At 52.0% G+C, this 126,706-nt stretch overlaps 6 protein-coding genes, 2 long non-coding RNA genes and 6 other non-coding genes across 15 annotated transcripts in view; 6 read left to right on the top strand and 8 right to left on the bottom strand.

The window, feature by feature from the left end:
• The first annotated feature begins 5,522 nt into the window (after positions 1-5,522).
• On the top strand, positions 5,523-26,007 carry MLLT6 (MLLT6, PHD finger containing). Its single transcript, XM_059489441.1, has 20 exons — positions 5,523-5,645; positions 8,124-8,203; positions 9,108-9,162; positions 9,750-9,859; positions 10,547-10,650; positions 11,045-11,138; positions 11,701-11,808; positions 11,987-12,085; positions 13,461-13,635; positions 14,095-14,685; positions 14,990-15,168; positions 15,756-15,873; positions 18,425-18,491; positions 18,823-18,965; positions 19,224-19,412; positions 19,571-19,659; positions 19,984-20,321; positions 20,752-20,860; positions 22,172-22,489; positions 22,778-26,007. Exons 1-20 carry the CDS (start codon positions 5,537-5,539, stop codon positions 22,820-22,822), a joined length of 3,120 nt encoding a protein of 1,039 aa, XP_059345424.1. The 5' UTR covers positions 5,523-5,536; the 3' UTR covers positions 22,823-26,007.
• A 1,113-nt stretch (positions 26,008-27,120) lies between these two features.
• On the top strand, positions 27,121-28,187 carry CISD3 (CDGSH iron sulfur domain 3). Its single transcript, XM_059489461.1, has 2 exons — positions 27,121-27,393; positions 27,817-28,187. The coding sequence occupies exons 1-2, from the start codon at positions 27,181-27,183 to the stop codon at positions 27,994-27,996; spliced, it is 393 nt and encodes a 130-aa protein (XP_059345444.1). The 5' UTR covers positions 27,121-27,180; the 3' UTR covers positions 27,997-28,187.
• An 824-nt stretch (positions 28,188-29,011) lies between these two features.
• PCGF2 (polycomb group ring finger 2) lies at positions 29,012-37,168 on the bottom strand. Its single transcript, XM_059489459.1, has 10 exons — positions 37,072-37,168; positions 34,417-34,603; positions 34,126-34,222; positions 33,215-33,270; positions 32,729-32,779; positions 32,436-32,544; positions 32,216-32,264; positions 31,550-31,666; positions 30,897-30,977; positions 29,012-30,529 (listed from the first exon to the last, which is right to left on the bottom strand). The coding sequence occupies exons 2-10, from the start codon at positions 34,526-34,528 to the stop codon at positions 30,203-30,205; spliced, it is 999 nt and encodes a 332-aa protein (XP_059345442.1). The 5' UTR covers positions 34,529-34,603; positions 37,072-37,168; the 3' UTR covers positions 29,012-30,202.
• A 1,914-nt stretch (positions 37,169-39,082) lies between these two features.
• TRNAN-GUU (transfer RNA asparagine (anticodon GUU)) lies at positions 39,083-39,156 on the top strand. Its single transcript has one exon. It is a non-coding gene; the product is annotated as a tRNA-Asn (tRNA).
• Positions 39,157-40,416: 1,260 nt separating this feature from the next.
• PSMB3 (proteasome 20S subunit beta 3) lies at positions 40,417-43,515 on the top strand. The gene is made up of 6 exons (XM_059489467.1): positions 40,417-40,546; positions 40,933-41,117; positions 41,639-41,746; positions 42,317-42,494; positions 42,792-42,886; positions 43,410-43,515. The coding sequence occupies exons 1-6, from the start codon at positions 40,544-40,546 to the stop codon at positions 43,456-43,458; spliced, it is 618 nt and encodes a 205-aa protein (XP_059345450.1). The 5' UTR covers positions 40,417-40,543; the 3' UTR covers positions 43,459-43,515.
• Positions 43,516-43,945: 430 nt separating this feature from the next.
• Positions 43,946-65,267, bottom strand: PIP4K2B (phosphatidylinositol-5-phosphate 4-kinase type 2 beta). The gene is made up of 10 exons (XM_059489466.1): positions 65,071-65,267; positions 57,449-57,546; positions 56,174-56,270; positions 53,613-53,765; positions 52,660-52,806; positions 52,234-52,272; positions 50,976-51,089; positions 49,953-50,211; positions 49,397-49,500; positions 43,946-48,600 (listed from the first exon to the last, which is right to left on the bottom strand). Exons 1-10 carry the CDS (start codon positions 65,248-65,250, stop codon positions 48,520-48,522), a joined length of 1,272 nt encoding a protein of 423 aa, XP_059345449.1. The 5' UTR covers positions 65,251-65,267; the 3' UTR covers positions 43,946-48,519.
• Positions 65,268-66,016: 749 nt separating this feature from the next.
• On the bottom strand, positions 66,017-73,274 carry CWC25 (CWC25 spliceosome associated protein homolog). Of its 2 annotated transcripts, none has more exons than XM_059489338.1 (10): positions 73,206-73,274; positions 72,389-72,561; positions 71,390-71,620; positions 70,592-70,661; positions 69,947-70,074; positions 69,668-69,737; positions 69,111-69,238; positions 68,291-68,377; positions 67,085-67,246; positions 66,017-66,718 (listed from the first exon to the last, which is right to left on the bottom strand). In XM_059489338.1, the coding sequence occupies exons 1-10, from the start codon at positions 73,221-73,223 to the stop codon at positions 66,604-66,606; spliced, it is 1,182 nt and encodes a 393-aa protein (XP_059345321.1). In that variant the 5' UTR covers positions 73,224-73,274; the 3' UTR covers positions 66,017-66,603. The 2 variants fall into 2 exon arrangements, with proteins under 2 accessions (XP_059345321.1, XP_059345322.1); XM_059489339.1 differs by lacking the exon at positions 73,206-73,274 and adding an exon at positions 73,121-73,191.
• A 1,260-nt stretch (positions 73,275-74,534) lies between these two features.
• TRNAC-ACA (transfer RNA cysteine (anticodon ACA)) lies at positions 74,535-74,606 on the bottom strand. Its single transcript has one exon. It is a non-coding gene; the product is annotated as a tRNA-Cys (tRNA).
• A 401-nt stretch (positions 74,607-75,007) lies between these two features.
• TRNAC-GCA (transfer RNA cysteine (anticodon GCA)) lies at positions 75,008-75,079 on the bottom strand. Its single transcript has one exon. It is a non-coding gene; the product is annotated as a tRNA-Cys (tRNA).
• A 440-nt stretch (positions 75,080-75,519) lies between these two features.
• TRNAC-GCA (transfer RNA cysteine (anticodon GCA)) lies at positions 75,520-75,591 on the bottom strand. Its single transcript has one exon. It is a non-coding gene; the product is annotated as a tRNA-Cys (tRNA).
• An 886-nt stretch (positions 75,592-76,477) lies between these two features.
• Positions 76,478-76,549, bottom strand: TRNAC-ACA (transfer RNA cysteine (anticodon ACA)). The gene has a single exon. It is a non-coding gene; the product is annotated as a tRNA-Cys (tRNA).
• Positions 76,550-76,949: 400 nt separating this feature from the next.
• TRNAC-GCA (transfer RNA cysteine (anticodon GCA)) lies at positions 76,950-77,021 on the bottom strand. The gene has a single exon. It is a non-coding gene; the product is annotated as a tRNA-Cys (tRNA).
• A 30,706-nt stretch (positions 77,022-107,727) lies between these two features.
• Positions 107,728-111,314, top strand: LOC132084390 (uncharacterized). Its single transcript, XR_009420061.1, has 5 exons — positions 107,728-107,940; positions 108,565-108,628; positions 109,326-109,401; positions 109,519-110,286; positions 110,881-111,314. It is a non-coding gene; the product is annotated as an uncharacterized LOC132084390 (long non-coding RNA).
• Positions 111,315-124,955: 13,641 nt separating this feature from the next.
• LOC132084300 (uncharacterized) overlaps positions 124,956-126,706 on the top strand; it is a 2,606-nt gene continuing 855 nt past the window's right edge. Inside the window, exons 1-2 of the long non-coding RNA XR_009420044.1 lie at positions 124,956-126,109; positions 126,258-126,706. The exon at positions 126,258-126,706 is cut by the window's right edge and continues 855 nt beyond it. This is a non-coding gene — a long non-coding RNA (uncharacterized LOC132084300). The remainder of the gene's footprint in view (positions 126,110-126,257) is intronic.

Here is a 126,706-nt window from a genome sequence, read left to right as displayed (position 1 = left end):
GGGAAAAATAATGGAAAACCCCAACTTTTCTCCTCTGGAGTGGACATTCCCATTTCTTTGGGGTAAAAAATTCTCATTCCTTTGGAATAAAAATTCCCATTTCTTTGAGTTTAAAATTCCCATGTTTGAATTAAAAATTCCCATTGCTCTGGGTTAAAAATTCTTCTTTTTTTTTTTTTTTAAATTAAAAATTTCCCTTTTTTTGAGGGAATTCCCAGCTCCAATCTGGGATGCAGGGAGGGATCGGGATGAGCTGGAGAATGATGATGGCAAAGGCAAGAGCTGCAGAATCCCATTGGGATGAGCTCCAGGCTGGGAATCCCAACGGGATGTGGTGAGGAGTGGGAATCCTGGATGAGCTGCGGGAATGATGATCCCAGAAGGATGAGGTGCAGGAATGATGATCCTCATGGGATGAGCTGCAGGATCCCACTGAGGTAAGCTCCAGGATGGGAATCCCATTGGGATGCAGTGGGGAATGGGAATCTGGGATGAGCTGTGGAATGATGATCCCAAAGGGATGAGCTGCAGGATGCCAGTGGGATCAGCTCTAGGATTGGGATCCCACTGGGATGAGCTCTAGGATGGGGATCCCAGTGGGATGAGCTCTAGGATGGGGATCCCAGTGGCATGAGCTCTAGGATGGGGATCCCACTGGGATCAGCTCTAGGATTGGGATCCCAGTGGGATGAGCTCTAGGATGGGGATCCCACTGGATGAGCTCTAGGATGGGGATCCCACTGGGATGAGCTGTTGGAAAAGCTCAGTCTCCTGGGGTTATTCCCAGTTCCGGGAGGTTCCTCCCTTGCCCTGCAGACCCCAGGGACCGGAGGACACCGAGGGACACCGTCCCAGTGCCCCGGGGGGCTGTGGGGACACCCGAGCTGCTGGCGCCCTCCGCAGGGCTCCCTCCCACCGCCTGCCCGGCCGCGATTTTGGGGAAAAAAAGGGCATTTTTAAGCTTCTCCCAGCAGAGGTCCCTGGCTGCCTGCCCAGAGGCGCTCCCCGGGTCTCGGGGGAATCCTCCGGCCCGAGGGGCTGGAATGGAATTCCCGGGGAATTTCTAATTCCCGATAAATTAGAATTTATCCTCAAAATTTATTCCCAAGAGAAAGAGGAATGTGGCCAGGAAACTGCTCCTGGGTTTTCTTCTGGGTCCAAGGCAAGGGGAGTTTCCTGGGATATCCCAAAGGTGTCAGGACACAGATTTTGGGATCTGCAGGTCCAATCTCAAACAAAATTTTTCCCAATATTTCAGGATTATTCCACTTCACTCATTCCCTGAAAGTGTAATCCCATAAATAAATATTCAAAATATTTCAGGATAATTTCTCTCTACTCCTTTCCTGCAGGTGCAGCCCCATAAATAAACATTCCCTGTCCCAGGATTCAGGGATTTGCCACTTCACATCCTTTATTTGGGAAGGAAATGAAAGAAATAAATTTATTTGTTTTAAAATTTGGCGAAGACACTGAGGTTACTGAAGTGACAGAACCCTCGCGGGGGAGAATGCCCCCACCCCAACACCATAAGCCAGCAGCAGAAAAGGAGAAAATGCCCCCAAAACCCCCAAATCCATCCTGGCAGAGCGGACCCTTCACAGATCCCTCTAAGCCGAGCTTTGGTGCTGCTAATCTCAGTTTCAGTTTCAGGTCCCGTCGCTATTTTGGTGTTGCCGCTGTCACCAAGGCAGGGCGGAGCGGAGGAAGGGGAGAGCAGGGGTTTGTCTAAATTAGGAAATCACCCCAAAAATCTGCAGAACAGGGCCACAGCTGCTCCACACCCTGCTCGGGACTGATGGTTTCAATTTATCCACTAATGAAATTAATGTGAAGCTTAATTAGAGCTGGTTTTAGCACCCGTGGGAAATCCTCAAACCCATCCCAAACCCCTTCACATCCATTTTGGGTAGTTTCATCAAAACTTCCCATTCCTGGGACATGCAAAGCCCCAAAATATATTTCAGCCTCGGGATAGATGTGAGTCAGGGCTGAACTGATTGGTGTCACTCATTAATTACTCGTTAATGACTCATTAGTTTGTTCTGATCCATGCTGGAGCAGTGCCAGTGACTTCTTCCACATATTTTTGGGGGGAAACCTCGAAGATGCCAGAATTTGGCTGCTTTTTGTCTGCCAAAGGCCTAGTCATGATTAATTAATTAATTAATCAGCTAATCACTCAGCAATTACTAATTTCCGGGTCACAGCCCCAGAATTCCTAATGAACAACTGAGGGGAGTGGAAAATTCCAACTCATCCAAAATCTGTCCCACCTTGTCCCCACCCTGTCCCCTCCTGCTGGGGCTTTGGGGGGGCTCCGAGTTAGGAATTTTCTGGATCTGAGGAACTGAAGGATCCTGGACGGTTTGGATAGGACAGGACCTGAAATTCCCTCCAGTGCCATCCCCGCCATGGCAGGGCCACCTCCCCATGTCCCAGGATGGCCTAAACCCTGTCACACCTGGCCTGGGACACTTCCAGGGATGGAGCAGCCACAGCTGCTTTTGAAATTCCCAGCCAGGAATTCCTGCCCAAAATTCCATCCACCCCTGCCCTGCGGGAGTGGAAGCCATTCCCTGTGTCCTGTCCCTCCATCCCTGTGTCCTGTCCCCTCTCCAGCTCTCCTGGAGCTCCTTGAGGCCCTGGAAAGGCTCCGGGGTGTCCTTGGAGCTTCTACTTGCCAGACTGGAGAATCCCAAATCTCCAACTTGTCCTGAGAGAGGAGGGATGGGATCCATGGATGGATGGATGGATGGATGGATGGATGGATGATGGAGGGATGGATGGAGGGATGGATGGATGGATGGATGGATGGATGGATGGATGGATGGATGATGGAGGGATGGATGGCTGAGGATCCAGATGTGCCTCTTGGAGGTTCCCCTGTGTCCCTCCACTGCTCGGGGCTGCTCCTCTCTCCACCCTCCTCCCTGCTCCACTCCCCCCTCTCCCCGTTCCCCTCCCCGTTTCCTGCGCCCCCGCAGCCCCGGGCCGGATGCGGCTCCGAGCCCGAGGGGCTGCGGGCGCTTCCTGCCCGCCCCCGCCCCGGGCCCGCCCCGTGCACAGCGGGCACCGGGGACCGGGCAACGGGCACAGGACACCGGGCACAGGACACCAGAGACCTGGCAACGGGCACAGGGCACCGGGCACAGGGCACAGGGCACTGGGCACAGGACACCAGAGACCTGGCAACGGGCACAGGGCACCGGGCACAGGGCACAGGACACCAGAGACCTGGCAATGGGCACAGGGCACCGGGCACAGGGCACAGGGCACCGGGCACAGGACACCAGAGACCTGGCAATGGGCACAGGGCACCGGGCACAGGACACCAGAGACCTGGCAATGGGCACAGAGCACCGGGCACAGGACACCAGAGACCTGGCAACGGGCACAGGGCTCCGGGCACCGGGCACAGGACACCGGGCACAGGGCACAGGACACCAGAGACCTGGCAACGGGCACAGGCACCGGGCACAGGACACAGGACACCAGAGACCTGGCAACGGGCACAGGGCACCAGGCACCGGGCACAGGGCACCAGAGACCTGGCAACGGGCACAGGGCAATGGGCACAGGACACAGGACACCAGAGACCTGGCAACGGGCACAGGGCACCGGGCACAGGACACCAGAGACCTGGCAATGGGCACAGGGCACAGGGCAGTGGGCAGTGGACACTGGGGACTGGACACCAGGCAGGAGGTGTTGGGCACCAGGTACTGGGTACTGGCCACAGCAAAGTGGTCACTGGGCACTGGGCACTGGGCAAGAGGCAGCAGACATTGGACACTGGAATTTAAATGGAATTTAAATAGAATTTATTGGAATTTAATTTCCATTAAATGGGAATTTAATCCTTTCAAAGTTCAAGTCCAAGGATCTCCACGGACAAGGGAAGGAAGGAAATCCCGAATCTGATACCGGGACAATCCCAAATCTTCAGGATACAAAGGCCAGAATTTCTTAAACACAAAAGATAAAAGGAAAAAGGGGGGAAATCCTTGGAAAAAAGGGAGTTCAGGCTGAGTGAATTCCTGCCCCTGCATGGATTTTCAGGGATTGGGATAAAGGGAAAATCGTGGGTGGAATGCTTGAGGGGTGCTCAAAAAATCAGAATTTTTGGGCTTGGGTTGAAAGAAATCGCAGGATGGGCCAGGCTGAGATTCCAGAGTTTTTTGGGATGAGGAAAAGGAGGCTCAGGATTATGTTGGAAATGTTAAAATTATAGAATATTCAGAGCAGGAAGGATGAATGGTGGGAAAACCCTATAACTCCTCAGGAATTGTGGCTGATTTGGGATTGGAGTGTTTGGGGGAGAATGTTGTGCCAGGAAATCCATCCCAAAACTCTCCAGGAGTATAAGGGGTGGGGGGATAAAAGAGCCCAGAAAAGAAATATTCCAAATATTTAGGATCTTTTCACTCATTTCCAGCATGTGTAATTCCCTAAATAAATATTCCCAATATTTCAGGATAATTTCTCTCTACTCCTTTCATACAGGTGCTATCCCCTAAATGAATATTCCGAATATTTCAAAATCCTTTCTCTTCACTCATTCCCTGCTCACACAATCCCATAAATAAATATTCCCGATATTCCAGGATAATTTCCATGCTTTCCCTCTGATTCCCACCGCCCCTCCTGCCTCTCACAAACCCCCAAGGGGGGAAGGAACATTTTTCTTGTTCCCAAGGTGCCAAGGGGTTAAATCCCTTTTCTAGAGGAGTCTCGGGCCAGGACAGCCGGTGGCGCTGGCGGAGCCGGGATCCGGGAATTTCGGGATAATGGGATTTACGGAGCGCTGCCGGCTCACCCCGGCGGAGCGCTCCATCGGGAACGCATCCTCAGCGTGATGCCAGCCGGGCACAGGAGGCTGGAGGGGGGAAAAACCCCTAAATCCTCATCCCAAAGCGCTGGGGAACGGTTCAAAAAAATCCCCAAAAAATCCAAAATATCACCCGCGCGCAAACCCGCCCGCCCGGCCGCGCCGAGATTCGTGAACCGCAAATTTTACCGGAGCGTGCGGGCGGCGCCGCCATGATTGTACCGGGGAGGGGGGGGGACGGGGACACGGGGACAAACTGGGGGGGACTGGGACAAACTGGGGGCGATGGGGACGAACCGGGGGGAACGGGGACAAGAGGGGGGACCGGGATAAACGGGAGAGACGGGAATAAACGGGGGGGACGGGAATAAACGGGAGGGGAACGAGCAGAAAGAGGGGGACAGGCAGAAAGGGAGGTGGGGACCTGCGTGGTGCGGGGCCAGATCCGCCACCCCCCGCTGTCCCCGCGCTGTCCCCCGGTCCCTTCATCAGCCCCTCGCCCCGCCCGCCCTTGCGGCTTCTCGCTGTCCCCGCTGTCCCCCCCGGCGGTCCCCCCGGGAGAGGCGGGGAGGGGGCAGCACGGAGGAGGAGGAGGAGGAGGAGGAGGAGGAGGAGGAGGAGGAGGAGGAGGAGGAGGAGGAGGAGGAGGAGGAGGAGGAGGAGCGCGCAGAGGGAGGCGGGGGGGCAGGAAACCCTCCTGGAAGTATGAAGGAGATGGTGGGAGGCTGCTGTGTGTGTTCCGACGAGCGCGGCTGGGCGGAGAACCCGCTCGTCTACTGCGACGGCCACGGCTGCAATGTGGCCGTGCACCAAGGTGAGCCCGGCACGGGCCCCCCGAGCCCCTCCCCGAGCCCCCCGAAACCCCCCGGGGACGGGGCGGGGTGAGGATGGGGGCGGCGGCGGCGGGGGGGGGCGCGCTTTGTTTTAGCGCTATTGTTCCAAATAACGGTGTCGCCGCCGAGGTGGCGCGGCCGCGGAGGGGGGACACGGCGGGGACACGGCCGGGGAGGAGTTGGGGCAGCAGCGGAGCCCCCCCCGGGGGTGGCGAGCGGGGGGATTTCTCCGCTGCCCCCCCGGTTTAGCGGGGAGGGGAAGGGGGGGAAGAGGCGCTGCCGCCCCCAGCCCGGCCCGGGCGTGCTGGGGGGGCGCGGGGAAAAACCGGAGGGGGCGGCGGGGCCCGGAGCTGCCTCCTGCGAGGGTAGGGAGGGAGGAAGGCAGCCTCCCTCCTCCTCCTCCTCCGCCTCCTCCGCCCGCTGCTCCCGGCGACACGGGCGATTTGCATTTTAAATGACTCCGAGCCCGCCCCCAGCGCTCGGTAGCGGGCCCGGAAAGTTTGTCCTCGGCTCGGTGAACAAAACAAATCCGGATTAAAATCGGTATTCGAGGCAGCGGAGGAGTGGCGATCCCTGCTCGGTTTGTTTGGAATGCGCCCAGGGTTCCGGGCTGCTCGGGCCGCGCTGTTTTCCCGGCTGATGTTATCCCGTTCTTGTCCCGGTTGTTGTTTTAGCCTGTCAATTTCCCAGTTGTCATTTTATCCCATCAATTTCCCAGTTGTTGTTTTTTTCCCATCAATATCCCGGTTGTTGTTTGCCCATCCCTGTCCCGGTTGTTGTTTTTAACCCATTCCCGTCCCGGTGCATCTCCAGCTCCTCCTGCTCGCTCTCGTCCATTCCCTGTGCTCGCTTCTGCTTCTGGGTGTCCGTGGGTCCGGCTCCGTCCGTGGGTCCAGCCCTGTCTGTGATCCTGTGTCCAGAACAGCTTCAGAGGGTCAGGAACAGTTTGAGAGAGGCAAGAGCTGTTCCAGAGTCTTAGGAAGAGTTTTGGATTTTCCGAACCAGATCCAGAGGGGCAGGAACAGGTTCAGATTTTCAAGAACAGTTCCGTAGCATCAGGAACAGTTTTGGATTCTCAAGAAGAGTTTTAGAAGCACAGGAGAAGTTCCAGAGGGTCAGGAACAGTTTTTAAGGATCAGGAGCAGTTTCAAATTTTCAAGAACTGTTCTAGAGCATTAGGAAGAGTTTGGGATTTTCAAAACTAGATCCAGAGGGTCAGGAAGAGTTCTGGATTTTCAAGAAGAGTTTCAGAAGTGCAGGAGCAGCTCCAGAGGGTCAGGAACAGTTTCAGATTTTCAAGAACAGCGCCAGAGCATCAGGAAGAGTTTCAGATTTTCAAGAAGAGTTCCAGAAGCACAGGAGGAATTTCAGGGGGTCAGGAACAGTTTTTAGGGGTCAGGAGCAGTTCCAGAGTGTTGGGTTGAGTTCCAAATATTCAATAACAGCTTTTAAGGGTCAGGAACAGTATCAGATTTTCAAAAACAGTTTCAGACCATCAAGAAGAGTTTCAGATTTTCAAGAGGAGTTTCAGAAGTGCAGGACCAGCTCCAGAGGGTCAGGAAAAGTCTCTGAGCCTGGTTTGAGTCTCAGTCTGTGCCTGTGGGAAGTTCAAGGAGTTTATTTGGGGTTTTTGGGGGCCCTGCAGGATGTGGTGATTCCCCTTTTGGAGCCCAGCCCAGCCCCTGTGGCTTTGGGGAAGTTTTTATTCCCCAAATAACTCAAACCCCAAAAAGGAACCCTGGGGACTCAGAGAAAAACAGGGAAGAAAACAGGAAATAAACAGCAAGAAAAAAGAGGAAAAAACAGGGATAAATGGTAAAAAACAGGGAAAGAGCAGGGGAAAATGGGGAAATCAGGGGAAAATGGGGTAAAACTGGGAAGAAAAGTGGGAAGTAAACAGGGAGAGTGAAATTCCCGGGAAGCCCCGGGTCCATCTTTAGCCCAGGCTGAGAGCCAAGAACGAGCTCAGCTGGAGCCAGTAGGGGCTGCCAGGGGAAAACAGGGAAAAACAAGGGGAAAATGCAGAATATGAGCTGAAAATAAAAATCATTAATGGCCTTAACTCCTTTGTAGAGCTCTTGTTTTCCATCAGATAGTTCTGTGAATATCCTGAATTTTTAATGAAAAGTTGTGTTCCAAAGAGGAGAAAATCCCCAAAACAAGGGGCAAAAAAGGGTCAAAAATGAGCAAAAAATACAATTTATAAATGCTCTTAATCCTTTTTAGGGGCCTACATTTACCACTCATGGTTTCCTCAATATTTTACATTTTTATTTTATTTTATTTTGTTTATTTTGTTTTTTTTTTCTCTCAAGATTTCCTTCTGCTGAGCTTGTTTTTCTCCCTGATTTTCCTCCTGTTTATTTCCAGCCTGCTCCAAACATTTTTAAACCCCCAAGAAATCAAAAATGAATGGATTTTAAATTGTTTAATTTGGGTTTTTTTGCCTTTTCCCCCAGCTTGTTATGGAATTGTCCAGGTTCCCACCGGCCCCTGGTTCTGCCGGAAATGCGAATCCCAGGAAAGAGCCGCCCGAGTGGTGAGTAGGGAAAAATAATGGATGGAGTTCTCCAAGATTTTTGGGTGTGGGGCCTTTTTAAAAATTCAAAAACCCCCAAAAAGAAATCACAGGAGAGATTTTCCTACACCAGATTTTGGGGCACCCCAAAAAACAACCCCACACCCTCTCAGCCTGGATTTGGGGTGACACCAAACTCAACTACGACCATACAACCAAAACTTCTCCTGAAAACTGGAGGGAAAAAACCTCATGAGAGGCGGAAGGAAGGAGCAGAGAGAGATAAAAACTCAATTTCTTTTTTACTCCGAGTTGCCGCTTTCGGTTTTACTCCTCAACCACAGCCCCTAAAACTGGCCCTAAAAAAGCCCCAAAAGCAAAACTTTGCCCTGGGCATTTAAGTCAAATTTTTAGGGCTTTTTTTGAGATGTTTGTTCCCCATGACCTCCTCAGTCCTCATTCCCACAGCCCTGTTCTGGCAGCAGCTCCTTTTTGGGGCAAAAATAGGGATTTTCTGGTCCTAAACTTGGAATTAAATGGATGAAATTTGAATTTTATTGATTAATTTTTATTCAATTTGAATTTTATAGATTTAATTTGAATTTTATAGATCAAATTTTATTTAATTTGAATTTTATTGATGAAATTTGCATTTTTGGGATTAAATTTCAGTTTTATTGATTAAATTTGGATTGAAATTCAAGTTTTATTGATGAAATTTCAATTTTATCCATGAAATTTGAATTTTATTGATGAAATTTCAATGTCATCAATTAAACCTAATTAAACCTGACGGAATCTGAATTTTATAGCTGAAATCTGACAAATTTTATTTATTAAATTTAAATTTTATCAATTACAGCTGATGAAATTTGAATTTTATCAATGAAATCGGGCGAATTTTGGTGGTTTTTCTCCCTTCCAGAGGTGCGAGCTGTGTCCCCACAAGGATGGAGCCCTGAAGCGCACAGACAATGGGGGTGAGCCATGGAATTCCCACCTGGAAAATCCCAAAATCCACCCTCCCCCTTTTGCCCACTAAATTCCCTTTTTGGAGCCTCCACCAAAGGAGGTGTTTTTTTTCCTGCCTGAGCTTGGATTGGAATAAAAATGAGCCCAAAACTGTGGGATTTTGGGGTTGATCCCACAGGAATTTCCCAATCTGTGGGATCACGGTGGGATCCAGGCCCCATCCCAGAGGATTTTCCATGCGGGATTTTCCTGCAGGTTTTTGGGGATGGAATTTTTTGAGATGGAGGTTTTTATGGAGACAGAGGTTTTTTGGGACGGGGATTTTGGGATGGAGGTTTTTTTGGCACAGAAGCTTTTAAGGATTGAGATTTTTTGGGGGGGGGGGGGGGAAGAATTTTTGGGTTCCATGCCAAAATAGAGGCTATTTTGGCATGGAACTTTTTTTAGGATGGAGGATATTTTTTGCAACAGAGATGTTTTTGACGTGTAGTTTTTTTGGCATGGGGTTTTTGGGGACAGAAGATTTTTCTGGCATGGAATTTTTTTTTTGGGGGTGGTTCCTGGACTGAATTCCCATTTTCCCATCCTTTTCCAGGCTGGGCCCACGTGGTGTGTGCCCTGTACATCCCCGAGGTGCAGTTTGCCAACGTGCTCACCATGGAGCCCATCGTGCTCCAGTACGTCCCCCACGACCGCTTCAACAAGGTAAAATCTGGGATTTCGGGATTTTGGGATCATCCCGTCTCCCCATGGCTCCTTCCCGGATTATCCTGACCCCACAGCTGCTCAGATTCCATTAAAAATCAAGGAAATCCCTGGATTTGCTAAGAAATTTTTGGTCTTCCCCATCTATCTTCCCCAAATTGATGGAATTTGAGGAATTTCTTTGTGGAACGATGGGAACCAGTTGGATCCATAGAATTCGCTGTTGGATCCTCCGTATTTTTGGGAAGAAAATGGGAATTTCAGGAATTTCTTGGTGGGACGACTTGAGCCAGCTGAATCTATGGAATTCTGTGTTGGATCCTCCATATTTGGATGGGTTTTGGGGGAGAAAATGGGAATTTGAGGAACTTCATGGTGGAACAAATGGAACCAAAGGAATCCATGGAATTCCGTGTTGATTCCAATGGGATGGTTGGGATTTTGGGGAAAAAGGAGAAGTTTTGTGTATACCACCTGGGAGTATCTTGGAATTTTCATAGAAATCCCTCAAAATTTCCTCGATGCCCCAGAAATTCCTTGACAGGAGTGGAAGGTAGGAAAGGCTGGAACTCACCAAGCTTCAAAACCCCTCCTGACCCAACACATTCCATGAGATTTGGGAATCCTTGGAGGCTTTTCCTCTTGGAAAATGTGGTTTTTTTTCCCGTTTTTTTCCCCCCTTCCCAGACCTGCTACATCTGCGAGGAACAAGGGCGGGAGAGCAAGGCGGCCTCGGGGGCCTGCATGGCCTGCAACCGGCACGGCTGCCGCCAGGCCTTCCACGTCACCTGGTGAGATCCCCGGGAGCTCCCTCTGGAATGTGCCCCCAGCTGCTCCTTCCCTGCCCTGGCTCGGGGGGCTCGTTCCCTCAGGGTCGTGGGGTTTGGGGTTGATCCCCCCCCATGGGGTTATTTAGGACTGGAATTGCCCCTTCTTCCTCCTCACCCAGGAGACTTTTCCAGGTTTTTCCAGGAAGTTCCCAAAGTTCAGGAAATTCCATTGGAACCTGTGGAATCTGATGGATTTTCCTTTTTTTTTTTTTTTTCCCCTGCTGATTTTTCTTTTTTTTTTCCTCCATTTTCCTGCTGATTTTCTCGAGTTTCCCCTGTTTTCCTACCAATTTTCCCATTTTTCCCTGTTTTCCCTGTGATTTTCCTGGACTTTCCCTGTTTTTCCTGGGATCAGTGCACAGATGGCCGGGCTCCTGTGCGAGGAGGAGGTGCTGGAGGTCGACAATGTCAAATACTGCGGCTACTGCAAATACCACTTCAACAAAATGGTGAGATCCAGGAATTCCAGGGATTCTGGGACTTCCCAATTATTTAGAGAACTTTTATTTATTCAGGGAATTTCATTTGTTTGGGGAATTTCATTTCTTGAGGACATTTTTTATTTATTTTGGAAATTTTCATGTATTTCAGGAATTTTTATTTTATTTGGTGGGTTTGATTTATTTAGGGAATTTTATTTATTTAGGGAACTTTCATTTATTTTAAAAAAATTAATTTATTTTTCTTGCCCTTTTCTCTCTTCTCCTTTTCAATCTTTTTTCATCCTTTTTCATCTTCTTCCCCCTCTTCCTTCTTTTTTTCCCCTTTCCCTCTTTTCTTTCCCCTTTCCCCCTCTTTTTTCCCTTTTTTCTCTTTTTTCCCATTTTCCATCTTTCCTTTCCCCTTTTCCCTCTTTCTTCCCCTTCCCCCTTTTTTTCCCTTTTTCCTCATTTTCCCCCTTTTCCCTCTATTTTTTCCCCTTTCCCCTATTTCCTTTCCTCCTTTCCCTCTGTTTTTTTTTTTTTCCTGTTTTCCCCCCCTTTTCCCCATTTTCCTCCTGTTTTCCCCCAGAAGACCTCGCGCCATTCCGGGAGCAGCTCCTTCCTCCCGGGCAGGAGGAGCCGCTCAGCATCCCCAGCCCAGGAAAAGCACCTGTCCCACCACGAGCGGCCAAAAAAGGTGAGAAAATCCCCAAAACTCTCAAAATCCCCCAAATTCACAGGATTTGTTTATGGGATCAGGTGCTGGAAAACTGCTGGAATGGGGATTTATTAAAATTTCTTTATGGGATCTGGCACTGCCCTTCCCCGTGTTGGGAATTCTGGCATTCCAGAGGTTCCTGGTTTTTTTTTTCCAGAGCCGCAAGGACAAGGAGAGGCCGAAGCAGAAGCACAAAAAGCGGCCGGAGTCCCCCAGTAGCCTTCCCCCAGCACCTGTGGCCGTGGCTGCTGAGAAGGTACTGGGGAAAATCCCCCAGGAAACTGGGAAAAGGGGCAGGAAAATACACCCAGAAAATCCAGCCAAAAAAAACGGGGAAAGGAGCAGGAAAATCCACCCAGAAAATAGGGAAGGCCAGGAAAATGCACCCAAAAACCCAGGGAAAGGGGACAGGAAAGTCCACCCAGAAAACTGGGAAAAGGGCAGGAAAATCCACCCAAAAAAAACGGGAAAAGGGGCAGGAAAATCCACCCCGAAAACTGGGAAAAGGGCATTCTCACCAGGCCATTCCCACCCCCAGGCCCCTCTCCCCTTCCCTTCCTGAGGAAAAATCAGGACGATTTCTCCTGCTGAGCCCATAAATCCAGGAGGGTTTAATTCCCGCATCTGGGGCTGGCAGGAGAAAATCCCAATTCTCTCTCCCCAGAATTCCCCCATTCTCATCCCCTCAAATTCCGGGCACATCTGGCGCCTGCAGCTGTCGAGGGATTAAATCCAGGGATGGACTTGGATCCCAGGATTCATCCCAAAGAGGGCTCAGTCAGGGTCAGGGATGTCAGGAAGGTCCCACATTTTGGGCTATCCCATAATTACAGGAATATTTTTAATTTTGGTTGTAATGTTACCTAAAATGGGTGACTTTGGAGCCCTTGGGTCTGGATTTGAAGGGAATTGGGATTTGAGGGATCTGGGTTTGGGTTCATCCCTCTTTCCCCCCGGCTGAATTCCCATAATTCTCCCTCTCATCCCAAAATTCTGGATTTCCTGGCATCTGCCCAGGTTCTTCACCCTCCTGTCTCCCCTGGCTCCTGCAGCTCAGCTGGAATTTGGGAACATCTGGTGTTGCTCCAACCCCCGGGAATATTCCCAGCCAGAGCTTTGGGATGGCTGCAGGGATCCCAGGGAATCTCCTGTCCCATGCCAAGGATGAGGAAATTCCCCCAGGGAATCTCTGATCCCACCCCATTCCCAAGGAGATCCCCCAGGTGGGATGGGAGTGGTGGGAGCAGCACACCTGAGGCAGGAATCTGAAATCCCCAATGGAACTGGGAGGTTTCCAAAATCCAGAGGTTTTTGGAGCTGGAGACTCCGCTCCCTTCCCCCTTTAATCCCCTGCGGTTTCCTGGGATGAGCCCAATCCCTGGGATGGAATTCTCGGCGCCACTGAGCAGCAGGAGATGTCCCAAAGTCCCTTTTGTGCCTGGAGCGACCCGAGCTGAGTAGCCCTGGGTGGGCAGAGGGGCAATTCCCACTTCAGAGGGGGGAAATTGTGGAAATTGGAAAATTTGGGAAAAATGGGAAAATCAGGAAAATGGGGAAAAAAGGAGCCCCGGCTCCTTCCCCTGCAGCCAGCTCTGGTCCCTGGGGTCACCCCAGTGTCTGTCCCCTCCCAGGGCTCCAGCAGCCACCACGAGGCCACCAAGGAGAGCTCAGAGGTGGCCAGGGCAGAGGCCAAGGGCAGGAAATCCTCGAGCCACGGCAGCAGCCACAAGGGCAAGAAGACGGGAAGCGGGAAAAGCTCCGCAGGCTTTGGATCTGCCCCAGCTGGGGGAACCTTCCAGACGGCCGGTGAGGGGCAGGAGGAGGAGGAGGGAGAGGGAGAGGGAGGAAGGAGGAAGGAGGGGGATGGAGGAGGAGGAAGAGGAGAAGGAAGAGGGAGAGGAAGGAGAAGAAAGGAGAGAGGGGAGGGAGGAAGAGGGGAGGGATGAAGGACAAAGGGAGAAGGATGGAGGAGGAAAAGGAGAGGCATGAAGGAGGAAGAGGAGTGATGGAGAAGAGGGGAAGGATGAATATGGAGGAAAAGGAGAAGAAGGAGGGAGAGGGAAAGGTGGGAGAGGAGAGATGGGAGAGGAGAGGAAGGAAGAGGGGAGGGATGGAGAAAAGGAGAGGGATGGAGGAGGAAGAGAGTGATGAAGTACAGGAGGCAAGGGATGAAGGAGAAAAGCAGAGGAATGAGGGAGAAGGAGGAGAGCAATAAAGCACCAGGACCCCTCCCCAGCCCCTCGGGCTGACCCCACGTGTCCCCAGGCTCCTCCTGCGGCCCGCCCGGCTCCCAGGACTTCGCGCCCTTCCCCAAGCTGGAGCAGGAAGACGAGAAGTTCCGCAAGGCCACCAGCTCCAGCTCCTCCTCGCACTGCTCGCCGCTCTCTGAGGGCCCCAAGGCTGATATCTTCGAGCAGAAGGTCATCTTCTCCGGCTTCGGCTCCATCATGCGCTTCTCCACCTCGGCCGTGGGCCAGCCGCGAGCCCGCGACGCCTCGCCCGTGGACTACAAAGCCTCCAGCACACTTGGTGGCCCCGCGAGTGGCACGGGTGGCACGGCTGGCGCCACCGGGAGCGGCCACAAGCGGATGCCGTCGCTGGGTGCCGAGGAGGGAGAGGTGCTCAAGGAGAAGAAGCACAAGGGCAGCAAGAAGAACAAGCACGGCCCCGGCAGGCCCAAGGCGGGCAAAGGCAAAGAGGTTTTGGGGGCCCAGCTGGCTGGGTCCACCTCCACCTCCTCTTCTCCCTTCTCCGGGGGATCCCTCATCAGCTCCAGTGTCGGGAATTCTTCCCGGAGCTTCAGCCACCCCGGGAGTCTGCCCAGCCTCAGCATGGAGTCGCCACTGCTGGGCTCAGGTGGGTCCCCCCTTGAGGGATTCAGGTGTGCTCAGATCCCTTTTCCCGCCTTTTCCAGAATTTTCCAGTGTGTTTAGCCATGTCCAGACCTGCCTGCACAGGGTTCTGTCTCCTGAATCCATAAAAATCCACATCCTCTTCCTTCACCCTGGAATCTCCCTTGGATCAGCTTCCCAAAAGTTGAGGAATCTCCTCTCCCTTGGGAGAGGCTGTATCAAAAGGAATCTCTCCCTGGGAGGAGGCAGGATCAGAAGGGATCTCTCCCTGGGCATTAGCGGGATAAATTGGAATCTGTGTCCCGCAGGGATCTACACGAGCAACAAGGACCCGATCCCGCTGGGCGCGGCGCTGCGGGCAGTGTGCAGCACGCCGCTGCCCTCAGGGCTGCTCCCGCACCAGGGTGGCGCCGCCCTGCCCCAGCTCAGCCGCTCGCCCTTCGCCAGCTCCATCCCCGCCTCCTCCTCCGCCGGATCCACCACGCAGGTGAGGCCCGGGACGGGACGGGGCTCGAGACTGGGGGCGCGCAGGAATGGTGACAGTCAGGACTGGGAATAGTCGGGATTGGGGACAATTGGGACGGGGAATAGTCAGGATTGGGAACAGTCGGGATTGGGGACAGTCGGGATTGGGGACAGTCGGGATTGGGGACAGTCGGGATTGGGAACAGTCAGGATTGGGGACAGTTGGGATTGGGGACAGTTGGGAATGGGAACACTCAGGATTGGTAAATTTGGGATTGGGAATAGTCAGGATTGGGGAGAGTCTGGACAGGGAATAATCGGGAATGGGGACAGTCAGGATTGGGGACAGTCAGGATTGGGGACAGTTGGGAATGGGAATACTCAGGACAGGGAACACTTGGGAATGGGAACAATTGGGACAGGGAACACTCAGGATTTGGAACACTTCCACTGGGAAGAGCAATTGGATCCACACCACTCCCAGGGCTCCTGGCTCCCAGCCAGCTCTGGGAATGTGCCAAGCTGCTCACCAGACTTCCAGGAGATATTTTTAACACGGGAGCTGGGAAGAGCTGCAATAACCAGGATATTTTCCTGCTTCCCGTGCAGGTGTTTTCCCTGGCGGGTTCCACCTTCAGCCTCCCTTCCTCGCACATTTTCGGGAGCCCGCTGACATCCGGGCTGTCCCTGAACCCCCTCCTCAGCCAGCCGGAGAGCAGCCGGGCAGGTATGTGAACTCCCAGATATGTCCGGGTTGGCATTCCCGAGGGCTCTCCCACCAGGACAGGACAGGACAGGACAGGAGGCCGCCGCTGCATTTCCAGCTTTTCCAGCTGCTGTCCGTCGGGGTGACAGCCAGGGCTGCCATGGGGGGACAGGGATGGTGTCTTTGCCAACTGCACCTCGGGAGTGTCCCTGGAGAATGGGTGTCCCTGGATCATGGGTGCCCCCTGGAAAATGGGTGTCCCTGGAGAATGAATGTCCATGGATAACAGGTGTCCCTGGATCATGGGTGTCCCTGGATGATAATGGCTGTCCCAGGATAATTGGATGTCCCTGGATAATGAGTGGCCCTGGATGATCATGGGTGACCCTGGAGAATGGATATCCCTGGAGAATGAATATCTCTGGAAAATGGATGTCTCAGGAGAATGAATGTCCATGGACAATAGGTGGCCCTGGAGAATTGGGTGGCCCTGGATAATGAGTGTCCCTAGATAATGATGCATGTCCCAGGATAACTGGGTGGCCCAGGAGAATGGATATCCCTGGATAACTGGGTGTTCCAGGAGAATGAATATCCATGGATAACGAGTAACTCTGGAAAATGAATGTCCCTGGAGAATTGGGTATTCCTGGGGAATGCGTGCCCGTGGTTTGGGTTGGGTTAAAGATGGGCAGGGACACCTCCCATTACCCCAGGGTGCTCCAAGCTGGCCTGGGACACTCTCAGGGATGGATCAGCCACAGTTTCTCTGGGAATTCCATCCCAGCCCCTCCCCACCCTTCCCGGGAGGAATTCCTTCCTAAAACCCCATCTATCCCTGCCCTATTCCAGTATAAACCCATTCCCTATGTCCTATCCATCCCTCCCTTGTCCCAAACCCCTCTCCAGCTCTCCTGGAACCAATTCCAGCACTGGAAGCTACTCCAGGATCTTGCACTGGGAGATTCTGGCCACATCCAGGAATTATGGATATAATATGGATTATTCCTGCCTGGAAGAGTGTCTCAGTAGGACATTCCCAAAGAGCCAGGATCCCCTAGCCCTGTCTGGAGGAACTGCCCAGCCCCAGCTGGGTTTGCTCATTCCCAGCAGCAGCAGGAAATCCCTGCTCTGGGTATCCTGTTAGGAATCCCGGCATTCCCTGCAGGAGATTTCCCGGATTCCTGCACGTGGGAGTGTGTGGGAAAGGAGAGGAGGGGCAGGGAGGCAGCTGAGGCTGGAGCCACCACATCTGACAGGGCTCACGGAAAAGGGGAGTGAGCGTTCCAGGGATGGGAAGATAAATAAGGATTTATCCTGGATTACCCTTGGAATGGCAGATATCCTGCACATGTGCACAGCAGCCCCATCCCAGATTTCCTGGGGCACAGGGATGGCTCTGGAGGAAGGTTCTGGATGCCAAAGCTGAGCTGGGCACTGCTGAGGGCACAGCTCAGATCCTGGGGGCAGTTTTGTGATCCTCCCAAAAAGGGCATGGAGGGATTGGAGCGTGGCCAGGGAAGGGTTTGAAGTGCCAGGAGTGGCTGAGGGAGCTGGGAATGTTTATCCTGGAGAAAAGGAGGGTCAGGAGAGACCTTCTGGATCACCACAAGTCCCTGACAGGAGGAGACAGCCATGGAGGCTGGGGTCTGCTCCCAGGGAATGGGGACAGAAGGAGAGGGAATGGCCTCAGGCCGGGCCAGGGGAGGTTTAGGTTGGATATTGGGGAAATTTCCTCATGGGAAGGGTGGTCAGGCATTGGAACAAGTCCCTGTCCCTGGAAGTGTTCCAAACCGCGTGGATGTGGCACTTGGGAACAGGCTGAGTGGGAGTAGGGCTGGGCTGGGTTAATGATTGCCCTCCTGACCTTGGAGGGCTTTTCCAACCCGAACCATTCCATGATTCCCTTGGAGCTCCTTAGGGAGCACTTGGAAACCTCCAGGAACCCGGGCCGGCTCTGGGGGAAGGATCCTCAATCCCGGCTGACATTAAAGCTCTGCTCCAACCTGATTCTGTCACTCCCTGGAGACTGACAGCCGATCCCCTGGGATTACCGCATCCAGCCGGGGCCGGGGGCAGGGCCTGCCACGGGATTTGTCCCTCCTTCCCTCCCTGCGGCCCCGTCCCCCGGCGGCTCCGGCAAAACCGGCTCCAGGCTTTGCAGAGCTCCGCCTGGCCGGGCGCAGAGCGGCGCCGGGGCGACCTTGCCGGGGTGACCGCCCCGACCGTGCCGAGGTGCCAGGCGGTGCCAGTGGCTCCTCCCCGGGGGAGGTGCCGGCGGGGCCGCCCTGCGCAGCGCGGGGCCGGCGCTGCTCGGTGCGGTGCTGCCCGCGGCTGCTCGGTGAGGCTTGGTACCCTCGGTGCTGCTCGGTGCTGCTCGGTGCTGCGCGGTGCGGTTCGCTGCGGTTCGGTGCAGTTCGGTACTTCCCGGGACTGCTGGGTTCTGGTGCCGCTCGGCACCACCCGGTGCTCCCCAGCGGGCACTCACCGGGCACACACCGGGCACACACCGAGGACTCACCGGGCACCAGGCGCCGCTGACCCCGGGCCCTCTGTCCCTGTCCCCGCGCAGAGCCCGACCTGGAGGATTGCGGCTTCGGCTGCCGAGGGACGTCCCCGCAGGAGAGCCTGTCCTCCATGTGAGTGTACCTGGGGACAGCAGGGACACCATGGGGACAGCGGGGACAGGGCACAGCCTGGGGGGTCTGAAACAGGTCCTGCCCCGCTCCTTGGGGTGTGGGATGGGATGGGATGGGATGGGATGGGATGGGATGGGATGGGATGGGATGGGACGAGACGGGACGGGATGGGATGGGATGGATGGGATGGGAGGACCCGGAGGGCTGCGGCCACTCGGCGCCAGGCAGAGGAGCCATGGGAGCAGGGAATGGAACAGGAATGGAGAGGGAATTCACTAGGAATGGAGCCGGGAGTGGAGCAGGGTCCCCCTGACGCCCCCGGCCCCCCCAGGTCCCCCATCAGCAGCCTGCCGACCCTCTTCGACCAGACCGTGTCGTGCAGCAGCAGCGGGCAGCTGGACAATGTCCCGCAGGCCACCCCCAACATCGAGCAGCTCCTGGAGAAGCAAGGCAACGGCGAGGCCGGGGTGAACAGTGAGTGTGGCCGGGGGGCGGCGGGGCAGCTCGCGGAGCTCTCGGGGTGGGAGCCGCTGGGATTTTGGGGTTGTGCCCGCGGGCAGCGGAGCCGGGCGTCGACAAAGCCCCAGTGTGTGCCAGGGGGAAGAGGGGGTGCAGCGCTGTGGGGCCGGTCCCTCCCGCTCTGGGGTTTGATTGGGAATCCTGTGATCCCCTTTCCTCTTTCCTCCCTTCCCTCTCCTCCATTTGTTCCTGCCCTCCCTCCATCCCCCGCAGTTGTGGAGATGCTGAAGGCACTGCACTCGCTGCAGAAGGAGAACCAGCGGCTGCAGGAGCAGATCATGACGCTGACGGCCAAGAAGGAGCGGCTGCAGCTGCTCAATGTCCAGCTGTCCGTCCCCTTCCCCGTAGTCACCAGCAGCAATGGCCCGGGCAGCCAGTCCCAGTACATCCTGCCTACCAATGGTGAGGGCACCAGGGCTGAGGGCACGGGAGCTGAGGGCACCCAGGGACGTGTCCCTGTGCCCCGGGGCTGGCCGAAGGGTCACAGGGGGCAGGATCTGTCCCACGGCCACCTCAGGGTCCAGCCCTGACTCTGCTGCCTCGCCCCTCTCCCCTCCCAGTCTGTGGCGGTGACTCCCTGAGCATCAGCAAGAGCCCCCCGTGCAAGAATAGCTTCGGCATCGAGAACTCGCTCTCCACGTCCTCCGAGGTACAGCGGCCCCTGCGGGCACCGGCGGCCGGGCAGGGCCTCGGGCAGGGGCAGCGCAGCAGCCCCAGGGCTCGGTAGCCAGCTGGTAAATCCTGCTAGCCCAGGCTCAGAGATCAGGTTCTCCATGCAGCGGATAGAGTAGCTGAGAGCTGGAGCGCCAGGTGAGAGCGCTTCCAGGTGATCCTGGACATCCAGCAGGGCTCTGGGACCCCTCTGAGTTCTGGGACCCCTCGTACTCGAGCCACCCGAGCTCCCCCCTTCCCACCCCGAGCTGCCCCGGGGCAGCTGCCCCAGCCCGATGCTCTGTGTCCGTTTCTCCCCCAGGACCCTCACTCGGGCTGTCCCAGCAGGAGCAGCTCCTCCCTGTCCTTCCACAGCACCCCCCCGCCCCTGCCCATGCTGCAGCCCAGCCCCGCCTCGCTGCCCCTGCCCGGGGCGCAGCAGGTGAACGGCCTGGCCAGGGCGGCGGGCGGGGGGCTGGCTGGAGTCTCGGGGGGCAGCCACGGCCTCTCGGCGGTGCCCATGGTGGACGGCCTGCTGGGCAGCCTGGCCGGAGCCCAGCAGATGCCGCTCAACGGGATCCTGGGGAGCCTGAACGGAGCGCAGCCCGCCCCGCCTCCGAGCGCGGCCCCGGCCCTGCAGCTCTCCACCAGCCTGAGCAGGTGAGGACGGGTGGCGCTGCCCTCTGCAGCCCAGCTCAGCTCCGGGGAGGGAGGGAGGGAGGGAGGGAGGGAGCGGTTCTGGCCGCGCTGGCCGCTCTGGAGAGCTGTCCCCAAGCCTGGCTTGGGGAGCCTGGCTTAATGCCCAGTGTTCACCAGCCATTGTGTCCATAGGGAGAGGACCAGCAGGAATTTTAGCAGCCACTAAATTGGACCCCTGGTCCTTCACAAGCTGCAGAATTATCCATATATCCCTGGTGAATTTACCTGCACGTGTTCCAGCAGAGAGCTGGAGAGCTCAGCCAAGGCGTTTCCCAGCTCTTGCCAAATGTTGCTTCCCACAAATACGATCCTCCCTCACTACTGCACCTGGGATGCTACTGGGCATGGAAGGAAATCTTTTCAGCTGCTGCGTCTCTCTGTGTTCCTGCAGCGTGACCAGCCTGAGCCCCCTGACGGAGCAGCAGCGGCACGTCCTGCAGCAGCATGAGCAGCAGCTGCAGCAGCTGCAGCAGCTCCTGACTTCCCAGCCACTTAACCCGGTAAGGGACAGAGGGGAGGGGAGGCTGGTGGTGCTGGGAAAAAACTCAGAACAGAGAGGAAAATCTGAAATTAAAACTGGAGGTTCTCTCCTGTCCTTGAATCCTCTGAGCCTTTTGAGTCTGAACCCACTATGGGCTGGGTGAGGGAATTCAGAGCTGGTTTGGGAATTTAGGATGAGGAAGCATCCCAAATCCTGAGGATCAAAGCTCCGGGCTGGGGGTGTGGCAGCTCCCAGGGAGGGGAGGTGGGATTTGGGCTCTTTTTATACCAAAGGACAGAAGTTTAATCTGAGTTTGCCACATCCTGAGGGGGTGAGAAGGTGGGAGCTCCGGGAAATCGAGAAGGGGAAACCGGGAGAGCCGTTTTCCCCTGGAGATGCATCCCAGGATGCAAATCCTGCTGGATCCCAGGCTGGCCCCGGGCTCCCAGGTGTCCTGGGCCAACAGGAGAGGCAGAACATGCCAAGGACCCTGCTGGGGGTTAGAGAGAGATAAAACCTGAATTGTTTCAATCCCAGGCAGCTCAGCCGTGTGTGAACACATCCACACAGAGAGCTGGAGGTGCCCAGGGGGCTCCACAGCTGGCTCAGGGTTTTGGGGTTACTGAAAGGCCCCCAAAAGGTGGCTGCTCTGGGGTTCTTGGCTCCCTGCCTGCACCCCCTGTCCCGGGAATGGAGATGGAGAGGTGGCAACAGGTCCCTGAGGTGGCAAACCCCAGCCCCTGGCCTTGCAGAGACCTTGGCGCTGTCCCCACCCTGCCTGGGGTGACACGGGAGTGCCACCAGTGCTATCACCGGGGCTGGGCTGTGCCTGTTCCACCCAGGAGCCCAGCCCACTGCTCTGGATGCATTTCTGGGTCAGGCTATTTTTATATCCCAGGAGAAGCCAATTTCCGAGGGCAGCTGATGTCACCGTGTCACCCACGGGGACAGGACAATGGCAGCTCCAGCTGCCACGAGGGTCGATCGTTGCCATAGTGATTCCTGTGGTTTTCCCGGATTTCAGGGAGGTTTTCTTGGATTTCAGGGCATCCCTTGGGATGCAAGTGAGCTCTGAGCCTGCTTCCCCTGGGTCCCGCTCACTTGGAATTCAGGAAGGAATTCAGAGCCAGTTTGGGATTTCGGGACGGTGAATTCCACAGATTTGAAATTGCTGCATTGATGGGTTGGAATTGTAGAGGATTTGTGTCAGAGCACTCTGTCTCCACTGTGTCCTCTCTGTCCCTGCTGTGTCCCCGCTCTGTCCCCACTCTGTCCCCGTGCTATCCCCACTCTATCCCTGCTCTGAGCCGTGTCCCGGCTGTTCCCGCAGGAGCAGCAGGCGCTGGTGTTCCAGATGATGCAGCAGATCCAGCAGAAGCGGGAGCTGCAGCGGCTGCAGATGTCGGGCTCGTCCCAGCTGTCCCTGCTGGCCGCCACCTCGGCCCCGCTGCACCCCAGCCCCAGCGCACTGCTGACCTCGGCCGCGCCCAGCGGGAGCTCCCTGCTGGCCTCGCTGTCCCCGCAGCAGCTGAACCCCGGTGGGGCCCTGCTGGCCCCCCAGGCCACCCCCCCGCTGGGCTCGGGGCCAGCCATGGCCCCCAACCCTTTCCTGAGCCTGCAGCCCGACGGCAGCGCCCCGAAAGGAACGGTGGGTAGGGGGCTGGCACGGGCTGGGGCTGGGGACAGGCTGGGAGAGGGTGGGGACAGTGTGGGGATAGTCTGGGGACAGCCCTGGGGACAGCATGGGAACAGCTGGGGAAGGATACAGTTCCTTCTTCCTCCAGTCCCTGACCCTCAACCCCTGTCCCTCAGTCCCTGTCCCCCAATCCCTGTCCCCTTGCCCTGATTCCTGTCCCTGCAATTCCTTCCTCCCCCAGTCCCCGTCCCGCCAGTCCCTGTCCCCTCTGATCCAGCCGTGTCCCCGTTTGTCCCACAGCCCCTGGGTGACAAGGGCGCTCCCCTGGCGCAGGACAAGGGCTAGGACCCCCCCGGCCCCGAGCCCGCAGCCAATCCTCTCCCGGGGACCGCGGCTTCCCCGCGGCACCAGCAGAGCCCGGAGCTCCAGGAATGGCCCAGGAGGAGCCTCGGGAGCCACAGTGGCTGTCACTGCCCCAGTGCCACCAGGAGTGAAGGTGGGGTCACCTGTCCCCTACTCCATGTGCTGGAGGGGACTCCAGTGGATCCTGCCAGGAGCGTGGGGAGCGCCCACGGTACCAGAGACCCCCCAGAGCCTTGGGGAAGGACGTGGTGGCACCTGGAGGTGCCCAAGAATGGGACTCTCAATGTGGCCCTGCCAGGGAAGGATGTGGTGACACCTGGAGGTGTCCAAGGATGTGCACTGCTGGAGAAGGGACATGGTGGCACCCGGCAATGTCCCAAGAGCCAACACTGGATGTTGCATTGCTGGGCAAGGATGTGATGTCACCTGGTGGTGTCCAAGGTTGTGGCCCTGGATGTGGCACTGCCAAGGGAGGACGTGGTGGCCATGCCCAGGTGGGGACATCCAGATGAATTGCCAATCTGAGGTTTCCCTGCTTTTCCCACTGGGCTTTGCTCCAGCTGGAAGACAATCCAGCCTGGAAGGACAGATGGATGAGGATGGACAGAGGTGGGAAGGAGGTGGCACCACCTGGGAGGATGTTGTCACCTGTGCCAGCTGCTGGAGGGGCGGGGCTGTCCTTCCCTCCTGGAATTCCCGAAGGCCAACATCTCAGCTGGGGCCACAGCTGGAATTGTCCGAGGTCAGGAGCTCCTGGACCTGGGAGAGGATTTCTGGACCAGAGTTTGGAGATGAAAATCTTTGTGGGGAGGAGAATCCCAAATGCGGTCCCTGCGTTTTCCAACCCACCACAAATCATTCCCACAAAACCACGTTCTTCCACTGGTCCTGGGAAGAGGGATCTCCAAGGAATGGGACAGTGACCACAGTCCTGAGCCTGGGATGGCAGAAGTTCCATTGTTCTCCACCTTTTGACCTTGATTCCATCTCCAGTCTGGAATATCCACCGGGGATCAGCTTCCTCTGAGCTGGGAGGGATGGATGGATGGATGGATGGATGGATGGATGGATGGATGGATGGATGGATGGATGGGTGGAAGGAAGGAAGGAAGGAAGGAAGGAAGGAAGGAAGGAAGGAAGGAAGGAAGGAAGGAAGGAAGGAAGGAAGGAAGGAAGGAAGGAAGGAAGGAAGGAAGGAAGGAAGGACAGTCAGAGCAGCTCTGGGAAGGGGAACACCAACACCAAATGCACCAATGCCCAATGCCCCTCCTTCCCTCATCCCTAGTAAATCCAGGGCTCCTAGGAATGCTCCAGCTGATGGAAACTCCTTTGGGAGAACCCCAAATCCCAAATTTTTGGACCTTCATGCATGTTTAGCACATCCCCACTGCCCTTCCTGCTTTGCACTATTCCTGTTATCAGCAGTGGGGCTGCACTGATGGTGCTGGCAAAGCTCGCCCCAGGAGAAATCCTCCACTGAATTTCCTTTTTTAAAGTTTATTTTATTTGTTTTTTTTTTTTCTCTAAGATTCACACCACAAGGGTTGTCTTAAAAAAGAAAAAAAAGAAAAAAAGAAAAAAAAAAAAAAAAAAAAAAAAAAACAGAGAAAAAAATAATACCAAACCCTTTCTGCTCCCAGCTTGGAGCTCTGAACAGGACAGAGCTGCTGGCTGCTCAGAAATAGAAATATATATTAAATATATAATGGGATTTATCTATCCAGAGGTTATAACAAGCTTTAGAAGCTGTTGGGGAGCCCCATCCTTTGGGATCCCCGTCCCCAAACCTGCTCCGGCACAATTCCCTTCTTGCACTTTGAAATTCCTTTGGATTTTTCTCTTTTTCCCCCCACCCTGAGCTGGGTCATTCCCCTTTCCTTGGCACCCCTGGAGGTGCCACCCAAAATCCTCCTGGCATGGGGACACCCCTGGCACAGGGACACCCCTGGCACGGGGACCCCAGGTCTCCTCCACCTCCCTCCTGAGGAGCCTCGGGCTTGGCAGTGATGGTGAAAGCAAATTTAGTCAAAAACTGGGCTAAAACGTGGAATTTTGGGGCTGTCCCCCAGCCTGTTTTGGTGTGGGGTAGCTGTGCCTGCCATTCAGCAGATCCTCGGGATTTGGGGACAGCCAAATACCAGCTTTGGGCCAGCAGGAGGATGGGCAGGGGGCTCTGCCAGCTGGGTGTAGCCAGGAGTTGGGGTTTATTTTATTTTATTTTTTGCTTTTTATCACAAATCCCAAATCCCCGCATTGCTCTGGGATCCCAAATCCCTGGAGTGCTGCCCGCAGCCTCCAGCCCCATCTGCAGCCCCAGAAACCCCAAAGTTGTGCCCATATGTCCCAGTTCTTGCAAAATCCACCCTCGGGAGATTAGAGATCCCTGTGAGGAGCAGGGAAGGAGGGCTGGGAAGGGAATTGTTCCCCCAGGACACCCAAAATCCGAGTTGGGATCACCCCCGATTTTGGGTCGGTGCCCAAATCCGTGGACAAGCCCAAGGCACCAAAGGGGTCAGTGAGAGGCACTTAGGGCACGTTTCCACAGAGGCTGGAAATGCTGGAATTGGCTCCTGCGGGAATGCTGGGGAGCCCAGGCTTTGGAAGAGGAAGGAAAGCTGGGAATTTGGGGTTTTTTAGGCAGGATCACAACCAGGGGAGCTGGATCCCTCTGGCTCCCCAGGAATTCTGGGATTCGGGGATCAGAGACAGAAAGCACTTACACCTCTCCCTGTGCCCAACCTTCCAAAGGCTCCCAAACCCCGGGAATTGTCACCTCCAGCCACCCCAAATGTCCCTTGGGCAGAGTGAGAAGGGGGAGCTGGGAAATTCCAGGTGAATCCCTGTGGAAAAAAAAAAAAAAAAACAAAAAAAAACGGGATAACAGGGGGAAGGGAAAGGAAAAAAGGAAAAGCTAAAGATGATCTGTGTTTCAGTTGCACTGGGGTACGTTTCTTTACCCGTTTTGATGCTCTCATTTAGGATTGTTGCATGTGTCCTTTTGTGTTTTTTCTTTATTTTATTCATTTTTAGGTTGTTTGGTGGTTTTTTAATATTAAATGAAAGAGAAAAATGTGTATATTTTTGTGAATTTAAGGTAATGTAGCTAAGATATATTTTTTTCACTCTGCTTGACTGGTCTTTATTATAATAAATAATATTAATATTAATTGCGAGTTGGTTTTTAATAAGGATAAAGGGGGCAAATTTAAATGGGAATGGGATTTCCCTGCCTGGTGCTGGGAATGTGTGAAGGAATCCCAAGCCAGGGATGGCACCCAGGTAGAAATGAGTGCAAAAAGGAGGAGTTTTCCCAAAGAAACCCCAATGATTGCCCCCATTAAATCCCAAATCCTCCTGCTGTGCTGGTGAGCAGCTCCTGAATCCTCCTCTTTTCCAAGGATTTATTCCTTGGAAGCCCCAAATCCACAGGCTTGTCCAGCCCCTGCTTTGGCCTCTTTCTTGCCCAAAATCGGGTCTGGAGCCATGGGATAAGCCACTCCCATGTCAGGATTCCGGGAATTCCCACTGGAAAAGCCACTCTCAGACCCAAAATCGGGTCTGGAGCCATGGGATAAGCCACTCCCATGTCAGGATTCCGGGAATTCCCACTGGAAAAGCCACTCTCAGACAGAATTCTGGGAATTCCCATTAAAAAAAGCCCTCCCAGCCAGGATTCCGGGAATTCCCACTGGAAAAGCCACTCTCAGACAGAATTCTGGGAATTCCCAGGGCCGAGGCTGAAGGCCCGAGGGGCTCCAGGGAGGAAACTGAGGCACAGAGAGGGAGGGATGTGCTCCTGAGCCAGGTGTTCTGCCTGGGAAAGGGAGCCGCACCGGGATCAGGACAGATTGGGATATGGGGCAGTGGGAGTGGGCACCGGGAATGGGAACTGGGACCCTGCACTGGGATTGAGATCTGGACGGGGACTGGGGCCCTGGGAGTGGGTAACAGGATTGGGCACGGGGGGACCGGGCACCGGGACCGTGCAGAGGGATCAGGAATCGGGATCAGCACTTGGATGGAGCAGCGGGACCGGAACCGGTGGTGGGAACGGGCACCGTGACTGAGAGCGGGAACCGGGACCGGCACTGGGCCCGGGCACTGAGATGGAGCAGCGGGACCGGGACCGGCACCGGCGGCGGGTGACGGGGGGAGCGGCAGTACCGAGCCCCGGGACCACTCGCCCGCAGAGGCAGCGGTACCAAGCCTGGCTCGGAACGGCCCCGCACGGGGCAGCCGCGCTCCCGCCGAGCCCGCTCGGCTCTTCCGGTGGCGCCGGGAGGAGGAGGAGCCGCACGGGGAAGGTCGCCGGGAGCGACACCGGGACCGGCGCCGGGACCATGCTGCGGCCCAGAGCGGCCGCGCTCCTTTCGCTGATGAGGGCGGCAGGGAGCGGCCGCCGGTACCGGGACCCCTCGGGGGGGGCGCGGGTCCCGTCGCTCTGCTCCGCGCCCCCCCCGCAGCCGGTGATCGCCGCCAAGGAGCCGTTCCCGGTGGAGCTGCAGGCGGGGAAAACCTACGGTTGGTGCGCCTGCGGGCACAGCAAGCGCCAGGTCGGGCGGGGAGACTCGGGAGAACCGGGGGGGCCGGGAGAACCGCGGGGGGGGAGGGGGGTGGAAGAACTGGGGAGGTCCAGGAGAACCGGGGGGTCTAGGAGAACCGGGGTGGGGGGGACAGGAGAACTGGGATTCCGGGAGGTTCCAGGGCGTTCCCGGGTCGGGGACTTCGCGGTGGCTCCCGGGGGGCTCCGGGGGATCTGGGATTGTGAACCCCCGGGGGGCTCTGGCGGGTCCAGGGATGAGATGGGATGGGATGGGATGGGATGGGATGGGATGGGATGGGATGGGATGGGATGGGATGGGATGGGATGGGATGGGATGGGATGGGATGGATGGGATGGGATGGTCACAGTGGCCCCGCGGGAGCATCCGCCCACCCCCAAACCCCTCCTTGACGCCGTTCCCGTTTGTCCGCAGCCCTTCTGTGACGGTTCCCACAAGAAGGAGGCCCCGGGGCTGTCCTCGCTGCGCTTCACCCCCACCCAAACCGGCCCCGCGCTGCTCTGCGGCTGCAAACGCACCCGGAGCCCCCCGTACTGCGACGGCTCCCACCGGGAGGACGCGGTGCAGGCGGCGCCGCTGCCCCCCCGCTCCTGAGCGGGGCTCGGCAGCACCGGCAGCACCGGGATCCCCATCCCGACCTCGTCATGGCCGCACGGGGGGGAGGAGAGGCTCCAAACCCCAATGAAATCCTGATTCTGGAACGCCGGGAGCCGCCCCGGACCCCAAATCAGCCCCTGGACAGTGGGATTGGAGGGAGGGGCCTAGAGCTGTGAGAGCCCTGGGGTGGGGCACCTGTGGGGTTTGGAATGGGGGAACCTGTGGGGTTTGGGATGCAGAGGCCAATGGGATTTGGGCACGAGGAGCCTGTGGGGTTTGAGATGAAGGGACCTGCAGGACGCAGGGTTTGGCAGGAGGCTCTGTGGGATTTGGGCTCTGTGGGATCTGTGGGATTTGGAATGGAGACACCAATGGGATTTGGCAGGAAGCTCTGTGGGATCTTTCAGGAGGCTCTGGGCAGCTGCCCCTGTGGTGTTTGTTCATTTCCAAAGCCGGTTTGCAAAGGTTGAACTGAAGAGAAGCCCTGGAGAACGGGATTATTCCCAGGAATTGGGATCGTTTCCAGAGATTGGGATCATCAACAGGACAATAAACGTGACCCGAACACACCGAGCAGTCTGGGGTGTACTGAGAGGGAAACCGGACACCAAAACGCCCCCTAACCCAAACCCAAATCATGGCCCTGCCCAGCCCGGGCAGTGTCCCCGGGCCGGGCAGTGGAATGGCTGAATTCCACACGGGAATTGTTTAATTTCACAGAGGAACTGATGAATTCCATGGAAGAATTGTTGAATTCCACAGAGGAATTGTTGGATTCCCTGCAGGAATTGTTGAACTAGACACAGGAATTGTTGAATTTCGCAGAGAAATTGATTAATTCCATGCAGGAATTGCTTCATTCCCTGCAGGAATTTCCTCCCTTCCCATGCTCGTCCCTCTCTGGAGCCTCCTGGCCAAAAGCGCTGAAACCTGATTTTTATTTTTCTTTTCTTTTATTACAAACGCACCGTGAGGGCAGGAGGAGAGGCTGAGAAGGGCGATACACAAAAAAAAAAAAAAAACCAAAAAACCAAAAACAAACAAAAAACTCAACAAAACAAAACAAAATAAAAAAAAAAAAGAAAATTGATATCATGGGAAACAGGGAGCAGCTCCATCCCAACCTTTGGGTGCCCCCAAATTTTCCTGGAGCCATCAGGACTTTGGGAAGAGAAAATAATCCAGGGGATTTGTGCTGCCACCACCAAGCTGGAGGAAAATATCCCCAAAACCCCCGAATTTACTGTGCAGAAGGGCAGAGCCCACAGGGAAAGCAAAGAAATCCCCCCAAAAATACCCAGGATGAGATCTGGGAACAGCTGGAGCTGCTGGAGCTGAGTGCTCCAAGGTGGGGTGTGAAAGCCCATGAAAAAAACAAAAAAACCCCAAAAGTGGGAAATAAAACCCTGCAGCAGAGTCCAGAGAGGCTGGGGGGTGGTTGGGGTTTTTGGGGTTTTGGGTTTTTGGGCCTTTTGGGGTTTTGGGTTCTGTGCTTGGCCCTCACCTGTGCAGCCATGGCACTGGTGGAGAGGGAGGAGGAGGAGAGGGAAAAACCTCTGGGAAAAGTGGGAATGTGGGAATGGAGGAACATGGGAATGTGGGAATTTAGGAATTTGGAAATGTGGGAATTTGGGAGTGTGGCAGCTCCCAGCTCCTGGGGTGGGATGAGGGAGGGGCCTGCAGCTTCCCCAAGTCAAAGCCAAACCTAAAAGCCCCACAAAAAAACCCACAAAACCAAACAAAAAAACCAAACAAAACCAAGCCAAAGCACATTTAAAAATATCTGCCGCCATTTCTGCATCTTCTCTACGTTTTTAAATTAGAAAATAATTCTGTAGAACTCTGCTGTGTCCCTATGTACACACCCACATTTATAGAGGTCTGCAGAGGGTTTCAGGAATCCCTGGAGGGGTTTTAGGAATCCCAGGAGGATTTTTAGGAATCCCTGGGGGTTCTTAGCAGTCCCGGGAGGGTCTGCAGGAGTTCCAGGAAGATTTTTAGTAGTTCCAGGAGGATTTTTAGCGGCCCCTGCAGGGTTTTTCAGAGTACCTGGAGGGGTTGTGGGAGTCCCTGGAGGATTTTCCAGAGTCCAGGAGGGTTTTCAGAGTCTCAGGAAGATTTTCCAGAGTCCCAGGAGGATTTTCAGAATCCCAGGATGATTTTCCAGAGTTCCAGGAGGGTTTCCAGCAGTGCCTGGAGGTTTTTAGCTCAGGGCCGAGCCCGCGCTGCCGTTCAGGGCGGTTTTGCGGCCGCGGGCGGGTGGCACCGGGTGGCAGCTGGGTGGCAGCTGGTGACAGTTCGAGGCGGAGCCGTTCAGGGCAGGCCCAGGGGGGCCGTGCCCGGGGCTGGGCAGGGCAGGGGGCGATGCCAGCCCGGGGGGCGACACCAGCCCCGGGCTCTGCGCTTTGTCACTGCCCGACTCGCACTCGGAGGCGCCGCTAGTGTTGGTGCCCTCGGATGGCAGCGCCGGGCACAGCTTGAGCCGCTTGCAGGAGGGCTGGACGCGGTACTTGAGTGCCAGGGGACCACTCTGGGGACACGGGGTACAACTGGCAGTGCGCGGGGACACCGTGGAGACACTGGCACTGCCACCCCCCATTCCCTGGGGACACCGTGGGGACACCAGCACTGCCACCGCCGATGCCCTGGGAACGCTTGCATTGCCACCATTTCCCCCCCCCCCCTCTGGGATTTGTTATGGGAAAAGCTCCCCCGGGACCAATTTTCCCACTTTTCCTCTAGGACAGATTTTTCCAGGACAGGTTCCCTGTTTTATCCCCCCAAATCAGATTTTCCCAGTTTTCCCAGTCTAGATATTCCCAGTTTCCCCAGTACAGGTTTTCCCAGTATTCCCAGTACAGCTTTTCCTGGTTTTTCCAGTTTCCCCGTTTACTCACCCTCCTCCAGGGGTAGATGTAGGCAATGTCCATCAGGGTGTAATATTCCTTCAGGGGCTCATCCTCATACAGCACCTCCACCTGGAGAGAGGAAAGGATGGATCCAAACCCCAGGAAAAACTCCAAGAAAGGATGAATCCAGACCCTGGGAAAGGAGGGATCCAAACCCCCAGAAATTAGGGATCCAAACCCAGGGAAAGGAAAGACCCAGACTCAGGGAAAGGATGGATCTGGCCATGGGAAAAAGAAGGCTCCAGCCCCAGGGAAGGGACAGCCCAGCAGGAATATTTGGGACAAGCAGGAATCAGCAGTGGAGGCAACGCTGAGGAGACAAAACGGCCCCTCTGAGCTGAGCCAAGCATGGCAGAATCCACGCAATACCCCCCGAGCATTCCCAAGCACTCCAAAGCATTCCCAAGCACTCCAAAGCATTCCCAAGCATTCCTGAGCATTCCCGACCATTCCCAAACATTCAGAAGCACTCTCAAACATTCCTGATCATTTCTGAACGTTCCTGACCATTCCCGACCATTCTGGAACATTCCGGAACGTTCCTGACCATTTGCGACCATTCCCAAACACACATTCCAGAACGTTCCTGAGTGTTCCTGAACATTCCTGACTGTTCCGGAAGGTTCCGGAGTGCTGCTCACCCGGTACTTGCTGGGCACGTCCATCTTGTTGCGCAGGAACTTGGCCAGGTGCAGCACGGTCATGGCCGCGGGGCAGCGCAGGAACCGCAGCCCAGGGCTGGGCGGGCACGGCGGTGCCTGGGGAGGGACGGCTCTGGGGGACCGGGTCTGGGGGACCCGGCCTAGGGGGACCCGGGTTTGGGGTGTCCTGGGTTTGGGGGGATCCGGGTTCGGCGTGTCCCAGGGCTCAGTGAGCATGGCGGGGCCTGAGGAGCACCGGGTTTAGGGTGTCCCAGGTTTCGGATGACCCAGGTTTGGAGAGTCCAGGATTTGGGGAGTTCTGGGTTTGGGGTGTTCTGGGTTTGGGGTGACCCGGGTTGGGGATGTCCCAGGTTTGGGGAGTCCTGGGGATTGGGGGGTCCAAGGTTTGGGGTGTCCACAATTCGGGGAATGCTGGGTTTGGGGTGACCCAGGTTTGGGAAGTCCCAGTTTGGAGTGTCTAGAGTTTGTGGTGTCCCAGGTTTGGAAAGTCCTGGGGCTTGGGGAGACCTGGGTTTGGAGTATGTGGGGTTTGGGGTGTCCTGGGTTTGGGCTGTCACCCTGTGCCCCGCAGGACCCCTCCTAGGCAGCTGGGCACAAATGGCTCTGTGCCACCACAGTGCCACCGAGGTGCCACCTCTTGCTCACCTTGTCCTTGTCCAGGTCCCCGTTCTCCACGGCGCCTTTCTGCTCCTCCCTGGAGCGGGACACAGGACAGGGATTGGGGAAAGGGGGATCAGGGATGGCACTGCTGTGATCTGGATCACACTGGGATCAGGGATGGCACTGCTGGGGACAGGGAGCCGTAGGCGGTTCCAGGGCTCCAGGCAGCACCCAGAGCCCCGGGTGGTACCGGAGCTGGCCATACCTGCAGTCCCGGTGGAACTCAATGGACAGACTGACGATCTCATCCTCGGGCCCCACGCCCTGGTCCCGCTCAGCCACCTCGCCATGCTCCTCCTGTGAGCCCAGGGGAACTGCGGGACAGGGACACAGGCTGGGACATGGGGACATGGACACTGACACCTACAGTGTGACACTGACACTGACAGTGTGACATTGACACAGATACTGTGACACTGACACTGTGAGATTGACACTCACACTTGACATTGTGACCCTGTGACATGTGACACTGACACTGAGACATGTGACACTCACCCTCGGCCACCGGGTACGCAGCGTAGAAATCACGCCTCCTCTTCATCTCATCTGTGGTGACAGGGACAGGGACAGGGATGGGGACAGGAACAGGAACAGGGATGGGGACAGGGACATGAGTGGGGACAGCTGTCCCTGGGGAGGGTGACAGCAAGGGGGCACAGGGGACACCCCAGAATGGCTAGGAAATTCCTGTGGGAGCTCCAGCAGGAGCCATCCCATAAACCCTGGAGTGGCACCCAATCCTGAGGGGTTTTGGGTCCCCACACCCCAAATCCTGAATTTTTTCCCATTCCTAAGGCACTCGGAGCAGATCCAGAGCTCCTGCTCCCAGACTGTCCCAAAGTTTGGGATGGGTGCCATGTCCATGTGTCCTGCTGTCCCTGTGGGAATGGGAAATCCCTGGGAAGATCCCGGGAATTCAGGGGAATGGGAGTGAGTTACAAAGACCCCAAATTCCAAAATTCTCCCCATCCTTGGCTGTACCTTTGAAAAGCCCCGGGACAAGCTTGTACACGATGTCCTGGAGGGTTTTGTCCGACCTGGACAGGGGGAAGCAGGAAAAGTGGAAGAAATCAGTGGGATTCAGGAGCAGTTTTTGCACCTCTGGGCACAAACTCCCCCCAGCTCCCCTCTGGGTTTCCCATCCCAAACCCTAAATCCTCAATTCCCCATTCAAAATCCCCCAAACCCCAAATCCCCACTTTCTCACCCCAAAGCCTCAAATCTCCAAGTTTTCCCCACTTTTTCCCATTTTTCCCACATTTTTCCCCACGTTGGGACCATGTGGAGGTGCCACCACATCCCAGGACTCGGGGACAGTGGTGGCTCCGTCCCCGCAGGAGGAGATAGAGACTCTAGAGGAGCCATGGGAGTGTAAATATTATAGCAAGCCAGAGAAAATGGGGGAAAAAGGGAAAAAAGGATGGATGGATGCATGGATGCATGGATGGATGGATGGATGGATGGATGGATGGATGGATGGATGGATGGATGGACGGATGGACCAGTGGGGTCCAGGATCTCAGGAATGGACACAGGGCACCCATCCCACCATCTTTCTGCTGCCACACAGATGTCCCCAAGTGCTGCTCTCTCTGTGGTGGCGTCTCTCCCTGTCTCTACTCCCCTCCCACCTGGGACACAAATGGGACTGGGATGGAGGTGTCACAGGGATGGGGACACCAGTGGGACCAGGATGGAACTGCTCCTGGGCTGGCAGCAGAGCCCCAGGGTCCCCCTGCTCCAAGTGCTTGGGGCTGTCCTCTGGAACAGGAACAAGGAGTGAGTGGCCCTGTGAGCCCTCTGAGTCCCCCGAGCCCCCCGAGCCTCCTGAGCCCCCCAAGGCCCCCCAAAGGAGCCCCCCGAGCTCCCCCAGAGGAGCCCTTCGGGCTCACCGGATGCTGAGCAGGGGCCGGGTTTTGTGCACCTGCACGTCGCACATGGGGCAGTACTTGTTGGTCTCCAGGTAACGAACGATGCAGGTTTTACAGACTGTGGGGACAGAGGGAGCCTCTGTGAGTGGGGGGACAAGGGGACAGAGCCCCTGGGACCCCCACACCAGCGTGGGGACAAGATCCCTGCCCAGTGCAGCCCCCTGCAGCTCCACAGGGCCTGGCACAGGGTGGGCACTGTGAGAGGGGCTTTGGGACGCCCAGAGGGTCCTTGGGGACACGCGGGACACTCACAGGAGTGCAGGCACTCCACGATGGTGGTGGCGTCGATGAAGTAGCCGCCGCAGAGGGCGCACATCAGGTGCGGGTTCAGCTCCGTGATCTTTATCCGGGTGGTCCTGTGCATCTTGGAGCAGCCTCAGGGCGGATCCTCCCTGCGGGAAACCCCCGCGGTCCCCTCGGGTGGGACCTGCAGGGACCGCTGGAGGGGACGCGGTGGGGACTGTCACTTGTCACTCCCAGTCCTGCAGCCAGGCTCCAGGAGCCGCCCAGCCCCCTCTGCCTCACCCCTGGGTGCCCCCAAGTAGGTCCCCAACACGCTGGGACATCTCCGAGCAGCGACAAATCCTCCCTGTTAGCAAATCCCCACCTGTGGCTGTGCACACACACACCCAAAAAAGTGCATTTTGGGTTGTTTCCATGGAAAAGGCATTTCCAGCCAAAATTCCATGGGTTTTCCTACAGAAAATCCCCAAGCCCCGTGTCTGGCACCTCCCCCGGGCAGGGACGCCCAGCGGGGCCCGGTGGGCACGGCGGACGCGGGTGACACCGGGAGCCGCCGGCGCTTTGCCGGTTCCAGCGGGAGCCGCCGGAGCGCGGGATAGCCGTAGTTTCGTTGTTTCCATGGTAACCCCGACACTTGGAGAGCAGTCGGGATATTGTCACTGCCGCCCGAGGCCAGGCGACAGGCGGCGAGGAGCCCCGGGGTCGTGGAGATGAGCGGGACACGGCGGCGGCAGGGCCGTAGCACCGGCGGTGGCACCGCACGGCTGCGGGGACACGCGTGTGACACACGGAGACACAGAGAGGGACACACAGTGACACACATGTGACACACAGGGACACGCATGTGACACACTGGGATACACAGTGACACACGTGTGAACCCAGGGACATGTGTGTGACACACAGGGACACACGTGTGACACACAGGGACACGTATGGGCTACAGTACACATGCATAAGGACACCAGCACCAGGGATGGAGACACTGCTGGGATGTTTCAGGAGCAGGATGTCACTGGGACTGGGATTGGGGTGCCACAGGGACAGGGACACCATTGGCACTGGGATGGAGGTGTTGCAGGAGTGGGCACATCACAGGGACACCTTTGGCACTGGGATGGAGGTGCCACGGGGATGGGGACACCACTGAGACCGGGATGGGGACATCACCGTGCTGGAGGGACAGCAGCCAAGGGGGGCCCAGGAGCCCCGGAGGCGTTGGGGAGCCCCAGAACCCCCTCCCAGCCCAGCCCCCCTCCTCCGGGTGCTGCTCCCAGCCCCAGGGGATGGAGGGGGGCGCTGCCAGCCCCTCCCCGTGTCGGGGGTCCCGCGGTGCCCTGTCTCAGTACCCCCCGCACGGGACCGAGCAGCCTCGCCAGGCAGCGGGAAGCCACGGCTGTATTTTGGGGGGATTTCGCCGCTTTCGGCGCTCGCAGCCGCCAATGGCGGACCCGGGGCTCGGCGGGAGGGGGGAGCCCGAGCCTCCGGCGCGAACCGGTTCTAATAACCCGGACGATAACGGCCGCGCTTTCCCATGCCAGGGAGAGGGGGAACAAAGCCCCAGAGCCCCCGGAACCCCGGCCCCGCCGCAGCGCCCAGGGCCGTCGCGTTCCGCCGGTGGCTCCCGCATCCCCGGCCGCGACTTTCGGGCTCTTTTGTCTCCGTGGGCGGTGGCCCGGCGCGGTGTCCCCCCCTCCTCGAAGCCCCCGGGCCGGGCACGGGCGAGGAAGGGCGTTTCAAAGTCACCGCCAACTCGGGCCCCCACCCGCGGGACCCCCGAGGGCGGCGAGCGCGGGGCTGAAGAAATGCCTTGGGACGGCTCCCCCGGCACGGCCCAGGCCTCGCACGGCGCCCACGGGACCCGGAGCGCCGGGAAGGCGAGGGGACAGCCCCGGGAACACGAGGGGACAGCCCCGGAGGGCGGCCCTGCCACCCCCGGCAGCACCCGCCGGGACCCCCCTCCAGTCCCGGCGTGCGGGACGCGGCACCGGAGCTGCGGGGATGGGGAGGGAGCCCCGCTGGACACGAGTGACCACAGAACATGTGGGGACAAGGACACGCTACACGGCACCGGGAGCGGCGGCGGGACGGGACCGCGGGGCGTGACACCCGGAGGACACGGACACGGGGGGGACACGGACACCGAGGGGGACAGGAACACCGGGGGGGGGACACGAACACCCGGAAGACACGGACACCAGGGATGGCACTGACACACGGGGGACACGAACACGGGGTGGCCTCGGCCACGCGTGCCCCGCGCTGTGCCCGGGGCATGCCCGGCCGCGCCCCCGGCAGCTCCCGCCGCCTCCGGGGCCGCACGGCCGTGGTGGGGCCGGGGGTGGGGCGGCCCCGGTAGCCCCGGGGCGTCCCCTTTGTACTCGGGGCCGGCTGTCAGCGCGGCCCGGCCCCTCCGCCCTCCCCGGAGGGGTCCCGCCGCGCCCCCCCGGCCCCGCAGCGGCCTCGGCGCGCCGGGCGCGGTGCGGAGGCGGCGCGGGCCCCCCTCGGGGCTCTCGGGGCTCCTCAGCCGCCGCCGGTGCGGCCGGGGGGGTCCCGGGGCACAAAGCGGGAGCGGCGGCGGCCATCGCCATCTTTGGGGCTGGCGGGGCGGGGGGGCCGCGGAGGGGCCCGGGCCGGGCGGGGGGCACTGGGGCCGGTCCCTACCTGGTGGCGGCGGCAGCGGCGGCCCCGCGGCCGCCCCTCCGCTCCCGCGGCTCGGCTCGGCAAGGCTCGGGCGGCGCTGCGGCCGCGGCCCTTTTTTATTTTTTCCCCTCCACTCTCCCTCTCCTTTTTTTTTTTTTTTTTTTTTTTTTCCTTCTTTTTATCCCCCCCCCTCCTTCCTCCTCCTTTTTTTTTTTTTTTTTTAAATTTTTTCCTCTTTTTTTAAATTTTTTTTTTTATTTTTTCCCACCTCCAGCCGCCTCCAGGCCCCGCCCGCCTCACGTGACCTCATTCCTTTGGGGGACTGCGGAGGAGGGAGCGAGGGGCCGAGACTGGGGAGACCCCCCAGGAACCCCCCAGCCCCAGTCATCGCAGAGACCCCCGGGGGGGAAAAGAGCAAGCCCCAGAAACCTCTGGAACGGCCCCAAAATGCGGTCTCCGGTGGAAGCTCCGGGCGCGGTGTCCCCCTCACCGGGAACGCCGTTTTGGCCCCAAATTGTGACCCGGGACGAGCGGGATCCTCTGCGGGACCCTCGGGGGAAGGAAAGGGAAGAGGAGTAAAAAGAAAGAAAGAAAAAAAAAATAAAAGGAATTTCAAGAGGGAAAATGGAAAACTGGAGGAAGGGGACAGAAAAGAAGGGGGGAAAAAGGGAAAAAATAGGGGGGAAATGAAAGAAAGAAAAGGAAAAGGGAAATTGAGAGGGGGGAAAGGGAGGAAATAAAAGAAAGGGAAGAAAAATAGAGGGAAATTAGAGAAAGGGAAAAAGTGGAAAAGAAGGAGGGGAAAAGAAGAAAAACAGGGAAATTAGAAAAAAGGGAGAAGTGGACAAGAAGGGGGGAAAGGAAGATGAAAAAACCAAGGAAAATAAAAAATAGGGAAGAAAGGGAAAACGGGAAAATCGGGGGAAAAGGAATGGAAAAAAAGTAAGGTAAGAAAAAAATTGAGGGAAATTAGAGAAACATGGAAAACGATAAGGAGAAGGAAGGGAAGAAAACTGGGAAAATGAGAGGAAAAAAAAGGAAAAGGAAGAAAAAAGAACAAGACAAAAGGAAAGGAAAAAGGAAGAACAGGAAGGAGGGAGAGAAAAAAAAGCAGGAAAAGAGAAGAGAAAAAAAAAAAAAATTGAAAAGCCGGGAAGGAAATAAAGGAGGGGAAAGGGGCAGGAGGAGGAACGGGAGGCGCTGAGCGAGCGCGGCTCTCACATGCCCGGGATCACCGGCGGCTCCCGCACACCCGGGATTACCGGCAGCTCCCCTCCCCGCCCGCTGCCGGCGCTCGCAGCCCGGCCCCGTCCTGGTGGCCCCGTGCCCGGGTGTTCCCGGTGAGCCGCTCTCCGTGCCGCTGTCTCGGTCCCGGGATCGCGGGGTCGGTGCCTGCTGGAGCTGTTACCGGTGCCGGTCTCAGTGCTCGGTTGCCCCGGTCCCGGTGTCCCAGTGCCGGTGTCGAGTGTCCCTGTGCTTGGGGCCGGTGTCTGGTGTCCTGTTCCCGCTGTCCGTTGCCGGTGCCTGTTCCCCATTCCCGTTCTTCCTTTCCCTGTATCCTGTCCCCTTATCCCGTTCTCGGTGTCCCGATTCCATTATCGGTGTCCCGTTTCCATTCCCAGTGTCCCATTCCCAATGTTCCGTTCCCTTTCCCGGTATTCCCGGTGTCCCGTTCCCGGTATTCCCGGTATTTCGTTCCCGTTCCCGGTGTCCCGTTCCTTGTGTCCCGATATTCTCGCTGTTCAATTCCCGTCACTGGTATCCCGTTTCCATTCTCGGTGTCCCGTTCCTGGTGTCCCGTTCCCGGTGTCCCGTTCCTTTCCCGCTGTCGCGGTCTCGTTCCCGGTGTCCCGTTCCCATTCCCAGTGTCCGGGTCCCGGTATTCCGGGTATCCCGTCCCCGTTCCCGGTATCCCGTTTCCATTCCCGGTGTCCCGTTCCCGGTATTCCGTTCCCGGTATTTCGTTTCCGTTCCCGATGTTTTGTTCCAGTTCCTACAGTGACAGCAGTGCGCGCAAGGGCTCTCCAGCGCCGTCTCTGTGGCGCAATCGGTTAGCGCGTTCGGCTGTTAACCGAAAGGTTGGTGGTTCGAGCCCACCCAGGGACGCAGTTGCGTGTTTTTGCCCCCGCCGCTCCTTTTCCCGGGAGGAGCGGAACCGGACACGGAGAACGTTCTCTTGCCAGGGATCCGCTCCCGGTGCTCCCTCCGATCTGCAGAAGCAGCTCCCGGTGTCCCCAGACCATCCCCGCTGTGCTTCCACGAGGACGTTTTGGGACATTAAGATCGCACCTGGTTTTCTGTTTCCATCCAAATCCCGTATTTTGCCTCAAAATTAAACTGAAGGGGGTCCCAAGGGTGCCAGATCGAGCTTCCTCTCTCTGAAAACTCCAGTAAGTTCCATTTCTCTGCCCTGAGACGATGGAATTCCCGAACTGCCGGAATTCCTGTTAAACCCCTGGCACGAGGCCATGCTGGGATCGATCCCGAGGATTCTCCCCTGGCTCTGCCCGGGGCTGCTCCCTCCGGGCGGAGCGCGGGCTCCGGCTCCCGCCAGGTACTTTTTGTGACGGAAAACCCCTCAAAAATGAACTTTAAAACTAGGATTTAAAAATGAGATTTAAAACTGCAGCGGGCACGGGCCGGGCTCCGCCTGCACATCGAGGCCGGGATGTGCCGTGACCCCAGAGTGACCCCAACCCCCCCTCCCCGTGCCGGCGCTTCCCGAGGAGATTTTTTGGGAGAATCCCCTTTGGATCGGCGAGCTCGGGGCTGTGTCCCCACCCTTGGAGATACGGCTATGGCCCGCATCCAGCTGTGCCCCGATTGATCCAGCTGTTCCCCAATCCAGCTGTGCATCCATTGATCCATTTGCTCCCCATTGCTCCAGCTGTTCCCTCACTGATCCAGATGTGCCCTCATTTATTCAGTCCTGCCCCGATCCAGCTGTTTCCCCATTTTTCCGGCTGTTCCCATTTACCAGCTGTTTCCCCATTTTCCAGCCGTTCCCGTTTATCCAGACATTCCCATTTTTTTCCAGTTTTCCCCATTTTTCCAGCTGTTTCCCCATTTTCCAGCTGTTTCCCCCTTTTTCCAGATGTTACCCCTCCCGCACTCCCGTCATGCCTCGCGCGCTCACTGTGACTCGTCACTTTCCCGCCCCTCCCACCCCCCCTGCCTCAGCCAATCACCTGAGCGCCCCAGCCTCTCCCGCCAATCCCCAGCAGCCTCCGGCTCCAGGCGGCGGCGGCGGCCAATGGCGAGCGTGGAAGGCGAAATCGCTGGGGGCGGCCACCAATGGAAAGCGTTGGGGTGAGAGCGGCAGTGGTAGTGACCAATGGGAAGCGGGGAGGGCGGGAGCGGCGGCGGCGCGGCGCGGCCGGAGCGGGGCCTGGGCAGAGACCGGGCCGGGAGCGGAGCGGGGGCGGTGCGGGGACACGGCGGTGACACAGCAGTGACAGAGCGGTAACAGAACGGTGACCGAACAGCCGCCGCCATGGTGAGACTCGGGACGGCAGCTCCGGGGCCCAGCACAGCGCGGGACGAGGCCGCTCCGTGAGGGGAGGCCCGTGGGCAGCGGGGCAGGGAGCGGCTGGGGCTGAACCTCAGCTCGGGGTGGCGGTACCGGAGGTGCCCCGAGGGCCGCTCAGTGAGGGGAGGACCGTGGGGAGCGGGGGAGGGAGCGGTCGGGGCTGAACCCCAGCCCCGGCGGGCGGTACCGGAGGTACCCCGGGGGTCCGTCCAGTGTTCCTGAGCCGTCGCTCCGTGAGGGGAGGCCCGTGGGGAGCCGGACAGGGAGCGGCGGGGGCTGAACCCCAGCTCGGGGTGGCGATACCGGGACACCCCGGAGGCCGCTCCGGTGCCTTGAGCCGCCGCTCTGTGCAGTCGATTATGTCGTACAACGGCGGGGCCGTGATGGCCATGCGGGGCCGGGGCTGCGTGGCCATCGCCGCGGACCGGCGCTTCGGCGTGCAGGCGCAGACCGTAACCACCGACTTCCAGAAGATTTTCCCCATGGGCCAGAGACTCTACATCGGCCTGGCCGGGCTGGCCACGGACGTGCAGACCGTGTAAGTGAGGGCCCGGCAGGGCTGGGGATTTGGGTTAATGGGAAATAATGGGAATTAACGGTGCCGGTGCTGCTGTGCCTGGTTCTGCTGCTGGGAGAGGTTTGAAAATAAAGCAGCGTGATTGGGATCACGTCGCTGCTGGAGTTGGGATTTCACTGCTAGACTTGGGATTTTGCGGCTGGAGTTGGGATTTCACTGCAAAAATTCAACTTGCACCGCAGAAACGAAACTTTTACTGCTAAAACAGAACTTTCACTACTAAAATTCAACTTTAACTGCTAAAATTCACCTTTCACTGCTGAAATTCAATTTTAACTCCTAAAGTTGAACTCTCACTGCTAAAATTCCACTTTCACCCCTGAAATTCAGCTTTTCCTCTCACAGTTCCAGCTCAGCTCCAGCAGCAGCTGTGTGTGCAGCCTTTGGTGCTGGTGTCTGTTAGCAGCAGAAGCAGCCAGGCCTGGCTGAGGGGAAGCAGCAGGACCCTGCTTTGCTTTAAGCCCAGCTCTGATCTCTTGCAGGGCCCAGAGGCTGAAGTTTAGGCTGAACCTCTACGAGCTGAAGGAGGGGAGGCAGATCAAGCCCCAGACCTTCATGAGCATGGTGTCCAACCTGCTCTACGAGAGGAGGTAAAACTGCAAAGCTGCAATATCTGTGTGGTGCCAAGGAGGGCTGAGGGTGCTGGGGTGGCCAGAGGAGCCTGGATCATTTCCTGCTGTCACCACCCCCTCCCTGAGCAGGTTTTTGTTCTCTTGGGGTGACATTTCCTCCCCAAATTCAAACAGAATCAGTTGTCAAAGCAGAATGAACTCCTGCTGCTTCAGGGTGGTCTGCTGTGCCAAAACCATTGCAGGCCTCTCCCTGAAAGGAGCTGTGGGATGGTTTCTGTGCCAGGAAAACATTTCTGAGGACGTGGGACTGCACCAGGGCTTGGACTGGGGACAGCTCTGGGGACTGGAGGGAATGTCTGGGTTGGAAATTCAGGGAAGAGAGGGTGAGCTCTGGGAATGGTGATCCCAAAGCTCCAGAGTCAGAGCTCCAGGAGTGTTTGGACACTGCTGCTGGGCACAGGCTGGGATTTTGGGGATTGTCCTGTGCTGGGATGATCCCTGTGGTCCCAGAAGAGCAGGGTGATCCTTGTGGTTCCTCCTGGGCTGTCCCTGTCCCCAGGGCTGTCCTGAGCCCAGCTGTGTCCCCAGGTTTGGTCCCTACTACACGGAGCCGGTGATCGCGGGGCTGGACCCGCTCAGCCACGAGCCCTTCATCTGCTCCCTGGACCTCATCGGCTGCCCCATGGTCACTGATGACTTCGTGGTCAGTGGCACCTGCTCCGAGCAGATGTATGGGATGTGCGAGTCCCTGTGGGAACCCGACATGGTCAGTGGGGTTGGGGTTACCTGGGATAGCCTGGGGTCAGCTGGGATAGCCTGCGGTCACCTAGGGTCCCCTACCTGGCATCTCCTGGGATCACCTGGGATAGCTTGCAGTCACCTGGGGTCTCCTGGGGTCTGTGGATTCAGGAGTTCTCCCTCCTGTGCTCACTGGAGACGCTTCATTCCAGCTGTGCCTTGTGCAGCCTGAGAGAGGAAGCTTGCAGGGTTTTGGGGGGCTTGGGTGAAATTTCTGGGGGGATGTGCAGCCCAGGTGAAGCCCTGTACTCCCTGTGTGCCCCAGGAGCCCGAGCACCTCTTCGAGACCATCTCGCAGGCCATGCTCAACGCCGTGGACAGAGACGCCATCTCTGGGATGGGCGTGGTGGTGCACGTCATGTGAGTGCTGGGGCTCCTGGGGGCTGGGCACTGCCTTCCCTTCCTTCCCTCAGGGATCCCCAAATCCAGGGCCTGGGCACTGTCATTCCTTCCCTCAGGGATCCCCAAACCCTTCCGTTCCCTCAGGGATCCCCCAAATCCTGCCCCTCCTCAGCTAGGCTCTGTTCCTTCCTAGGGTTTGATTTTGCTGGAGCAGTTCCTTGCTGGAGCCAAGAAATTACTCCTGGAGTTTGAGTCCCTCTGCTCAGTTCCCTGGCTGCATTCCCATGGGATTGAGGAACTCTGCCCCTCATGAATACAGCATTAACTCTCACCTCTGTCACCAGCTGCCTTTGGAAAATCCCATTTTGCCCCTGCAGCAACCCAACCCTGGAAGCTCCCCACAATGAAGGGTTTATTTATTGTTGTCACAATCACCTGAGCTCCTGCCTGTGAACGTGGGACTTCTCAAGGCAGGACAAGCTCTAGGAAGGGTTTAAACCTGAGTTTAGCAGTAAATAATCTCATCTTTTTCTCTTTCCAGAGAGAAAGACAAGATCACCACCAGGACCCTGAAAGCTCGCATGGATTAGCCCAGCCCAGCTGCTCTGTGCCACTTGGGACTTTTTAAAATAAAACTCTGCCCTCAACTTCCCTTTTGGTTCCTTTGAGCAGGGTCAGGCTATCACCCTGGCTGCCAGGATACAGAGGTGGCTCCAGGAGTGTCACCCTTCATCCAGTCCATCCCTTCAGCACCTCCCAAATTGGGATGGAAATACAAATTATCCCAAGCAAGCAGAGGGAAAACCTAACCCTGTCCAGTGACAGGGACACCTTGACAGTCCCAGGGTGCTCCAGCCTGGCCTGGGATACTTCCAGGGATGGATCAGCCACAGCTGCTCTGGGAATTCCATCCCAGCCCCTCCCAGGGGGGGAATTCCTTCCCAAAATCCCATTCAAACCCTGCCCCTCTCCCAGTTTTCCCCCATCCTGCCTCCCCCCAGGCCTCCCCATGCTGGAGGAGCAGCTGAGGGTGACCCCTCAAAGAGCACAGCAGGGAGGACCCAGATGTACACAAAGTTTTAATTTCTTTTTTTTTTCTCTGGTTGGAGACTCATCTTGTAACATGCATGCATTTCAAAACAGTAACAGTGTCTCAAACTGCTCCTAGCAAACAGACAAGCACAGAGGACTTCAAATTCCTATTTAAAAAACAGCAGTGAAAAAACCTAAAATGTTCTTTTTTTTTTTTTTTACTTTTAAATTTTTTTTTTTTAGTTTTTTTAGGTTTTTATTTTGTTTAGTTTTTAGATTAAACTTAATTTATTCACATTTTTTTCCTTTCAATTCAGTTTCACTGATTAGCCCTGCCCACCCTCGTGACCTGTGTGTGGAATCTGCTCTCTCCACTCCCATTCAGCTGCTTAGGCAGCCCCAGAGCAGCAGAAATTTTGAGTGGTTTCCACTAAAAATGATGTGTCCAGAGCTCTGCCATCCCAGTTATCCATGGGATCCATACCACAGAGCCAGGACCAAGGGGCGGGGGCTGAGGGGGACACTGGGAGTGGCTCTGCAGGAAGGGGACATTTGGGAATTTGCAGGAAGGGGACATTTGGGAATTTGGGGCTGTGGCCATGCTGGGGACACTCCCCTGGTTTTGGGGGAAAATTCTTCAGCTGGGGGTGAAATTCCAGGTGCAGCTGGAAGGGAGGCCTGGGAAAGGACTGCATAGTAGTCATGGATTGGGAATATCCACCACCACAACCTCCTCACCTCCCTGAGCCTGCCCTGGCTGGGAAAGAAGGGATTTCCTCCCAAAATACCAGTAACAAAACCAAATAAACAAAAAACCATCCAAACAAACAAAAAACTCAAAAAAACCCAAAAAAAAAACCAACAAAAGGAAATAAGACTCAGAGTGGTTCCGATTTCCTTGCTGATTGTGCTGATCCAGATTCCAAGCTGGGACTGTGGGAGTATGGCCTCCTCCTGCTGCCCCATGGGCTGAACTCTGTCCCCAGTGGGGTGAATTCCATGCCTGTGGGATAAATTCCATCCCAGCAGGATGAATTCCACCTCCATAGGATGAATTCTGTCCCCACAGGATCAATTCCATCCCCACAGAAGGAATTCCATCCCTACATGGTGAATTCCATCCCCACATGGTGAATTTGGTCCCCATGGGATGATTTCTGTCGCCAGTGGGGTAAATTTTATCCCCACAGGATGAACTCCATCCCCATGGGGTAAATTCCCAATTAATTCCATGATTGTGGCTCAGGATGGAGCCTGGGCCAGGCAGGGATGAGGAGGGACCAAGGGAAGGCTCCCACAGCTCCTGGGGCTGTTCCCCAAATCCCAGCCCTGGGGAGCCCCTGGAACCCCCAGTTCCCAGTCCAGTTCCCAGCCCAGCAGCTCTGCAGTGCATTTATTGCACTCCTGAAGCACAGCTGGCTCTGCCTCCCCTCTCCCACTCTGATTTCAGGGCTGTCCCAGCAGGGAAGATGGGAATTCCCAACTCAAAGCATATTTCGGGGGTTTTAAATCCCTTAGGAATGTGGATCCTGCAGCTCCTCCTGCCTCAGGCACTGCAGAGGGGGAGATGCTGCTCACTGATTATTTGGAGTTCCACTCGACCAAATTTTGCTTTATTTTGTCCAAAAAAACCCTGAATTCTGCTGCAAATCCTGTCAGTTAAATGTGTTCTGCAGGGTTCATGCTAAGGACAGGGACATCTACATTCAGCAAAAACTAGAATTAAATCCACACCAAAAACAGACAACAAACTAGCACAAGCAGTTGTAAAACCAGAACTGAAAGTGCTGGATTTTCCTTTTTTTTTTTGTTTTTTAAATACTTGAGTTAAAAAAGTGACCTAAAAAGATTTAAAAGAAAAAGAAAAACCCAACAAAACAAAACAAAGCAAAGCAAAGCAAAAAAAACCCCGAAACAAACAGAAAGAAAAAGTCCCTTTTAAAAACAAATCAAAATATTTGCAGCTTCACTTCTTGTTCTGGTAGTAAAAAATACTGTCTAGAAACAAAATTTAGCATTTTTAAGGTAATGCTACTTCTGCACATGTAAACAATATACAAAAATGCTTCTGTTAAATGAAGTTACATACCTGGGTAATACATCATTAGGTGAGAAAATTGCATTTAATCACTTTAATACACAATATGGCAACTGGACAGAAGGGGCAGAATCTTTGTGGGACACCCCCAGATTCACCTGGAACAGCCAAATTTAATCCCAGCAGGAGTTTGAAGTAAGAAATTATTTCCCGCTCTCAATTTTTCTCAGAACTCTGTAAGAATTTCTGCAGGAATTCCCTGGTTTTTGACTGGATTCCTTATTCATTATTCTGGAATTCACTAAAGGAGATTTTTTTGCCATCTTCACTCCCCTTTCTCTGGGTTTGCTCTGTTGTGGTGTTCACCCACCTCCTGCTCTCTTCCTCTCCCCTTTTTCTCCTCTTTATTTATTTACGTTTGGTTTTTTTTTTTTTTTAATAGATGATTTCAAGATAAAACAACTTCCAAGCTACTCTCCCCAAAAGGAGAAGGGCAAACTTACCAGGTCAAAGTTGCAGATTCAATGCAGTTTTTTTTTTTTTTTTAACTGTCAGGAATAAAAAGTGATTGGTGTTTAATTCCTAATTAGCAGTAAACTTAAGTGCTTATTAAGAGAGAAGCAACCAACATAATGCCCACAAAATGAAGCTGATGATGCCCTCCAAGTCCTCCCTTTTTTTTTTTTTCTTTTAAAGTATTTTTTAGCTGCATTTGGGTCGTGGCTTTTCCAGCTCCACAGCTTAAAACCCCTCCAGCCTCCCACACCAAAGGGGCAGCAGAAATTTGTGCCACGCCAAAGGGAAGGACCAAAAATCCTCAAATCCCATCAGGACTCCTAATTTTTCATTTCTCCAAAATTCTATTTACAGTGCACCCTCAGGGGCTTCAATTTCAGCCCCTCCCAAGGTGAGACCTGTGGGGGGATTCACATCAGGGGGGGAAATGGGGAGGGGGTGATGAGGAAATAGAAACCAAAAAATTCCCCCAAACCCCACATTCAGAATCCAGCCAGAGGCAGGGTTAATTTAGGGGAATTACCAGGGTGTGATGAGCACCAGTTATGTCTCAAAAAGGACCAAAATTCCACACAGCAAGAACTGTTACAGCACAGGACAGACACTCCCAACAGCTTATTCCCCAAACAAAGGCGTGTGTGAAAAACAGTTCCAAGGCAGATTAAGCAACATGTTTCAACTGCAAAGAGGTTTGTTCAAGACTCTAAATCCTGCTTAAAAAGAGAAAGAAAATTAAAATTAAAAATCCAAACAACAAATCCCAAAACAAAGAACCAAAAGTTTTGTTGTGCAGCAGAGCTAACGAAACCCACAGCGAGGCTGCCGAGCTTGGCTGTGAAAAGGTTAAAGGAGACAAAACAGGACGATTTCAGTCACTCCAATCAGTCCCAAAATCCTTCAGGGGGGGGCTGGAAAAGAAATCTGGTGTGAGAGTTCAACCATTTCCACTCCTGGAGGGTCACTCAGGGGGTTGGGAGCAGGATGAGCCCAGCCTCCAGCACTCCCCCCTGGCAGCCAGGCCAATTCCTTCTGTGCAAGTCACATTTTTTAAAAATAAAACACAAAAAAACCAACCCAGCAACCTCTGTCAGGACACAGATTCAAGTACCTGTTGCAGGTGAGGTGGGGAAGGAAGACTGAATAATTAGTTAGCTAATTAACACTGGCAGGATTGTGATGGTGACCTCAGAGCCATTCCTGGCTGAGGAAGTGGCCCAAAATCTTAGCCTGGATCTACAGGTACAAAAATGCCTTTTTTAAAATTTTTTTTTTTCCTCTTCTTTTAAGAAAATCTTCAGAGCTGGCCAATTAAAATCACCCCAGGTCCGAGCACATAATGAGCTGAGGTTGGTCAATGCCTCTCTCAGTTCTCTGCTTGTTTTTGAGTTATACCTTTTTTTTTTCAGACATCATCTTTGGTAGATGTTCATTTCCCTCACCTTTCTTGTAAATCAAGTGCAGTTACAAAAAAGTGGTTTGTTTTTTTTTTTTCCTTTTCTTTTTCGTTACTTAAATTAACCAAAAAAATAGAAAGTGTCCCAGTCTGAATTTACCTAAAGTTCAGCGACTCCTCCTTTTTATCAGTTATATTTTCCATCCTTGAAATGGTGAGCTATTTTCCTTCCAATTCCTACCGAGAGGGAAATAAAGGTTTTTTTTTTTTTTCTTTTTCTGGCCAAGCCAGTCCAATAAAACAACAACAACAACAACACAAAAAACAAGGAGTGGTTTGTGAGTTAGGCACTGCTGAATGTGACCCCTTGGGGACAGTGCCACACGTGTCCCAGCCCCTCAGCAGAGAGGAAAAAACGTCACTGGGCAGAAAGAGCAGTGCTGGAACAATGCACTTGGCTTGTTTGGAAAAGCCCTCAAATCTGAGATCTGGGCACTTCTGGAACGCCAAACCCAGAGGTGCAGCGGGCGCAGCGAGGATGAGGATGGGTTTTGTCACACGGTGCCACACGTGCCCCACAGGTGTGCCCCGGTGCTGCTGCAGTGTCTGTGCTGTCTCAGGCTGCAGGAGCAGCCCCCAGGCCTGCCTGCAGCCCTGCAGCAGGATGTGCCCCTATGTCAGGATGCTGGAGATGAACTCGTTGAAGCGCTTTGAGTACTGCTCCGGATTCACCGTGGAGATCTCTGCCCCGGCCTGCAGAGAGACAGCGGGTCAGAGGGTAGCGGGGGGTCAAGGAGGGGTCAAGAAAGGGTCAGAGGGGCAGGGAGGGGGCAGCCGCACAGCCCCTCTGTTGGGGAGGACCCACGGCTAAGGGAAAACCTAAGGTCTGGAGAGATCTCCAAGGAAAATTACTTCGGCTCCAGCTGCATGTCCAGTCAGGGCACTGTGAACCTTCATGGCTCACAGGTTTAGGAGCATGAGAGCTCCCAGAGTTGAGTCAGGGAGGGTGAGGAAAGATTTCAGGAAAAAGGTTTTTCAGACAGAGGGGGTCTGAGCACTGGAACAGCTCCCCAGGGAATGGTCTGGCCTCAGGGCTGCCAGGGTGGGATTTGGAGTCTGTGATGGGTCCCCTCCATGCCAGCACATTCCAGCATTCCACACAAACTCCCCAGGGTGCTGGCTGGGCTGGACTCCTTCTTAAAGATAATTCCAACCTCAGCAACGCCCTGATTCCATGTCCTGCTAGGCTGGGCTTTCCCAAGCCCTGCTGGGAGCCCAGGGGGACTGCCAGGACACAGAGGTGACCCAGGGGTGTCACCCTTCATGCAGTCCATCCCTCCAGCACCTCTCAAATTGGGATGAAAATACAAATTACCCCAATCAAGCAGAGGGAAAACCTAACCCTGAGGTGATATGGAGGGAAGTGTTAACCCCGGGGCTGGAGAATTCCCACCCTGGCAGGAAGATCAGTGCTGGGGACACCTTCCACCCCAGGAGATGCTACAGAGCAGAAGCCCCAGATCCAAGAGCCCCCCTGGGTCAGGCTCACCCCATGTTTCACTGTCTTGGCAGCGTGTGCAGCTTTCTTCTTGGTGTCGTAGGGTGTGAGGATGTCGATGATGGCCATGAAATAAACCTCCTTCCTGGGGGCACCTGGGGGCACGGCAGGGGCTCAGTCCCCTGGGAACAGCCAACTGCACCCCCCCCCCTCCAAAAAAAACCCCTGGGCACACCCAGCTTCATCCCCCTCCTCCAAAAACACCCCCTTCCAGCCAACACAAGGGACTGTCCAGCAAAGCAGGGACAGTCCTCCTGTCTCCTGGACTCCACCTCAAAGGTCTTTTCCAACCTCAGCAATGAGCTGATTCCTTGTCCTGCTAGGCTGGGCTTTTCCCAAGGCCAGCTGGAAAGCTCAGCGTGGCTGCCAGGACACAGGAATGGCCTCAGGGGTGTCACCCTGGCTGCCAGTACTGAACCACCTCACTTAGCCTGGGACACCTCCCCTTTCCCTGCCCTCCATCCTTCCTCCACAGTTCACTCACATCCCCTCTACCCTCCACAGCTCCATCACATCTTCCTTGCCCTCCCCAGCTCCCCACACTCACTGTCGTGGCTCTTCATGGCATACACATCCACGGAGGGGTCGAACTCCCCGGGCCCGAAGAACCGGGGGTAGTTGAGGAGGTTGCCGGGGCTGTCGGGGGGGGTCCCATAGGAGGAGATGGGGTTCCCCCCCAGCCCATCATTCTCACACTCCTCATCCTCTGCCCGCTCCTCCACCTCCATCTCCTCCTGTTCGGCCCGGTCCACATCGTGGATGCCCACCAGCAGGCTGTAATCCATGATCTTCAGCTGGGCTAAAAACTGGGAGAGAGGCAGCAGTGAGAGCTGGCACCCACACGGGGTGGGGGAGGCTCAGCCCTACCCTGCAGTGCCTCCCTAGGGCTGGCATTGAGAGCTAAACTCTCCTGAGACACCAGAGGAGTCTGCACAGGCCCCCTGCCCTCAGCAGGACAAGGCTGGTGCAGGAGGAGTGACTCTGCAGCCCTGAACCAGCAGTGAGGATACACGTGGCAGCAGCTCTCTGGCCACAGGGAGCAGCAGACAACTTTCCCAGGCCTTTCTGGGGAAAGGCTGTGAGAAGATTAGAGAAAAGAATGGTAAATAATTCTTATCTTCACTTGTTCCACTTGTTGTTGTGTACTGTTGGCTGGGGGTCTGTACAAATCACAAATGGGGTGGAACATCTCTCAAGCTGTTGTATTTTCCAGCATCAGTCTCATTACATGGTTATGACAATGGGAAGATGCCAGCAGCTCACATTTTTGGTAGTAGATGAAGAACTCAATGTAACAACTTACTTTAAAAGTTTTTTGACCAATCACACAAAGCAAAAGCACATTGACAGTAGTTCTATCCAACCACTATAAGCACACATACCTTTGGTTAAATAATGCCTGCTTATTTTGAATACAATACCTGCTTGTAAGCCTTCAAACACAATGCACAGAGCTCCATTATTAAACTTAGAATTTCCTAACATCTTGCTAGATAGACTTTTCTGTAGCTCAGGGAGTGAGGGGATGCAGTGAGGGGAGACAGAGCAGAGCTGTCCCCCAGGAAATTACCTCCACATCCCGCTTCAGCTTCTCAAGGAAGTTCTTTTTACTGTCTTCTCCAACATGCAGCTTCTGACCCTCATTCAAGAAGTCGTTGTCCTTGAAGGTCGGGAGGTCCTTGGCCTGCAACAAAAAGCCTGAGGTGAAATTCCCCAGCCCGCTGCCAGGGGAGGGCTGGCACATAGGTGTGGCTGCAAAAGCCCTTGCTCAGTCTGGGCTTTTAGGGTGCCCCAAGTCCACTGAGGATGGAAAGGGCATCAGGCAGAGCACAGGAAGTGTCAGGGAATCTGTGGGCTCAGCTGGTCCTACAGGGAAGCTCAAGGGAGACGTGGAGCAAATCAGCTTCAAAAACTGCATAGCTGGGCCAGGGATGCTCCAAGCAGCTCCCAGAATTGAAATGAAATTCATGAAATAAATTCATTTTCTTGGTTTCTGACTGCAGGGGGAAAGGGGTGAAGGCTTGGGGGAAAAAAAAAACCAAACAAATCTTCTCTTCCTAAAGATCTGAGGAAAGCATTCAAGCCATGGTTTTTTGAAGGATCTGCCTGCAGCAGGCCCTGAGGATTCTGGGCATGTGGGAGAACTTAGAGCCCCTTAGTGCCTCAGGGTTTCAATTCTTTAGTGACACAGGAGGGTAGCGCGGCTCTGTGAGCTCACATGAACCACCCAACTGCATGGGCCAAGGAGTTATCAGGGGATTTAGGGCAAATGGGAGTTCCTTGGCTGCTGGCTGGCATCTTTTAGGGCAGGCTGGAGCAGACTCCAACCCTGAAAATCCTACGTGCAGAACATGGACCAGCACGGGGCACTGCTGGGATTTCCACAGGGATTACAAGGCAGCAGCATAGAAGTCCTGCAGGGGAAGGAAGCTTAGCCCTAAATTCCCCCACTCAAGCCAGTTTTAGGAATGTGCCAAGGATCTAATTTATAAATCTTCTGGTGGAAGATCTACCCCTGACCTGCCTGGGGTTGGTAGCTAGGGTGCTGTGAGGAAACCCTTCCTCAGGGACAGCACTGCCCTCAGGTGGGGTTTGGTTCTGCTGGGACTGTCCCCCAGCCCTGGTAGTGCCACCAGAACACAGTAGGGCAGGCAGAGCCAGCTCCCTCCCAGCCTGAAAGGGGGGACAGAGACAGGGGGAACTCAGGGCCTGAGGAACCTCCCGTGCTCAATACCCCAGGAAAAGGAAATGGAAAAAGGAACTCAGTTGGATCTGTCTGCTTCCAAGCACCAGGAGAAAGGAAAGGCTGGCCAGGGATGCCTCCATACCTTCTCTTTATCACTTGCTTCCCTGGATACTGTTGAGCCCTAATAAAGAAAAAAAAAAAAAAAAAAAAAAAAAAAAAAAGAAAATATCATTACTGCACTCTGGGTCACACTCCCAATGGACCAACATTGAACCACCATGCACAGCCCCCTTAGACCTGATCCCCTGAGCAGTCCCCAAAGCCCAGAACCCTGACAAGGGGGTTCCAAGTCCAGCCCCCAGAGTTCTGATACCTCAGGTTTCAGTTTTTATATTTTTCAGATTTTGTTATGCTTTAGTGTGTGGGTCTGTGCTCCATATTATGGGATGGTAAGCTCTCTTCACAGAGCAGGGAGACAAAAGAATTTCTTCTCCATTCTGTAACTCTGCCTGGCCTCTGCTGTAGGTCAGGCTGGATAAGGCCTCACCCCAGCCCCCCAGGGCCTCACCTTCAGGTCGTACTTCCTGTGCACAGTCAGCCTGTGGCTGAAGACGTTTCTGGTGACCACCATGTAGGTCTCCACGCCGTCCACGGTGAGCCGGTACATGCCCAGGAACTGGGGCAGCAGTGTGTTCCCATGGCACTCCACAATGAACTGGGGGACAGCAGGGAAGGACAGAGCTCTGTCACACAAAGCCCAGCTCTGACAGGACACAAACTCGCTGAGGTGCTGCAGCCAAGGCACCCACAGGAAAGGAAAGGAGGATTGGAACAGCTCCTGGGGTCTCCAGGAAAGGAGTGAGGATGTGAGAATCCCATTCCCTGAGCAAGCTGGTCCAGGGAGTGCCAGCCTGCCCATGGCAGGGAGCTGGGACATCTCTAAGGCATTTCTCAATCCTGGGATTCTGTAACTCTGTGTATGGAGCTGGGAGATCTCCAAGGCTCCTTCCAGTCCTGGGATCCTGTGACCCTGTGTGTGTCCAGCCTGCTGTGACAGGCAGGTGTGCACTGGCACTGCCCAGCTTCACTTCTCGTGGTTACCTCGCTGTGCCTGGAACTCCGGGCCTGTTAAACACCCCCTGCTCGGAACCCCTGCAGAGCAGATAGGCTGGAAACCAGCACCTGGACCAGGACATTTCCAGCTGTCCCACTGTGACCCCACTTCCCTCCAGCCCCTCTGGAAGGTCTGCGGCAACAAATGAGGAGCCTGTTTGCAGCTCTGATCTACCAGGGATCCATAATTTATTGACACAAGGGCCAGGATGAGCTGGGAAGGGGCTCAGCACCACAAACAGCTGCTGGGTTGTCCCTCAGACATTCGTCCCTCAGATTTTTGTCCCTCAGACCCTAAAGACCATTTTTCCCACAAAACCTGCGTTCAAGCTCTGCCAGCTGTGAATCCAAGCTTAGGACCCCCAGCAGATCCCCAGGTGCGCACGGGGGTCTCCAGACTCACCGTACCTGGTGGTACTTCTTGAGGATGTTGTGCATCTCTGCCACGTCCTCGCTGGACACGGCCTTGATGACGAACCTCCTGTCGTAGGTGGTGAGGAAGCGCGCGCCACAGCGGCCCTGGCTGTCGCTGTTCACTGGAGCGCTGCGTGTCACCGAGTTCTGGGGGACAGACATGGTGTGGGGATGGTGCCAGGAGCTGTCACCTCCCTCAGCAGCAGGGTCAGCCCCACAGGAACCCCTGAGCAGCTCTGGGAAGCAGGGCCAGCCCCACAGGACCAGCTCAACCACCCACTCTGGCTGTGAACTCCAGATTTGGTGCTGCTGAGGGTAAAATCCAATTGTTTAAAAGTCTGGACGTATTTTTAGGGCTTCCAGATGGCCCTCTGATTTGCTGGCAGGTTTTACTCCAACACCTGGGGTGTGTTTTTGGAAGGTGTTTTTTACAGAAGGTTTTTTACAGGTGTAGGATACATAGGCCAAAAGCTCTCAGCATTTCCTCTCAGGGATTTAAGAACAGTCAGGATATTCCTAAGGCTTAAGGAAAACCAGACCAAAACAAACTGAAATTTCCCTCAAAAAGCAGCTTAGTCTGGCCAAAACCTCAGTGTCTGGGGATTCTTCACAGGTCATCCTGCACCAAAAGCCACCCTCAGGCTCTGCTATTCTTACTCCTGGACCTACAAGATGAGTATAAATAGCTTGGTTGTTCTTCTGACAACCAGCAGCATCTGCCTTTAGATCCCTGTCTCCACCCATAGCAACCAGACAGTGCAGCAGGGCTGGAAAATCCCAGGAAAACAGCAGAGCAGGGATCAATTCCCTGAGCCACAACACCAGCTCTTTGTTCTAATGCCTCTCCCCAGGTAGCAGGGCCTGCTGTGAGCTTCTCCCTCAGCCCCAGTCACTGCTGCTCACACCTCAAGCTGTCACCTGTCCCCTGTCTGTCCTCTCCACCTGCCCACAAGTCATTTTATCAACCAGCAACCTCTCACCAGCATTTCCTGTTGGGGAGGGCTATGAAACACAGCAGCACCAACACTGGTCCTTAAGTTTTCCAGCATTTCTGCCCTGGACATTGTGTTTCAGGCTGGATTATTTAGTTTTTTTAGGTGGCAGTGGCACTGCTGGGTCCCCCTCGCTCAGCTCTGGCAGCAGAGGGAGCCTGCAGCAGAGCCTGCTCTGAGAGAGAGACTTACCATGCCATGCTGCAAGTGAGCCTAGAGGTTTCCTTTCAGAATGAAGCATTTAAAGCTTGTAAAACTTTAATGAAGCAGGGGAAAAACTCTGCTGCTGCCAACAGCTTTAGAGAGCATCAGGAAAATAAAGGCAAACAGAAAAATCCCCTTTGCTGCTTGCTGACATTTGCAAAGGGGTCTGTGCCAGGCAGTTTAATCAGCCCTCACGTCAAAACCACAGAGGTTTTCTTCTGGAGCTGGGAAGCAGAAATCGTGACCACACAGAGCATTACCAAACTCACAGCCCTCAGCTCCCTTCCTGTCACTCCCACTTTTCCCACGGTTGGGGTGTTAAGTTCAGCCTCCTGGCTCTGTTCCCACTCAAGCCATCACACTTTACCCACCTGAATTTAGCTCAATTAACATTTTCTGTTCCAGCTGAACAGAAAACACTTTTAAAAAAGCCAAAGCAGCCCAGAGATGGGGGAAGCAATTCCTCAGAACAAGAGGGGGAGTGTAAATGATGAACTACAGAGAGTGTGGGTCACACCTGGGGAGGGTGTCATCACAAAGGGCTGTGACACGGGCACAGGGGGAGGCAGTGTGGGACCAGCCCCGCTCCAGCTGCTCTCTCCACCAGGCAGGGAGCATGTGGAGGGAACAGGGAGGCTGCAGCACTCCCCCACGTGCCTCTGCAGTCAGAGTGTTCCAGGGGATGCCCCTGGCACTGTTCCCGCTCTGTCACCACTTGCTGGGGACACTCCAGCTCCCTGACACCCAGCCTGCTCAGGGCTACGTGGCCACCACTGCCCCCCTGGCCCTGCTCTGGGTGATCTCCCAGCCCTGAGCTGCCTCTGCTCAGCTCCTTGTGCTCAGGGCTCAGAGCTGGCTGAGGAAGGGTGGCCCTGCTGCAGCAAGCCAGAGTTGTGACATCCCCAGAGTCCTCAGAGCTGAGCCCAGCAGTGTTAACAGCAGACTCCTCCCCAAGAAAATCAGCCCCTCTAGCATTAGGGGATGGATCCCAAAGCACGAGCCACCTTGATACACCCAATTCAACAACACACACTTGATTGAGAGCAGCAGATTCATCTGAATCTGTACAAACACTACAGACTCATTTTCCTTGCAGATATTCCAGGCTGGATCATTGTTATTCTCCACCTCCTGCCGGTCCACAGCCACCTGTGCCCCCATTTCATGCCTTGGGAGCAGGGATCACCATCTCCTCCTACTGCCCTGTGCTTGGCACAGCAAGATGCACTGCACTGCTGTGGTTCTGGTGGAACCACTCAAACACCAATTATAAACCCAGAAAAGCTGCTGGCAGCAACATATGCAGCATGGTTTCTCTGCCAGGATGGCTGCTCTGTCCTAGAAGAGAAGATAGGGTACCTGGTAGTCCTGGTCATCGATCCCAAATCTCTCCCGGAGGTTCCGGAACACCAGGGGACAATACTCCTTGAATTTGAAGCGGCTGGGCAGGTTCTCCCTAGGGCAGGGCAGAGATGTCAGCAGTGCCACCCAATGCCATGCTGGCTCCCCCTCCCTGCCAGCCCCCCAGGACACCCCAGCCTTGCCCTCGGCAGGGCAGCTCCTTGCTTTGGATGTCCACAAAACCCATCTCTCACAGGGAACTCTGCAAGATCCTGGCTAACAGGGAGCGTGGAGCTCGTGTGGCTGCCAGGGCAACCCTGCCACAGGCAACTCTGAGGGAGCCATCCTGCTTGTGCCCTCCTCGGTGGCTTTGGCACACTGGCACACAGCTGTCCCTGTACATGCTGTCACCACTGTCACAGAGCTGTCCCCGCACACACTGTCCCGGCACACTAGGCAGAGCTGCAGGAGCAGAGGGGCTGGGCTCTGGCTTCAGCTCCCACCACAGCACCAGAAGGGTCAAGGCCCCAGAGAGCAGCTCAGCCGCAGCACCCAGGAGAGGGGGGATCAGCTCCAGCCTGGCTCTGCTGCCCCCAGGCACAGGACAGGGGACAATGACAGCATTCCCTGTCACTGAGGGAGCTGCATCTGCTCCTCCCACAGCCCTGAACCTGCACAGGGAGAGAAGCAGAGTTTGGTCCTGCTTGGACACAGTGGGAGAATTTGGCAGCTCCTTCTCAATGAGAAACCCAGGCAGTGACAGGTGGGGAGCTCAGATCTTCTCTGGAGGAGAAGGGAGACAGCAGATCCTGCATGTTGGACGTGCCAGGAGAGACAAACTTCCCAATCACCTCCCACTCTGCAAAGCTGATCCCTGTGAAGCTTGGGGAAAACGAAGGATTAATCAGGGAACACTGCAGCCCTGCAGAGCAGGGATGGAGAGAGAACACAGCTCTGAGCACCAGCCACAACCACGACTTCAAAAAAGCTTCCAAAAATGGATTTTTTGGGAAAAGGCGACAGGGGCAACTCCAGAGAGACTCCATGAGCACAGCACATCTACAGAGCTGCCTCCTGTGAACAGTTTAATCCCTCAAAGGATGCAAACCAACCACCACAGAGTATCTCAGTGACAGACTGACCACACCATGGCCTGTCCAGGGTCTGGGCAGGGTACAGGGCATGGATCCTCCTGGCCGTAGAGCTGGGAACAACCCAGAAGGCCTCCCCGAGGCCAGTTTGCCTCACAGCACAGAGCTCTGACCACAGAGAGGCTGGGAAGCTCCTACTTACTTGTTGAATAGATGATTGTCCACCTTAATCTTACTGTAGGCTTTAAAGTCATCGGGCATTAGCATGACGGGGACGGGAACATTGCTGAGCTCATTGATCTGCAAGAGAGAGGAAAGGGAGACTCAAACCCAGGTCCCACTGCCCTGGGGACCTGCAGGGATGTCCAACACCTCAGGGGATGAGTTTGGGGCACCGTGACCCATCAGACAGAAAGAGCTGGGGAACACTGTGGTGACAGGCCACAGCAGCACCTTGTTCCACAACATGGTCAATCCTCCTGAGACAACCTTTCCCCCTCCACTGACCATCCAAGACACAGCTGAGAACCCAGACAAACCCATAGGCTAAGAACCAGCATATTTCATGTTTTAACCACCTCACTGAGAAAATGTTCCAATTTTAATTATTCCTGCTACAAACCAGGATGACCAAAGCCTTTGCTGCAGCCCAGCACAGCTCCCCGTGGATGCTGTTTCCATGCTGGCTGTCTCCTGTTGCTCCCATGCCACCTTCTCTGGAGGGATGAGTCACTCACTAGATTGTTTTTGCTCCTTAGTCATGTGGGGCAGCCACAGGAACACGGGGTAGCAGAAGAATGAATGCTCAGCTACTATTGTACAGGCGGGCTCATACTGCAGCACCCAGTAGTGCCAGCATTAATAATAATAATAATAATAACAACATAATAATAATAAAGATCCACCTCTGGACTGTGTCTGGCTGCCCTGCTCCAGTCACTGAGAAGACTATGCCAGAATCCAGAAGTTTCTGAGCTGCCTTTTCTGAAGATGGCCTAGTGCCACCTCCCCCAGGGACTCCCCACAGCCCCATCTCATTGAACTCCTGTTAACAGCCTGGATTCAGGAAACAATTCCATTCCAGCTCTGTTCCCACGACTGCTGTGCCAAGCAGGTAGTGCAGGAGAGGGAGGCGGACAACGCTGGTACCAGCGGGGGTTGGCTCCAAGTCAGCTCTGGGGGCTGTTCCCAGCACCAAAACCTCCAGCAGGTCAAGTGACTCCCAGCACACTGGGAAAGCTGCTGGAAAACTTCCCTGCTGGCTGGGAGCAGGGGCCAGGCTCAGGAAAAGGATCCAGCTCTGGGATTCCCTGCGTGCAGCAGGACACACAACACTGCCCAAAGTGCTGCCACATCCCTGCTGGGCTCCGCAGGGTTCAGCCCTGGGGACGTGCCATGAGCCAATTCCATGCAGCCCATATTTATCCCACCCTTTCTCCATCGTTACCACGAAAATCCAGACCAGATTTAACACACGTCAGACTGGGAAGAAAGACACATCCCAGTGACAGGAGGGAAGGTGGCTATTTTCAGAGCCAGCCATCCCACGCAACAGACAGAAGCGGGAAGCGAAGCGGTCGCGGCTCCTGGAGGGAGCGGAGCTGCAGCTCTGCAGAGCCCTGCTCTGCAAAGCCCTGCTCTGTAGCACACAGCTGATGCCTTAAGGTTTAGCTTTTATATTTTTCAGATCCTGTGCTAGATTGGGGTATGATTCTGAACTCCATACAGAGTGTAAGTTCTCATCACAGTTTGAGCAGATAAAACAATCCTTCCAGGCCTGAGAACCAAAGCCACCATCACAGCCTCAGGCCTGAAAAGTATGAACAGGAATTAATGGGAGAGGGGGAGAGCAAACTGGGGGACTGTGACTTCATTACCTGAAGCTGTAATTGGACAATTAACCCCTGATATCCCGAAAAACTCCTGACTGTCATCCATCTCAGGTGTAGCCTCTGCACTGCCCAAGGTGTATCTGTAAAAGCCTTTAATAAATACCTACTTTATTCTCCAACTCTGTCTAGCCTCTGTTCTAGGTATCCAGCCCAAGGCATCACAGCGCTGCCACAAACCCTGTGGGATGCATGGAAAAGGCTGCACAGACGAACGAATGAATAAATAACGGCAATATCCCCCACCGGCAGCATCCCCGAGCAGGGAGAGCCCGACGCCTCCCCGGGTTTGGCTCAATCCTGCACGGAGCCAACCCCTGAGCCAGAGGGGAGGGAAAAGGGAACAGACTCCAGGTGAGGAAGGGATCTCCCAGCTCGCAGCCACTGCAGGGAGCTGCATCAGAGTCCCACGCAGAGATTTCCCCTCGGGGAGAGGAGAAAACAGCTCATTCTGCACTGAGACAGAGGCGCTGCCTCCAGCCACTAATTATTGCTGTCTGCCAGGAGGGGAAGCCTGACAGCTCCTGCCACACGCCTGCTCCCATCCCAGCCTGCTCCCAGCCCTCTTCCCGCCGTGGGGAAGGCACAAACAAGCCATTATCAGCTCCTTGCCGAGCGGAGGAAGGATGCTGACGGCTGAGAGGGAACAGCGATTCGGAGGCTGCCTCCTCGCTGGCAGCAATTCCGACACAAATGTCCTGAGGCCTCGCTGGGTGCCCTCGTTTCTGCAACGGCACAAACCTCAAAGCGAGTGTGGGACCTGTTGCGAGGCTCCTGAGTGGCAGAAATGGTGCACCAGGATAGCTCTGAACCGTTTCAGAAGCGCTATCACTCCTCACAAGATAAAAGAGCCCAAAAAATCCTTCCTGTGGAAGTCTTTCCCCCTTTCCAGCAGAGCTGGCTGGATGCTTTGGGATCCGGCTTTGGAGGAGACAGGGAAAAGGAAGGGGGGTGTGCTGGGCACCAAGATGTGGATGAAGGGCTGGACTGCTCATTTTTAGACCCAGCACTCCCCACCTACCCTCCCCCATGTTAGCTCTGGGCCAGTGGTCACTGGGCCTCTGCTCCTGGCACCAGTCTGGAAGAAAACACAGATTTATTCAGTTTAGTTTTGTTGCTCCATCAGCTTTTTTAAATTTCAATTTTTTGTCGTTTCAGCACTGTGTGCTCCCACAGCAACACCCATGCCTGACACTTTCCCAAGAGAGAGGAACAAAAAGCCCCCACACACCTCGGGAAAGGGATATCCCAACCCCTCCCTTCTCACAGCACAAGCCTCAGCATCCAGCCCCCTTCCCAAGGATTATCCAGCCAAATCCTGAAACACCAGGGGCCCTTCCCAAAGGAAAGCCTGGCCAGCAGCACCTATCACCTCTCCAGAGGGATCCTCTCCTCAGGCTCATCCTGGGGGAATCTGAGCAGCCTCCTGGAGGGAGCAACGTGACAAACACCAGGCACATGTTTGCTCTCTCACCTTCTCCCTGGAGAGAGGCGTGGAGCAGCAAATTATATATAGCAGAGTGTGTGTGAGTGTGTGTCCCGGGGTATTTATGCTCCAGGAGGCAAGGTCACAGCAAGGTGCATGGCAGGGAGGTGCTCAGCTCCTGGGGAGCACATTCCCAGGGATCTGTGCCCAAAAAGAGGAGGAACTCTGCCTGGAGCAGGATCTCTGGGGCTGTGGGTACCAGGGAGATGCTGGGTGTGGTTCTGGAGGAGACAGGGACAGAGGGCAGAGATGCAGCAGCACCACAAACATATATGGACCCTGACAGGCTGTATTGGGCATCACAGACACTGCAAGGCGCAGGAGCAGCAGGCTGTGCCACACCTCTACCACATCACAGGTCCCCAAAGTGTGGACAGAATCTGATCTGTGGTCCTGATCTGCTCTTAAACCCACTTCACTTTGTGGCCCAGCAGCACCACTCAGGATTCTAGGCTGAAGATTTCTCTTCACCACCAAAGCCTATTCCTTTCCCAATAAAAGCCACATCAATATTCTGTGTCATTCAGGGACAGCTGTTGGGAGGAATGGGCCAGGAATAATTTTGTTTCAAAACCTGACTGTAGCCTCAAAGTGGCAATTAGCATTAGTAAATTGATGGGAAAATGCGATTTGTTTACTAACAAGATGCAGCTGATGGAGTGTGTGAGCCCACTCTCAGGGATTCTCAGCAACAGGAATTTGCTCAGGAAAATAAAGATACTTTGTTCCCCTCAAAGCTTTCCTATTAGGCATCTCGGTAAGTATTAGTTAAACTTTATTATGCACTGTGGAAGGAGGTGAAAGACACATGGGAAAATCACTTTAGCATGGAGACAAACCCACAGCTGTGGCAAAACTTCACTGCTGCTTAGCACAGAGCAAAAAAAACCTGTTTTCCATGAATTAGAGCATGATTAATCAGTATCCATGCTAACAACCCCCTGTGCAAAGTGAGGGAAGAGTGAATCTTGCAGTCAATAATTCCTCTGGGGACACCAGGATGCTTTAAGATGGAAAAAAAAAAGCATCCCCTGGTGAGAGCAAACCCATGTATTCCTGAAAAAAAAGTACTCGGAAAGCTGCTGGAAAGGATTCCTGGCTGCATAACAGGGACCAGGCAGTGCCACTCTCCTGTCCCCAGTCCTGTCAGCCTCAGGGTCACTGTTCTCCCTGTTGTGGGAGCATGTTATCCATGCTCCCAGTTCTCTCACAGGTGAGCAGAGCTGATGCATCCCTCGGTCCAAAAAAGCTGAGAAATGGGAAAATTCAACAACCAACCCATGGTCATGGCAGTCAGCAGAAATGAGCCCTGTTCTCCTCACTGAACAACCCAGGAAAATCCTCCTTTGTCCCCCAAAAAGGAAAAGGGCTCCTGCAATGGGGATTTGAACAGGAAAGGGCTCCTGAATGAGCAGTTGGCAGCCAGGCCCTCGGTCATTCCAGGGGCTGGCACAGCCCTGGCCATATGCTGCTCTTTCCAGAGGTCAATTAGAGCTAGGCTGGGAAGGGAGAGATCCAGGCTGTTCCCACCATGCCAGGAGCAATTTCTGGGATCTTAGTGTTTGATATGTGGCAGATGCTGCTCTGGCAGCACGGAAGGCAAGGCTGCAAAGCAGGGAGCGCCATGCTCCACTCCCAGCACTGCTGTTTCCCTGGAATACTAACGAGCTCTGCTCCTGCTGGCAGTGCTCCTGAGGGCTTGGGAGATGGCTGCTGCTCCAGCCAGGAACTAGAACCTCTGGAGCTGCCTCGAGCAAGATCCATGCAGCCAACAGATCTCCCCATTCCCACAAGAACGGGACGTTTGTGCCTTTCCCCTGCCAGAGCCACTGGAATCTTTTCCAGGTTAGGAACTGGCAGCCCTACAGACACAGATCCCAAATACCTCTTTGGGATCCCAGAGCCTTCCATCCCTACAGACACAGATCCTCAATCTCCTCCCTGGGATCCCAGAGCCTTTCATCAGCAGCACCTTACAACTGTTTCCATGGTTCCCAGAGCATCACACAACACTCTGTTCATCTCTCTGGCTGGGAGGTGGCTGCTGCCTTCCAGAACCGTCCCAACTTTCCCATCCTGTGCACATGGATCCATCCAGGGCATGGAAAACACACCTGGAGCACCACACACAGACCCTACCCCCAGGAGCTGCAGCTCCTCTCCCAGTGCCGTGACAACAGCAGGAGAAGCTTCCCCAGGAACCATCCCCACATCTGCTGGATTAAGGGTCTAACAGAAAACTCAGAAATCGAGGCTGAGCCATGGTGGCTCCACTTTTACACAAGTTCTGCCCTCCCCTCCGTGGTTTTCTGGTCCAAAATTCAAATTGTTTGCATCATACTACCCCTGTCTGGCCCTGCTCACAGCAGCCCCACCCCAATCCAAATCCCACCCCTGGCTGGGACCACCAGGACCCAGTTACTGAAACGCTCCAAAGTGGTATTCCAGAAGGCAGCTCCTGCTCTCGGGGTACTCCTGGATCCTCTCCAGAGCCAGCCCTGCCTGTGCTCAGCAGCCTCTTTAAGGCTGTTCCAGACTGGGAGAAGGGCCCATGGGGATTTCTGCAGCACATTGCACAAAACGGTTGTTTGTTTGATTTCTCCATGAAAAAGTTCACCCCATATCCAAACAATTCTGACAGGATCCTCCTGGCACAGCCCCGGGCTTGTGCTGAGAACTGTTTTCCCCTCCTCCCACTGCAAGGATCCCAGGGCAGAACTCCACGGACACAGCCTACAGTCTCCTCACTCACCCACCCCTCCTTGTCCAAAGCAGCCAAATATTAAACAAATTCAAGGATTTCCAACAAAGCTTAAAGGTATTCCAAACCCCTTAGGTGGAGGCACCTAATTCCAATTCCCACCTAAGCAAGGCACTGGAATCATCTCCCATCCACAGCTGCCACCAAACTCTCACCCCAATGTGGCAGAGAGGTGGAGGGATTTACTGGGAAATCTTAAACGCCTTCCCAAAAGTCAGGAGGTCACAGCCGAACTTTTCTCACCCCCCTTCCCAGCCCCTCAGCTCCTTCCTGGCAGCAATTTCTTCCTAATACACATCCGATATAATCTCATTACCAGCTTAGTGTCAGCTTGCCTTCCTCCCTTTGCCCAAATATCTCACAGCCAAATGCTCCCAAAGTTACTCAGTCCTTATCCGGGGCCTCAAATTCCTGCCAGGCTCCTACTGCCCAGACAGCTACAACAAAGAAAAACACACCCCCAGCCCCCCCCAAAAGGCCAATTACCAGCAAGTAAACCGTCACAATGAGGCCACAAATTAAACTCGGAAAAATCCCACAATTTCCATTTCTTCGGGGCTGCTAATGGCACCACTGATCAAAGGCCGATTAAAGTCATTATCCTGCTTCCTGGGCAAGGCTGGGAGCACTCGGAACATCCTTTGCCTCAAAGCCAGCACGGTGCTGAACCACATTTGCAAGCTTTCACTCCAGCCAGGCAGGCCAGGAGGATTTTTTTTTTTTTTTAAATTCTTGATGTGTTATTTGTTTTGGGGAAAAAAAATGAGCCTGAATCCTTTCACTCTCTAGGAAACATTCACTAATCCACTGGAGAAATAGGTGTGTCTGAGCCCTAAAAGTGGATTAATTGAGGAAGGGATGAGGCTTCTGGCTTCTTTGGCCAAGAACGGCACCCAGCAGCCACATCCGAAGATCAATCCTCGTGCCTGCCATCATAAATCCGGGAGAAGTTTCCAGAGAAAAGACAGGGATGGTCTTAGGAATTCCCAAAGGAGGTGGATCAGAACTGAGCCATCACAGACATTCCCAAGGGATCCTCTCACAACTCGGTCCCAGAGGAACTGAGGCCAAGAGGACACGCATGGCCCGAGTCCTGCAATCAAAGGGGACAAACCCGGGCCAAACCCCTCATTTTGGGGGATGGAGATGGGAGACACATTGTCCAATGTCCTCTGGGCTGTGACACAGGGGAATCCCTCACTGGGACAGCCATAGGGACAGTCCTGGTGGACACCCGGGGGTTGGAGCAGGGGGACAGGGCTGTGGGTGCCAAATTCGCGTCCACCCCAGTGCCAGAGGGGAGACTGTGCCACAGCAATATCACACAAAAAGGTATCAGTCCCCCTGCCCAGTCCGGGAAAATGGGTGTGGAAAAGGTGTCGGGGTGGGGACACAGGGACGTGCCTGGCAGGGACACCCCGACCTGGGGATCCCCAAACCGCCTGGAGACACAGAACCAGCAAAAAGGGACCACAGAGCCCAAGGAGGGCTGGATCAGGGCTGGGATGCAAAGGGAAGGCAGCGGGGTTGAGAGGGAAAAGGCCCAGAACCGAGGGGGAGCGGGGAAGGGTCGGATCTGAGGGAGTCGAGCATTGCTAAGGGGGATGAGGGGGCGAGGCCCCGCTCCCGGGGTGCTCTGAGGGGCGGGGGTTTGGGGTGGGCTGGGGGGCCGCGCCGCCCGCTCTCACCGTGTGGTTCGCCCCCCACATAAGGACGCTGAGCAGCGGCTCCGAGGCCCGGAACAGCTTCACCTTCTGGCACACGAAGTGTTTCTTCTTGGTCTTAGTCTTGCTGGCGCTCAGGGCCGAGCCCACGGCGGCGACGGCTCCCGCCGCCGTCCCCGCGGCCCCCGCGCAGTTCGCGGCCATGGCGGACCCGACCGACCCCCTCCCCGCGCCCCCCTACCAGCGCCTCCACATGGTTCCGCCCGGCCCGGCTCGCCCCCCCCCCCCCCGCAGTGGTACCGCCCGGCCCCTTAAGCTTTCCCCTCGCCGGCTCTGCCCCAGCCCCCCCCCCCCGCTGCCACGGTGGTTTGGTCCTTGCCCCCCCCCCCCCCCCCCCCGGTGGTTCGCTCCGGCCTCGCGCCGAGGAGGCGCCAAGATGGCGGCGGCTGAGGGGGTGGGGAGCGGGAGGTGCCATGTCCCGCCCGAGCCGGGGGAACGGCGGGCGCTGGCGGCGGGAGAGCCTCGGCTTGGGCTGCGGCAGGAGCGGGGAGAGACGCGGCACGCACTGGGCTATGAGAGGGAACAACGGAGAGGGATAGCGGACGGAGGAGACAAAGGGGAAAAAGCCCTATTTCCTCCTCCTGCTCCCGGAGATGGTCTCGCCCAGTCGGCGTGACGCGCCGGCCAACGCCACGCCCCTCCGGGAACGGACCACTCAGCAGCGAGGCGGCTGGAATTATGAATGGGCAGTTACAACGTCATGCGCCGCCGTTTAAAGGGCCCGCAGCCGCTTGGGGTCCCCGCCGGGACCCTCGGGGGACAACGGGGACACCCCCGGCCCCGGGGCGCGGCCTGCGGGCTGGACATACCCGGGAAGGGGCTGCTGCGGCCTCCCGAACCCTCACCGACCCTTCCCTCCCACAGCCAATCCACCCCTGCCCCTCCCATCTCCCCCAGACCACAAAGGACATTTAACAAATGACAGTGAAGTTTCTTAATCAAAAAGGTAAAATAAATCTACACTGCTGTACATATTACTTACATTACAAAATCCCAGAGAAATGTTTGCTGTGTCAGCTACGCTCTGCTCATTCCCTTTTTCCCCCTCAGAAACTGCTTCCTTTGGGTCAGAGATCAATGAAATAAATCTGTGAGCCACCAAATGCCAGCCACAGACACCCCACTGTGAAGTGTGGGTGCAAAGGGTGAGAGTGTGGAACAGGGTTGGTGTAGTTCTGTCAAATTCCATGGGATTACCTCACGTGTGCATCGGTTCTGCTCTGGATTTTAAGGATTAGCAAAAGTAGATCTTCAGCTCTGGCACAGGAGGAAGCAGAGCTTGGTAATGATGTACAAAAGTGACATCAGTCGGGATGGGGAGAGGAGGAGAAGCTCTGGCAATAGGTTAGAAATGGAACACAAAGGCCCCAAATGCAGAGGGCTCCAAGGGCTCAGCTCCGGGATCCTCTGAGGGAGCTGGAATTGTTCCTGGAGAGCTCTCACCTCTGGGAACAAACATCCACTGAGCTCCTGCCCAGGGTAGGACCAGGACAGGCTTCACCTCTGCATAAAGTTCTTTTCCAGGGCAGCAGGAGTCCTCTGCAGGGAGTGGATGTTGCGCTTGACCCGATCCTCCAGGCTGGAGGTGGAGGCACTCTCCAGCTTCAAACGGCTGCAGGGAACAGGAGCAGAGACAGAAATCACAACCCTGACTGAAGGAGAGCAGACAATTTCTACATTATTCTTAATAATTTATAAATATAATAATAAATATATTTAAATAAATATAATATATCATTTTATATTATTTCTGAATTATTATCTGCATATAAAACACTCCCAGAGTGGCAGAACATCAGCAATGCCCAGCTTGGGTCTGACTCCCAATCAGCAAGAGCCATTTTTTGGGCAGAGGGGAAAATTCGGGAACAGCAGCTCTGTCAGCCACAGGGGAGATATGCAATCCCATGATCTGAACACTGAGGCCATCCCTCAGAAGCTGAATTCCCCTTGGATGAGGAGGGGGTAAAAGACTCACTGGAAGAATTTCCCATCCCTGGAGTCGAGTTTCTCCAGCTCCTTCTCCAGCTCCTCCTCCTTGCGGTGCTTCCTGAGGTTGTTGGCTCTCTCCTCTTCCCTCCACTTGGCATTTTCCATCATTTCCTGACGTTTTCGCTCCAGCTCCTCAGGAGAGATCTTTCTGTTTGGAGAGAGAGACACACTTCATAAAACCATTTTCACAACGACCAGAGTTTGGCAGAGACAAAATTCTGCCAAGCTATAAATTGAAGTAAGGCACCTGCAGGAGTAAGATTAATTAAAAAAGGAAAATCAGCGATTGTTTAGTTAGATTCTGAGAGGGAACAGAACCATCACATAGAGAATTTCCACCACCCTTTAATATCCTAATGAGAACGGGATTTATTTTGATGCAAATATCAAAATAAAAGAGTAATTGACAGTAGCCACAAGAGAGGTCAAAGGTTATAGGACATAATCTATACAGGAAAACATTTCTGGAGATATTTTTCTGTGAAGCAGCAGCACCCCAGGCACCTCATCTTCCTCACTTTGGGATGGTGGAATTGTTCATGTTGGAAAAGGCTCAGATCAACCAAAGCTGGTTCACATTCCCCAGATGAGGGGGATTTAACACAGGTTTGCCTTTGGCAGCCGAGCTTGTGAGGACATTTTAAAAATTTCCCTCTTTTTTAAAATATTCCACCTCCCCACATCCCAGCAGGAGGCTCTTTTCTCTCTCTTGGATTTAATTTTAATCCCTCTTTGATTTAATTGATCTCCTAATTGGTTTTAATTCCAAGATGATGCTGTCAGGATCCTTTTTTCGCCTGACGGAACAGAACCTCCTAATTAGAGAATTCACAGAAACACTGGGTTGGAAGAGACCTTCAAGATCATTGAGTGCAACCCAGCCCCAACACCTCAATAAACCCTGGCATCCAGTGCCACATCCAGGCTTTGTTAAATACTCCCAGGGATGGTGACTCCACCAATTAACCAATTCCCATTCCCGCCCTGCAGGAGAAGCAGCACCACGAGCACTGCTGTGGGAAGGTGCCACCCACCAGCCAGCAGTACCAGGTGAGCCATGAGGCCCCTGTGTGTGATTTTCTGGGCATTTCACCTGTCCCCTCCAACCACCAGAGGAAATCTGGTGCCCAGGTGCCTCCCAGGGGTCTGTCCTCCAGCACAGCGACAGGGGACAGGACAGGGTGCCACTGACCTGGTGTAGCCCGGGGGGTGCTGGCGTCGGAAGCTCTTTTTGGGGGAAGGGCTCCTGGCTCTGCCCTTCTCCTCACGGCTGCTGTGCCTGCAACCCCAGAATTACCCTCATTAACACCAAAATCCACATTTGACTAGATCGTGATCACATTTATAAACATTCCTGGGGGTTTTAACACATCCTGAGGCTGAGGTGGCTCCCACAGCTGCAGGGCTGTTACCTGGCCACTCTAGGAACAATCCTAAATTGACAGACTCTGACTCCCAAGAGAGCACTGCATTTGACCTGAGGCTGTGAAGGCTTCCAAAACTGATAGATAGCCCTGGGATTATGGGTGTGGAGTTGGTTAGAAGTGTGTAACATCACAGGGTGAAAAATTAGAGTTTGGGGTTTTAGAATATAGTAATCAGTATGAAGCAAGATGGTTGTTTTAGGGCAGAAGCAAGCTGTTCTTCACCTTTTTCTTTCTTCGTGGGTTTGGGTGGTATTTTGTAATTGGACAGAAACGTCCACACTGCGGGCTTCGAGCAACCAGTTATTGGGTTAGGAGTGAAAATAATCTAGGCGTAATTTCTTAATTGGATAGTTTAGCCTTAAAAGACCTTGTAACAAGAGATAGTTGGCCATTTTGTGCCTAGTTAATGAGAGACTGCAGAGCTCCCTGCTGTGAGACTGTAACATTGATAATAAACAATAAACCCCTGAGTCTGAACGTGAACCATTGTCTCAAGTGCCTTCAATCCCGACCCCGACAGAGTCAGAAAAGGGAAGCAGAGACCCCACAGGATTGCAGGGAACTCCCGTGCTTTCACCCACTCACTGTTTGCTGTGCCCGGAGGGGGATGCTGAGCTCCTCTGGGGGTTCCTCCTGCTGGAATGGCTCTGGGGAGAGCGGGATGGGCTCCGGGAGCGCTCCCGGGGGCGCGGCCCCGCCTCGGGGTCCCTCACCTGGAATCCAGAGGGAACACAGGGGTGGAAGCAGCCCCCACACAGGGCACAGGGGGTGAAGTTTGTGGCTGGCACAGCTGAGGGAGGGAATTCCTCCCTGGGGTGGCAGTCTCAGACGAGCTGTGGCTGCTCCTGGATGCCTGGAAGTGGCCCAGGACAGGCTGGAGCAGCCTGAGACAGTGGGAGCCCATGGGACAGGATGGGTTTTGATGTCCCTTCCCACCCATTCCATGGATAATGAGGAGCATCTGAACAACCTCATCCTGAATTCCTTATCCCAAATTCCAAGCAAAAGTCTGGCTGAGCTTGGAATAATTTGAATTTCAAGGCTCAGATGGCCTCAAATTGAATTTAAAATTTATTCATTCCTGTTCCAGCTGCTGCAGCTATTCCCAAAACCCCTGGTTCTCCCCCCTCCCCAGGGTGTACCTGTAAGCCATAACCCGGGATTTTGGAAGGAGCAGCCTTCCAGGAGGAACTATCCATCCTCTTCTGAGATCTAGAAAGAAAATAAAGCCCTTTTGAAGCAAGCAAATGGAAAGAATAAATCCATTTTTACCACTCATTAATGATGCAAAACAAATGAAGCAACAATTTAATGAAATACTTAATTAAAAGCATTAATTAGATAGAAAAATCTGAGAGCAGGTGAAAAACCAGCAGGAATGGGGGCAGTCTTAGGAAAAAAAAAAAAAAAGTAAAACTCACTTATTTCTGGGCCTCTCCTTCTCAGAGCTGGAGCTGGACACGCTGGAGCTGTGCCGCCGGTGCTTCTTGTGCTTCTTCTTCTTCTCCTTCTTCTTCTTCCTCTCCTTTTTATCCAAACTGTTCTGCAGCTGCAAAGCCAAAAACTCCCTCAGGACCACGCAGAAAACACCACAATTCCACATTTTCCACACATTTCCAATGTGTGGAAAAGCACAAAACCTGAAGCCAAACAAATCTCTAAAAATTATTTTTTCATATTTAAAAGTGCAAAAATGTTTTTGCAGTATTTACAAGAGAAATATCTTTATAGAAATGTAAAGATGCTTATAAAAACTTACAGCCATTTATAGATTTCAAGCCAGAAAATCTCATTTAATGAGATTTATAAATTTACAGCAATTTATAAATGGGAATTTTTGATTATAAGAAAAGGGGAAACCCATCTTTATAGCCATTTATAAATTGCAATCTACAGATACATAAATTTAAATGTATGGATATATAAATTTAAATTAATAGGCATATAAATCTCGTTTAATGAGATTTTCTCTCAGAATTGAGGAGTGTAAGGAGCAAACAGAGCTTGGCTCCTTGTCCTGGACAATAAAAATTCTGATTTTTGCTCCTCCCCTGCCTCACACCTACCAAGGCTTTGATTTTCTTCATTTTCACCGGGTTGTTTAAAACTTCTCTTTTCTTTTCCTCCTCCCTCTTCCTAAAGCAGGAAAAAGAAAATCAGTTTTTTTAATCACATTTCCACAAAGAGGATCCAGCAAGTGCAAGCTCTAAGAACAGAGAAAGCAGGAACAAAGAGAAATGTTGTGTATTTAGCAAAACTGAAGAGGAGTTGCCCCTTTTCTTATAATCAATTGAACTGCTTTTGATATAGGAACATTTCTAATCAATTCAACTGCTACTGATATAGGAAAATATGTATATTTATAGGGTATATAAGATATATATATATATTGGGATATTTATAGGATATATATAAAATCGGATATATATTTATAGGATAATATAATATTTATAATAAATTGGATTGCTTTTGATATAGGATAATATATGTATTTATAGGATACATATATTAGGATATTTATAGATTATAGGATATATATGTATAGGACAGTATAATATTTATAATCAATTGTTTTTCATATAGGATAATATATATATTTATAGGATACATAGGAGACATTTTAGAACATTTATAAGATAGATATATATATTAAAAGATATATATATATATACAGGATATGATATTTCTAATCAATTCAACTGGTTTTGATACAGGACAGTATATATATTAACAGGACATATATATTAAAGGAGATATATATATATATATATATATATAAAAGGATAATATAATACATAATATCAATTTAAGTGCTTTTGAGACAGGCTAATTTGTAGTTTTTGAGTGCCCTTGTCTCTGCACACCTGATCATGAAGAGGGGGTCCTCACGGATCTTGGTGGCCATGTCCAGCACGGAGCTGGCCCCTGCCCTGGCGAAGATGGAGCCGGGCAGCAGCCCCGTGTCCCCAGTGCTGTCCTTGTCCCCAACCTTGTCCAGGATGAACTTGTCCACAGGGCGACCCAGCAGGTACTCGTCCCTGTTCACCATCCCCCCGGGGCCCTGGTACATCCACTCCAGCTTCTCCTCACGCTTCCTGTGCCAAAAAGAAAGTTTCATTCCTCCTCCGGCTGCCTCCAGGGCTTGGCTCGAAGGTGAGCAGGGACAGTTTGGGGTTGGACTGTGGGACATGGCCCCAAGGATGGGATTGTTCAGCCTGGGAAAGTTTTGGGGTTGTTCAGTGCCTGACTGGGGCTCCAGGAGAACTGGAGAAGGATTTGGGACCAGGGGAATGGATTTGAATTGACAGAGGGCAGGGTGGGATAACGTTTTAGGAAGGAATTCCTCCCTGGCAAGGAGGGGAGGGGATGGAACAGAAACCCCAGAGCAGCTGTGGCTGCCCCTGGATTCCTAGCAGTGCCCAAGGCCAGGTTGGACACTGGGGCTTGAAGCACTGGGACACTGGGAGATGTCCCTGCCATGGCAGGGGAGGCACTGGAGGGGCTTTGTTATCCCTTCCACCCCAACCTTTGTGCTGTCCTCATGCTCTCCCCACGCTGTCCCTGTACTGTCCCCATGCAGTCCCTATGCTGTCCCCTGGCTCACAGCACGGTGCCTGTGTCCCTGTGCTGTTACACACAGTGCCCACGTCCCCATGCCAATGTCCCCGTGTCCCTGCTCACTGCACGGTGGCCGTGTCCCCGTGCCCTCACCACATGGTGCCCATGTCCCTGTGCCTGTGTCCCCATGCTCTCACCACATGGTGCCTCTGTACTCGTGCCCTCACCGCACGGTGCCCCTGTCCCTGAGCCCATATCCCTGCACCCTCACCACACGGTCGGTGCCCCTGTCCCTGTGCCCTCACCGCACGGTGCCCATGTCCTCAGCATAGCGCTGCATCTCCTCCCGTGCCCGCTCCTCCTGCAGCTCCCGCTGCAGCTCCTCGATCTTCCTCCTCTCAGCCTCATGCTTCTGCTCTGCCTTCCACACCTTCTCCACATTGCGCAGTGTCTGTGGGTGCCAGCTCTTTTTCAGGTTCTGTGGAAAGAGGGGATTGGCACAGGGGATTGGTACCAGGACCGGCACCGAGGGGCCAGGGCAGCCCAGCGATGCCGGCAGCTGGGCCCAGAGAACGGACCCGCGGCTCCCACTGGCCCCGCGAGTGGCCTCAGTCCCGGGGCAGCGGCACATCCTGGCCCTGCAGCCCCTCCTTAGCCCCCCGGGACGCCTCCAAACGCCCCCCCCCTCTGACCCCTGCTACAGCCCCGGCCCCTTCAGCACCCACTGACCCCTCTCAGTCTCCCCCCCCAGAAGCCCCACGCCCTCCTCCCGACCCCTCTCCCCTCCCCAGCTCCTCTCAGCCCTTCCAGGCCCTCTCCCTCCCCGTCACCGGCCCAACCCCCTTCAGGCTCGCCCGCCCGCTCTCACCCGCCCCACCCTAGTTCCCCTCAGGCCACCCGAACCCTGTAAGCCCCCCCGGACCCCTGAGACTCCTCAGTGCCCTCTCAGCCCCCGCCTTCTGTCAAGCCCCTCGACCCCCTTCACGCTCCCCCGGCCACTGTGAACCCCCCCCGGTTCCCTCATTCCCCCTCATTACCCCGGCCCCTCTCAGCTCCCTCGTCTCCCATCATTTTTCCCTCTGCCTCCCCAGGTTCCGTCCGATTCTCCCCGGTTCCCCTCACCAGGTCTCCCCCCCCCATCGCGGCCGGCGGGCGAGCGCGTCCCCCGCCGCTACCGGGACAGGAAATACGTCACCGACACGCGCCGCCGCTCGGGTTTCTGCGCCGCTTCCTCCTCAGTGCGTCACGGGTGGAGGGGGAGGAAGAGAAAGAAGCGGCGGAGATGCCCCTCGGTGCCGAGCCTGAGAGGTGTTTTCATTCCGTGTATGGAATCCAGAATGGTTTGGGTGGGAAGGGACCCCAAAGCTCTCCAGTTCCATCCCTGCCATAGTTAGGGACGGGACACCTTCCACTTTCCCAGGTTGCCCCATCTACCTGGCCTTGGACGCTGCCAGGGAATTCAGACAAGATCTGAGCCTGTTTCAAATGGGGCTGGTTACAGCAATACCAAAGAAACGCCTGGTAATGATGAAGAGAGTAATTACAAAAGCACTTAAAGCCACGGGACGAGTCTGTCCGGCTGTGCCCGTCACGGCGACGCGCGGAGCGGGGGGGCAGCGCCTTTGGGTCGGATCTTGAGGGTCGAAGCGTTCCGGCCCCGAGTCCAGTTACGCACAACTTGGCCCGGGGCAGAGCCCGGCCGGTGCCGTCAACTGCGGTGGTGCCCGGCTGGGTCAGAATCTGGCACCTCCCAGTCCGTCGTCGGGCGCAAGGAAGGATTTCCTGTGCCGGGGCGGGTCAGAGCTGGCGATTTCGCGGGACAGAGCTGGCGAACCTCTCTAGATAGAGCCAGTGATCCCCCAGCATACCGGCAGTATTCTCTCGGGATAACAGCTGTGATCTCCCGCGACAGAATTGCCATTTACCCTTTTGGAGCCAGGCGGGGCTCGAACCTGGAACTCTGAGGTTCCCGGCCCAGAGCGCTGTCCCTGCGCCGTCCTCCCGGCGCGCCCCCCGCCACGCCCCCATCTCCGCGGCCGGGGCGTGGCTCAGGGGCAGCGCCGCCGTCTGCGGGGCTGCGGGTTAGAGGTTCGAGCCCCGGGGCTGCCTAGATGGCGAGCTGTGGCATCGTAGCCACCCAACCGGCCTGGAGTTCAGAGCCTGGAGGAAACAGCTCAGCGCGGCTGTGACTGCTAGGAACGCGTTATGCACATCATTCACTGTGTAAATTAAGGGCAATTACTCGTACAGGAAAAACTCGAGCTGCAGCTGTTGGGTTTGTGTGTTTCCTGCACAACTCAGGCAAACAGAATGGAAAAATGGGAGTTCAGGTTTGGCAAAACATCACCAATGATTTCCAACACTTCAGAGGGGTGGGGTAAGAAAAGCTCTCTGTGCTTTCTGAATGAGAAAATTGTGGAAGAAAAAAGGGTGAAAAGGCAGCAAAAGATAAGGGGGTACCTGGAGTTGAACCAGGGACCTCTTGATCTGTAGTCAAATGCTCTACTACTGAGCTATACCCCCCAGTGCAGCAGTTCTACCTGGGAGATTAGAAAATGTTTCTTGGGAAAGAAAAATCTTTTGCTGTCCACAAATTGGATTTCTTTCCTTCACACTCCCCTGTGCAGCTCAGGGAGTGCCTCGTAAAGCTACAGGGAGTTAAATGTGCTAAATGGTGGTAAAAATGAGAAATTCTGGTAGATCCGATGCCTGCAGTGAATTTCAAACACAGAAAAGCTCAAACAGGCAGGGAGTCGTTCTCACACATGGCACAACCCCTGCATTTCCCCAACACTCAGGGATTGCATTCAGAAGCTCAGAACCAATTCCGAGTGCACAGAGCCAGCTTACGGCTCCTACTAGAGCTCTCCACGTGTTTTCTGGGAAAGATTTGGGCAAAAGGCAGGTGGAAAGAGGAAAAGAAGAGGGGGCACCTGGAGTTGAACCAGGGACCTCTTGATCTGCAGTCAAATGCTCTACCGCTGAGGTATACCCCCTGACCCAGCTGTTGCACCTGGGAGACTTGAAAACATTTCTTGGGAAGGAAAAATCTTTTTTTGTCCATGAATTGGATTTCTTTCCTTGACAGCTCCAGGGAGCGCCTGATAAAGCTACACGGAGTTAAATGTGATAAATGATGGTAAAAATGAAATTTTACTTACAATTTAATAAATAAAATAAATGATTAAGAAATAAAATCAAATAATAAATAAGATAAAAAAAGCAGTTCTGTTGGTGATTACAGAGACTTAAGGTCAGAGAAGAGCACACACAGTGAGTGGTTAGAGCAGAATCCCAAAACTTTTCCAGCTGAACTTCTGTTCCTTGGATGCTGGAGCTCAGAACCAGCTCCCCACAAGTTCAGAGCTCTCCATCGATTTTTTCACGTGGCAAATTTTTGGCAAAAGGCAGGTGGAAAGAAGGAAAAAAAGAAAAGAGGGGGCACCTGGAGTTGAACCAGGGACCTCTTGATCTGCAGTCAAATGCTCTACCACTGAGCTATACCCCCTCCTATTTTCTCAGCACAATAAAACACTTTAAGGATGTTTTTCCCCAAATCCCTGAGTTCTCTGTGCCTGAGGATTTGGTTTGCGCTGCAGAACCTGTGGGGCAGCAGCAGCCACAGAGTCATTGCACTCCAGCATGGGTCCTTGGCCCAGTTCCTTCCTAGCTCCTTCCCTTCCTCGGAAAAAACATAAGAAACAATGAAAAATAAGGGCAAAAAATATAAGTAGTAGAAAAAAAGTGGAAAAATTATAAGAAAAAGGCCTCATAAAATCAGGTCTGCTCTGTTATGTTGTAATTTCTTCTGAAGAAAGCCTACGCCGTGCAGGTTCCCATGTCAAAGCAATCCTCTGTGAGCAGTTGGTTACCATAACAACCTATTCCTGGGTGAAAAAACAACCTACACCTGAATAAACTGTTTTTACACTGTTAGAAAAATGAAAATTATGTCTCACAAACAACTTTTCCTGCATGTACCCACTGGGGGTTTAAGTTACCAATCAATACAGAATAACAACTTGATACTAACCAATAATTGGCAAAAGAGCTGCTGACCAGTTAGTCACACATGAGGTCTGTAAAACTGTATAAAAACTGTATTAAATATATAAAATAGTATAAAAATGTATAAAATTTATAAAAACATAACTTTATTAGTTACGTGACTGAAGAATGGGCATTTTCCATCACGAAGAAAATGGAGTCCTGAGTGGTTTATTCCAATACCGTCCCAGTCTGTCACCTGAGTGCTCTGAACCTTGGAGTCCCTGACATTTTCCCCAGATTTCATCTCAGTCTGCAACAGGGAAAAGAATGAGCAGGAGAAGACGCTGAGCTGCCATTCCAGCGACCACACCCCCAAAATCCCCAGGGAAAAGCAGCCAAAAAGGAGGGGGCACCTGGAGTTGAACCAGGGACCTCTTGATCTGTAGTCAAATGCTCTACCACTGAGCTATACCCCCAATACAGCAGGTCCCCTGGGAGATAGGAAAATGTTTCTTATGAAAGAAAAATCTTCTGTTGCCTACAAACTGGATTTTTTTCCTTGACACCCCCCTGTGCACCTTAATGTACCTACCAAAAGCTGTACATGGAGTTAAATGTGCTAAATGGTGGTAAAAATGAGAAATTCTGGTAGATCTGGTGTCTGTAGAGAATTAAAGACCAGCAAAGCTCACACAGACAGCGAGTGGTCACTCAGACATAGAACAACCCCTGCACTCACCCAACACTCCAGCCCTCCTTCCTTACATGCTGGAGCTCAGAACCAACTCAGAGTGCACAGCACAAGTTCAGAGCTCTCCATCGATTTTTCCCGAGGCAAATTTTTGGCAAAAGGCAGGTGGAAAGAAGGAAAAAAAGAGGGGGCACCTGGAGTTGAACCAGGGACCCCTTGATCTGCAGTCAAATGCTGTACCACTGAGCTATACCCCCTGTTGTGGGGGAGAAAGGTGGGGGGCTCACTAGAAAAACTAAAAAGCATTTCCTGGAAAAGAGAGAAACTCTTTCCTTATGTAGGTTGGATCCCCGTCCTTGACAGCTCCTGTGCAGCCCAATGTCCCTGGTGAAGGTACAGGGAGTTAAATGGGATAAAAGATGGCAAGTGTGTTTGCTTTCATTCCATTTCCCATTCCTGATCCAGTCCAGGATTTCCCCCATTCCATCTCCTGCCTGGATCCAGCTCAGGTTTCCTCCCATTCTGTATAGTGGCTATTATCCCATCCGGGTTTTCCTCCCGACCATATCCCACCCTGATCTAATCCAGGTTTTCACCCATTCCATCTATCGGCTGCAATTCAGTCCAGGTTTTCACCAAAAAATCCATATTCCAGGCATGATCCAGTGCAGGTTTTCCAGGTCTCCGCCCCAATCCAGTCTGGGTTTTCTTCCATTCCTATCACATCCAAATCCTGTCCAGGCGTTCCTCTCTTCCATTTCCTGACTCCGATCCAGTCTGGGTTTTGGGATCCTGCCTCTAATCCTGTCCCAAAACTTCCCAATTCTGCATTCCAGCCCAGATACAGTAGAGTATTTTTAGGGTCTTATCAGGGCACTTTGAGGATTTTTAGGGTAATTTCAGAGGCCCTTTAAGACTACTCAGGGTATTTTTAGGAACTTTTTTAAAAGGTTTGATGTCTTACCAGTTTCCTGTTCTTCTGCTCTAAGTAGTCAATGTAAAAAGAAAGCACTGCTATTTTTCTGAAGAGCTTCCTTCTATAACAAGCCCTTTACGCCCCTTGAATTCAAGTCAGAGAGGCCAAACAGCTGCAGCTGCTCTGAGGGCTTTTATACCCGGTGGGATTTGCCCCCTCCCTTTTCCTGGGTGCCATGGGAACGAGAGGCGGGCACAATCAGGGGTATATTAACCCCAGCCGTGGCTGAGGGGCTTCATTCCCTCTCTGGGATGTGCTGGGGTAAGAGCTCTCCTCTCATTTCAGTGAAGAGGCTCTTTCAGCTTGTTTTCAGCAGGGGTTTCTGGGCATCTAAAGCAACAGAGGCTTGGAAGATTCTGTGAAGAGAATACCATGGAATACAGGGAGTATTTAGGTTCATAACTTTGGGGTTTGTGTTTAGGGTTGATAAAGCACATTTGTCTTTTTGGGTTCGTTCTTATTTTGTTTTGTCTTTTTTTTTTTTTTTTTTTAGGAGGAGCACAGCTTCCAGAGACTTCAGGTTGTGTTAAGAATAACACTTTTTTCAGCAGATTCATCGTGTCACAAGAGGGATCTGCCCAGTGTCAAAGATATTTGAGATTGTGGCTTCAGGTGAGTTGAGGGTTGTGATTAAGAGAGGGAGGGTGACCAGGTATCCAGTTAGGAGTTAATTGTGGGCAGGGGGAGGGAGGTTTGAAGGCAGCAGGTTGGGAAAGGGTGTTTATTTAAGGACACTTCCCCCCCCCCCCCCAAGGCTTCTCAGAAGTCTAGCAGAGGCATTCCCATGTCTTACAGCACACAAGGTCATCCACTGCACTCACAGGAATGCCATTTAACTTTGCCTTTCTCTAACTCAGGTGCCACTCTTAATGAAGGCCACAGCCTTGGAATCAGGATGAAGCTGGAGCCTGAAGGAGCCAGGCACACTCAGGAGAGGGCAAGTAGCTGACTTGCTAGGATTTGGCCCACATAAGTCTGAACTCATACTTTGGTTTTGGTTTTTTTATTTGTAGCTGACCAAGAGGCTAACAGGCCATCACAGGGCCCTCTGAGGCAGACTCATTTTAGGTGCAACATCACTGATCATTCAAAAGATAAGTTGGGGGCCACGACCTGGAGATGGGATGATGGGAGAGTAGCAGATTGGGAGTTCTTGAGATAGATTTAAAAATCAGCAGAGGGAAAAGCAATCTTCTCCAAGGGCCTCTTAGGACAGCTAAAGGGAGAGCTCTACTTTTGATGGCAGCTTTGAGGCAGGCAGTGCAGAACAGTTCTGGTCTGTGTCGTGTTGTCCGGTGTGCCGTGTTACCTAGTGTGTCTTTGGGGTCCCTTTTGCCTTCTCCCCTCGAGGCCCTCACCACAAGCATGATGTGTCGTGTTTCATGTCCCCCCGTTTGTCACGTTCTGTGTCACGGGTGCGTGCAGACATTTGTGCCGGAGGTGTTCTGCCCTGCCGCATAGCCTGCTGCAATAGGACAAGTCCCAGAGACTTGATGCTTATGGGGTATTGCCAGACTCTAGATGATACTCCTAGATAGACACAAGATGTTTGGAGCTGTGAAGTTATCCTGCAGCCCTTTGACTTTTGTCCTCACTTTCAGATGCAGAGGATAAAATCCAGTGCAAAATCCATCCCCCCATCCTGGGGGAGGAGGTTCCCCCGAGCAGGTCAGTCGCTGTTTGTCTCTGCAGGGGGAGTGTAAAGTGTGACTCTGTTACAGCACTGTTCTTTTTCTTTTTAGGAAGGTAAGCTGGATATCAGCAGTCAAGGTTAGATGGGCAAGGCTAGCATTGAGTAGCTTACAGAAGCAGTTGTTATTGCTCAAGTCTGACTTTCTGGTGCAACTCTAAGCATCTATTCCTGTTTCTGCACTTTAGGCAATCCACTCAGAGCATGCCAAGCCCCAGTTACCCACCGGCCGATGTGCTGGCTTTGCCGCTCTCCTGAGCCCTGCAGAAGTATCACAGCACTGTGATGAAGCCTCTGCCTTTTCTATTTAAAGGTGTCACCAGGGTGGCCTTCAGCAATGGCGGAGGAGTTGCGGTGAGTCAGGGAAGTAGGGAGGAGGAGCAAGGGTCCACTCAGGTTTCAGCAATGCCACATAACCTCCTCTCCTCTTATCCCAGGCCTACCCTGCGATAACGGTGTCAGCCTCTGAGCGAGGCCGAAGCATACGGCCCCAGGAGCTGGGCATTCTTAGGAGAATGGTGAGTAGCAGAATTGTTGGGTTTTGGCCAGTGTACCGTTGAGATCGTGCATTGATATTTGGTTTTCTTTAATGTAGCTGGCTAAGAAACAACAGGAGGTTGTTGAACAACAGTGCCAGCAGGAACTTCCCAGATGTAGAGGCCGCCATCTTTTATACATGACATGGACCTGCATCCCCAGATATCTGAGAGATAAGTAGAGGGCTAAGACCCACAGAGGGGATGAAAGCAGGGTGCTGGTTTGGGAATTACTGGGAGGGGTTTCTGAGTCTGCTTTGGAGGTGGGGGGTGTTCATGAAGTGGCCCCTTAGCCCCCATAAAAGCAAAGTCTCACTTTTGATCACGGTGCTGAGGTGTGCAGGGCAGAGCAGTCCTGGTGTGTCTCGTGTCACTTGTCTATTGTGCATTGTGTGTTGTTTGGGTATCTTATGTCTTTTACCTTAGGCCTTTGATGGGCCTGTCAGAAGCCCTGGCATCATTCTTAGCATCTGTGATCTCTGCCTTCCTTGGCCTGGCACCCAGGCCATAGAACTTTTGACTTGGGTTATCAGACAGGCATCAGACTCTCTTTTCTCTTTAGAAGCATCCAGTCAGATGTCTTTTCAGGTCTTGTTCTCAGCTGTATGGACAGCTATGGCCCGCCAGGATCCTTTATGGTGGATTAGGGCTTGTAGTAATATGAGGTTAGGTAGAGGATTCTGACCATAGGATTCCTAGGCATCCATCTTTGCTGTTCTTGGAATAAATCATTCAGTTTAGCATCTTCTACCTCCAGGGTTCTCTGAGCCTCATCAGCTCACCATCAGTCTCACCTCGGTCATCTTGTTTTGCATTCTCTGTGTTTGCAGCCATTTTCCTTGCTAAGAGATTTCTGTGTCTTGTGTTCTTTGTTTGTCACGTCCTGTCCTGTGTCACGGGTGTCAGCACACATTTCTGCCGGAGCTGCTCTGCCCTGCTGCATAGCCTGGTGCAATAGGAGAGGGCCCAGGGACTTGGAATTTGTAATGTGTGGTGTCGTTGGACTCTAGATGGGATTTGTAGATGGACACAGGGTATCTGGAGCTCTTCAGTTATCATGCAACAGTGTGACTCTTGTCCTAACTTGTTTTTCAGATTCAGATGTATTAAATCTGTGCCCGAGGGCCCCATCCCGGGTGAGGGGATTCCCCGAGCAGGGGAGGCATCATTTGTCTCTGCAGCAGAAGTGTGTATGGTGACTGTGTTACAGGTCTGTTCTTTGTCTTTCTTTTTAGGAAGTCAATCTGGATACCAGCAGCTAAGGTGAGCAGCGGAGAGAAGTAGTTGTTATTGCTCAGCTCTTAGGCATAACGATTTTTCAGCAGATTCATCATGTCACAAGAGGGATCTGCCCAGTGTCAAGGATGATGTTTGAGATTGAGGCTTCAGGTGAGTTGAGGATTGTGACTGGGAGAGGGAGAGAGAGCAGGTATCCAGTTTAGGAGTTCTTGGGAGGGGGTTTGCAGGCAGCAGGGTGAGAAAGGGTGTTTGAGGGCCCCCCCACACAAGGCTTCTCAGAAGCCTAACAGAGGCGTTCCCATGTCTTACAGCATACAAGGTCCTCCACTGCACTCACAGGAATGCTGTTTAACTTTGCCTTTCTCTAAGCCAGGTGCCACCACTAATGAAAGCCACCGCCTGGGAATCGGGATGAAGCTGGAGCCTGAAGGAGCCAGTCACACTCAGGAGAGGGCAAGTAGCTGCCTTGCAGGTATCTGGCCCACATAATTCTTGGCCCATGCGGTGCGAAGATCAGGCACTGATGTTTGGTTCTCTTTATTATAGCTGTCTGAGAGACACCAGCGCGGTGCCAGCAGGACCTTCCCCGCTGATGAGGTGGCCTTTCTTTGCACCTGACAGGGACCAGCATCCCCTGATGTCTGAGAGATAAGTAGAGGGCTGCGACCTGGGGAGGGGATGACAGTGGGGTGCTGGTTTGGGAATTACCGGGAGGGGTTTTTGAGTCCAGTTTGGAGGTGTGGGGCGTTCATTAAACGGCTTCTTTGGCCCCATGAAAGCCAAGTCTCACATTTGGTCACAGTGCTGAAGTGCGCAGGGCAGAGCAGTCTCGGTGTGTCTCGGGTCACTTGTCTGTTGTGCATTATGTGTTGTTTTTGTATGCCATGTCTTTTACTTTAGGCAGGCCTTTTGGAAACCTTGGCATCATTGGTAGCATCTGTGATCTGTGCATTCCTTGGGCTGGCACGCCGGCCATAGAACTTCTGACTCGGGAGCTCAGACAGGCATCAGACTCTCTTCTCTGTTTGGAAGCATTCCATGTGGTCTCTTTTTAGGTCTTGTTCTGAGCTGTATGGACAGCTATGCCCCACCTGGATCCATTGTGGTGGATTAGGACTTGTAATAATATGAGGTTAGGTAGAGGATTCTGACCATAAGATTTCTAGGCATCCCTCTTTGCTGTTCTTGCAATAAATCATTGAGTTAGCTGCTTCTTCCTCCAGGGCTCTCTGAGTCTCAGCAGCTGACCTTCAGTTTCAAGTCAGTCATCTCCTTTTGCATTTTCTCAGTCCTTGCAGCCATTTTCCTTGCCAAGAGATTTTTGTCTGTGGGTTGTACCCTTTGTTTGTCACGTCCTGTCTGTGCCGTGTCACGGGTGTCAGCACACATTTGGGCCGGAGCTGCTCTGCCCTGTTGCATAGCCTGGTGCGATAGGACAAGTCCTGAGGGCTTGGGATGTGTAATGTGGGGTGTAGTTTGATCCTAGATGGGATTTGTAGATGGACACAGGATGTCTGGAGCTCATCAGTTATCCTGCAGCAGTTTGACTCTTGTCCTAACTTTTTTCAGATTCAGATGGATTAAATCAGTGCCTGAGGGCCCCATCCAGGGTGAGGGGATTCCCACAAGCAGGTGAGGCATCATTTGTCTCTGCAGCGGAAGTGTTCCGATGACTCTGTTACAGCTCTGTTCTTTGTTTTTCTTTTTAGGAAGTCAATCTGGATACCAGCAGTCAAGGTGAGCAGTAGAGAGTAGTAGTTGCTATTGTTCAACTCTCAATTGTTGATGCAGTTCAAAGTTTCCATTCTCATTGGTGTGCTTTAGACAATCTACTTGGAGCATGCCAAGCCCCTGTCGCCACCCGGCCGATGCACTGGGTTTCCTGCAGATGCGAGTCCTGCGGATGTATTACAGGACCCGGTGATGAAGCCCTGAACTTCTCTAATGGCGCTATCTGCGTGGCCTTTGGCAACTGCCAAGATGTTTTGGTGAGTGGTGGAAGTAGGGAGGAGGAGCGAGGGTTCGCTCAGGTTTCAGCTGTGCCAAATCACGTTATTCTCTCTTAATCCAGGTGTCCCCTGTGACTACGGCCTCGGTCTCTGAGCGTGCGCGAAGTGTGCAGCCTGAGCCGCCGGGCATTCCTAGGGGCACGGTGAGTAGCAGACTGGTGGGGTTTTGGGCAATGGGGTGCCATGGTCAGGCACTCATGTTTTGTTTTCTTTAATACACGTGTCTGAGAGACACCAGCCCAGTGCCAGCAGGACCTTCCCAGCCAACGAGGTGGCTTTTTTTGCACCTGACAGGGACCAGCATCCCCCGATGTCTCAGATAAGTAGAGGGATGTGACCCGCAGAGGGGATGAAAGCGGGGTGCCGGTTTGGGAATTACCGGGAGGGGTTTCTGAGTCTGCTTTGTAGGTGGCGGGTGTTCAGGAAGTGGCCCCTTAGGCCCCATAAAAGCCAACTCACTTTTGATCACGGTGCTGAGGTGTGCACGGCAGAGCAGTCCCGGTGTGTCTTGTGTCACTTGTCTGTTGTGCATTATGTGTTGTTTATCTCATGTCTTGTACCTTAGCCCTTTGAGGGGCCTGTCAGAAACCCTGGCATCGTTCTTCGCATCTGTGATCTCTGCATTCCCTGGTCTGGCACTGAGGCCATAGAACTTCTGACCTGGGAGCTCAGACAGGCATCAGACTCTCTTCCCTCTTTGGAAGCATCCCATCTGATGTCTTTTTAGGTCTTGTTCTGAGCTGTATGGACAGCTATGTCCCCACCTGGATTCATTGTGGTGGATTAGGACTTGTGATTATATGATGTTAGGTAGAGGATTCTGACCGTAGGATTCCTAGGCATCCATCTGTGCTGTTCTTGGAATAAGTCATTCAGTTTGCATCTTCTTCTTCCAGGGCTCTCTGAGCCTCATCAGCTCACCATTGCTGTCAGCTCGGTCATCTCCTTTTGCATTCTCTCCGTCCTTGCAGCCATTTTCCTTGCCAAGAGATTTCTGTCTGTGTGTTGTGCCCATTGTTTGTCCTGTCCTGTCTGTCCTGTGTCACGGGTGTCTGCACACATTTGTACCGGAGCTGCTCTGCCCTGTTGCCTAGCCTGGTGTAATAGGACCAATCCTGGGGACTTGGAATTTGTAATGTTGGGTGTACTTGGACTCTAGATGATATTCCTAGGTTGATAGAAGGTTTTTGCAGCTTTTGCGTTATCCTGCGTGTGTTTGACCTATGTTCTTACTTTCTTGCAGGTGCATCGCATCCATGGCTGTGCACCCCATCCTGGGTGAGAGGGTTCCCGAAATCAGGTCAGTCACCATTTGTCTGTGCAGGGTGTGTGGCAAGCGTGACCCTGTTACAGGTCTGTTCTTTGTCTTTATTTTTAGGAAGCATAGCTGGATCTCAGCAGTCAAGGTCAAGAAGGCAAGGTTTGCAGTGACCAGTAGCCTTCATTGTTGCAGAGGTCTCAATTCCTGGGGCAAGTCTAAGTCTCCATTCTTGTTTGTGTGCCTTAGTCAAGCCACTCTGAGCATGTCAAGCCGCCATCCCCCACCAGGTGATGGACCGGGTTCGCTGCCCTTATCAGCCCTGTCTTCCGGGTAGCTGTTGGGAACCGCTGAGGAATTGCGGTAAGTCGGGCAAGTAGGGATGAGGAGTGAGGGTCCACTCAGTTTTCAGCAATCCCACGTCATCTCCTGTCCTGTTCATGCAGGTGTACTCTGTGATGCTGGCATCGGTGTCTGAGAATAGCTGACGTGTGTGACTCCAGGAGATCGGCCATTGTTAGGAGAACGGTGAGTAGCAGACTTCTGGCTTTTGGCCGATGCGGTGGCAAGATCAGGCACCGATGTTTGGTTTTCTTTAATCTAGCTGTCTGAGAGACAACAGCCCGGTGGCAGCAGGTACTCCCCAGCCGGTAAGGCGGCCTTCCTTCGCACCCGATACAGACCAGCATCACCAGATGTCTGAGAGATAAGTAGAGGGCTATGAACCACAGAGGGGATGAAAGTGGGGTGCTAGGTCAGACTCCCAGGGTGGGGGGTTTGAATTGGCTCTGGAGATGAGGGTAGCCAAGATGTGGCCCCTTAGGCCTCATAAAAGCAAAGTCTCAGTTTTGGTTACGGTGCTGAGCTGGGCAGCAGGGCAGAGCAGTCCCGGTGTGTCTCGTGTCACTTGTCTTTTGTGTGTTGTCTGGATATGTCATGTCTCTTATGTTAGCCCTCTGAGGGGGCCTCTCAGAAACCTTTCCTAGCATCCGTGATCTCAGCGTTCTTTGCCCTGGCACCCGTGCCATGGAACTCTTGACCCGGGAGCCCAGACAGGCATCAGAATTGCATCTCTTTTTAGAAGCACCCCGTCAGATGTCTTTTCAGGTCTTGTTCTCAGCTGTGTGGACAACTGCACCCTGCAAGGTTCCATTATGGCTGATTAGGACTTGTGAGAATGTGAGGTCAGGTAGAGCATTGTGACTGTAGGGCTCCTGGGCATTCATCTTTGCAGTCCTTGGACTGGATCATTAAGTTTAGCATCTTCTTTTTCCAGGGATCTCTGAGCCTCATCAGCTCACCATCAGTCTCACCTTGGTCATCTCCTTTGGCATCCTCTCAGTCCTTGCAGTCATTTTCCTTGCCTAGAGGTTTCTGTGTGTGTTTTGTCCCCGTTGTTTGTCATGTCCTGTCCTGTGTCACGGGTGTCTGCACAGATTTGTGCCGGAGCTGCTCTGCCCTGCCCCGTAGCCTGGTGCAATCGGAGGCGTCTTGGGGGCTTGTAATTTGTAATGTGGGGTGTAGTTGGACTCTAGATGGGATTTGTAGATGGACACGTGATTTCTGGAGCCCCTAAGTTATCCTGCAGCCCTTTGACTTTCATCCTAACTCTCTTTCAGATGCAGAAGGATAAAATCCAGGGCAGAGCCCCCCATCCCGGGTGAGGGGATTCCCCCAAGCAGGTCAGTCACTGTTTTCCTCGGTAGAGGAAGCATGAATGATGGCTGTCACAGCTCTGTTGCCTTTCCTTTTAGGAAGTCAAGGCAGAGAGCTGCAGTCCAGGCCAGTGGGCAAGGTGAGCATTGCGTAGCGTACACGAGCAGTTTTATTGCTGAGGTCTCAGTTTGTGGTGCACCTCTAACTATCTCCTCTTGTTTTTTTATTATTTTTTTTTTATTATTTTAGGTGGTCCACTTGTGATCTATCCTGGCCGAGCATGCTCATGCCAGGTGGGTGCGAGCTTAAGGTATCGGTGTGGCATACTTGTCACGGTAGGGAGGTTGTGTTTTCACAGTATCTCAGCATGCTTTTTTGCTTTGCTTCTTTGCAGGTGCTGTCACTGCCCTAAGCATGACCAAGGAACAGAGGAGGGCAGGTGAGTCGGTGTTTAGGCAGGCTGACTCATAGGGGAGCGTTATGCAGCAGCATGCTAAGCGTGTACATTTTCTTTTTGCAGGTGTCTTCTGGGCAGCCTCCGGAGTCAAATCAAGTTTTGAGGTGAGCTGGGGCAGGGGTGCGGAGGAGTCCCGGGGATTACTGTTTTTGAGGGCAATAGTCACGGTTTCTGTTGTGTCTTAGGTACCCTGAGGAGGCTCGTAGCCACAGCTTGGAAGCGGCAGCACCGAAGCACACACATTGAGAACATCTCAACGTCCACGTCCGACCGAGGATGGATTTTGTCCGCTCGTCTTCCAAAAGCTAAGTGTCGGGGCCAGCGGTTGGGAGAATGGGAAAAGCCTTTACTATCACAGGGGGCAGTTTCATGTCAGCTTAGCGGAGAGGTCTGTAGCGGGCCGGGCTCTCTGGAATTAAAGAGAGAGGGTTTGTCCTCAGCCTCACCAGAGCCTTTGCCGGGCAGGGCAGTTCCGACCCATCTCCACGTTCTTGTGAACTTTGCATCGTCAGCCTTCCTCGAGTCAGCATAGTCACGGCTCTTTCCCCCGAGGGGCTTGCCTTCGGGTCCGGAGCAATCGCCATGGTCATCCAGCCATCTGCTTCCTTCTCTAGGCTTGCTGAGCGTCTCGAGCGTCTTCCTAACTGCTTTGACACTAACTTGTTTTTGTGAGCTACATTTCATCATCACGTGCCATCATCATAGGGCTTCCTTTCCTTTGGCATCATCAGCCTGTGGCTCATCTTGTGTTTGCAATCTCAGATCCCTAAGGGGAAAGTTCCCACTTGTCTTTGTGTTAGGTCATCTGCGTCCGTTATGTTGTCCGTGTCTGTATTACGTAGTCTGTGTCCATTGTCTTTCACGTCATAAGGCCTTTCTTACATCTCGACGCTTTGTCGGCACTATTCTGCGCCATATTGCCTATATTCTACTCATGTCCTTTCTGGATCTTCCTTATTGTGCCCAGTTTATATTTTGACTCTTTGAGCCAGGTAGGATTACAGAAGATGTTCTCATCAGTCTTCCTTGTCACTACCAGCTTTGGTAGTGCCTTTTTTCTCCACGACGTTTTCTTGCACTTCTAGAGCGGTGTCTTATACCCTCCTCACGTGACTGCAGTAGTTCTATAGGTTCCATCTTCTGAAAGGGTATAGGTCTCAGGAATTCATCTTGCAGAGTTATCTTAAGTCCTGTTTTATATTGTATCTATCTACCTACATTGTGTGTACCTGTGTTGGCTTATACTGTATGCACTTATATTGTATGTACCTGTGTTGGCTTATACTGTATGTAGTTATGTTGCATGTACCTGTGTTGGCTTATACTGTATGTACCTGTGTTGGCGTATACTGTATGTACTTATACTGTATGTACTTATGTTGGCTTATACTGTATGTACTTATACTGTATGTACCTGTGTTGGCTTATACTGTATGTACTTATACTGTATGTACCTGTGTTGGCTTATACTGTATGTACTTACACTGTATGTACTTATGTTGGCTTATACTGTATGTACTTATGTTGCGTGTACCTGTGTTGGCTTATGTTGTATGTACCTGTGTTGGCTTAATACTGTATGTACTTATGTTGCGTGTACCTGTGTTGGCTTATACTGTATGTAGTTACGTTGCGTGTACCTGTGTTGGCTTATACTGTATGTAGTTACGTTGTGTGTACCTGTGTTGGCTTATACTGTATGTACCTGTGTTGGCTTATACTGTATGTAGTTACGTTGCATGTACCTGTGTTGGCTTATACTGTATGTACTTACGTTGCATGTACCTGTGTTGGCTTATACTGTATGTAGTTACGTTGCATGTACCTGTGTTGGCTTATATTGTATGTACTTATGTTGCATGTACCTGTGTTGGCTTACACTGTATGTACCTATACTGTATGTCCCTATGTTGGCTTATACTGTATGTCCCTATGTTGCATGTACCTGTGTTGGCTTATACTGTATATACCTGTGTTGGCTTATACTGTATGTACTTAAAATGTATGTAAGTGCATTGCCTTATATTGTCTGTACTTGCACTGTATGCATTGGCTTATATGGTGTGTACCTATGTTGTAGCACTTATGGTCGGAGCTGCCCTGCCCTGGCAGCTAGTCACAGTTAGGTGGAACAGTTATAGAAATTTTCCTGTTGATCTGTGTTTTGTGGGATTTTGGGTAGAAAACCTATTGGTTCAGAGTGGGGACAATTCCTGGCTGTCAGATTGGCACTTGTTGACCACTTTTTGTTGTCTCACAGGTCCCTGAGCCTACCGATTTTCCTAATCTACCATTTGATGTCAGGGAGAGGCAGCCAGAAGATGTGTCGAAGCACGTTCTTCAGCGTCGCAGGTAAGGGCTGCAGCGAGTGTGTAAGTGGGAAGAGTGTGTGAGCATGTGTGAGAGCACATGGCTGTGTTTGTCTGTGTGCGCTTGTCTCTCTGTGTGTGAGCACAGGGTGAGTGGATTTAACCTTGTGTGTGTGACTTTTGCTTTCCAGGTTTTGCAACTCCTTGTTAAATTTAGAATAAAAAATCCCCAGCTGCCTTCCACCCTGGCTGATTTTTTTTTTTGGTCCCGGCCAAGTAAAAACCCAGAAAAATACCACAAGATAGGCTAGAAAAGAACCAAAAAACCAAGAAAAAAAACCCAATATGGGTGAGAATACCGAGAAAAAAACCCCCAAGATGGGCAAGAAAAAAATGCAGAAAACACCCACAGAAAACCAAGAAAAAAACCCCAGGATGGGCAAGAAGAATCCCAGAAAAACAATGCTACATGGACCAGAAAAAATCCAGGGAAAAGCAGAAAAAAAAACGGAAAAAAAAGGGAAAAAAATCCAAAGATGGGCAAGGAAAAAAACCCCCCCAAAAAAAACCACCGGCCGTAAAGCGCGACTGTCGTAAAGACAGCCGTAAAGCGCGACTGTCGTAAAAGGTGCCGTAAAGCGCGACTGTCGTAAAACCAGCCGTAAAGCGCGGATGTCGTAAAGACGGCCGTAAAGCGCGACTGTCGTAAAAGGTGCCGTAAAGCGCGACTGTCGTAAAATCGGCCGTAAAGCGCGACTGTCGTAAAACCGGCCGTAAAGCGCGACTGTCGTAAAGACAGCCGTAAAGCGCGACTGTCGTAAAAGGTGCCGTAAAGCGCGACTGTCGTAAACTCGGCCGTAAAGCGCGACTGTCGTAAAAGGTGCCGTAAAGCGCGACTGTCGTAAAAGGTGCCGTAAAGCGCGACTGTCGTAAAAGGTGCCGTAAAGCGCGACTGTCGTAAAATCGGCCGTAAAGCGCGACTGTCGTAAAAGGTGCCGTAAAGCGCGACTGTCGTAAAAGGTGCCGTAAAGCGCGACTGTCGTAAAAGGTGCCGTAAAGCGCGACTGTCGTAAAAGGTGCCGTAAAGCGCGACTGTCGTAAAAGGTGCCGTAAAGCGCGACTGTCGTAAAATCGGCCGTAAAGCGCGACCGTCGTAAAAGGTGCCGTAAAGCGCGACCGTCGTAAAAGGTGCCGTAAAGCGCGACTGTCGTAAAAGGTGCCGTAAAGCGCGACTGTCGTAAAAGGTGCCGTAAAGCGCGACTGTCGTAAAATCGGCCGTAAAGCGCGACTGTCGTAAAACCGGCCGTAAAGCGCGACTGTCGTAAAAGGTGCCGTAAAGCGCGACTGTCGTAAAAGGTGCCGTAAAGCGCGACTGTCGTAAAAGGTGTCGTAAAGCACGACTGTCGTAAAAGGTGCCGTAAAGCGCGACTGTCGTAAAACCGGCCGTAAAGCGCGACTGTCGTAAAGACAGCCGTAAAGCGCGACTGTCGTAAAAGGTGCCGTAAAGCGCGACTGTCGTAAAATCGGCCGTAAAGCGCGACTGTCGTAAAAGGTGCCGTAAAGCGCGACTGTCGTAAAATCGGCCGTAAAGCGCGACTGTCGTAAAAGGTGCCGTAAAGCGCGACTGTCGTAAAAGGTGCCGTAAAGCGCGACTGTCGTAAAAAGTGCCGTAAAGCGCGACTGTCGTAAAGACAGCCGTAAAGCGCGACTGTCGTAAAAGGTGCCGTAAAGCGCGACTGTCGTAAAAGGTGCCGTAAAGCGCGACTGTCGTAAAACCAGCCGTAAAGCGCGGATGTCGTAAAGACGGCCGTAAAGCGCGACTGTCGTAAAAGGTGCCGTAAAGCGCGACTGTCGTAAACTCGGCCGTAAAGCGCGACTGTCGTAAAAGGTGCCGTAAAGCGCGACTGTCGTAAAATCGGCCGTAAAGCGCGACTGTCGTAAAGACAGCCGTAAAGCGCGACTGTCGTAAAAGGTGCCGTAAAGCGCGACTGTCGTAAAATCGGCCGTAAAGCGCGACTGTCGTAAAAGGTGCCGTAAAGCGCGACTGTCGTAAAAGGTGCCGTAAAGCGCGACTGTCGTAAAACCAGCCGTAAAGCGCGACTGTCGTAAAAGGTGCCGTAAAGCGCGACTGTCGTAAAAGGTGCCGTAAAGCGCGACTGTCGTAAAAGGTGCCGTAAAGCGCGACTGTCGTAAAACCGGCCGTAAAGCGCGACTGTCGTAAAAGGTGGCGTAAAGCGCGACTGTCGTAAAAGGTGCCGTAAAGCGCGACTGTCGTAAAATCGGCCGTAAAGCGCGACTGTCGTAAAAGGTGCCGTAAAGCGCGACTGTCGTAAAATCGGCCGTAAAGCGCGACTGTCGTAAAACCGGCCGTAAAGCGCGACTGTCGTAAAATCGGCCGTAAAGCGCGACTGTCGTAAAGACAGCCGTAAAGCGCGACTGTCGTAAAAGGTGCCGTAAAGCGCGACTGTCGTAAAAGGTGCCGTAAAGCGCGACTGTCGTAAAAGGTGCCGTAAAGCGCGACTGTCGTAAAATCGGCCGTAAAGCGCGACTGTCGTAAAACCGGCCGTAAAGCGCGACTGTCGTAAAAGGTGCCGTAAAGCGCGACTGTCGTAAAAGGTGTCGTAAAGCGCGACTGTCGTAAAAGGTGCCGTAAAGCGCGACTGTCGTAAAAGGTGCCGTAAAGCGCGACTGTCGTAAAATCGGCCGTAAAGCGCGACTGTCGTAAAACCGGCCGTAAAGCGCGACTGTCGTAAAATCGGCCGTAAAGCGCGACTGTCGTAAAGACAGCCGTAAAGCGCGACTGTCGTAAAAGGTGCCGTAAAGCGCGACTGTCGTAAAAGGTGCCGTAAAGCGCGACTGTCGTAAAAGGTGCCGTAAAGCGCGACTGTCGTAAAATCGGCCGTAAAGCGCGACTGTCGTAAAAGGTGCCGTAAAGCGCGACTGTCGTAAAAGGTGCCGTAAAGCGCGACTGTCGTAAAATCGGCCGTAAAGCGCGACTGTCGTAAAATCGGCCGTAAAGCGCGACTGTCGTAAAAAGTGCCGTAAAGCGCGACTGTCGTAAAGACAGCCGTAAAGCGCGACTGTCGTAAAAGGTGCCGTAAAGCGCGACTGTCGTAAAGACAGCCGTAAAGCGCGACTGTCGTAAAACCGGCCGTAAAGCGCGACTGTCGTAAAGACAGCCGTAAAGCGCGACTGTCGTAAAAGGTGCCGTAAAGCGCGACTGTCGTAAAATCGGCCGTAAAGCGCGACTGTCGTAAAAGGTGCCGTAAAGCGCGACTGTCGTAAAATCGGCCGTAAAGCGCGACTGTCGTAAAATCGGCCGTAAAGCGCGACTGTCGTAAAATCGGCCGTAAAGCGCGACTGTCGTAAAAGGTGCCGTAAAGCGCGACTGTCGTAAAAGGTGCCGTAAAGCGCGACTGTCGTAAAATCGGCCGTAAAGCGCGACTGTCGTAAAAGGTGCCGTAAAGCGCGACTGTCGTAAAAGGTGCCGTAAAGCGCGACTGTCGTAAAATCGGCCGTAAAGCGCGACTGTCGTAAAATCGGCCGTAAAGCGCGACTGTCGTAAAAGGTGCCGTAAAGCGCGACTGTCGTAAAATCGGCCGTAAAGCGCGACTGTCGTAAAAGGTGCCGTAAAGCGCGACTGTCGTAAAAGGTGCCGTAAAGCGCGACTGTCGTAAAGACAGCCGTAAAGCGCGACTGTCGTAAAACCGGCCGTAAAGCGCGACTGTCGTAAAGACAGCCGTAAAGCGCGACTGTCGTAAAAGGTGCCGTAAAGCGCGACTGTCGTAAAAGGTGCCGTAAAGCGCGACTGTCGTAAAAGGTGCCGTAAAGCGCGACTGTCGTAAAAGGTGCCGTAAAGCGCGACTGTCGTAAAAGGTGCCGTAAAGCGCGACTGTCGTAAAAGGTGCCGTAAAGCGCGACTGTCGTAAAATCGGCCGTAAAGCGCGACTGTCGTAAAATCGGCCGTAAAGCGCGACTGTCGTAAAACCGGCCGTAAAGCGCGACTGTCGTAAAATCGGCCGTAAAGCGCGACTGTCGTAAAGACAGCCGTAAAGCGCGACTGTCGTAAAAGGTGCCGTAAAGCGCGACTGTCGTAAAAGGTGCCGTAAAGCGCGACTGTCGTAAAAGGTGCCGTAAAGCGCGACTGTCGTAAAAGGTGCCGTAAAGCGCGACTGTCGTAAAATCGGCCGTAAAGCGCGACTGTCGTAAAACCGGCCGTAAAGCGCGACTGTCGTAAAATCGGCCGTAAAGCGCGACTGTCGTAAAGACAGCCGTAAAGCGCGACTGTCGTAAAAGGTGCCGTAAAGCGCGACTGTCGTAAAAGGTGCCGTAAAGCGCGACTGTCGTAAAAGGTGCCGTAAAGCGCGACTGTCGTAAAAGGTGCCGTAAAGCGCGACTGTCGTAAAAGGTGTCGTAAAGCGCGACTGTCGTAAAAGGTGCCGTAAAGCGCGACTGTCGTAAAACCGGCCGTAAAGCGCGACTGTCGTAAAGACAGCCGTAAAGCGCGACTGTCGTAAAAGGTGCCGTAAAGCGCGACTGTCGTAAAATCGGCCGTAAAGCGCGACTGTCGTAAAAGGTGCCGTAAAGCGCGACTGTCGTAAAAAGTGCCGTAAAGCGCGACTGTCGTAAAGACAGCCGTAAAGCGCGACTGTCGTAAAAGGTGCCGTAAAGCGCGACTGTCGTAAAAGGTACGGTAAAGCGCGACTGTCGTAAAATCGGCCGTAAAGCGCGACTGTCGTAAAAGGTGCCGTAAAGCGCGACTGTCGTAAAAGGTGCCGTAAAGCGCGACTGTCGTAAAAGGTGCCGTAAAGCGCGACTGTCGTAAAATCGGCCGTAAAGCGCGACTGTCGTAAAAGGTGCCGTAAAGCGCGACTGTCGTAAAATCGGCCGTAAAGCGCGACTGTCGTAAAAGGTGCCGTAAAGCGCGACTGTCGTAAAAGGTGCCGTAAAGCGCGACTGTCGTAAAAGGTGCCGTAAAGCGCGACTGTCGTAAAATCGGCCGTAAAGCGCGACTGTCGTAAAAGGTGCCGTAAAGCGCGACTGTCGTAAAAGGTGCCGTAAAGCGCGACTGTCGTAAAAGGTGCCGTAAAGCGCGACTGTCGTAAAAAGTGCCGTAAAGCGCGACTGTCGTAAAGACAGCCGTAAAGCGCGACTGTCGTAAAAGGTGCCGTAAAGCGCGACTGTCGTAAAAGGTGCCGTAAAGCGCGACTGTCGTAAAATCGGCCGTAAAGCGCGACTGTCGTAAAAGGTGCCGTAAAGCGCGACTGTCGTAAAAGGTGCCGTAAAGCGGGACTGTCGTAAAATCGGCCGTAAAGCGCGACTGTCGTAAAAGGTGCCGTAAAGCGCGACTGTCGTAAAAGGTGCCGTAAAGCGCGACTGTCGTAAAAGGTGCCGTAAAGCGCGACTGTCGTAAAAGGTGCCGTAAAGCGCGACTGTCGTAAAAGGTGCCGTAAAGCGCGACTGTCGTAAAGACAGCCGTAAAGCGCGACTGTCGTAAAACCGGCCGTAAAGCGCGACTGTCGTAAAGACAGCCGTAAAGCGCGACTGTCGTAAAAGGTGCCGTAAAGCGCGACTGTCGTAAAAGGTGCCGTAAAGCGCGACTGTCGTAAAAGGTGCCGTAAAGCGCGACTGTCGTAAAAGGTGCCGTAAAGCGCGACTGTCGTAAAAGGTGCCGTAAAGCGCGACTGTCGTAAAATCGGCCGTAAAGCGCGACTGTCGTAAAAGGTGCCGTAAAGCGCGACTGTCGTAAAATCGGCCGTAAAGCGCGACTGTCGTAAAAGGTGCCGTAAAGCGCGACTGTCGTAAAAGGTGCCGTAAAGCGGGACTGTCGTAAAATCGGCCGTAAAGCGCGACTGTCGTAAAAGGTGCCGTAAAGCGCGACTGTCGTAAAAGGTGCCGTAAAGCGCGACTGTCGTAAAAGGTGCCGTAAAGCGCGACTGTCGTAAAAGGTGCCGTAAAGCGCGACTGTCGTAAAAGGTGCCGTAAAGCGCGACTGTCGTAAAGACAGCCGTAAAGCGCGACTGTCGTAAAACCGGCCGTAAAGCGCGACTGTCGTAAAGACAGCCGTAAAGCGCGACTGTCGTAAAAGGTGCCGTAAAGCGCGACTGTCGTAAAAGGTGCCGTAAAGCGCGACTGTCGTAAAAGGTGCCGTAAAGCGCGACTGTCGTAAAAGGTGCCGTAAAGCGCGACTGTCGTAAAAGGTGCCGTAAAGCGCGACTGTCGTAAAAGGTGCCGTAAAGCGCGACTGTCGTAAAATCGGCCGTAAAGCGCGACTGTCGTAAAATCGGCCGTAAAGCGCGACTGTCGTAAAACCGGCCGTAAAGCGCGACTGTCGTAAAATCGGCCGTAAAGCGCGACTGTCGTAAAGACAGCCGTAAAGCGCGACTGTCGTAAAAGGTGCCGTAAAGCGCGACTGTCGTAAAAGGTGCCGTAAAGCGCGACTGTCGTAAAAGGTGCCGTAAAGCGCGACTGTCGTAAAATCGGCCGTAAAGCGCGACTGTCGTAAAACCGGCCGTAAAGCGCGACTGTCGTAAAAGGTGCCGTAAAGCGCGACTGTCGTAAAAGGTGCCGTAAAGCGCGACTGTCGTAAAAGGTGTCGTAAAGCGCGACTGTCGTAAAAGGTGCCGTAAAGCGCGACTGTCGTAAAAAGTGCCGTAAAGCGCGACTGTCGTAAAGACAGCCGTAAAGCGCGACTGTCGTAAAAGGTGCCGTAAAGCGCGACTGTCGTAAAATCGGCCGTAAAGCGCGACTGTCGTAAAAGGTGCCGTAAAGCGCGACTGTCGTAAAAAGTGCCGTAAAGCGCGACTGTCGTAAAGACAGCCGTAAAGCGCGACTGTCGTAAAAGGTGCCGTAAAGCGCGACTGTCGTAAAAGGTACGGTAAAGCGCGACTGTCGTAAAATCGGCCGTAAAGCGCGACTGTCGTAAAAGGTGCCGTAAAGCGCGACTGTCGTAAAAGGTGCCGTAAAGCGCGACTGTCGTAAAAGGTGCCGTAAAGCGCGACTGTCGTAAAATCGGCCGTAAAGCGCGACTGTCGTAAAAGGTGCCGTAAAGCGCGACTGTCGTAAAATCGGCCGTAAAGCGCGACTGTCGTAAAAGGTGCCGTAAAGCGCGACTGTCGTAAAATCGGCCGTAAAGCGCGACTGTCGTAAAAGGTGCCGTAAAGCGCGACTGTCGTAAAAGGTGCCGTAAAGCGGGACTGTCGTAAAATCGGCCGTAAAGCGCGACTGTCGTAAAAGGTGCCGTAAAGCGCGACTGTCGTAAAAGGTGCCGTAAAGCGCGACTGTCGTAAAAGGTGCCGTAAAGCGCGACTGTCGTAAAAGGTGCCGTAAAGCGCGACTGTCGTAAAAGGTGCCGTAAAGCGCGACTGTCGTAAAGACAGCCGTAAAGCGCGACTGTCGTAAAACCGGCCGTAAAGCGCGACTGTCGTAAAGACAGCCGTAAAGCGCGACTGTCGTAAAAGGTGCCGTAAAGCGCGACTGTCGTAAAATCGGCCGTAAAGCGCGACTGTCGTAAAAGGTGCCGTAAAGCGCGACTGTCGTAAAAGGTGCCGTAAAGCGCGACTGTCGTAAAAGGTGCCGTAAAGCGCGACTGTCGTAAAAGGTGCCGTAAAGCGCGACTGTCGTAAAATCGGCCGTAAAGCGCGACTGTCGTAAAATCGGCCGTAAAGCGCGACTGTCGTAAAATCGGCCGTAAAGCGCGACTGTCGTAAAAGGTGCCGTAAAGCGCGACTGTCGTAAAAGGTGCCGTAAAGCGCGACTGTCGTAAAAGGTGCCGTAAAGCGCGACTGTCGTAAAATCGGCCGTAAAGCGCGACTGTCGTAAAAGGTGCCGTAAAGCGCGACTGTCGTAAAAGGTGCCGTAAAGCGCGACTGTCGTAAAAGGTGCCGTAAAGCGCGACTGTCGTAAAATCGGCCGTAAAGCGCGACTGTCGTAAAAGGTGCCGTAAAGCGCGACTGTCGTAAAATCGGCCGTAAAGCGCGACTGTCGTAAAAGGTGCCGTAAAGCGCGACTGTCGTAAAATCGGCCGTAAAGCGCGACTGTCGTAAAAGGTGCCGTAAAGCGCGACTGTCGTAAAAGGTGCCGTAAAGCGGGACTGTCGTAAAATCGGCCGTAAAGCGCGACTGTCGTAAAAGGTGCCGTAAAGCGCGACTGTCGTAAAAGGTGCCGTAAAGCGCGACTGTCGTAAAAGGTGCCGTAAAGCGCGACTGTCGTAAAGACAGCCGTAAAGCGCGACTGTCGTAAAACCGGCCGTAAAGCGCGACTGTCGTAAAGACAGCCGTAAAGCGCGACTGTCGTAAAAGGTGCCGTAAAGCGCGACTGTCGTAAAATCGGCCGTAAAGCGCGACTGTCGTAAAAGGTGCCGTAAAGCGCGACTGTCGTAAAAGGTGCCGTAAAGCGCGACTGTCGTAAAAGGTGCCGTAAAGCGCGACTGTCGTAAAAGGTGCCGTAAAGCGCGACTGTCGTAAAAGGTGCCGTAAAGCGCGACTGTCGTAAAATCGGCCGTAAAGCGCGACTGTCGTAAAATCGGCCGTAAAGCGCGACTGTCGTAAAATCGGCCGTAAAGCGCGACTGTCGTAAAACCGGCCGTAAAGCGCGACTGTCGTAAAATCGGCCGTAAAGCGCGACTGTCGTAAAAGGTGCCGTAAAGCGCGACTGTCGTAAAAGGTGCCGTAAAGCGCGACTGTCGTAAAAGGTGCCGTAAAGCGCGACTGTCGTAAAATCGGCCGTAAAGCGCGACTGTCGTAAAATCGGCCGTAAAGCGCGACTGTCGTAAAAGGTGCCGTAAAGCGCGACTGTCGTAAAATCGGCCGTAAAGCGCGACTGTCGTAAAACCGACCGTAAAGCGCGACTGTCGTAAAATCGGCCGTAAAGCGCGACTGTCGTAAAATCGGCCGTAAAGCGCGACTGTCGTAAAAGGTGCCGTAAAGCGCGACTGTCGTAAAATCGGCCGTAAAGCGCGACTGTCGTAAAACCGACCGTAAAGCGCGACTGTCGTAAAAGGTGCCGTAAAGCGCGACTGTCGTAAAATCGGCCGTAAAGCGCGACTGTCGTACAGACAGCCGGAAAGCGCGACTGTCGTAAAAGGCCCTAGGTAGGTTCTAGATACAGTTCTAGGTCTAGTTCTAGGTGCGTTCTAGGTATGTTCTAGATGTAGTTCCGTACACTGAATATGGTCTGGGTGCGGTCTAGACTACGTTATAGGTGCGTTCTAGACTGCGTTCTAGGTACGTTCTAGGTATGTTCTAGAGCGCGTTCTAGGTATGTTCTAGATCGCGTTCTAGAGCGCGTTCTAGATTGCGTTCTAGGTGTGTTCTAGAGCGCGTTCTAGATTGCGTTCTAGGTGTGTTCTAGAGCGCGTTCTAGATTGCGTTCTAGGTGTGTTCTAGATCGCGTTATGGAGCGCGTTATAGCTATGTTCTAGATTCCGGTCTAGGTGGGTGCTAGATTGTGTTCTAGGCACGTTCTAGACTCTAAATTGCGGTCTAGATTGCTTTGTATTAGGCTCTAGATTTGCGTTCTAGGTGCGTTCTAGACATGTTCTAGACTCTATGAATCTTTGTAGATTGTGTTCTAGGTGTGTTCTGGGTTCCGTTCTAGATACAGTTCTAGGTACGTTCCAGAATGTTATGTTCTGTATATGTACTAGATATGTATTCAGTATGCTTCCGGATACGATTCTAGGTATGGCTCTATGTTATATAGAATTATGTATAATATATATTCATAATATATAATACATACAATATATAATTCTATATAATCTATATAATACTATATATAAAGTATATATTCTATTTACAAATATTAATTAGTTTCACTCCAAGTATGAATTGAATTTGGCTGCTCAGTCATGCAACAAGCCGGTCCTTCATCTGAATGGATGTGCTTGCTTGAATGCTTGCCAGTGCCTGATGGCTGGAAGGCAAATGAAACTTTCCCTCACAAAACTGTGCAGTGGTATCATGGGTTGACTGGCAAAAAATAATGTATTTTCCTATGCCCGTTTGAGTTACTGATGATTATTTTCAGATTCAGAATAGAAGCATAAATTGTCAAAGCAAAATACCAGGTGAGAATTCTCTGAGGAAGAAGGAAAAGCCAGGCGTTTTTATAATCCCTAAAAGTTTGTGTTTTGAAGAATCCAAACATAAACTTAACTCTTGAGCATTTATGTTTATACAATTCATTGTACTCACAGGAAATAACATTAGGAATTGATTACTGCTGGTATCACCCCCTTCATAGCTGTGTGGACTAAGTTGATTCCAGTCATGTACAGAACTTGTGGCATTTTACTTCTTCAATTGTAATTGTTGTCCCAACCTCAATTTGAACCTGAAATGTCACCAGACTATCCTTTTTAGGTTAAAATAGAAAATAAAATATTGGAGCCTTTTGACTTCAGTAGTCTAACTCTGCTGAGTTTTCAGGATCCATCTGTAAATTAGTTTGGCTTTCAGCTTCCACTGTCCATAACATGTTCACTGTTCATAATTTTAACTTCAGACAGGGAACTGATGTTCAGGCAAAAATGGATGGTTTAACACATAGCTCTAGATATAGCTCTAGATATAGCTCTAGATATATAGAATTAGATATAATATATATTAATAATATATAATATATAAAATATATAATTATATATAACAATAGATATAATATTATCTATAAAGTATATATTCTATATAAGATATATTTCTATGAATACTATATATTTATATACATATTTTCAACTGCTTCTCAGATGAAAATGATTCAAGAACACTCCTCTTTCCAGACCAGTGACAAAATTGGATTTTCAGCAGAACAAAACACATGTGAGCTCTCAGGTGGGGAGCTCCTGAGTCCTGAGCCCCCAGCTGATTCCAGTGCTGCCTTCTGTCTAATCCCAGCCTGTGTTGGCAACCTGCCCTCCCATTTCAGCAGAAATTCAGAGAGGTGAGCTGGAATCACTGGGCACAGCACAGTGGCTGGAGCTCATCAGCCTGTTCCATACAGAAACCAGCTCTAGCAGAGTTATTCTGCTCCTGTGGTGTGCTCAGCTGGGCTGAGGTGAATCAGTCTGTTTGAATGGATTGCCTGGGAGCATCATGCAGTAATAGTCTCAAAGTGCATTGTCACCATATCCTTACCTGCTCAAGGAAAATTCCCTGGAGCTTTGAGTGCTAAGAACATGGAGTGCATGGAGGAATGGTTTCCTTCAGGCTCTCTGGTTTCCCAATATGTTTTTGGTGGCGACTGGTTCATGGAGAGGATGAGAAACAAGTATGATGTTCTATAGAAGAAGGTTTATTAGTTCTGTTGGTCTCTGACTATATTTCTGTTATTAATCTGTTTTAGTTAGTAATTGGACAGGTCACCTGTGCATAGGACTGGGAGTTGTTATAACTCCTCTAGGTGAGGCTGTAGCATGTTTCTTCAATCCTTGGCATAGAGAGGAGTCAATACCATGTTATTTAATGGAGGCTGAAGAGTGTTTGTGCTCCTAAAGTATTTGAGACAAGGAAGATCCTGTCCATAGTGATTTGATAAAGGACAGGGATCCTACCCTTTCTGTCTGTCAGTGCTGACTCACATGTGTTTGTTATTTGCACCATACCACTGCCTGTGTAGCTCTTAAGACCCCCTTAGGCATCCAGACACAGTCTGTATCTCAAACAGCCTAAAAATTCAATGATGGGATGAATTCTTTTGGAGACTATTTTTCTCTTATTAGGTTCCTATCTCAAGTGAACAAACTGCTTGATTTACAGCACTGTTGTTTGAGAGGTTCCCTTGTGTAGCTGAAGATTCGTGTAATTGCTACTTTGCAGCAAATAAAAAACATTTCTCTGGTTCAAACTGCAATTTGACTATTTCTGCTGTGTAGAGCCCATTATCAGAGCCTTGATGAGGCGCAGAACAGATTTGGATGAAAATGATGAGATTTGGATGAAATGGCCCTCCATCAGGGCAGGCTACAAAGATCCTCCTCTTTGAGGTATTGGCCCTTTTGATGCATAAAATGCATGAAAATTTGCTTGAAAAGTGCAAGTTGATGAGTAAAAGAGAATTCACAGTAATTGTAGTGAAATGAAAAAAGAAAACAAGGCAAAAGCATTGGAAAGAATATGTTTAATTGCATGTAATTACTTGATGTGGGTTTCAGTCAGGGAAAAAAGGAGAAAGGAACATGCTAAATAGCGCTGGTGTGGCAATTACTCTTTGATGATTTTCTCAAATGACTGAACTTTGTGTATTATTTAAAAAAATAAAGATACAGCAACAACAAAAACAAAAAAAAAAAACCCCAACCAGGAAAACCACACACACTACTTTATGTTGTAAGAACTTTGCTGTATCAGTCAAAATGCTCTGCCACGTCTTTCACCTCATGATTTTTGCATGTATAGACAAAATGAACTTTGTTTCCTGGTAATGCTGTGTCAACATGCTAGGTGGGATGCAAGTTTAATAGTTTTAACTATCAGGGTGTGAGTTAAAACATTGCCTGGGTTATCTGATAGCCTAAGCACTTTGAGATGGAGCTTCTCAGTTGAACAATTTTTTGACATGCCACGTTTGCTGACAAACAAATCTGAACAAGTTGCAGTCTGGTGAAATAAAAATACAAGAGAAGCAGAAATAGAGGTCCAATAGAGGTGGGACAAGGTTCCTAGCACTAATTCAAATGGTTTTGTCTCTAAACAAGTAATCAGACTGTGGTGGTGTTTGAGGGTCCCCAGGACAAGGGAAGAAATGACATCTGATAATGCCTCATCTTCCCTGAGGAGGCTTCCAGTAAGGAAAGGACAAATGCGGGAGTCTGGGGCTTCCCTTCTGGGAAATTGAAAATCGAGGAAGAAAACTAGATAGGGACAAAGAAAACTGATGCTATCCTTCTGCTAACAGAACTGAAGTCATAAATGAATTTAGGACTGGTTCTCAGCATCTTTTAGGATTCTGTCAATGCACCTGTGACTGAGACTGGCAGTGATTTTCCCAGGTACAAAAGTACAACTTCATTTCAATGTGAAGGATTAGTCAAGGTCCAGCGGTATTTTGCTTGGGAAAAAATTCTGCCTGCTATATCTGCACCAGAACAGGCTTATTGGTGGAATTCTTTTCTGCAGATGTGGCAATTTTTGGGGGGGCTGTTTTTGGTCCTAATCTGGATTATTTCTTCTGGTTTTTGTGATAACTTTCACAGATAGGCAGGTAACTGGTAGTATTCTCCCAGTCTAAGTAGGTTTCTAGGAAAATGGAGTAGTAATAAAAAAGTAGGCATAGCAAGCTAAGGAAAGAAAAGACCTGTAGCCTTTTTTTTTATTTCACTGTGATGGAACACCACTCAGCTGAGTAGGGAAATATTGTCCAGTTCAGACTGTAATTGAGTGGAATCTGGCTTATTTGGGGCTGAACACAAAAGTGAGGATAAATCAAGGAATTAACAAGACCAAGAGAACAGACTCTACTTTCCAAATCCCAGAGTGCCAGTGCTGGAAAGTTTATTGTAATGGAATTTCAAGCCAGGATTTCCAGGCTCAGGAGGTTTAGTTATTTTGGATGCATTTCAGATCAGCAGTGCCTGCTTGGCATGCTGTCTGCTCCTGTTGCAGCATTTAGTTTTGTGACAGGTTCTGTGTGAGAAACAAGAATGGCCCATATCAGCACACCTTGGCAGCTTTATTTCAGCTGTAGCATTTTCAAGGAGAAGTTTCACAGCTGTTATTCCTTGTAACCCTGAGCCGGTGTCTTTGCTTGAAATGGTTGAAAAAGACGTGCAAACTGAAGGCTCTTCCCCATAGAAAGGTGTCAGCTCAGCTGCTGTCGCTCCCAACGTGTGCAGAGTTACAAACACAGAGCCCTGGGGCAGCAATGCCATCAGCTGGCAGTTCAGCAGTTATAATTTACCACAGGGGATGGAATGGTTTTTTTGTGAGGGTTATCTTAGCAAGGCGCTCACTGGGGGACCCATCTGTTTCTGCTCATGTGCTTCCAAGGGTGACGTTTGCTAGCAGGGCCAAAAACCCCCCGGGAAACTGCATGTGAGCACAGTTCTCAGGCGTAACCCATTGTAACTACATTTCCTCCTGTCTGTGATCTGCAGAACTCATCTGATAGGGAGTTTCTTTCCCAGTACTTTGGGTGAGTAGACTCACTAAATCCTACTTCCTCTGTTTCTGCACTAGGGTTCATCCAGCACTGAGTACTGTGGGAATGCGTAAAATCAGAGGGGTTTGGGAAAGCTGCAAAAGGCAGGCCTCAGAGACAGCAGAACTGTGATCAGAGCTGAGCAGCAGCCATGAGATTGGTCAGCAGAAAAACTATTTAAACTGTGGAAAAGCAAGAACAAATGGAACAATGGTCTGTGTATTAACACTTGCCTAGAATAACTCCCTAAGCTACAGAAAGTTTATCTAGCAAGATATTAGGAAGTTCTAGGCTTAATACTGGAGCTCTGTGCATTGTGTTTAAGGCTCACAAGCAGGTATTGTATTTGAAATAAGCAAGCATTGTTTAACCAAAGGTACCTGTGCTTACAGTGGTTGGATAGAGCTACTGTCAATGTGCTTTTGCTTTGTGTGATTGGGCAAAAAACTGATAAAGTGAGTTGTGACATTGAGTTCTTGGTCTGCTGCCTGGGATGTGAGCTGGTGGCATCTTCCCATTGCCGTAACCATGGAATGAGGCTGATGCTGGAAAATCAAACGGCTCAAGGCAGTTCCCAGCAGCCCTGCCCTGTTTGTGATTTGTGCACAGACCCCTGCCAGTGTCAAGTACTTGGCACAGAGCTATGGTGAGAGGCACTGTGAAACTCCTGATCTCCTGCCTTCCTGCTTCCTCCCCATTTCCCTGATCCCTGAAAGCGTTTAGCCATGACAGCACTTCTCTTCACTTTAGCCATGACAGCACTGCACTTCATGTCCTAACAAGTGTTGGTTGCACAGAGGTAGTGCTGAAACTGTTGATGGTGCTGTTATTAGATGACCCCTGACACCAACTAACTGAGAAACTGGACACCATGAATTTCCCATTTCTCCTGAAATCACTTTCTTTCAGAAACCGCTGCACAGTCTTCCACACAACGCATTACTTAAAGGCAGAGATGAGAATTCAGGGAGTGGGGTCTGACTTCCAGCTGAGGTAATTGTGCAAGGCTACTGCCAGGGAAGAAGCGAGGCAATCCTCACTGGATTGAAGGCTGCCTCACAGTGAGCAACCCCTGAACCTGGAGAGAACATCTGAGTGCTTGTTAGGCTGCTGAGAGTTGGGTCTGACAGCTGCTCCTTGTGTGCATAAAGACACAGAAAGCACACAGTCCTGAGGAAGGGAAAGTTGGATGTTAATTGGCTCCGAGTGACTTCTGGTGCCAGGAATGCTCAGTATGGGATGATGCTGGGGATGTAAATGGCAGGAGAGAATTAATTGCATATTGTGAGTGAGGAAGGACTATGGTGCTCAGAAATGAGTTTAGCTTGTTTTGTTGGTTTTCTGGTAATTTTTCTACTTTGGGTTAATTTTGTGGTAGTGATTACGCCTAAAGGTTTTTCTAAGTCTGAAATTAGTACTGTGGTTATCTGTTGAAAAAGTTCTTAGTCTCTTATCAGGTTGTTTTTGTATATATATATTTGTATATATTTATTTAAATTAAATAAATATAAGTAAAAAAATATGATACAGAAAATATATATCTATTATTATATTAGAAGGTATTCTCTCTAATATATATAATATCTATGAATAAAATAAATAAAAATATCCATATAAATATCATTAAATTTTGAAAAATAAATTTACTTCCTAAATTTTAAATCTGGTTCAAATAAAGGGGTGTCCTTGGTTTTTATTTGGTTAGAGGCAGGAGTTTTATTTTAAATAATATAAGTAATATAGAAATGTGGATCTTAAGATAGAAATATATAATAAATATATAAAGAGAAATTGCTAAAGTATGAATATAAATTTATATATAAATATATGTAAGTAATATGAAGAGTTGTAGTATAGAATATAAATAACATTATATGGGAATATAAATATAAAAATATGTAAATATAGTTTAAAAGAAAGGGAATGTTTTGGCTTTTATTTAAGTAGAGGCAGGGGTTTTATTTTGAATATTATAAGTGTTAGAGAAGTAAAAATCTTGACGCAGAAATATTTAATCAATGCATAAAAATATGTATAAAATATATAAATAACTACTCGCATCAGATGTAATATAGAATATAAATTTATTTATAACTTGACATTGGTAAAGATAAATGTATAAGTAAGCAATAGACATTAATATACATTATAAATACAAATAGGAATATAAAAATCAGACATAAGGATAAAACATATTTAAATATTTTTTAAAAGAAAGGGTTGGGGTCTTTTTTATTATTGGGTTAGAGGCAGGGTTTTTATTTTAAATAATATTAATGTAGATATTATTGTTATATATTTCTAAATATTGAGATATAAAATCAAGATATAAATATATATATATAAACACAAAATGTAAGTAAATATAAATAATAGGAAGAGATGTAATGGAGAATACAAATAAGAGTATACATTAGTATACATTTTAAATGTAAAAGTGAATATGAACCTGAAAAACAGAATTTTAAAAAATATTTAAATACAGTTGAGAAGACTGAGGTTCTTTTTGGCTTTAATGTGGGTAGAGGCAGGGGTTTTATTTTAAATAATGTAAGTGTTACAGATGTAAAAATCCTAACACAGAAAGATATAATAAATATATAAAGATATGAATAAAAGTATATAAAAATATAAGTAATAGGAACACATGTAACATAGAATATAAATTTATAAATAAATCGCTAAATATAAATGCAAAATCGATCATACATCAGTAAACATTTTAAATATAAATTTGAAAAATTTTTTTCTAAAAAATTTAAATACAGTTGAGATGAAAGGGGGTTTTATTTGCCATGTATGGGGTAGAGGCAGGGGTTTTATTTTGAGTACTGTGAGTGTTACAGAAGTAAAAATCCTAACAGAAATATATACTTACTATGTAAAAATATGTATAAACATATAAAAATAAATTTAAGTTTTAGGGATATATGCAATATGGAATAGAAATGTATTCATAAAAACAAATGTATAAATGGACAGTGTACATCAATATACATTGTAAATAGAAATGTGAATATTAATATGAAAAAAATATTTTTTTAAATATTTAATTTTTTTTTTAAAGAAATTGTTGAGGTTTTGTTTTGTTTTGTTCTATTAGATTAGAGGCAGAAGTTTTTTTTTTCCTCTTCCCGGTTGTTTTGGGGCATTTATTTCAGAGCAGTTTTCGGCGGGGATCGCCCCTGTTCTTTTTTGCCGTCTTCGCTGCCCGCAGCCCCGAGGCGCGCTGCGCCCCCGGCTGGGGCGGGCGGCAGTGCTGCCGCCTTGTGGGCAGAGCGCGGTACTGCAGCCCTGCGCCGAGAGGCCGCCACCTTGGGAGTGGCGCGTCGCGGATGTCGCGGACTTTTGGTTGACCTTCTCAACAGGGCGGCGAAAAGGGCGGGGAAGTGGAGGACCGGGGTGGGTGTCACTGGACTGCCTGCATGGAATACCGACCCCGGCGCGGCCCCGGTGGTATTTTCTGTGACGTTTCAAGTGTACCCGACACATGCTGTGGTCTCAGCGGCGCCGCGGGCGGGCGTATTTCGGCGGGTTTGTGACAGGCATGTGGGTAAACGCCTCGCTGTGCCGGGGTCCTCTGACAGCCGCTTTCCCGCCCTGAGGGAGCCGAGCCGGGCCGAATAGTTCCGAAGAGCCGAAGAGCCGAGTGTGGGCGAAAACAGCCGAGTTTCCCCGAAGAGCCGAGTGTAGCCGAAAACAGCCGAGTTTCACCGAAGAGCCGAGTGTGGCCGAAAATAGCCGAGTTTCACCGAAGAGCCGAGTGTGGCCGAACACAGCCGACTTGAGACGAAGAGCCGATGATAGCCGAGTGTAACCGATAGCCGACTGTAGCCGACATTGGCCGCATTTAGACAAAGAGCCGAATATGACCGACTTTAGCCCAACCGGGCCGAGTTCAGCCGAAGAGCCGGAAAAGCCGAATTTAGACGAAAAGCCGAACCGAAACGATTTTAGACCTAAGCCGAACCAAGCCTAATTTAGCCGAGTTTATTTAAACAGAACCGAACGACGCCGCAGCACTCTGCCTGCAGAGCGCCGGTGCAGACGGCAGGGGGCGGTGTATAAAGCGAGTATAAAATATCAACTGTATATAAGAAGGAATAAAAAGCTCTGTGTCATGTGCAGCAGTAGAAAATTTCAGGCTCCCAGGGAATAAATAGTTTTCTTTCAATCATTATAGTTTTGGGTTTTTTTTTACTCCCAGGTAGCCTGAAAGTTACTACTGCTGCTTTTTGATTCTAAAGCTAGGAAGGAAAACCAAGATTACAAATACAAGAAAAAGAAAGGGAAAGGGAAGGGGAAAAAAAGGAAAGGAAAGGAAAGGAAAGGAAAGAAAGCAGGAGAGCAGAAGGGAAGGGAAGGGAAAGGGGTGAAAAACAGCGTTAAAAAAAGAAAAAGAGTTGGAGGGGAAAAGAGAGGGCATTCGGGAGGAGCGGTCCTGCCTCAGGTCCTTCCCCGCCCTGGGGCGAAGGACCCGTTTGATGCCCGGGAGGGACTGCAGCTCCCGGTGGCGGGGGACGGAGCCGTGGCTGTCAGCCCGAGACTCCAACTCCCGGCAGGCCCTGCTGCCGGCGCGGCGTGTGACGCAACGGCTATCGCGGCACATGAGTGGCTACCAGCCCGAGACTCCAACTCCCGGCAGGCCCTGCTGCCGGCGCGACGTGTGACGCAACGGCCGACGCTGCCCGGCATTTTTCTCTAAATCGGCAGTAAATACAGCTGAGTAAAATTAGCTTGGTTTTCTTCCTTCTTTTTTAACTGAATTGTTTTTATCAAAAATACTATTTGAATATGTAGAAAAAGTGGGGATGTCCTGTACTATATCCTAGCTTTTCTTGTTTATAGGGTGCTCAGAAAACATGCGTCCCTTAGAGTCCCTCAGAAAGGTTCTCAGTGCGATCTCTACCAAGGTATGTATTTACTAATAAGTGATCCCTTTAGATATTTGCCTGTGTACCTTTTCCTGTAATTCAGAGCTTGCGTTCTGTGGGTTTTATGATAAACCTGTAAAATATGTAAGAATGCTTTTGCAAGTCTGAATCGTTGAAGGCAGCAGTAAGTGGATTTAGAGCCTGTTCTTGACCAGACAACGGGAAAAAGTGTGACTTTGATGCTGAACTTGTTTTTTTCATTTTTCATTTGACTTGTCTGGAATGATTTAGGAATAGAGAGAGCTAGAAAAAGAGAGAAATGGAATTGATTATGGAGCACTCCTCAAATGCTCACCACGATTCAGTGTAGAGCCGAAGTGAAGGGTGATGGAACAGAGCTCTGTGCTTTAGAAGGAAATAAATTTAAACCTGACCTCCGCACAGAGTCTCACTAACTTCTTTTGTTTTAAAATACAAAATATTATTAGGAAGTGTTGGAAGTTAGTGTTTTGGGAAAGAAACGGCAGTTCCACAGAACATTCCATTTAACAGAGGCTCTGGGAACGATTCATGTTGTAACTGCTGTCACTGCAATCAGTTGGTGGTTCAGCCTTGAAATGTGCACTTGCCCTTCTATAAAGCACTGTTTTGTTTGCCTTTCAGTGCTATGAGTCTTGATAAATTGGAGAAGAGCCCAAGAGAAATTTTTCATCCCTTGATATAAAAGGTAGGAAGTGACTTTTTTTGGTTTGGTTCTTTTTCTTTATTATTTCCTGGAAATAAAAGTAATTAAGTATAGGTACTACTGGTTTGTTTCTTCCAGTAGCAGATGATAACAATAGCAGTAGTAATAGTAAAAATAATAATAGAAATAATAATAATAGCAATGTAATACTACCTAAACTGTCTTTATCCATTGAACTGGCCATTTCAAATCAAAACTTCTAAACACAAATCAAACCATCATCCTCGTAGAATCTTTCACAGCAGTGGGCTATAGATCCTGGTTTTGTTGACAGGATTTATTGGTTCTGGAATAGCAAGAGGGAAGTACAAGCCTAACTACTTCTAGCTCACAGACCCATCCAGTGAATACTGCTTTGTGTTTTGGTGGGCTTGTGATGACTTTGAAATCAATTGCTCATTCCAGTAAAAAAAATTAATGTTTTTTTGAACCTGACAGCAGAAATAACTTTAGGCACCAACTTAATAATAACAGATCACCAATTTAAGTTCATAATTTTATGCTGTACTATCAAAGTTTAAAGGTAAATTTTTACTTATTAGGAGATGGTATAAAGTGTATGTTCCAATGTGTTGGATGTATGCAAAGGTACATACGTACCCGAAAGTCCTTAGAGGAAACAAATTTTTACGTCTGCTGTTTGATTGTTTCTCATACAATATTTGGTTTTATTTCCCAGGGATCGGTGAATTTTAACTTTGGAGTCCTCTGTGCTAAGGATGCTCAGCCTACAGATGATGAAATGTTCAGTAATGGTGAGTTTTTCACCTTCTCTTTAATTGCTATGCTGATCTGAATAAGAAAAAAACAAAAGCGAGAGAAAAAAAAAGGATGGTTTATTATTTTTTACGCTGTTATGTTTGTTTCCTCAGTATTTGCTGCAGCTCTGCGAACCCAAGCTTTGGGTTCCTTCTGTCCCACTGGGAGTTGCCCAGTTTGGTTGCATCTGGTGAAATTCACCCTGAGACCTTACAGAGCTAGCTCAAACTACGTGAGAGCCATTTGCAGTTCTCTCCAGACACCTGGAGAATGGGTGATGTTTCTGAGGGTCTGGCAAGTATACTTGTATCAAAACTCAGTCTGTGAAATTTCTGGGGAAAACCCTTCTGTGTCCTGAAGGGTTCAAACTCTGGTGAGGATCCAGTTATCAGGTGCTCACCTGGATGGTTCCAGCTCTTAAAGTGAACACTTGTACTCTTACCCTGTAGTTTACATCTATTGTATTTTTGTTATTTTGCAAGATTTTACGGCTTTGCAAAATATTGTGCATTTCACTCTTTGGAACCTCTCAGATCGTTCTTTGGTGCAGCACCATCCCATGGGACACTTGGCTGCCGTCCTGAAGGGGTTGGTCGCTAGAATTGTAAATCCTGGAGAGTTTGTAAGTCTTCTGTCCCCAGGGAGGTACCATGCTTTGTTTACTTTTGTTCTGTTTGTTAGGCGCTGCTTCTCATTGGAAGTATGAATTTCAAACTACCCTGTTCTTATTTTAACTGTTTTCCTGGTTCTCTCCCTACGGCAGGGAAAGACTCTCGTATCCTTGTCGTCGGGCTCGGTGCTGTCCAAGAAGATGCAGAGACTAAAAAAATCATAAGAAGCAAAATATGACTGCAGGGAAAACAAGCTGGAGAGAACAAAAGGTGATATTGTTATCCTTACCCTGTATTAGAAACATCCGCTGTGCTTTGATGCTGGCAGCTGCCAGGGGCTTGTTAGCTCTTTGTAGGCAGGTGTAGGTGTTCACTTGTAGGTTTTTTCTCTGGACAAGTCAATTCAAACTTTGCTAAGCTTATATTTGCAAATTACTCTCTAGCACAGTCCAGCATGACATTTTTGAATGTTGTAAAAATACCATGTTACTTGGAAAGTGCTAATGATGAGAAGCTTTAGGGAAAAATAAGATGTCAGGGTTGGGAGATGTGAGAAGAATTTTGAGGGGATGTTAGACTGAAATAAAGCACACTTGAAGCTGGACTGGCACGCTGGCAGATCCCCTATTAAACAGTAGCGCTGAGATTAGGCTGGGGGTTGCCCATTGTTTCTGTAGAAATAAATGTTTTCTGGTCTTCAGAGGTAAGCTGCTTTGAAAAGCTGGAAGGCACAGCATAGTGACAATCCGTGTGCTTCGCATTAAAAATAGATTTCAGAAGGGTCCTAGGCTTTTGTCTTTTCCTAGAAGTCGATGTAATCCTATTGAGGAGTTTTTAATTCTGTGCTGCCATGTCATCGATCAGGGCCCTGTCGTACTAATCATCATACAGATGCAAAACAAAAAATCAGACCCTGTCCCGACCACTTAGAGCCCAGAACACGATTTCCTCAGGCTGCCATTTGTGTGCCATCGGTACTCACCATGGAAGCGAGCTGGGGATTGTTGCACCCGTTGGGAACAAACCGCTTCTCGTCACACAGAAATGGAATTGGGACGACGCCTCAGCCAGCCTCTCTCTCCTGAATCTGCAGCAGAGCAGTTCCAGTCCATGCGGGCAATCCAGTTCCTGACGATCTGAGCGCACGGAGCAGCGCTCAGCTGCTGTGGGGGGCTCAGGGAGGGCAGAGTGTGCATTGTCATCTTCCTGAACCTACAGACGCGAATCAAAGTGAGAAGCCACAGGGTGGAAATCAGTCGCATATATGCTAAATAAAACTTGCAGGTTTTTTTTAAGAATTGTTTTTGCTTGTTCTTTGTTGTGCTTCTGTGCTTAGAAAACCTCCCTTTACAATCAGTTCAATTCATCAATTGAACCTTTGTTTGCAGACTCTCACTGAGCAGAATTTGTTGCAGACTCAGTGCACGCTGTGCAGGCCTCCCGGGAGTGTGAGGAGCTCACGTGTGCTACTTTTTGCTTTAGGACGCTCTGAGGTATTTATTCCTTTTGGGATACATGATGAGAATTCCCAAGAGAGGTAGTTATAAGGTATGACATCGGGAAAAAGCCTGTGTGGTTGGAATGTTGTTGCTGTCAAAAGTTAATTTTTTTCTTAGCCAGTAGTTAGCTTTTTGCTTTATTTTTGTGGTATCAATATTTTATTGTTTAAAAAATTCCTTCAAAATAACTTCAGTGGTCGCCCACCAGTACCTTGTTCAGATTTGCCTATTTGCTTGTAGCTGAAATGTTCACATCTTGTTTATCATTCTATTTAAGAAACTGCTGCCCAGCCAACTAATAACTGAATATCCATCTGTCTAGGACACGGGGAGAGGATTTAGGTAATGTCTTTATTTCCAGAAAAAAGTTCCAGTGTAGTTTCTAAATAGAGGAGAAGGGGGTGAAGACTCGGGGCTCTGATGCCGTTGGGGCACCCCAAGGTCCCCAGGAGAGGGGGCCCCACGGCGGTGCAGGAGCAGGTGTGTTCTCATGTAATATTGAACAAATTATAAATATAAATATGAAAATTATAAACATGAAAATATTTTTAAAATACTTAAATAAAGCGGGTTTTCTTTATTGGTCAATAGGCAGTGTTTTGATTGTAAAATTATAAATGCAAATAATATAAAGGTAGAAATCTAAGTTTAGAAATATATAATAAATACATACAGATAAATATAAAAATTTAAAATATCAGAAAAAATTAGTTGTAGCAGTAGATATTATACATAATTTAAATAATGATTTAAATCTATTTTAAAATTTTATATATATAATATATCATTATTAATGTAATACATCCAAAGAAACGATAAATTAAAATATGAATGTATAATTATACAAAGTATAAATAAAAAATATTTCAGTATCCTTTAAAAGAAGGGTTTTTTTATTTATTTGGTTAGAGACGGGGTTTTTATTTGGAATAATGGAAGTATTATAGAAGTATAAAATTAAATATAGAAATATACAGTCAATATAGAAAGATATTTGTAAAAACACGAGCGAACGACGCCTCTTTCGGCCGAACCAAGGCGAGACCGGCGGAACCTGACGGCCTCGAGCGAACCGAGGCCAGGCTTGCGAGGCTGCCTGAACGGAGCCGAGCTCAGCCGAACCGAGCCCGCTGCTCTCGTGCGCGCTAATTAGCGCGAGTGCGGTCACTGCCCAATGAGCTCCTGTGCCACGCCGCGCTCCCGATCGTGTCCGTGCGATGGCCGGGCCGCCCGCGGGACGCGGCAGCAGGAGAGCCCCGAGCCGGGCGAGTTTAACGTGAGGCGGCGCCGCTTGCCCGCCGTCAGGGAGCCGAGCCGAGGCGAGCTCAGCCGAACGCGGAGAGAGCGGCTCCGAGTTGGGCCGAAGCGAGCCGAGCCGCGCCGAGGGCAGAGAGCGGCTCCGAGTTCGGCCGAAGCGAGCCGAGGCGCGCCGAGCGCACTGATCGGCTCCGAGTTCGGCCGAGGCGAGCCGGGCCGCGCAGAGAGTGGCTCCGAGTTCGACCGAAGCGAGCCGAGCCGCGCCGAGCGCAGAGAGCGGCTCCGAGTTCGGCCGAAGCGAGCCGAGCCGCGCCGGGCGCACAGAGAGGCTCCGAGTTCGGCCGAAGCGAGCCGAGCCGCGCCGGGCGCACTGATCGGCTCCGAGTTCGGCCGAAGCGAGCCGAGCCGCGCCGGGCGCACAGAGAGGCTCCGAGTTCGGCCGAAGCGAGCCGAGCCGCGCCGGGCGCACAGAGAGCGGCTCCGAGTTCGGCCGAAGCGAGCCGAGCCGCGCCGGGCGCAGAGAGCGGCTCCGAGTTCGGCCGAAGCGAGCCGAGCCGCGCCGGGCGCACAGAGAGGCTCCGAGTTCGGCCGAAGCGAGCCGAGCCGCGCCGGGCGCACTGATCGGCTCCGAGTTCGGCCGAAGCGAGCCGAGCCGCGCCGGGCGCAGAGAGAGCGGCTCCGAGTTCGGCCGAAGCGAGCCGAGCCGCGCCGGGCGCAGAGAGCGGCTCCGAGTTCGGCCGAAGCGAGCCGAGCCGCGCCGGGCGCACAGAGAGGCTCCGAGTTCGGCCGAAGCGAGCCGAGCCGCGCCGGGCGCACTGATCGGCTCCGAGTTCGGCCGAAGCGAGCCGAGCCGCGCCGGGCGCACAGAGAGGCTCCGAGTTCGGCCGAAGCGAGCCGAGCCGCGCCGGGCGCAGAGAGCGGCTCCGAGTTCGGCCGAAGCGAGCCGAGCCGCGCCGGGCGCACAGAGAGGCTCCGAGTTCGGCCGAAGCGAGCCGAGCCGCGCCGGGCGCACAGAGAGGCTCCGAGTTCGGCCGAAGCGAGCCGAGCCGCGCCGGGCGCAGAGAGCGGCTCCGAGTTCGGCCGAAGAGAGCCGAGGCGCGCCGAGCGCACTGATCGGCTCCGAGTTCGGCCGAGGCGAGCCGGGCCGCGCAGAGAGTGGCTCCGAGTTCGACCGAAGCGAGCCGAGCCGCGCCGAGCGCAGAGAGCGGCTCCGAGTTCGGCCGAAGCGAGCCGAGCCGCGCCGGGCGCACTGATCGGCTCCGAGTTCGGCCGAAGCGAGCCGAGCCGCGCCGAGCGCAGAGAGCGGCTCCGAGTTCGGCCGAAGCGAGCCGAGCCGCGCCGGGCGCACAGAGAGGCTCCGAGTTCGGCCGAAGCGAGCCGAGCCGCGCCGGGCGCACTGATCGGCTCCGAGTTCGGCCGAAGCGAGCCGAGCCGCGCCGGGCGCAGAGAGCGGCTCCGAGTTCGGCCGAAGCGAGCCGAGCCGCGCCGGGCGCACAGAGAGCGGCTCCGAGTTCGGCCGAAGCGAGCCGAGCCGCGCCGGGCGCAGAGAGCGGCTCCGAGTTCGGCCGAAGCGAGCCGAGCCGCGCCGGGCGCAGAGAGCGGCTCCGAGTTCGGCCGAAGCGAGCCGAGCCGCGCCGGGCGCACTGATCGGCTCCGAGTTCGGCCGAAGCGAGCCGAGCCGCGCCGGGCGCAGAGAGCGGCTCCGAGTTCGGCCGAAGCGAGCCGAGCCGCGCCGGGCGCACTGATCGGCTCCGAGTTCGGCCGAAGCGAGCCGAGGCGCGCCGAGCGCAGAGAGCGGCTCCGAGTTCGGCCGAAGCGAGGCGATCCGTGCCGAAGGGTCGAGTCCAGCCGAATGCAGATGACAATGGCCGAGTTTAGCCGAGCACAGCCGCATTTAGCCGAGCAGCTGTGAGCCTTGCACGCTTGAGGTGAGCGTGCATCGTTGCCGGCCTGGGATTGAGTGAAATGCACTAAGGAAACCAGCTCTGGGGAGGGAGGCAGGGAAATCCTCTCTTAACGTTTACCAATTCGTCCGTCAAACTCATCACGGCAGGACAGAGTGAAGACTGAAAGTGTAAGAAGATGTGGAGGGAAACAGAGAATCTGGCAGGAGCATCGAACGCACAAGTGCACGAATTTTGCTTTTTGCTTGGATGTAAACTCAGAAGTTGTAAGGAATTTGGGAAGGAGAAGGGACATTTCAGAAGGAGAAGAAGTTGTTGTTGGAGTCCTGGCAAAAGCTTTAAAAAAAAAAAAAAAAGTGGTTTCTTTTTTCTTCACTATTATATTCTTTGGTGGTATATGGTGTGCTGTTTTATTTCTTGGTGTTATTAGCTCTGTGTAAATTGTTTATTGAGTCAAGCTAACTTTGCTTGGGTTGTTTTGTATTTGAGGTAGGATCAATTTCAAGAGGTTTCTTTCACAGACTTCTGATAGGTATTACTGGGATTTTGGTTTTGTTTACTGTATGCATAAACATAGAGATTTGGTAGGGCCAGCTGGGCTGCTGGAGTTTTGGGTGTGAATTTATTAGATGGCTTTTGTTAAACACAGAATAATTATGTAAGGTAACAGCAAATTACCCAATTACCCAATTGATCTAGCTATGTAACCTTACCACAAAGTTTTATATCTTGCCAGTTTTCTGTTCTTCTGCTCCAAGTAGTTGTTGCAAAAAAAGAAAGCACTGTTACTTTTCTGAAAAGTTTTCTTCTATAACAAGCCCTTTACTGCCCTTGAATGTGAGTCAGAGGAGCCAAACAGCTGCAGCTGCTCTGAGGGCTTGGTGGGATTCGCCCCCTCCCTTTTCCTGGGTGGCATGGGAACGAGAGGCGGGCACAATCAGGGGTATATTAACCCCAGCCGTGGCTGAGGGGCTTCATTCCCTCTCTGGGATGTGCTGGGTTAAGAGCTCTCCTCATTTCAGTGAAGAGGCTTTTTCAGCCCGTCTCAGCATCTTTTCAGCAGGTGTTTCTGGGCATCTAAAGCACAGAGGCTTGGAAGATTCTGTGAAGAAAACAGCATGGAATACAGGGAGTATTTAGGTTTGTGATTTTGGGTTTTGTGTTTAGGAGTGGTAAGGTGCTTTTGTAATTTTTAGTTTTGCTCTGGTTGTTTTTTTGGTTGGATTTCTTTTGGTGGAATTTTTGGTTTTTTTTGGTTTTCATTTTGGGGTTTTTAGTTGGTTTTTGTGGGGGTTTTGGATTTTTTGATGTTTTCTGTGGTTTTTTTGTTTCTGTGGGGAGTTAGGTGTTTTGGGATTTATTGTTTGTGTGGGTTTTGTTTGTTTGGTTTTTTTTCTTTGTTTGTTTTTGGGATAGGTTTTGTTGGGTTTTTTTTGTTTTGTTTTTTTTTTTAATTGAGGAGTGCAACTCCCTGAAATTCCAAGCTGTGTCAAGCACAACATTTTATTCAGCAGATTGATCATGTCACAGGAGGGATCCGCCCAAGGTCCAAGATGATGTTTGAGATTGAGGCTTCAGGTGAGTTGAGGATTGTGATTGGGAGAGGGAGGGTGAGCAGTTAGGAGTTCTTGGGAGGGAGTTTGCAGGCAGCAGGGTGAGAAAGGGTCTTTATTTGTTTATTTGAGGCCTCCCCCACACAAGGCTTCTCAGAAGCCTAGCAGAGGTATTCCCATGTCTTACAGCACACAAGGTCATCCACTGCACTCAGGGGAATGCCATTTAACTTTGCCTTTCTCTAACCCAGGTGCCACTCCTAATGAAGGCCTTGGAATCATGATGAAGCTGGAGCCTGAAGGAGCCAGGCACACTCAGGAGAGGGCAAGTAGCTGCCTTGGTGGGATTTGGCCCACATAACTCTGGACTCATACTTTGGTTTTGGTTTTCTTTATTGTAGCTCACCGAGAGGCTCACAGGCCATCACGAGGCCCTCCGAGGCAGACTCATTTCAGGTGCAACGTGGATTCCCATCACCGATCATCCAAAAGATAAGTTGAGGGCCTTGGCCTGGAGATGAGAGAATAGTGGGTTGGGAGTTCTTGGGGCAGATTTGAAAATTGGCAGCCGGAAAAGCAATCTTCTCCAAGGGCTTCTTAGGACAGCTAAAGGGAGAGGCTCTACTTTTGATGGCAGCTTTCAGGCGGGCAGTGCAGAACAGCTCCGGTCTGTGTTGTGTTGTCCAGTGTTCTGTGTTCCCTAGTGTGTCTTTGGGGTCCCTTTTGCCTTCTCCCCTCGAGACCCTCACCACAAGCATGATGTGTCGTGTTTCATGTCCCCCCTGTTTGCCACTTTCTGTGTCACGGGTGTGTGCACACATTTTTTGCCGGAGCTGTTCTGCCCTGCCGCATGGCCTGCTGCAGTAGGAGAAACCGTGGGGCGTTGGAATTTGTAATGCTGGCTGTACTTGGGCTCTAGATGCTATTCCTAGATTGACATAAGGTGTTTGCACCTTTTGAGTTATCCTGGTGGTGTTTGGCATATGTTGTAACTTTCTTTCAGGTGCAGACGCGTTCCATGTGTGGCAGGGGGTCAGAGTTAGGAGGTGTCGGGCCTTCTTAGGAGTGCGGTGAGTAGCTGAGTGGTGGGGTTTTGGCCGATGCGGTGCCAAGTTCAGGCACTGATGTTTGGTTCTCTTTAATACAGCTGTCTGAGAGACACCAGCCCGGTGCCAGCAGGACCTTCCCAGCTGACGAGGTGGCCTTTCTTTGCACCTGACAGGGACCAGCATCCCCAGATGTCTGAGAGATAAGTAGAGGGCTGTGACCCACAGAGGGGATGAAAGCACGGTGCTGGTTTGGGAATTCCTGGGAGGGGATTTTGAGTCCAATTTTGGAGGGGGGGGTGTGGTGTGTTCATGAAGTGGCCCCTTAGGCCCCATAAAAGCCAAGTCTCACTTTTGATTGCAGTGCTGAGGTGTGCAGCAGGGCAGAGCAGTCCCGGTGTGTCTCGTGTCACTTCTCTATTGTGCATTATGTGTTGTTTGCGTATGCCATATCTTTCACTTAGGGGGGCCTGTGAGAAACCCTGGCATCATTGTTAGCCTCTGTGATCTCTGCACTCCTTGGCCTGGCGCCCAGGCCACAGAACTTTTGACTAGGGAGCTCAGACAAGCATCAGACTCTCTTCTCTCTTTGGAAGCATCCAGTCAGACGTCTTTTCAGGTCTTGTTCTGAGCTGTATGGACAGCTGTGCCCCACCTGGATCCATTATGGTGGATTAGGACTTGTAATATTACGAGGTTAGGTAGAGGATTTTGACTGTAGGATTCCTAGGCATCAGTCTTTGCTGTTCTTGGAATAAATCATTCAGTAATCATCTTCTTCATCCAGGGTTCTCTGAGCCTCATCAGCTCACCATCGGTCTCAGCTCGCTCATCTCCTTTTGCATTCTCTCAGTCCTTGCAGCCGTTTTCCTTGCCAAGAGATTTCTGTTCCTGTTGTGTCCCCGTTGTCTGTCCTATCCTGTGTCATGGCTCTCAGCACACATTTGTGCCGGAGCTGCTCTGCCGTGCTGCACAGCCTGGTGCGATAGGAGAAGTCCCAGGGACTTGGAGTTTGTAATGTGGGGTGTAGTTGGACTCTAGATGGGATTTGTAGATGGGCACATCATATCTGGAGCTCATCAGTTATCCTGCCACAGTGTGACTCTTGTCCTAACTTTTTTTTCAGGTTCAGATGGATTAAATGTGTGCCAGAGGGCCCCATGCCAGGTGTGGGGATTCTCCTGAGTAGGTGAGGCCCCATTTGCCTCTGCAGCAGACTCTGTTACACCTCTCAACTGACTCTGTTACACTGCTGTTCTTTGTCTTTCTTTTAGGAAGTAAATCTGGATGCCAGCAGTCAACGTGAGCAGTGGAGAGAATTGGTTGTTATTGCTCAGCTCTCAAGCACAACAATTTTTCAGCAGATTCATCGTGTCACAAGAGGGATCTGCCCAGTGTCAAGGATGATGTTTGAGATTGAGGCTTCAGGTGAGTTGAGGATGGTTACTGGGAGAGGGAGGGGTGAGCAGGCATCCAGTTAGGAGTTCTTGAGAGGGGGTTTGCAAGCAGCAGGGTGAGAAAGGGTCTTTATTTGTTTATTTGAGAGCCCCTCCCAAGGTGTCTCAGAAGCCTAGCAGAGGCATTCCCATGGCTTACAGCATACAAGGTGATCCACTGCACTCAGAGGAATGCCATTTAACTTTGTCTTTCTGTAACCCAGGTGCCACTGCTAATAAAGGCCACAGCCTTGGAATCAGGATGAAGCTGGAGCCTGAAGGAGCCAGGCACACTCAGGAGAGGGCAAGTAGCTGACTTGCAGGGATTTGGCCCACATAACTCTGGACTCACTCTTTGATTTTGGTTTTCTTGATTGCAGCTGACCGAGAGGCTCACAGGCCATCACAGAGCCCTCCAAGGCAGACTCATTTCAGGTGCAGCGTGGATTCCCCTCACCGATCATCCAAAAGATAAGTCGGGGGCCACAGCCTGGAGATGGTGGAGTAGCAGGTTGGGAGTTTTTGGGACAGATTCAAAAATGAGCAGAGAGGAAAGCAATCTTCTCCAAAGGCCTTTTAGGACAGCTAAAGGGAGAGGCTCTACTTTTGATGGCAGCTTTCAGGCGGGCAGTGCAGAACAGCTCCGGTCTGTATCCTGTTTTCCGGTGTGCTGTGTTCCCTAGCGTGTCTTTGGTGTCCCTTTTGCCTTTTCCCCTCGAGGCCCTCCCCACAAGCATGATGTGTCGTGTTTCATGTCCCCCCTGTTTGTCACTTTCTGTGTCACGGGTGTGTGCACACATTTTTTGCCGGAGCTGTTCTGCCCTGCCGCATGGCCTCCTGCAGTAGGACGAACCATAGGGAGGGGGAATTTGTAATGTGGGCTGTACTTGGGCTCTAGATGTTGTTCCTAGATTGACATAAGGTGTTTGCAGCTTGTGAGTAACCCTGGTGGTGTTTGACATATGTTCTAACTTTCTTTCAGGTGCAGATGCATTCCACGTGTGGCAGAGGGTCAGGGTTAGGAGGTGCCAGGCCTTCTTAGGAGCGCGGTGAGTAGCAGAGCGGTGGGGTTTTGGCCAATGCGGTGCCAAGATCAGGCCCTGATGTTTGGTTCTCTTTAATCTAGCTGTCTGAGAGACACCAGCCCGGTGCCAGCAGGACCTTCCCAGCTGACGAGGTGGCCTTTCTTTGCACCTGACACAGACTGGCATCCCCAGATGTCTGAGAGATAAGTAGAGGGCTGCGACCCACAGTGGGGATGAAGGCATGGTGCTTGTTTGGGAATTCCTGGGAGGGGTTTTTGAGTCCAGTTTGAGCGGGGGGTGTTCATTAAACGGCTCGTTAGGCCCCATGAAAGCCAAGTCTCACTTTTGATCACAGTGCTGAGGTGTGCAGGGCAGAGCAGTCCCCGTGTGCATCGTGTCACTTGTCTGTTGTGCATTGTGTGTTGTTTGTGTATCTCCTATCTTCTACCTTAGGCCTTTGAGGGCCCTGTCAGTACCCCTGGCATCATTGTTAGCGTCTGTAATCTCTGCATTCCCTGGTCTGGCACCCGGGCCACAGAGCTTTTGACTCGCGAGCTCAGACAGGCATCAGACTCTCTTCTCTCTTTGGAAGCATCCAGTCAGATGTCTTTTCAGGTCTTGTTCTGAGCTGTATGGACAGCTGTGCCCCACCTGGATCCATTATGGTGGATCAGGACTTGTAATATTACGAGGTTAGGTAGAGGATTTTGACTGTAGGATTCCTAGGCGTCCATCTTTGCTGTTCTTGGAATTAATCATTCAGTAATCATCTTCTTCCTTCAGAGTTCTCTGAGCCTCATCAGCTCACCATCGGTCTCAGCTCGGTCATCTCCTTTTGCATTCTCTCAGTCCTTGCAGCCATTTTCCTTGCCAAGAGATTTCTGTCTGTGTCTTGTGCCTATTGTTTGTCACGTCCTGTCCTGTGTCACGAGTGTCTGCACACTTTTGGGATGGGGCTGCTCTGCCGTGCTGCACAGCCTGGTGCGATAGGAGAAGTCTTGGAGACTTGGAGTTTGTAATGTGGGGTGTAGTTGGACTCTAGATGGGATTTGTAGATGGACACAGGACATCTGGAGCTCATCAGTTATCCTGCCACAGTGTGACTCTTGTCCTAACTTTTTTTTCAGATTCAGATGGATTAAATGTGTGCCAGAGGGCCCCATCCCGGGTGAGGGGATTGCCCCGAGCCGGTGAGGCCCCATTTGTCTCTGCAGCAGAAGTGTGTATGGTGAGTGTGTTACAGCTCTGTTCTTTGTCTTTCTTTTCAGGATGTCAATCTGGATGCCAGCAGTCAAGGTGAGCAGTGGACAGAACTGGCTGTTATTGCTCAGCTCTCAAGCACAACAATTTTTCAGCAGATTCATCGTGTCACAAGAGGGATCTTCCAGTTTCAGGGATGATGTTTGAGATTGAGGCTTCAGGTGAGTTGAGGATGGTGCCTGGGAGAGGGAGGGTGATCAGGTATCCAGTTTAGGAGTTCTTAGGAGGGGGTTTGCAAGCAGCAGGGTGAGAAAGGGTGTTTATTTGAGGGCACCCCACACAAGGCTGAGAAGCCTAGCAGAGGCATTGCCATGTCTTAGGGCACACAAGGTGATCCACTGCACTCAGAGGAATGCCATTTAACTTTGTCTTTCTGTAACCCAGGTGCCACTCCTAATGAAGGCCACAGCCTTGGAATCAGGATGAAGCTGGAGCCTGAAGGAGCCAGGCACACTCAGGAGAGAGCAAGTAGCTGCCTTGGTGGGATTTGGCCCACATAACTCTGGACTCATACTTTGGTTTTGGTTTTCTTGATTGCAGCTGACCGAGAGGCTCACAGGCCATCACAGAGCCCTCCAAGGCAGACTCATTTCAGGTGCAGCGTGGATTCCCCTCACCGATCATCTAAAAGATAAGTCGGGGGCCGCGGTCTGGAGATGAGACGATGGGAGAGTATCAGGTTGGCAGTTCTTTGGCCAGATTTAAAAATTGGCAGTGGGGAAAGCAATCTTCTCCAAAGGCCTCTTAGGACAGCTAAAGGGAGAGGCTCTACTTTTGATGGCAGCTTTCAGGCGGGCAGTGCAGAACAGCTCCAGTCTGTATCCTGTTGTCCGGTGTGCTGTGTTCCCTAGTGTGTCTTTGGGGTCCCTTTTGCCTTCTCCCCTCGAGACCCTCACCACAAGCATGATGTGTCGTGTTTCATGTCCCCCTGTTTGTCACTTTCTGTGTCACGGGTGTGTGCACAGATTTGTGCCGGAGCTGTTCTTCCCTGCCGCATGGCCTGCTGCAATAAGACGAACCATAGGGAGGGGGAATTTGTAATGTGGGCTGTACTTGGGCTCTAGATGCTATTCCTAGATTGACATAAGGTGTTTGCAGCTTGTGAGTAACCCTGGTGGTGTTTGACATATGTTCTAACTTTCTTTCAGGTGCAGATGCATTCCACATGTGGCAGAGGGTCAGGGTTAGGAGGTGCCAGGCCTTCTTAGGAGCGCGGTGAGTAGCAGAGCAGTGGGGTTTTGACCAATGCGGTGCCAAGATCAGGCACTGATGTTTGGTTCTCTTTACTCTAGCTGTCTCAGAGACACCAGCCCGGTGCCAGCAGGACCTTCCCGTTTGACAAGGTGAGCTTTCTTTGCACCCGAGACCCGCATCCCCAGCTGTATGAGAGATAAGTAGAGGGCTACGACCCACAGTGGGGATGAAGTCATGGTGCTGTTTCGGGAAATACTGGGTGGAGTTTTTGATTCAGCTTTGGAGGTGGGGGATGTTCATGAGGTGGCCCCTTAGGCCTCATAAAAGCAAAGTCTCACTTTTGATCACAGTGTGGAGGTGTGCAGGGCAGAGCAGTCCCGGTGTGTCTCGTGTCACTTGTCTGTTGTGCATTATGTGTTGTTTGTGTATCCCATGTCTTTTACCTTTGGAGGGCCCTGTCAGTACCCCTGGCATCATTGTTAGCATCTCTGATCTCTGCATTCCCTGGCCTGGCACCCAGGCCATATATGAGTTTCTGATACCTGTCTGAGCTCCCCAGTCAAAAGTTACCTCTTTGGAAGCATCCAGTCAGATTTCTTGTCAGGTCTAGTTCTGAGCTGTATGGACAGCTATGCCCCACCTGTATCCATTGTGGTGGATTAGGACTTGTAATAATATGAGGTTAGGTACAGCATTCTGACAGTAGGATTCCTAGGCATCCATCTTTGCTGTTCTTGGAATTAATCATTCAGTTATCATCTTCGTCCCCCAGGGTTCTCTGAGCCTCATCAGCTCACCATCGGTCTCAGCTCACTCATCTCCTTTTGCATTCTCTCAGTCCTTGCAGCCATTTTCCTTGCCAAGAGATTTCTGTTCCTGTTGTGTCCCCTGTTGTTGTCTGTCCTGTCTGTCCTGTATCACGGGTGTCTGCACACATTTGGGATGGGGCTGCTCTGCCGTGCTGCACAGCCTGGTGCGATAGGAGAAGTCTTGGAGACTTGGAGTTTGTAATGTGGGGTGTAGTTGGACACTAGATGGGATCTGTGGATGGGCACAGGGCATCTGGAGCTCATCAGTTATCCTACAAGAGTGTGACTCTTGTCCTAACTTTTTTTTCAGATTCAGATGGATTAAATGTGTGCCAGAGGGCCCCATCCCGGGTGAGGGGATTGCCCCGAGCAGGTGAGGCCCCATTTGTCTCTGCAGCAGAAGTGTGTATGGTGAGTGTGTTACAGCTCTGTTCTTTGTCTTTCTTTTCAGGAAGTCAATCTGGATGCCAGCAGTCAAGGTGAGCAGTGGAGAGAATTGGCTGTTATTGCTCAGCTCTCAAGCACAACAATTTTTCAGCAGATTCATCGTGTCACAAGAGGGATTTGCCCAGTGTCAAGGATGATGTTTGAGATTGAGGCTTCAGGTGAGTTGAGGATGGTGACTGGGAGAGGGAGGGTGATCAGGTATCCAGTTTAGGATTTCTTGGGAGCGGGTTTGCAAGCAGCAGGGTGAGAAAGGGTGTTTATTTGAGGGCCCCCCCACACAAAGCTGTTCAGAAGCCTAGCAGAGGCATTCCCATGGCTTACAGCATACAAGGTGATCCACTGCACTCAGAGGAATGCCATTTAACTTTGTCTTTCTGTAACCCAGGTGCCACTCCTAATGAAGGCCACAGCCTTGGAATCAGGATGAAGCTGGAGCCTGAAGGAGCCAGGCACACTCAGGAGAGGGCAAGTAGCTGACTTGCAGGGATTTGGCCCACATAACTCTGGACTCACTCTTTGGTTTTGGTTTTCTTGATTGCAGCTGACCGAGAGGCTCACAGGCCGTCACAGAGCCCTCCGAGGCAGACTCATTTCAGGTGCAGCGTGGATTCCCCTCACCGATCATCCAAAAGATAAGTCGGGGGCCACGGTCTGGAGATGGCGGAGTAGCAGATTGGGAGTTCTTGGGACAGATTCAAAAATGAGCAGAGGGGAAAGCAATCTTCTCCAAAGGCCTCTTAGGACAGCTAAAGGGAGAGGCTCTACTTTTGATGGCAGCTTTCAGGCGGGCAATGCAGAACAGCTCCGGTCTGTGTCGTGTTGTCCGGTGTGCCGTGCTCCCTAGTGTGTCTTTGGGGTCCCTTTTGCCTTTTCCCCTCGAGGCCCTCACCACAAGCATGATGTGTCGTGTTTCATGTCCCCCCTGTTTGTCACTTTCTGTGTCACGGGTGTGTGCACACATTTTTTGCCGGAGCTGTTCTGCCCTGCCGCATGGCCTGCTGCAATAGGACAAGCCTTGGGGAGTTGAAATTTGTAATGTGGGCTGTACTTGGGCTCTAGATGTTGTTCCTAGATTGACATAAGATGTTTGCAGCTTGTGAGTTATCCTGGTGATGTTTGACATGTGTTCTAACTTTCTTTCAGGTGCAGATGCATTCCACGTGTGGCAGAGGGTCAGGGTTAGGAGGTGCCGGGCCTTCTTAGGAGCGCGGTGAGTAGCAGAGCGGTGGGGTTTTGGCCGATGCGGTGCCAAGTTCAGGCACTGATGTTTGGTTCTCTTTAATCTAGCTGTCTGAGAGACACCAGCCCGGTGCCAGCAGGACCTTCCCATCTGATGAGGTGGCCTTTCTTTGCACCTGACAGGGACCAGCATCCCCAGCTGTATGAGAGATAAGTAGAGGGCCGTGACCCACAGAGGGGCTGAAAGCACGGTGCTGGTTTGGGGATTACAGGGAGGGGGTTTTGAGTCCAGTTTGGAGGTGGGGGGGTGTTAATGAAGTGGCCCCTTAGGCCCCATAGAAGCCAAGTCTCACTTTTGATCACAGTGCTGAGGTGTGCAGCAGGGCAGAGCAGTCCCGGTGTGTCTCGTGTCACTTGTCTGTTGTGAATTGTGTGTTGTTTGTGTATCCCATGTCTTTTACCTTAGGGGTGCCTGTCATTAATCTTGGCATCATTGTTAGCATCTGTGATCTCTGCATTCCCTGTCCTGGCACCCAGGCCACAGAACTTTTGACTGGGGAGCTCAGACAGGCGTCAGACTCTCTTCTGTCTTTGGAAGCATCGCATCTGATGTCTTGTCAGGTCTCGGTCTGGGCTGTATGGACAGCTATGCCCCCACCTGGATCCATTTTGGTGGATTAGGACTTGGCGTAATATGAGGTTAGGTAGAGGATTCTGACCGTAGGATTCCTAGGCATCCATCTTTGCAGTTCTTAGAAGAAATCATTCAGTTATCATCTTCTTCCTTCGGGGTTCTCTGAGCCTCATCAGCTCACCATCAGTTTGAACTCGGTCATCTCCTTTTGCATTCTCTCAGTCCTTGCAGCCATTTTCCTTGCCTAGAATTTTCTGTCTGTGTTGTGTCCCCGTTGTCTGTCCTGTCCTGTCCATCCTGTGTCACGGCTGTCAGCACACATTTGTGCCCGAGCTGCTCTGCCCTGCCGCATAGCCTGGTGCAATAGGAGAGGGCCCGGGGATTTGTAATGTGCAGTGTGGGGTGTAGTTGGACTCTAGATGGGATTTGTAGATGGACACAGGATATCTGGAGCTCTTCAGTTATCATTGAACCGTCTGACTGTTGTCCTAACTTTTTTTTCAGATGCACCTCCTCAGATGACTGCAGTAGTTGTGTAGGTTCCTTCTTCTGAAAGGGAATAGGGCGCAAGAATTCATCTTCCAGAGAATTTTTGCAAGTCCTGGCTTGTATTGTATCTGCCTATGGTGGCTTATGTTCTATGTACCTATACATCTGTCTTCTATTGGATTTTGGGTAGAAAATTTATCAGTCCAGAGAGGAGACAAGTCCTAGCTGTCAGATAGCCACTCGTTGACCCTTCCTGTCGTCTCACAGGTCCCCGAGGCTGCTGATTTCCCCAGGATCTGCCATTTTACCTCAAGGAGCGGCAGCCGGAAGATGTGTCACAGCACGTTCTTCAGCATCTCGAGTAAGGGCCGCAGTGAGCATTTAAGTGGAAAGATTGTGTGAGCGTGTGTGAGAGCACGTGGCTGTGTCTGTCTGTGTCTGCTCGTTTCTGCGTGTGTGAGTGCATGCTGACTGGATTTAACCTTGTGTGTGTGACTTTTGCTTTCCAGGTTTTGCGACTCCTTGTTAAATTTAGAATAAAAAATCCCCAGCCGGGTTGTATTGCATGAACTGACATGATATGTACCGATTTTGGCTTAAAACCCAGAAAACCAGACGAAGATGAGCAGGAAAAAACCAGAAAAAAACCACATGATGGACAAGAAAAAAACCCAGAAAAAGCCCAGGATGGGCAAGAAAGCAACGAGAAAAAAAACCCAGAAAATAATCCCAGATGGGCAAGAAAAAAACGTAGAAAAACCCCAGAAAATCACCCAAGATGGGCAAGAAAAAAACCCAGAAAAAAACCCAAAAAAAAAACCTCTGAGATGGGCAAGAAGAAAACCAGAAAAAAGTCTGAAGATGGGCAAGAAAAAACCCAGAAAAAACCCCCAAGATGGACAAGAAATAACCCAGAAAAAAATTCGAAGAAGGGCAAGAAAAGACCCAGAAAACACCC

Source organism: Ammospiza nelsoni, chromosome 26 (genome assembly GCF_027579445.1).
Source record: "Ammospiza nelsoni isolate bAmmNel1 chromosome 26, bAmmNel1.pri, whole genome shotgun sequence".
Classification (NCBI taxonomy): domain Eukaryota; kingdom Metazoa; phylum Chordata; class Aves; order Passeriformes; family Passerellidae; genus Ammospiza; species Ammospiza nelsoni.
This window is presented reverse-complemented; position numbering and strand designations above follow the sequence as displayed.

Bases quoted from the DNA above. Each gene is read 5' to 3' on its own strand.
- MLLT6 (XM_059489441.1), top strand. From the start codon at position 5,537: ATGAAGGAGATGGTGGGAGGCTGCTGTGTGTGTTCCGACGAGCGCGGC. The intron at 11,139-11,700 runs GTGAGATCCAGG...GTTTTCCCCCAG, and splicing joins AATACCACTTCAACAAAATG to AAGACCTCGCGCCATTCCGG. The intron at 11,809-11,986 runs GTGAGAAAATCC...TTTTTTTTCCAG, and splicing joins ACCACGAGCGGCCAAAAAAG to AGCCGCAAGGACAAGGAGAG.
- CISD3 (XM_059489461.1), top strand. From the start codon at position 27,181: ATGCTGCGGCCCAGAGCGGCCGCGCTCCTTTCGCTGATGAGGGCGGCA. The intron at 27,394-27,816 runs GTCGGGCGGGGA...GTTTGTCCGCAG, and splicing joins GCGGGCACAGCAAGCGCCAG to CCCTTCTGTGACGGTTCCCA.
- PCGF2 (XM_059489459.1), bottom strand. From the start codon at position 34,528: ATGCACAGGACCACCCGGATAAAGATCACGGAGCTGAACCCGCACCTG. The intron at 32,265-32,435 runs GTATGGCCAGCT...GTCCCGCTCCAG, and splicing joins GAGTTCCACCGGGACTGCAG to GGAGGAGCAGAAAGGCGCCG. The intron at 31,667-32,215 runs GTGAGCAAGAGG...GTCCCTCCCCAG, and splicing joins GGGACCTGGACAAGGACAAG to GCACCGCCGTGCCCGCCCAG.
- PSMB3 (XM_059489467.1), top strand. The intron at 41,747-42,316 runs GTAAAACTGCAA...CTGTGTCCCCAG, and splicing joins AACCTGCTCTACGAGAGGAG to GTTTGGTCCCTACTACACGG. The intron at 42,495-42,791 runs GTCAGTGGGGTT...TGTGTGCCCCAG, and splicing joins CCCTGTGGGAACCCGACATG to GAGCCCGAGCACCTCTTCGA.
- PIP4K2B (XM_059489466.1), bottom strand. From the start codon at position 65,250: ATGGCCGCGAACTGCGCGGGGGCCGCGGGGACGGCGGCGGGAGCCGTC. The intron at 52,807-53,612 runs GTACGGTGAGTC...GCTGTCCCCCAG, and splicing joins TCCTCAAGAAGTACCACCAG to TTCATTGTGGAGTGCCATGG. The intron at 50,212-50,975 runs GTAATTTCCTGG...CCTCTCTCCCAG, and splicing joins AGCTGAAGCGGGATGTGGAG to TTTTTAGCCCAGCTGAAGAT.
- CWC25 (XM_059489338.1), bottom strand. The intron at 70,662-71,389 runs GTGTGCAGAGAC...TTCCTGCTTTAG, and splicing joins GACCCCCTCTTCATGATCAG to GAAGAGGGAGGAGGAAAAGA. The intron at 68,378-69,110 runs GTGAGTGGGTGA...CTGGGGTTGCAG, and splicing joins CCCTCCGGGCACAGCAAACA to GCACAGCAGCCGTGAGGAGA.